Source organism: Onychostoma macrolepis, chromosome 12, assembly GCF_012432095.1.
Source record: "Onychostoma macrolepis isolate SWU-2019 chromosome 12, ASM1243209v1, whole genome shotgun sequence".
Lineage (NCBI taxonomy): Eukaryota > Metazoa > Chordata > Actinopteri > Cypriniformes > Cyprinidae > Onychostoma > Onychostoma macrolepis.
In genome coordinates this window covers 23,879,147-24,000,978 of record NC_081166.1, presented here as the reverse complement: position 1 = coordinate 24,000,978, position 121,832 = coordinate 23,879,147, and the positions used below count along the sequence as shown (strand labels likewise).

The 121,832-nt window shown below is 36.7% G+C and overlaps 7 protein-coding genes and 1 non-coding gene across 21 annotated transcripts in view; 7 read left to right on the top strand and 1 right to left on the bottom strand.

Moving 5' to 3' along the window:
* mosmob (modulator of smoothened b) overlaps nt 1-1,136 on the top strand; it is a 6,671-nt gene extending 5,535 nt beyond the window's left edge. For both annotated transcript variants that reach the window (XM_058792689.1, XM_058792688.1), the window contains exon 4: nt 1-1,136. This exon is cut by the window's left edge and continues 235 nt beyond it. The gene's annotated coding sequence lies outside the window, so the exon portion shown is untranslated.
* A 19,071-nt stretch (nt 1,137-20,207) lies between these two features.
* trnal-uag (transfer RNA leucine (anticodon UAG)) lies at nt 20,208-20,289 on the bottom strand. The gene has a single exon. It is a non-coding gene; the product is annotated as a tRNA-Leu (tRNA).
* Nucleotides 20,290-21,032: 743 nt separating this feature from the next.
* On the top strand, nt 21,033-35,437 carry eef2k (eukaryotic elongation factor 2 kinase). Of its 5 annotated transcripts, XM_058793601.1 has the most exons (19): nt 21,040-21,443; nt 21,873-22,169; nt 23,181-23,246; nt 24,897-24,997; nt 26,371-26,431; nt 26,527-26,564; nt 27,031-27,202; nt 27,346-27,495; nt 27,590-27,722; nt 27,844-27,971; nt 29,035-29,230; nt 30,493-30,548; nt 30,670-30,747; nt 31,161-31,217; nt 32,066-32,200; nt 32,911-33,099; nt 33,200-33,324; nt 33,408-33,586; nt 34,719-35,437. In XM_058793601.1, the coding sequence occupies exons 2-19, from the start codon at nt 21,900-21,902 to the stop codon at nt 34,826-34,828; spliced, it is 2,244 nt and encodes a 747-aa protein (XP_058649584.1). In that variant the 5' UTR covers nt 21,040-21,443; nt 21,873-21,899; the 3' UTR covers nt 34,829-35,437. The 5 variants fall into 5 exon arrangements, with proteins under 5 accessions (XP_058649585.1, XP_058649587.1, XP_058649584.1 ...); XM_058793602.1 differs by lacking the exon at nt 31,161-31,217 and having other exon boundaries at nt 21,033-21,443; XM_058793603.1 differs by lacking the exon at nt 23,181-23,246 and having other exon boundaries at nt 21,041-21,443.
* A 2,349-nt stretch (nt 35,438-37,786) lies between these two features.
* Nucleotides 37,787-49,053, top strand: mki67 (marker of proliferation Ki-67). 2 transcript variants are annotated; one of them, XM_058793543.1, is made up of 16 exons: nt 37,787-38,030; nt 38,514-38,617; nt 39,653-39,734; nt 39,842-39,957; nt 40,067-40,139; nt 40,233-40,302; nt 40,435-41,169; nt 42,500-42,732; nt 42,833-43,361; nt 43,466-43,587; nt 43,731-43,905; nt 43,995-44,117; nt 44,212-45,215; nt 45,454-45,499; nt 45,628-48,033; nt 48,479-49,053. In XM_058793543.1, the coding sequence occupies exons 2-16, from the start codon at nt 38,529-38,531 to the stop codon at nt 48,571-48,573; spliced, it is 5,898 nt and encodes a 1,965-aa protein (XP_058649526.1). In that variant the 5' UTR covers nt 37,787-38,030; nt 38,514-38,528; the 3' UTR covers nt 48,574-49,053. The 2 variants fall into 2 exon arrangements, with proteins under 2 accessions (XP_058649526.1, XP_058649525.1); XM_058793542.1 differs by having other exon boundaries at nt 37,789-38,030; nt 45,454-45,514.
* Nucleotides 49,054-50,137: 1,084 nt separating this feature from the next.
* Nucleotides 50,138-57,913, top strand: ndc80 (NDC80 kinetochore complex component). Of its 3 annotated transcripts, none has more exons than XM_058792665.1 (17): nt 50,138-50,274; nt 50,903-51,012; nt 51,158-51,238; nt 51,389-51,515; nt 52,297-52,469; nt 52,628-52,730; nt 53,424-53,513; nt 53,634-53,727; nt 54,665-54,765; nt 55,058-55,202; nt 55,273-55,478; nt 56,187-56,333; nt 56,429-56,518; nt 56,773-56,865; nt 57,008-57,138; nt 57,214-57,316; nt 57,608-57,913. In XM_058792665.1, the coding sequence occupies exons 2-17, from the start codon at nt 50,924-50,926 to the stop codon at nt 57,731-57,733; spliced, it is 1,899 nt and encodes a 632-aa protein (XP_058648648.1). In that variant the 5' UTR covers nt 50,138-50,274; nt 50,903-50,923; the 3' UTR covers nt 57,734-57,913. The 3 variants fall into 3 exon arrangements, with proteins under 3 accessions (XP_058648648.1, XP_058648649.1, XP_058648647.1); XM_058792666.1 differs by having other exon boundaries at nt 50,187-50,281; XM_058792664.1 differs by having other exon boundaries at nt 50,207-50,363.
* Nucleotides 57,914-59,007: 1,094 nt separating this feature from the next.
* On the top strand, nt 59,008-65,324 carry tut1 (terminal uridylyl transferase 1, U6 snRNA-specific). 2 transcript variants are annotated; one of them, XM_058794597.1, is made up of 10 exons: nt 59,008-59,213; nt 59,520-59,710; nt 60,251-60,457; nt 60,560-60,674; nt 61,028-61,152; nt 61,243-61,469; nt 61,558-61,667; nt 62,202-62,324; nt 62,497-62,589; nt 63,895-65,324. In XM_058794597.1, the coding sequence occupies exons 1-10, from the start codon at nt 59,138-59,140 to the stop codon at nt 65,025-65,027; spliced, it is 2,400 nt and encodes a 799-aa protein (XP_058650580.1). In that variant the 5' UTR covers nt 59,008-59,137; the 3' UTR covers nt 65,028-65,324. The 2 variants fall into 2 exon arrangements, with proteins under 2 accessions (XP_058650580.1, XP_058650579.1); XM_058794596.1 differs by having other exon boundaries at nt 61,240-61,469.
* Nucleotides 65,325-78,803: 13,479 nt separating this feature from the next.
* On the top strand, nt 78,804-83,326 carry pyyb (peptide YYb). Of its 4 annotated transcripts, none has more exons than XM_058793780.1 (6): nt 78,854-78,870; nt 79,167-79,246; nt 79,848-79,986; nt 80,315-80,502; nt 82,811-82,888; nt 83,067-83,326. In XM_058793780.1, the coding sequence occupies exons 4-6, from the start codon at nt 80,315-80,317 to the stop codon at nt 83,086-83,088; spliced, it is 288 nt and encodes a 95-aa protein (XP_058649763.1). In that variant the 5' UTR covers nt 78,854-78,870; nt 79,167-79,246; nt 79,848-79,986; the 3' UTR covers nt 83,089-83,326. The 4 variants fall into 4 exon arrangements, with proteins under 4 accessions (XP_058649764.1, XP_058649763.1, XP_058649762.1 ...); XM_058793779.1 differs by lacking the exon at nt 78,854-78,870 and adding an exon at nt 79,419-79,515 and having other exon boundaries at nt 79,071-79,246; XM_058793781.1 differs by lacking the exon at nt 79,167-79,246 and having other exon boundaries at nt 78,804-78,870.
* Nucleotides 83,327-84,123: 797 nt separating this feature from the next.
* Nucleotides 84,124-121,542, top strand: mpp2b (MAGUK p55 scaffold protein 2b). 2 transcript variants are annotated; one of them, XM_058794595.1, is made up of 14 exons: nt 84,124-84,455; nt 93,459-93,539; nt 95,320-95,479; nt 108,231-108,331; nt 110,333-110,485; nt 110,589-110,744; nt 112,049-112,276; nt 117,501-117,632; nt 117,706-117,808; nt 118,837-118,905; nt 119,253-119,414; nt 119,720-119,922; nt 120,404-120,532; nt 120,607-121,542. In XM_058794595.1, exons 4-14 carry the CDS (start codon nt 108,233-108,235, stop codon nt 120,781-120,783), a joined length of 1,611 nt encoding a protein of 536 aa, XP_058650578.1. In that variant the 5' UTR covers nt 84,124-84,455; nt 93,459-93,539; nt 95,320-95,479; nt 108,231-108,232; the 3' UTR covers nt 120,784-121,542. The 2 variants fall into 2 exon arrangements, with proteins under 2 accessions (XP_058650578.1, XP_058650577.1); XM_058794594.1 differs by lacking the exon at nt 95,320-95,479.
* The last annotated feature ends 290 nt before the right edge of the window (nt 121,543-121,832 follow it).

Genomic DNA, 121,832 nt, shown 5'->3' with positions numbered 1-121,832 from the left:
AATGCCAGTGTGGTTTAAATGATGACCAAAAAAAAATAATAAATAATAAAAATACAAACACTTCAAAGGGATGACTCGTTGACACAAAAGGGCCTTTTTGCAGTGGAAATGTTATTATAATGATATTGTGGTCAATAAAAAATTTACATAAGCAATAATGTACAATCAGAAAGTCATTATCACTAAATAAATCATCCTTGCATTGCCCTGATGGGGGTTACTTAGCGGTAATGACTGGCGGACTGTACAATATCCCGCTTATGACATGGCTACCCACCAAATAAATAAATATATGGTCATATAACAATGATTTGTGTTGAAATGATTGTATAACATTTTACCTGTACTGTATATTACCTTAAAGAAATAGTTCACTTAAAAATGAAAATTTACTGAAAATTTAATCACTCTCATCCAATTTGTAGATGAGTTTGTTTCATCCTTGGAACACTTGCACACCAATGAATCCTCTGCAGTGAATGGGTGCCGTCTGATTGAGAGTCCAAACAGCTGATAAAAACAACACAATAATCCACAAGTAATCCACACCACTCCAGTCCATCAATTAACATCTTGTGGAATGAAAAGCAGTGTGTTTGATAGAAACAAATCCGTCATGAATTTCAAACCATTGCTTCTGACTAAAATACCTTTCTCCAGTTTTACTATTGTAAGGGAATTACAGTTAAACCCCATAGAGGCCAATGTGCTCCGTGAAGACCAGGAGTCAAATCTGAAGTTCAATCAGTTGACAGTTCTCCACACGTCCAAAGGCAAATCTTGGAGACACAAAATTCCATTCATAAGCAACTACTGAAAGGGTCGTAGGTGAGTCATTAATCTTCTCATGTGAGCAGTAGTTGATTCTCCTGGAGACTGCTCCTTTGGCATGGTGACATATTCTTAAACAACCCCTGCAAATACACCATTAGATAAAACAATATATTTTCAAAATATATTACTGGAACAGAACAATATAGAGCACAGAGCAACTTCTACACATGCTTTACTGTCATAGTTTAACATATAGCGACAAATGGTGCTATTGTCTCTAAAAAGAATTACAAATGCTTAGCATAAATATGGGTTAGTTGGTTTTACATGTCTCATACAGCTATCATGAGAACCACCGAATAAATAAACAAGAACAAAGTGAAATGAACAACTCTCTTTATATTAAATATAACATTTGATTATATGATGATTCAGATTATTTATAAAAATACAAAAAACAAATACATATTTATTCTTTGGAAGCTGGGCTAAATGAGTAAACACTGTTACTGCATTCCTGACATGGGTCAGACCTTCAGTCACCTCTCAGATACCAAATACAGACATCGCCTGTAACAAAATACCAGAATAGATACACTGGTTTTACGAGAACAATGATTAGTTATTCATTATATTATAAAAGAGGAAAGCCACCGCTGCATTCCCCCCTTGACCATTTTGGGGTTCAATACTTTACCCTGGATGTTTTAAGAAGCCATCTAAACAATGTATTAAACACAGTTTCCTTTATACTATGGTAAAGTTATTTATATTTCCATTTACAAACCTAAACTTTACAATGGTAAAAACATTGAATCAATCTAATGTTACAAACATCAATGTGTATAACTTCAGTAATACAAACATTTATTCAGTTATTGCCATGCATAACTGTATTCATATTGTTGAAAGTGCTATACAAATGAAATTGACCTGCTCTGCCTCCACTATGTAGCTCCACATTATTTCCACATTTCTGTTTTCATAATATAGTTGCTATTGTACATTTAGTTTCATAACTCGTCACTGTATTCCTTTATCACACACTGTAAAACCTGATCATTTCAGAATTCCCAAAACATTTAAGCAAACTCAATTTTTTTTATTTAACCCATACCTTAGAATTTTTAGTTTATACTACACAAACATGTTAATTACAATTGAATTGACATTGAATAACCAAACTTATAGTTTGTTTGCATAAACCTCATATGGACTCGAAGCTTTTTGATGAACAACAGCACACAGTCTTTACGTCTTGCAGCCCATTTTGCCCTAACCACAGGCTTTATTCTTCACCACAATGCTAACACAAAGCTTCAACATATCAGATATCCCTGCAAATTCCAACATAACAAAACATTAAACACTAATACATCTCTCCTTATAGTAATCTTGTGCAAAAACACTCTAAATAACACTCAATTTATTCTCCTTACACATTCTGACACAAAACATGCTGGGAACTAGAAATCTGATGCAACTCAGTTTAAGTTCAGCTTAATACAATCAGATTTTTACCCGTTAAATGTACAATGATCTTTCAGTAATATTTGAGTGAAATGGAAAGTCAGTGTAATGTTCTGCTACCTCTGTAGAGGGAGCCATCAGGCCCCAGACGAGACAAAGAAGTTACAGAGCAAGGCCGAGAACCATTTGTTGAAAATATTAAAAAATTGGTTGCTTCTGTGGTTTGTATTGAATGTATCATGATTCTAACAGACCTCACTTTCTTCAACAATAGTCCCTAGTTTTTTATTTACTATATTTTAAAGCTCTCATCTCTTAGAGGCATTTGAGAAATTAAAACTCTTAATTGCCATTTGCGCTGTGGATGTATAAAATCCTAGTATAGTATTTTTGAAATGCCTGTAGCAGTCCTCTAACATTTCTGTGTCTATGGATTACAGCTATGCTGTGCTTTACTATAAATGGTGTTATCACTGATGACACAGGTTCAAATAACAGCATTTAGCTGACGTTTGAAGACATCCCTTGAAACATACCAGTCTCATCCAATTAGGTAAAAAAAAAAAATTAAAAGACATTCTTCATGCAATCCTGATCAGCCAACTCTACCCTTGTTTCTATCCATTTTATTCATCTAATAGCAAAAACACACTACCTGACTGTCTAACCACTAAGTTTGGGGATCCCCTGTCTGAATGTGAGAGCTTGAGAGTTTGTGATCCACACTAGCAGCTCAAACCTCTGCTTAGTTTCTCCACCACTTTTAATGGAATAAGACCTCAATACACCTGTCCTTTACCAGTGTATTATACACCATACCACACCGATGGTCCCAGAGGCGTACTGCACATCCTGCGGCCCCCAGGAAAGAACGAGATGCCCCCCGCACCCCCCACCAGCCGTGATGTCATGTATGAAAATTTATTGTGCACCTGCTGTGTACTACTGAGGAGGGACGTGCAGAGAGTTCCTCCGTGGCAGGGGCTCAAATGTAAAAAAAAAAAAAAAAATCACCAGCATCACCCTTCAATTGCCCCTATAGACATTGGGGAGGTAAATGCTTAACGTAAAACTTTGCGCATTGCATTAATATTCTGGGCTCTTCTGCAGAGTTTGATCTTTTGATAACACTGTCTTAATGCATAGGCCATGTTAAGCGTAGAAATATCCACAGTTTTTCGTGTGCTTTTTCACTCCACTGCACTAGCTTTGTGCTCGCCTCTCGCTTATTTTGCAGTGTCTCCAGCATGACATGGCATTCTGAAAATGCGGGCACTCAGGACAAAAGAAGTTTAAAGTGAAGACCAGGAGTCAAATTTGCAGTTAGTTCAGTTGACAGAGTTTACAGAGCTCTCCACATTTCCAAAGGCCAGAGAAAATGAGTAAGAGGATCCAGCCTTGAACTAACTTAGAATAGAAACTTGTACTTATAGTCGTATGGATTGTTAGATCATGCCTGAATGAATGAATGAATGAAAAATAAAAGAATGTAAAACAACACAAATGTATGGTTGCTCTCTTGACGTGACACACACACACACACACACACACACACACAAGTTGCTCCTTGGATGATCAGTTTACATCACTTCTACAGGTTCTGATAGGTTAGCAGTACAGATAATTCTAGCAACATCCAAACATGGCGCTGTTTTCTTCACATAAATTATTTAAAGACAGTATCTTGGCAACACTAAGTTCCGTTTGTAAGCAACTATTGAAAGGGTCATAGGTGAGTCATTAATCTTCTCATCTGGGCAGCTGTTGATTCTCCTGGAGACTGCTCCTTTGGCATGGTCACATGCCTATCATATTCTTAAACAACCCCTGCAAATACACCATTAGATAAAACAATATCTTTTCCCATCAAGGTTGAACTGCAGCACATTACTGGAACAGAACAATAAAGAGCACAGAGCACTGATACAAACTTCTACACATGCTTTACTGTCATAGTTTAACATCAACTAATGCTGCTACAAATGCTAAGTGTACATATGGGTTAGTGATAAATGTGCAGCGTAGTGACCTTTATGGCCCTAGGCACAGTTGGTCTTTACATGTTTCATATAGCTATCATGAGAAACACAGAATAAATAAACAGGAACAATGTTCAACAAAATAAAAAGGAACAAAGTTCAAACTAACAACTCTCTTTATATAAAATATAACATTTAATTATATAATGAATCAGATTTATTCTATGGAAGCTGGGCTAAATGAGTGAACGCTGTTAGCTACTGCATTCCTGACATGGGTCAGACCTTCAGTCAATGCTCAGATACCAAATACAGACGTTGCCTGTAACAAAATACCAGAATATATATAGTGGTTTAAGAAGACTATGATTAGTTATTCATAATATTATAAAAAGGGGAGTGGATTGGAAATCCACCCCTTCACTATCCACCTTATTTTTCAACACGGAAGTAAGCCATTTTCTGTGAATGTGCAAGACAACGCGCAGTAAACGGTAAGACTGTTTGCACCACAAACCAGTGTGTTCATAATAAAAATAATACATTAAAATAATGGTAAGACACCAATTTGCAATATCAAGCAGCAGAACGAGTTGTTTTGTACAGCTAAAAATAGCTGGAAGCGAATGGCACCGGAAGCCAGACCCATAAAATTTACAAATGGGCATGCCCGCTCTTACGGGAAAAATAATGTGGATACATTAGTAATTTCAGATGCTCCAAATAAAGTCAAAGAAATCCAGGAGGGAGGCGGAACAGACGTGGATCAGGGGGAGGGATGGCGGGCCAGGCCCGTGTAGTGGCAGAGAGCCTTGACACAGAGGTAGAACAGGAGGCCAGAACAGGAGGCCAGAGCAGGGGGCCAGGGTGGAGCCGGCAGGACGAACCAGCGATGCTCTGGCCAAACAGGAACCCTGGCGGATTACCAGGGCGGGGCCGGAGGAATGGATCAGTGAGGCTCCGACCGAACAGGAACCCTGGCAGGCGACCAGGGCGGAGCCAGGAGCTTGCCAGGCAGCAAGGGTAGAGCTGAAGACCACCTCAGTGGAGCTGACAAAGCAGATGACCCCCCTAGCGGCTCAGGCAGGACTGCAATAGAGAGCACAGAGAGGTTTGAGGCCTTGAGGGCCGCAATAGGACAGCTCAACAGCTCAGCAACAATCTCCTTGACCGTAACAGGGCACTGAGTGAATTCAGAGGTATTCTTTGTGACCATAATAGGCAGGGCTAAGAGTTCATGATTGGCTTTTAGGGCCGAGACTGGTATGACAGGGGATTCACTGACTGTCTCCATGACCTCGTCAGGATAAATGAAGAGTTCATAAATGGACACCCCTGTCTTGAGAGGAGCTGAAGTGAACACCCCCGCCACCACTGGAGGCTCTGACGTGGACGCCGCCACCCCGGGAGGACCTGAAGCGATCTCAGGAGTGGACTCCTGGACTGGAGTAAGCCCTGGGGTGAACTCATAAACTTGAGTGGGATCAGGAGTAAACTCATAGACTAGAGTAAGCACTGGAGTGGACTCGGAGAGCCAGCCTTCTGGAGTGGACTCTGAGGGCTCCCGGACTGGAGCAGGCTCAGGAGAGAATTCTGTGGACTCCCGGACTGGAGCAGGATCTGGAATAGATTCTGCGGACTCCTGGACTGGAGCGGGTTCTGGAGTGGACTCTGAGACCACCAGAGTCGGGTCCTCCAGGACCACTGGACGTGGGACCACCAGAGTTGGGTCCACCAGGACCACTAGACTCGGCACCACCGTAGTCGGGTCCTCCAGGACCACCAGGTTTGGGACCACTGAGTCAGGTCCTCCAGGACCACCAGACTCGGAACCACCGGAGTCGGGTCCTCCAGGACCACTGGATTTGGGATCACAAGAGCGGACTTAGCTGCCTTCCTCCTTCTCACCCTACGTTTACGGGTCAGAGATAGGGAAGCTTCACTGTTCTCTGGAGATGTTACAGCGGACTCAGACTGCAATGGGCTCAGACTGACCTGGTGATACCACTAAACTGCTGTAACAGAAATAGTTAACCAAACCCCAATAATCCAGAGTCTGAAGTGCTTCCATCTCACACTGGGGCCAAGGTTCATCCAGGCAACCATTAAAAAAAAATCCATGAGCGCCGCATCATTGTAATCCAGCCCCATCGCTGAAGTCCAAAAAAACTGGTCGAAACCTCCAACCTCCATCCCCTGCTGGCGCAGAGCCAACAACGACCGAAAACGTGCCATCCGCTAGTGATGTACATATGACACTGAAGCTTCAAAGCCTGTAACAAGTACGCAGCGCAATTTCTTACGAAGCTGTGTGCTTCAGAGTATTGTTTTCAGAGAATCATGTGATCAACGAAAAACGAAGCTTCACTTTCTGTCCAATCACGTGCGCGTGTCAGAATGTTCGAACCCCCAGATCTTACTTTATGAGTAAGTTTTCATTCAGACTTATTCAATTACATTTTTAAATACCCAGTCATACAAGTAATATGAAGAATAAAAATTATTTCAGAAAAAAATTAACTATTTGCCATATGCAATTCATATGTGCACAATATACTTCTATTACATCATATTGATATTCGTACTGGCATTTGATGCCACAGTTTAAAGGGTAAATTATTTTATCTCAGAGAGAAATTCAACAAAAACACACACACACTGTTAGGCTTTTATTCGTGCACGTAACATGAGTCGATCTATAGAATTTGCGGTCACTGCTTTGTATTACGGAGCGTCTTTCACAGGTTTTTGACTGCAATATTTTTTATTAACCACCAGATAGCGCTGTTTTTGACACTCTCGACGCTTTGAAGCTTTTCCCGAAACAGTCAGAGGAAAGCCTCAGTGCTTCACGAGCCCATCACTACCATCCGCTCCTTGCTAATGGCTGGAGGAAGAATATGAATGCCCATGGTCCAAAAGAAAAACAGTAAACACTGCCCAACTGCTGGATCTGATGTTGGCATCAGTATTCTGTCATGGATCACTCGTGGAAAACATATAAGATCCAAGTGCAGTTTATTAATCCACAAAAAACAAAGATCCAAAACCAGAGCAACAAGCAGAAAACAAAGGCAAAAGGTAATCCACAAACAGCATAACAGAAAACAATACTGAAGCAAACGAGAACTAACAGAACATGGTATATATATAGGGGACCTAATAAGACTAAATGATATGGGTGGGCGTATCGAACCTAATATCGATACCAATGTTGGTATTGCTATCGGATAGATACTAGCCTGATAAGATCGATATTTTAGGTTCATTTTTTTCTCCTATACATTTAATACATTGTTTAATACATTCAACAAAGTGTAGACATGTCTGTGGGTGTATATTCTCTTTTCACATCTCGTATGCAAACATCGCTACGCTGTTTTGTTGTCATGCCATCACGTGACCCAGCGGCTCAAGCGCAAGCGGATACAGCGCGAGATGGAACGGTAGAACTCCGAGCTACAGAAGAAATGAAAAGGGGAGGAAGGAAATCCTTCACATAGTGCATATTGTATATAATTATATACCTTTTTATGCAGTATCACTGTAAGGTGTATACTGAGTTTGGCCTTTTAATATTATTTCTTAATGCATTTAGCCACTTTAAATGATTTCATTATAACGGTTTTCTAAAGGAGTAAAATGCTTAACATGTAATTTAGCATGTTTGCATATACAGGTGCTGGTCATATAATTAGAATATCATCAAAAAGTTGATTTATTTCTCTAATTCCATTCAAAAAGTGAAACTTGTATATTATATTCATTCATTACACACAGACTGATATATTTCAAATGTTTATTTCTTTTAATTTTGATGATTAGAGCTTACAGCTCATGAAAGTCAAAAATCAGTATCTCAAAATATTAGAATATTTACATTTGAGTTTGAATAAATGACCATCCCTACAGTATAAATGCTGGGTATCTCTTGTTCTTTGAAACCACAATAATGGGGAAGACTGCTGACTTGGCAATGATTCAGAAGACGAACATTGACACCCTCCACAAAGAGGGTAAGTCACAGAAGGTCATTACTGAAAGGTGTGGCTGTTTACAGAGTGCTGTATCAAAGCATATTAAATGCAAAGTTGACTGGAAGGAAGAATTTGGGTAGGAAAAGGTGCACAAGCAACAGGGATGACCGCAAGCTTGAGAATACAGTCAAGCAAAGCCGGTTCAAACACTTGTGAGAGCTTCACAAGGAGTGAACTGAAGCTGGAGTCAGTGCATCAAGAGTCACCACGCTCAGGCGTCTTCAGGAAAAGGGCTACCAAGCCACTTCTGAACCAGAGACAACGTCAGAAGCATCTTACCTGGGCTGTGGAGAAAAAGAACTGGACTGTTGCTCAGTGGTCCAAAGTCCTCTTTTCAGATGAAAGTAAATTTTACATTTCATTTGGAAATCAAGGTCCCAGAGTCTGAAGGAAGAGTGGAGGCACAGAATCCATGTTGCTTGAAGTCCAGTGTGAAGTTTCCACAGTCAGTGATGATTTGGGCTGCCATGTCATCTGCTGGTGTTGGTCCACTGTGTTTTCTGAAGTCCACAGTCAACGCAGCCATCTACCAGGAAATTTTAGAGCACTTCATGCTTCCTTCTGTTGACAAGCTTTATGGAGATGCTGATTTCATTTTCCAGCAGGACTTGGCACCTGCCCACACTGCCAAAGGTACCAAAAGCTGGTTCAATGACCATAGTGTTACTGTGCTTGATTGGCCAGCAAACTCGCCTGACCTGAACCCCATAGAGAATCTATGGGGTATTGTCAAGAAGGAAGATGAGAGACACCAGACCCAACAATGCAGATGAGCTGAAGGCCACTATCAGAGCAACCTGGGCTCTCATAACACCTGAGCAGTGCCACAGACTGATCGACTCCATGCCACGCCGCATTGCTGCAGTAATTCAGGCAAAGGAGCCCCAACTAAGTATTGAGTGCTGTACATGCTCATACTTTTCATTTTCATACTTTTCAGTTGGCCAAGATTTCTAAAAATCCTTTCTTTGTATTGGTCTTAAGTAATATTCTAATATTTTGAGATACTGATTTTTGACTTTCATGAGCTGTAAGCTCTAATCATCAAAACTAAAAGAAATAAACATTTGAAATATATCAGTCTGTGTGTAATGAATGAATATAATATACAAGTTTCACTTTTTGAATGGAATTAGTGAAATCCACTGAACGCAAACTGCGTATGCTGTTTCCACACAGATACGTTTTCTACGTTTATTTACGCTTTGATTTGAACAAAAAATGTAACCGTGTGGTGTGGTGTCGAACGAACAAACAAACACGTGTGCGTATTTTTGCTTTGATCATTCTCTGTAGATCTCACCTTCTCACACGCCATTGGTCCATCGGATTGAGTCAAGATGGCGCCGGTGTACGTGGCATGCCGTCTACTACTTTGTGTTGTCTCCGTTTTTCTATCTGTGTCGAACTGTTACCCCCCTCCGGTCTATGATCGCCAGTTACTTCTGGAGATCAAAGACTCTGTTGTGACCACCTATAACTCAGAGTTAGTAAGCTCTGTGGTTAGATCACAATCGTGTTTTCCAAACTTTATCTTGGATATTCCAGATTATCTCTGCAGATCTTTTTTCTATTTGCAGTGCGTTTCTTTATTTGTTTGTGTTGTGAGCATTTGCAGCGCGTGTGTTGTCAAATTGATGAAGTTGTTTTCTTAATTTGCAGGTGTTTTTTCTATTTGCACCGCGTTGAGTTCTCTCGGCCACCAATGTTATGATTATCACCATGTCAGTCTTTGTGTCAGAGAATCCCCCATTTATGTGCAAATGTCACTCCCGAAACTTTGTAGCATGTATGCCACATTATCTTAGCAGCATGAAAACAAAACTTTTATTCAAATTTGAATGGACTATATAGGAAAGCATGCAAAGAGCGCTCCCTGAAAGACTGAAAAGCTGTCACTCATTATTTTAGACGAAAACCGGGAGGCTTGTGACTGTCCCATTTTTTTTCTTTAGGGGGTGTACTAGAACATGCTCTCATGCTTGGTGGTTCGAAAATCGCATTATTTTTCACATAATTTACATTATTACAATACCTTTCTTCCCAGCCTGGCACAAACGGCTCGATTAGTTCCGGGTTTGATGAAGGCCCGCCTTCCAAAAAACGAAATGTGTTGTGATTGGTTGCGTTGTGATTGCTGTTTTGGCAATCTCTTCAATATTGCTATCAATTCAGACCCCATGAATATTGAACAAGAGGATCACGGATATTGCAAGACATATTAAAGTAGTAACTTTATTGGCTAAATCACGTTTTTGATAGGATGTCAACAACAGCTTAAAAATAACTGCATTGTACAGATAAGTGCAATGGTAATATGTATTATGTTTATTGTTCTTTAATTCTAACGTTATAAGGTGAATTGCAGTGAAACTTATACAGTTTAATTTATTTATACCAGTTCCACAGAGTTGCACTATTTGTGGCGGCATATGCAAATTAATTATCTGCCAGCGGGAGGCGCTGTTGGAGTAGAGAGTGAGGTTTCCCCGGTAACCGCTGTACACAAAGCAGAGCTCAGCTCACAAATGCTGCTTTATCAGACATTACATGTATCAGTCTGGAAAGGGTTATAAAGCCATTTCTAAGGCTTTGGGACTCCAGCAAACCATGGTCAGAGCCATTATCCACAAATGGAGAAAACTTGGAACAGTGGTGAACCTTCCCAGGAGTGGCCGGCCTACCAAAATTACTCCAAGAGCACAAAGACGACTCATAAAAAAAAGATCGACTAAATTAATTAAACTGAAACTTTTCAGGGTAGATAATATAAAAATAATGTGTGCTCTTGTGATGAAACCATGGCTCCATGTGCTTTTAAAACCATTTTCATTGGTTCATAGGTGCGTTCACGCCATATTGTAATAACGGTAATTAGGAGATACCAACTTGTAAAATCGCTCAAGTCCTCATAGAAGTCGTAATTACAACTTGTAAACTGGGAGTTTTCAGAGAGCTACGGCTTGCACCACGTGACCGCTGCACCTCACGCTGCATAGAAATAATATACTAGACGCCTCATGACGTGCTGGAACGTAATCCAGCGTCGCCGCCATATTGGTTGGGTCTCCTCACTCTATGCTAGCACTAGAGTCAACGGAGACGAGCAGCTATGCCCGTATTTTGTGCAGTTTACGGTTGCAATAACCGGCGCAGTATTGATACCAGATCGCGTGGGATTACCTGATTCATCAGTGAAGGTGGTCAGAGCAGCAGAGCGTGTGATTCGACAAAACTCAAAAGAACAAGGTGTCAGTAGGTGCGTTTACATGGACCACTGTAATCGGTTTAAAAGTCCAATCCGAATGAAAATGCTCCATATAAACACCTCAATCGGAATAAAAATGCCCAAACCGAATGAAATTGTAATCGGTTTGAGAGGGGTGGGATAAACCTTTCTATAAACCGAACAAAATTAAAATCCTGCCATGTAAACACTTTAAACCGATTACTTTGCGTCTACGTCATCACGTCCAGAGGTCGGGTCGTCAGAACGTGAACGTGATGATGTCGGCAACGGTTCTGTGATTTGGGGACACCGACACTACAGTAGAGACTGGGTAATAGTGGAGGTATAAAGTTAAAATTTCCATTATACAGTTAAAAACACATTAGAAAGGAGAACGCTTGCTGTGTGACGGACTATCTGCTCTCATGTCCGGAGTGAAAAACAGATCTGAAATGAAGCGCAATTTTCTGCTTTTCAGCTTAGAAACATTCACCGTGCTATACATGCAGTTTGCTGACAATTCTGGAATTTCGCCAAATACATGCTTATTTCACTGCTTATAAAACATACAATATGCTTCGCATGATCATTCATATCTAGCCTGTAAATACACTACTTTAGCGACAAGACAAAGGGATGTAGTTGTTGTGAGAACAGTATTGACAGCAGCAATGGTTGTCCCCTCTACCATGTTTAAAGTTTATGACCCGCTCAACTCGAAACTCGAGTATCAAAATTATTTCCGAATTTCCCAGTAGTAAATACGACTTGAGAGGCCGTCACGTCCAATTTCCGATTAGGAAACTCGTATTTACGATAATTCCGATAGCACGTGAAGGCAGCATAAGACAATCTCTGGTTTAGCTCCAACCCCAATTAAACACACCTGAACTAGCTAATCAAGGTCTAACTAGGCATACCAGAAACTTCCATGCAGGTGTTTTGGAGCTGCCTGGTTGATGCTAAACTCTGTTAGCAGGACAGCGGCCCTCTAGGACCAGTTTGGACACCCCTGACTTAAGATGTCCAGACGCTGACATTTTTTTATGTTTTATGAGATGTGCAGCAAGTGTATGTTGCAGTTCAAATGTGTGCATCTACCCTCTTCCACGCAGGGATTCGTTCTGACTGGATCTCTTCCTAATTGTCCCTCCCTAACATACTTGTCTCATTTTTATTCATTGATGAAAATGTCAATATATTTTCATTATTTTTGTCATTCAAAAAGAGTTTTTATTTTGTTACCGTCACGTTTTCGTCTGTGAAAAAATGTCGTTGACGAAAATTATGACGAAAATTATTCGTCAACGAAATTAACACTGCCTATAAAACTGACTGCACGGATTCAATATACTGGTACACACATCCAATATTCTCCCACCAGTTTACATTCACTTAAAGGGTTACTCCACCCCAAAATGAAAATTTTGTCATTAATCACTTACCCCATGTCGTTCCAAACCCATAAAAGCTTTGTTCATCTTCAGAACACAATTTAAGATATTTTGGATGAAAACCGGAGGCTTGTGACTGTCCCATTGACTGCAAGTAAATAACACTGTCAAGTAGGGCACCGAAATGAAAATTCTTGGCCGAAGCCGAACAAAATGAAACACTGGGCAGAAGGCAGAAGGCCGAATACCGAACATGGTTTTTCGCATTTTTTTCCCCAACGTAGCCCTATTTTTTTCACCACTGTATAAATTAAATAGCCAAAATGTGCTTTTTACTGTTTTGTCCTGCTTTTCAAATAAAACAAAAATCAATTACAAAACAATTTAAAAATATTTACTTAACACTGAACATTTTTTAACATTCTATCAGACATTATACCAACAAAGCACAATTTAACTTAAATTTAATAAGTTACTAAAATAATATTGTTTTGGCCATTTTTGAGACCCCCTTCTTGAATCAGGCATGTATTTTTTACTGTACAAATAAATGCAGCCTTGCTGAGCAGAAGAGAATTCTTTTAAAACATATTACAGATCCCAATTTGAACACTTGTGAATTGTGAATGTTATAATAAATGTATAGAGCGGTTGTAGGGTAATTATTATTATCATTATTATTGTCTTATTTTTTTTATTTTATTTTACAGAACAACAGTAAAATTACAATACTAACATTTATGAATGTTGATGGAGTTGTTGCTTTTTCTTAGACTTTATTTTGGCAGAAACCCGCAGGAAGATCTTAGAAGTGCTTTTTGTTGACAACAGCATGCAGATATTTAAATGATTCTCATTATGATTTTGGGAAGATTTTTGTCGCACTTATCACATTGTCACGTGTCTTTAAAGAAAAAAAAAATGTTACTGAGTAAATGAGGAGTAACAGTGTTTTAGCGCAGATGTTCCTCGCGCTTTCGACTTTGAACCCTGGCGCCGCGAGCTCATGCAGCGCTGTTTGAATACATGCAATCCCTGCGTGTATTAGAAAACATAACATTCTGCAGTTTATTTACTAATCATTTGAGGCCATTTCGCGATTTCAATCATCATAGTAACCAGCATCAACCACCTCTTCCTCTTTTCATCGGAGACATGAGATTCAGCGCTAAGCATCTAACTGTCGGTGCTTCGTGCTTGGAATGATTTTTGCGTCTTTCTCTGACAGTTTTAAGTACTTTCACACTGCAGACGTGTTTGCTGCATTAGTGCGCGCCTCTATTTGAACACGTCACGTCATTGTTCGGTACAATTTATTCGGTCTTTTCGCTTATTCGGTTGCCGAACATTCGGTGCATCCCTACTGTCAAGGCCCAGAAAAGTATGAAAGACATTGTCAAAATAGTTCATCTGCCTTCAGTGGTTCAATCTGAATTGTATGAAGCGACGAGAATACTTTTTGTACGCAAAGAAAAAACAAAAATAATGACTTTATTCAACAATTTGTCTCCTCCACGTCACCATAACGCCATTTTGGATAGTATCTACTGAACGCAAACTGCGTATGCTGTTTCCACACAGATACGTTTTCTACGTTTATTTACGCTTTGATTTGAACAAAAAAGGTAACCGTGTGGTGTGGTGTCGAACGAACAAACAAACAAACACGTGTGCGTATTTTTGCTTTGATCATTCTCTGTAGATCTCACCTTCTCACACGCCATTGGTCCATCGGATTGAGTCAAGATGGCGCCGGTGTACATGGCATGCCGCCTACTACTTTGTGTTGTCTCCGTTTTTCTATCTGTGTCGAACTGTTACCTCCCCTCCGGTCTATGATCGCCAGTTACTTCTGGAGATCAAAGACTCTGTTGTGACCACCTATAACTCAGAGATAGTAAGCTCTGTGGTTAGATCACAATCGTGTTTTCCAAACTTTATCTTGGATATTCCAGATTATCTCTGCAGATCTTTTTTCTATTTGCAGTGCGTTTCTTTATTTGTTTGTGTTGTGAGCATTTGCAGCGCGTGTGTTGTCAAATTGATGAAGTTGTTTTCTTAATTTGCAGGTGTTTTTTCTATTTGCACCGCGTTGAGTTCTCTCGGCCACCAATGTTATGATTATCACCATGTCAGTCTTTGTGTCAGAGAATCCCCCATTTATGTGCAAATGTCACTCCCGAAACTTTGTAGCATGTATGCCACATTATCTTAGCAGCATGAAAACAAAACTTTTATTCAAATTTATAGTTTCAATTACTATTTGCTATCTGGGTATAGGAAAGCATGCAAAGAGCGCTCCCTGAAAGACTGAAAAGCTGTCACTCATTATTTTTGATGAAAACCGGGAGGCTTGTGACTGTCCCATTGACTGCCAAGTAATTACCACTGTCAAGGCCCAGAAAAGTATGAAAAGCATCGTCAGGATAGTCCATCTGCCATCAGTGGTTCAATCTGAATTTTATGATACGAGAATACTTTTTGTACGCAAAGAAAATAAAAATAACGACTTGTTTTTCAACAATTCGTCTCCTCTCTGTCTCTCCGCGTCACCGTAGCGCCATTTTGGATATTACTGAACTGCGTACGCTCTTCTGTATAAGCCGCAACCATAGACTGTAAAAAAAACACAAGAATACGCTATTTTCGTTCAAATCCAAGCGTAAATACGCGTAGAATATGTATGCTTGTGTCGTGGCTGATACAAAAGAGCGTACGCAGTTTATCATAGTCTATGACAGTCTATATCTTAAAGGAGTCCTATTATGCTCTTTTACAAAGTCTTGATTTTGTTTAGGGGGTGTACTAGAACATGCTCTCATGCTTGGTGGTTCGAAAATCGCATTATTTTTCACATAATTTACATTATTACAATACCTTTCTTCCCAGCCTGGCACAAACTGCTCGATTAGTTCCGGGTTTGATGAAGGCCCGCCTTCCAAAAAACGACATATTAAAGTAGTAACTTTATTGGCTAAATCACGTTTTAGATAGGATGTCAACAACAGCTTAAAAATAATGCATTGTACAGATAAGTCATTTAATTCTAACGTTATAACGTGAATTGCAGTGAAACTGTTATACAGTTTAATTTATTTATACCAGTTCCACAGAGTTGCACTATTTGTGGCAGCATATGCAAATTAATTATCTGCCAGCGGGAGGCGCTGTTGGAGTAGAGAGTGAGGTTTCCCCGGTAACCGCTGTACACAAAGCAGAGCTCCACTCACAAACGCTGCTTTATCAGACATTACATGTATCAGTCTGGAAAGGGTTATAAAGCCATTTCTAAGGCTTTGGGACTCCAGCAAACCATGGTCAGAGCCATTATCCACAAATGGAGAAAACTTGGAACAGTGGTGAACCTTCCCAGGAGTGGCCGGCCTACCAAAATTACTCCAAGAGCACAAAGACGACTCATAAAAAAAAGATCGACTAAATTAATTAAACTGAAACTTTTTCAGGGTAGATAATATAAAAATAATGTGTGCTCTTGTGATGAAACCATGGCTCCATGTGCTTTTTAAAACCATTTTCATTGGTTCATAGGTGCGTTCACGCCATATTGTAATAACGGTAATTAGGAGATACCAACTTGTAAAAATCGTTCAAGTCCTCATAGAAGTCGTAATTACAACTTGTAAACTGGGAGTTTTCAGAGAGCTACGGCTTGCACCACGTGACCGCTGCACCTCACGCTGCATAGAAATAATATACTAGACGCCTCATGACGGGCTGGAACGTAATCCAGCGTCGCCGCCATATTGGTTGGGTCTCCTCACTCTACGCTAGCACTAGAGTCAACGGAGACCAGCAGCTATGCCCGTATTTTGTGCAGTTTACGGTTGCAATAACCGGCGCAGTATTGATACCAGATCGCGTGGGATTACCTGATTCATCAGTGAAGGTGGTCAGAGCAGCAGAGCGTGTGATTCGACAAAACTCAAAAGAACAAGGTGTCAGTGTGTCCTTCGTCAACCGTTTCGTTCGGGCGGAGATTGGTTCAGAGGATGTGTTCTTACTCGGGGAGCACATTGCAGAAACCCAATTCGGAATTGAGAACCATCATTTGTGGTGTCTGTATTTCACAAAATAAGGCTGCACCACATCGCAAAATTAACTACCCTGGAGTTACAGAGTGCCAGCATACGCAAGAAGCTGTGCAAAACAGTTCTTTTTCAAGGGTTTTAGCTCCCCAGCCCCAGTTGCAAGCCTGGCAGGGTAGTGTAAAGCCGACGGTCGGCCATTGGGCAGTTTTTGTTCGTCGGTCGACTAAGTTTTCTCAGTGTGTTCTGCGCCGTCGGCTGAAGTTGGTCCTCGTCAGCTTATTTTCGGGCCGATTCGACATGTTTGCATCGGCGTCGGAGCTAGTGTTATGTCTGAAAACGTTCAGGATTGTGTCCTGTTGGACTCTGTTATGTTATGCACTGCGAGTGACAGGTTATGGTGCCTTTAAGGCTTACGGCAAGTGATTGACGGTAATGGTCGTAAAATGTAAGGTTTGCGGTAATTCAGTAAAACGCATAAACGAAGCTACACGGTGTGGTTATTGAGTCCTATCTAAACACAACAGCTAGTCGGTCAGTAGGGCCATAGGATCGTTCTGATTGGCTGTTCAGCTGGCGAACCAGTGCGCGAGAAAGGCGCAGAACCGACGTGCTACTTGGCCGTCGGGTGTCCAACGTCGGCTTGGTGTGTCAAGGCAACTCTGGACCCGGATGCTGCCGACGTGCGCCGACCCTGCAGTCTGCTTTCGTCGCCACTAGTTTGTCGGCATCGGCTTAGTGTGTGATGCTGAATGACCTGGAATTATAACGCTTACTTTTCCAGGCCTTTAAAAAAAATGTACTGAGCTGGTACAGTATATATGGGAGCTTGTATGTATATGTGTTACAGAAGGGTCGTGTGAGCGTGTGTGTGTGTGAGTGAGAGAAATAAATTCAAATGAACAATCAAACTTGTTTCTTTATTAAAATATAAAATTAATTCATTTATACAGTTATCAATATGCCATAGCCTACTATATGTCTTTGTTAAAGAGCATAATACAAAGTCTTTTAGCACGTATTTTTCAATGTGTGACAGCGTCCTGTATCATAACTAAATCTGTGCCGTTTGTAACAAATCAAACCGTGTGAAAATCCGGTAAAAATTCGGGGAGTTATGATTATTGTAGTTGGGGATACACCTTCCTCAGTAGAAATAAATGTGCATTGGGGACCCATCCAAGATGGCGGCCGAGCTGATACGTCAGCTCCAATAGGCAGCGTCAGTCTATGAGGCGTCTACGTATATTAATATAATATATATCTATGCTCACGCTGAACCAGCGAAAAATGGCGGCGCTTTCAAAGAAAGCTATACCAAAGACTATAGAATACCCTTACAGTCTTAAAGAGACTTTGGCTATACTATATATATATATATATAATATATAAAAACATTATGTAAGTGTTCATACTGTTGTTATTATTTTGTTGTTGTTTGTTTAGGTTAGCAATATTTATCGCCGTCATTAATAACAACAAACTAACAAACACACGGTTTGTAATTATTTTTTGCCTGACACGGTTTCTGTGTTCTGCAATATTTAACAGTAGCATACAAATGTAATGTTATGTGATTTACAGCTGCTAATAAAATTTTTACGCGGTCGCGGGTTCATTTTATTGCCTGTCGCTATACGCACTACCGGCACATCCGGGAACTTAACTGTCAATTTCGTTACCGCCCCTTTTTGGGGGAAAACAAACTAGACTTCCCATAGGCTTCAATACAAAATAGCGGCAAAAAGCAAAGTCCATACACAGCCGACAGACGTGAATAACTTAAGTAATCACTAGGATTAATCATGTCAAGTAATTATATGTCCACCCTGCCTGCCATAGAGCGTGAAAGATACATCCATAAACTTAATTTGGTCAATTTAAAAACTCATTATCCCAGCGTCAAATTGGTGTAACAACCCCACCCAGTGGCCAGAGGTGTCTTGCCGGACATTTACTCGTACCTAATCTAATCACCAGGTAAACCAGTGAATGATTTTACTTCATTTGAAAGTAAACATCTTTAAATGTATATATTATGTCCTTATATTTAGAGTACTGAGTGCACTTTTCTGTCCAGCCATACAACTAGCCTGGCTTCGCTTTCGATAGCATCATCCGTAATACATAATATTTCTATAACAGCAAGATATGGATGATGGTGGCAGGTAGCCTGGGCTAAATTTGGGTTTTTACAAACATTATTGGTGCACCCAACCACACAACAACTCTTTGGCATGTTGTAAGGTTAGTCCACTTCCTCGATCCGATGCTGTATGGCGGTTTGTTTTCCCCAAAAGTGGGCGTGAACCTGTTCAGAGACATTCTATGACGTTGCGCCGGTTGTGAGTATAGACGGTTTCAACGGCAACAACATAAACAAACGTTACTGCGCATGCGCGCTTTTGTGGCCCTAACTTAACTTCCGGTAGACTTCCAAATCTAATCAACAGCTTGAGTCCCTCTTGAGTAGATTATTTTTGATAAGCAAAATATTTTTGCTGCGTAACTGATTTATTGAAAATGCAAATTCATTCACTGCCAGCAGGAGGTGCTTTAAAGCGGGAGAAAGAGAGGTTTCCCTGATAACACTACACAAAGCAGAGCTCCGCTCACAAACGCTGCTTTATCAGGCATATTATGGACGTTTTTTCCTAACAAAATTAAAATGTCTAAAAAGATCAAATAATAAATCAAACTCTCAAAACAACTACCCAAATGATAAATCATAGCATATAACATGCAAGATGAAATGAAAATGACATCGAATTTTTTCTAAAGACAGTCTTCCTTCAGAAATACAGTGATATAAAAACACCAGCGCCTTGTTTTGATTTTTAAACTTGCAGTGTGTGTTTATTCAACAAAGTCTTTCGGAAAATCGGTCAGTTTTGATATCGTGGCAGGTCGCCAGAAATAAATAACTGTATGGGAAATAAAACCCACAGCCCAACTTCATTACTCATCACTTTAACTTTAACTGCGTTTGTAGCCAGACCTATAAACAAACACACACCGGAAGTTAATTTAGGACCAGGCGCGTGCGCCCGATGAAACCGTCTATAGAAACGGATAATCCCCAGTTCGAGGACGTGAACAGTACCGAGTTGAACGTCACGTGTTGTCATCTCGCACTTACGGTAATTACGAGATGGCGTGAACGCAACATAATGTTATCGGCTCGGAAAATACGTTAATTTGACTACAAACACCAGAAACCGGAAATGTAAAGCAATCGTTCCCATCGGGCGAGACTTCCGCGTTCAGGAAAAATAGTTTGGCAGCGGTGGGATTCGAACCCACGCCATCGAAATGACTGGAGCCTAAATCCAGCGCCTTAGACCACTCGGCCACGCTACCATGAGACTACACAGGTAACACATTAGCTAAATAAAAGTGAGAAAACGTAAATACTTAAAAGTTCAAATTGCATTATGTTGCTCAAGTTACATATTTCAAAATCATAGCGACTTACAATGAACAAAAGCAGTTTGATACAAATGTTATTAGACAGGACGAGTTCGCTCTAAACAATCTCAGCTCATTTATTTATTTATTTTACACACGCTGCAAGTGTCATACGTTTCATAAAACTGGATCGTTAGAAACAAAACGTCTCGGAACAACTGTAAGCGTCACATTTGATGATGCTGACACTAGGAATAAAATGAATACCAAAAACACGAAAACATCCGCTCGGTTTGCATGCAAGCCACTAGGCGCTGGATGGGCAGGTCTGTTCTTTTTCACAGTGGCTACGTGCAGCTAGTCCTCACCAGTGTGGAGTCCTGCCCTGCCCCCCAGAACATGCGGTTCTACTATGGCCAAGGGTCCTCTCATGAATATTAATTACGTTACTTGACGTTCACCTAATGCGATCACTTGATTTGATTTCGGAATCAAGAAACGTTATTACGAATAATTTAATATTCATGAGCCGTGCCCTCGCCTTAGTAGAATTCGTGATATTCCGCTGAGATCGATAACAACATGAGCTCCCCCATAAAAGATCATGTGATTGACTATGGCATGGCTGCCTTTGAATAATAATTTGACGTTTTATTCTTTATGCAAATCTCTGTTTTGTGTATTGTCGATATTATATATTTGTTTACTTTTATATATTCAGATATTATTCAGACCTAATATTTCTCTGAAATGGAATGAACTGTAAGTACATGAATGTGTTGTTGATAACGCCCACTAGAGGGCTGAATATATGCAGCTTTGACGTTGTCCTGAGTAATGCGAGGTTGGAGGAATCAACACAAGGGAACATTGGCTCGCACGCCAGGACACGTAATACACATTTCTGCAGAGGCACAGTAAACCTGTCACTGTCCAGTGTGCTTGAGACACAGCCGCAGCTGAAACTTCCGTTCAGATCTGCTATACATTATTGAATCGGCTTCCTTTTTAGAAAGGGTGTGAAGGCGATTCGAGATAAGAGAGAGTGTCTGTCTCCTGCTTTCCTTATGTCTTCATTCTAGCAGCGTTATTCATTCGAACATAAGGTATGTGACATGCACTTTTGATTATTCTTTCTTGTGGTATGTACTGTTACCACCTTTTGAGCTGTTATGTTATGCTTTTGTTTTGAGTAATCATGCAACAAATTACATGAAATAATTGTAAATGTAAATTTAAGCTCAAAATTAATGACGTTGTAGCTTGAATGTATTAAAGTAGAATGATTTTGCCATCGCAAACTGATGTTTTGAGTATATTTGGCACAACTATTTGACGGGTCAGTGGAATGCATGAACAGGAACAGGTTTATCTCGGACTGACATTATAGCGAATACCTTCACATTTGATCAACATGTTCTTGATCATTCGTTCACAGTTCGTCTAAAACAAAATCTGTTTGCATTTTTTTTTCTTACAATGCATTTGCTGATGTAGCAGTATTTGACACTTATTCTCATTGTGCTTGTTTGTAGTTTTGGTGCACAACACAGTGGGACGTCATGGCTGAGGAGGAGCTCATGTTTAATATGGAGGAGGTGGGAAGTCCTCGGGATGGACCTAGGAATGGATGTGCTAAGAGCAGAGTGGCTTTCCAAGATTCCAATGCAAGTGATGATGATGAAGAAGATGATGAAGAAGATGACCTCCGTATCTGCCCCATCACTGACGACCTCATAAGTCCAACCAGAGGCTTCTTTGACTATCCAAAGGACGTCGTTCGCAACCAGCAGCTTTCGAATTCATTGCCCAAAAACTCCTTCACATACAGGGTGAGTCTTTCCCCAGTTAATCTACACTTTACTGTAATAAGCAGTAATACGGTACAAGAGGTTGTGCTAAATTTTGAATATAGTCATATATCCAATACAGCATGACTTTGAGTGCCTTATTGCTTTTCTAAAACTTTTACTACATAATAAAAAATATTAAGGGCACAAACTTTCATTAAAACGTTAGTGTATTATGCAGCTACATTAAGTAGCCTCTTCCTAGATAAATGTAGTCCTTGGCATGTAAACAAATGTTATTTTTGGACCAGCATACCTCTATTTGTCCAATGTTTATTGTGTGCAGTATCAGAATTTTTTGAGTATATGGCACTTGCATAACATTTTTGCAAAAACGTGCAGTATACAGCAACTTTATGCCACAATGCAAGAGTAGTAAATGCTTCTGACACAACTTACATAGACATGTATAATAGCTGTTTTTATTTTTGAATTACACATTATTAATATAGTCATGTGGCATACTAGCGATTTAAACATAATGCACAATGTTTGACATACATATTTCATACTATTACAGTAGCTACTATATCATGCTATAACAATAGCTACATTCCACGTCATAGATACATATATTGTGTATTTTAGCATGACTGTAATGCTGTATTAATATCCAGAACTGGAACTATCCGTTTCATGATCGTATTTTGGTGGTAATCCAAGCATGTCTTTATCTTGTTCTTAGACAGTGACCTCTCTGTAATGGTAAAATAGATTGCCTTTACCACAGAGAACTAGTGAACAAATGGTTTTTCTTAACTACAAAGCTTTTTGTGTTGTTACCAGAAGAAGCAGTCAACTAATGTACAGTATGCAAAAATTGTTTTCCTCCATCTCTGTAATACACTCACTTCCATATATGGAGCTCTCTCAAGCTCTCATGATGTGACTTCCTTAACCTCATGTACTGTAAATCTTTCTGTAAATAAGGCAAGTGTTTTTACTAATATTTTTGTGTTTAAACAAGTGGGTTTGTCTATTCCTCCAATTTAGAATGAAAATGAAACCGAGCAGGATGGGCACACTGTCAGGTTTGGCTCTTTAACTGAGAAAGGCCGGGTATGTTTAATAAAAGTTTCAATTTCTGCCCTTCACCTTTACGTTTTCTTTCCCAGATTTTATTAATCCATTTTACCCTGTGTCATTATGGCATCTAGCCTGCAATGCATGCTCTTTTCATGTTTCTCCTATCACCTTATTTTCCCTTTCACTCCTTCTACATTTGCTCACTGTAAAAAGAACCATAGAACCAAGAACCATCTGAACCATGCAAAGAATGTATGTATAAATAATATTTCATATGTTATGGTTAATATAATGGCTAATATTGTAAATACAGTACAGCTTACTTTTTATTTTCTAAGTGTATGTTAAAAAATTAATCTGTGCATGTATTTTATTTTTTAAAAACTGTTATAATGTATAGCATAGAAGATGCTACTTTTTAGTGCTCATTTAATCTAGCATAGTAAAAGACTTCTATATTTCAATAGAAAAAAGTATCAACTTAAAATATCAGAATGTTGCTATTTAAAAACAAATACTGTTCATGCCTAATGTCAATATACTGTAGGTGTTATCATTTTTTATTTTAATTGTTGTTTTTATATATATGCCTATATAGATATCATGAGTTAATATACAGTAGATGCCTATGGCTTATAAAAGCCTATGTCAAGCTGTCTTGTGACACATGGGTAATGTTTCCGTACTTCAGGGGTTCCCTGTAAAGAGGAGCCCACATTTTCCTAGTGTCTGACGTATGTATTTGTACTCACTGTCTCACTGACCTTTCGAAAGGAAATAAATAATGTTTTGAATGTACTTGGCCACAGGATCTATGTTATTTGTAGATATCATGTCGGGTCTGCCGCAGTCAGGTTTACTTCACTGATGACACTTGGATCACGAGGAGACTTTTACTACAGTATAGTAGTACAGTAAGCTAGATCTCATACAGCTTTTATTCAGAATTTGCAAAGCACAAAGTTCTATGGAAGCCCGTTTCCGCCACTGAATAAAAAAAAAAAAAAGGTTATTGCGACTTTTTATCTCACAGTTCTGACTTTTTTTCTCATAATTGCGTGATACAAACTCGCAATTCTGACTTTTTTTCCAAGAATTGCATGATATAAACTCGCAATTGCGAGTTAAAAAGTCATAATTCTGATAAATAAACTCGCAAATCTGAGAAATAAAGTCAGAACTGCGAGATATAAACTCACAATTCTTATTTTTTTTCTCAGAATTATGAGTTTATATCTCACAATTCTGCCTTTTTTTCTCGCAATTATGAGAAATAAAGTCGCAATTCTGAGAAATTCAGCCTTTTTTTCGAAACACTTTTTTTCAGTAAACGGGAATCAAGGAATGTAACAATTCTTGTTCCAATTCTGATTTCTGAAGGGAACTGGATGTCTTGATAATCATTTTCTGATGATATTTCTTAAATTTTTTAAACTGAGATCCTTAACCTGATGTCTACTGAACATTTTCAGCATTGATTCAGACTTTTCTTTGTCCTTTTATTCCTCTATGACTGTTATTCTAGCATACCCCTTTTCCTTCAGTACCTTCCTTCTTTTCCCAACCATAGTTTTGTGCTTGAACACTGCCCTAAAATATAGGGTGGATCGTCCAACTTCAGTTTATCAACCCATACAAACAGATGTGAAAGTTTTTCAAACAACTTCAATTTCTCTTGCTCAGGCAACTTGGAAACATGCTATTGAGAAAGCCAAAGCCATGCCAGATCCTTGGGCCGAGTTCCATCTGGAGGAAATCGAGACGGAGCGCTGCACTCGATACAGGTGAGTGAATATGAAGCTTTTAAAATTGTTAACCTACTGTTCAGGGAATAAACAGGTTTGAATCCAGCAGGAGGCAACACATGAGCGGTGTTGGAGAAGCTAATTTGAATCTTTAGAGAGCCAAGCTACAAGCTAGTCCAAGCTATTCTTTTGGAAAAGTAGTGTAAATAGCTGAATGGTGAAAATACTACTTTATATGATGAACAGATTAAATTTAGCCATTTATTCACGTATAAATTTTGATCAGTGCATATACAAGAAGCATCAAATATGGTAAACAGAAGCTCAACTGTACTTACTTGATGTGTGAGAAGAAACCTCATTGGTTCTTACTTAGGCTCAAACATGCTTGCGTGATACGCAAGAACAAACCCCATTGGTTCTCGCACGTCAAGCAAGCACTTTTGAGCTTATGTTTACTAAAAATATCTTAATTCATGGTTCAAAGATGAACGAAAGTCTTATGGGTTTGGATTAGAGCAACTTGAGCGTGAGTAGCCTAATTGATGACAGAATTTCATTTTTGGATGAATTATCTAATTAAATGAACAACCACTTTTGAAAAAATTAACAAAGAAACACAAAATCCACCAAAAACTAGGATGTCACTTTACTATTTTGAAAACACCTGAGCTACTCTTATGTTACTGAAAAATGTACAATTTGTAGCATCGCTACTTTAAATTAGTGAGTCCTCAACACTGCACATGAGATTGACCCTTGTGACCTATCATCACTGAATTTTGATTTCCTCCTGTTTTGGGTTTTTACCACAAACCACAAGTCTAAATCAATCTCAGATGATTTCAGAACATGTCATCACATGTTAAATTAGAGACACTGAAAGTATAATGTCAGATGGATACTAACACAAGGGGTCCACTCGCAGTTTCAAGACTCTAATTTTAAACATATGTAACTTCACACCTCTAAAATATCCCTTGAATTCCAGCCAATGTCTGTGTGTGCCATTAAACAACTGTGTCTGATGGGTTGGTCTACTCTACATGGTACACAGTGTTCTGGGCAATGGGAAAAAACCCCAGCACTTACTTGTGTAAATATTGGGCGTTTGCTTTAAGGACTGTGCCTATTGTGCAGTATTTGCTCTATTAACTCTTTCATTAACTGTCCCAATGAAGACCAATAATCAGTGTTGTATATTTCCTGCGAATATTATCTTCATAATGTAGAAGATACATTTTTTAGGGTAAAATGCATTTGCATTTGTTATGTTTACATCTCCATGTAGCCACATAGTTTGAGACTGATTTCCAGTTGCTGTAGTTTAATAACTACTTCCTGAGAATGAAAGGGAATAGAAAGCTATATTTAAAGTGACTGAAGTGTAAACGTGTGTTCTTGCTCTTTAGATACAATGCGGTTACTGGTGAATGGGCAAAAGATGACATATTTATCAAGGTTTCCTCTCAGGTATCTTGTTTTCTGTGGTAGTAACACCAATATAAATGTGTTAATACTGATTATTTATGTATTTTTTAATTAATTTATTTATATTTCTTTCACAGCCATTTGGAAAAGGAGCCATGAGGGAATGCTTTAGATCGTAAGTCAAACCAGTTTAAACATATAAACCCTGGACTAGGTAAATATTAATGAGAATGAATATTTAATGTTTATTAAACAAAATTGTACAATTTCTTGTCAATGTAGTCAAGTTTTTCTTCACTTTTTTTGTTGTAATTTTTTTTATTAAAAGTCAAAAACTGCACTTTATAATATTAAAAGTATTAGGAAAAATGTTGTGTAGAATGGGTTTACTTTACTGACATTACTGACACTGCTTGACACATCTTTTACTTCTGAAGTTATATTCACCACATTAACCAGCCTATCAACATTGTATTAAAAATATTTGTTATACTTTATTAAAAATGCATCTCTTTTAATTGGTACGTCCCTTTCTTAGTGGTATATCTTCCATTATTCAAGTAATAATTTTACTTCTTTCATCTTGTGTTTTGAAATGGGTTTTTGTTGATCTGTAGCTTTCTATTCCCTTTCGTTCACAGGAAGAAGTTGTCAAACTTTTCCCACAGCAGCAACTGGAAATCGGCCTCAAACTATGTGGCCAAGAGATACATGGAGACCGTGGACAGAAATGTTTACTTTGAGGATGTGAGGTTACAAATGGAGGCTAAATTATGGGGCGAGGAGTTCAATCGCCACAGGCCTCCTAAACAGGTACTTTGGTGGATGTTGCTTGATGCTTGCGCATAAAACATTGACAATTTTGGTGTAAACTAGGTTTGACCATTCAAACCTGGTTCGAACAATCACACCAGATATGAATTGTGTACTTATTTAATGTATCCAATCATTATTAGGTTGACATCATGCAGATGTGTGTTGTGGAAATGACTGGTCGCCCTGGGAGCCCTTTATTTCACCTGGAACACTACATTGAGGGGAAGTACACAAAGTACAACTCCAACTCTGGTTTTGTGAGGGACGATAACATCCGGCTTACACCCCAGGTGCATTGTCAAAGTAATGTAACAAATCTGAATCTGGTGTCCCAGTCAGATGATGTGTGATTATTTATTGGCAATTATGTTTTTGTGGCTTTAGGCATTCAGTCATTTCACATTTGAGCGCTCTGGACACCAGCTGATAGTGGTGGACATTCAGGGTGTTGGGGACCTTTACACAGACCCTCAGATCCACACTGAGAAGGGGACTGACTTTGGAGATGGCAACCTAGGTATTTATCAACATCCTGCATTCTTTTTCAGAATTTCATTTCAGAATTTGATTTGTCTTAAAGTTGACTAATGTATGCATGAGGAATATTTGTAATGATTGTCTGTGTGCTTGTGATTCAGGTGTGCGTGGCATGGCTCTTTTCTTCCACTCTCACCTGTGTAATAAGATCTGTAGGAGTATGAGTCTCACTCGCTTCGACCTGTCCCCTTCTGAATCTGCACAACTGAACTGCACCAACAAATTGCTGGTTTGTATTGGATAATCAAAAATCATCCTTATGTACTTTTAACCAGGGCTTGATGGTGGGGCTAGTGTGAGAGATTTGGGCCAGTTGATGGAGCTGCTAAATAGGGACATTGCTATCAGAGATGACGTAATTTTGTAGGCCAACCCGGAAGTTAGCATCACCCTGGTTTCCTAGAGAAAAACCCAATAGGAGTTTTCCATCAGATTTATGGATTATTGCAAAAATTGAAAGTTTATGATTCTTTGTTTTGTTCATCACAATAATCTTCACAAATGAACTTAACCTTTATGAATTTCAGTCTGAATACAATAGGCAGAAGTAGAATGCTAAATGCAGGCTATAGATGAACTGCACCACACTTGCATGACTTAAATGTCACCATTATTAAGCTACAAACAACTCTTTCTGTCTTTATTTTTTAAAGTCTTTACTTTTCCCTGAAAGTTTGAGTTAGAATAGGTTTCATTATAAAAACACATTGAGCCTGTAAAGATGGACTAGTGAGAGTAGATGAGTTTACCTGTTCAGCATGATACAGACAAACTCTGTAGTCCCAATTAGCCACTTATTAGCAACCACCTTTTTCAAGAAAAATATTGTATTACTTTGAAAATGGGTATTACTAATGCATTCTATGTTGTAGAATAAAACATGAAAATATCTTGAGCTTGTGTCAACCACAGATCTTATTTCAGCCATTTACCTAAAAACCCATTGAAAAAACCATTTGACTTCAGGACGTAGGAACTGGAAGTGTTAAAATGCTAACTCGTTTCTGGGATTTGGCCTACAAAAATATGTCATGCTGCAGCACATTTATTGCCGATATATTGATGCACCATTTTTCCATGGTTAACAACAACAAAAAAAAACTATTCTGAAATATTATTATAATTTGGTTCTGATAGTTAATTTAAATAAATGTTTTGTTTTGTTTTTTGGTGTGGCCAGTGAAAATATCACTGGACCTGATCAGGCCACGCTTAGCCCTGCATTCACAAACTGTTGCTTGCAATGTTTTCATTTCTGCAGGTTTTCTAAATAAATTCTTTTTTCTAAGCAGCAGTCAGCTCAGACTGTCCTCCGTGGATGTGAAGAGCATTGTGGTTCGCCCAGGGTCCGAACGACCTCTCTCGGCCACATGCCTGTTCTCCTCTCCCGGCTCTCTGAGACTTCCTTGGTTGATGAAAGCAGTGACACAGACTCGGTTCCCTGTTCTCCTCTTAGTATGGGCATCTCTGCAGGCCGATCACCCTTGGGTAATACTGGACTAACCCAGTACTATGTGTGAATGCACCAGAGTGGCCCACCAAAGTAATATCAAAGCCACTTTAAGGCCAAGTCAGATCAAGTCGTGAGCAGTACAACAATGGTATCATACATTTTGGTATCATAGTAGATCTAGTTAATGTTATTAATACAGTTATCTATCTCCTCCTCCACATACTGTCTATGGTAATATCAGTGTGCTACAGTTTCCCCCTACTTAGGGTTAGGGTTAGGGTTCAAAACAATGAATAAATCTTTTTCTAGGGTCTGTCAGCTTTCAGGATGTTACAACCATCTGGAAACACTTTTTAAAATATAAATATTTGTACAATAAAGTACAAGAAGTCCCTCCACTTGTTGTCAGCTGGCCAAGAAATGAAGTGGGCCTTTGACTGACTGGTTGTAATGTTACTAAAATGATCAGTTCTTTTCATTGGGAAAACAAAGATAAATATTCAATGCATTTGGCTATTTTTAGACAGAATGTTCTCTGTACATTCAAAATGCCTAAAGGTTTGTGTGTTGTTTGACACTTATAAAGCAAAAATCGAGAACCATCCTTTTTGTATTTTGATACCAATATGGATAACAGAAAACTGCTGTAAAAATAATTTTTGCTTTGTTTACAGCAGTGTGACTTATCTAAATTTAAATTTCCTCATAGAAAGGCAACTATGGTGTTAAAGGTTTGTTTTCCCTAATGCTTAATTATGTTCCTGCCTAGAGGATGGTATCTATGGCTTAATTCATGAATATTAATTAGCTGGTGTTGAAGTTCCTAGGTAATCCCTTTTATTATTTTGATTAGTATTATAAATACACACATCCTAACTTACATGCATAAGGCTGTATACTGGAGTATATACTTGTTTGAAATATGAAAACTGTCATGTTGCTTTGTATCAAATATTGGTATCATATTTAATACTATGATTGGAAACAGCATTAACAAAAGTGTTCAAGCAATTAATATCAATAGCAACCTGATTGCTTGTACTACATATTCTGTTAAATTAAAACACATTGGATTTATTCTTATTTTTTCAATTCATATGGACAAATGAAACCAACCTCGACATATTTTATTTGTGAATTTTATCCTCACTCCTGTCAGCAGTCAGGACATTCTAGCTGAAAAGTAAAGTTTGTTCTTGTATGTCAGGTGCATACAGATTTCACACTGCATTTTTGTTTGTCTTTGCACCATTGAACATTCATTTTATTCAGTCTTTCTATCTATGTGTGTTTACAGGCTGGTCGTTCATGAATGAAATGAATGAGGCACATCGAGCTAACGGAGATCACAGGGTCAGTTTATGAAGAAGAATATAAATCCACCATTAAGTGTGACATAAAATTCAGTGATGTTATTTAAGTTGATTTTAGCATCAATGCTAATTTGTATTGTGAACTGTAATTGCATTCGCAGGACTCAGAGAATGGAGGAGACAGTGGTTACCCCAGTGAGAAACGCAGTGAAGGAGACTTAGTTGAACATCACAGTCAGGTACAGATTATAAACTGGCTAGACAATGCAAATTAAAAATCTTTTCAAAAATTATATTAAAATTATGTTTATATTATATATTAATCACATCATTATTTGTATCTGGCACAAAAACAGTGAAAGTTTTTGATGCTTGAGCCATTTCTTTGAGGGTGTCAACATTAAATCTGAACATTTTAAACTAAACTAAGAATTTACAACTGTACCTGTATTTAAATAAGAAATTCAGATTAGAATCTATTCTTGCTTGTTTTCTTTGTTACTCCCCCAAGCAAAGTTTCCTTTCTGTTAAGGTGCATTATAAACTTCTTGTTGTTGTGTGCTGTGCTTAAATGCACCATGAAATGCAGCAGTAATTATTTTTGGGCTGAGATATGAGATATGTGATGGTAGGTTTTTACATCATCGTTTAGGGACATCCCTTCTACAACAGACATTACTCAGAATCGGATGAGGACAGTGTTCGTCGGGTAACTACGAAACCATTGATAAACTCACTGAATCTAATCATGATAGTCACCCATCACCCACTGATTCTTAATGATTCCTAATTTTCTTCTCATAGATTATTAATTTAGATCATTAAAAACCTCTAAACCTTTTCATCTCATTCTTCTTTCATCTAAACTCTAACCTTTATCTCATCCACATCCACCTTTATCCACTAACCGATGGCAAGCTCTCCTTTCCCATACTGTAAATCCATATGCAGGGTTCCCACGGTCATGGAAAACCTGTTAATGTTCCTAGTCATCATGAATGACTAGAGAAGTCATGGAAGTCCTTTAGTCAAAATGTGTGGGAACCCTGCATGTGATTTCCTGCATGCATTGCTTTTTTGTGCAGCGATATTTGAAGTGTTTATTTGTGTGGTTTTCCTCTCAGATGTTAGTTCTGCTTCTCATAGAAACGTTTTATATTTAAAAGAAAAAACAAGAGAGCAGTTATTTTTTTATATATATATATATATATATATATATATATATATATATATATATATATATATATATATATAAAAGCAGTTTTTCAAATGACAAACTGTTTTCATTGACAATAAAAGAACAATTCACTGATCAGCTGTCCGCTGTATTTGATAACACAACAGAGCAATATTGTAAGCTATATACCAACTATATGCATAGCTTGGTCTTGGACAAAAAAGTAAAAAAAAAAAAGGATGGACATATAAATTAAAATGTACGGACATAAGACATAGCTGACTTTTGGACATGGGACAAGTCAGTGATGTTGTAATTTTTTTGCCTCAGTTATTACTCCGGGTGCTTAATGATATACTTTTTTTGCTTGTATATCTCAGCTGACAGAAGAAAAATGGAGTTTTTACCATTCATCTCGCTCCCACATACACAGACCTTCCTGTGTGGCAATGGAAGTAGAAAGACTTAACACTATGCTTCTCGAAAGGAAAATTGGTAAATCCATTCTAGGCAAGGTAAGAAATTGTTTGAATTGTGCCATGTGTTTTATAAACCTTTTCTTGAAACTAACTGACAAATATCATTATCATACATTATTCCTTGGTTAAGTCGGCCAAAAATTTAAATACTGTCATTGTTTACTGACCCTGATGTCGTTTCAAACCCATAAGACGTCTTCGAAATACAAAGTAGGATATTTTAAAATTGAGAGGTTACTGTGCCTCCAATCAAAGTCCATGCTACCAAAACTTTGAATATCCAAAAAGATCTCAAAAGGGGGTGTAAAACTAATCCATATGAATTAAGCAGTCTTCTGAACTGGTTTTCACTTTATGTGATAAACAGATTTAATTTAACATGGAAGCTCAAATGTGCTTTTCACATGCTAGAATATTCATTTAAGCTTCCATGTTTACCATATTTGATGTGCTCTATGTATGTGTCTCATCATTGTTTATGATTGTTAATGAAAGTTAACCTAAATTAAATCTCTTCACAAGGCTTGGATTAAACCGCTCGATTCATTTTTGGATTAGTTTTACAACACATTTATGACCTCTTGGATCTCCAAAATTTTGGTTGCGCAGACTTTCAATAGAGGGACAGAAACCTCTCATGTTTCTTCATTTGAGTTTTGAAGATGAACAAAATGGGTTTTGAACGACGATGAGCGTAAGCAGATAAAGGGAAAAAATTTCATTTTCATGTGAACTTTTCCTTTAAGGTACATCTAGCCATGGTTCGCTACCACGAGGCTGGGCGCTTTTGTGAGAAGGATGCACCATGGGACCAGATTTCTGCAATGTACCATTTGGAAAGGGCTGCCATGTGCGGGGAGCTTGAGGCTATAGTTGCCCTTGGCCAATGTTACCTTCAGCTGCCACATCACATTCTACCAGAGATCGAATTAGAGGTGCTTTCTTTTCCTAATTATCTTGTTGTGTTTCCTAATTATCTTGTTTTGGTGGTCCTGCTTATGCTTCGTCTGTCATATCTGTGTTGTTTCATCTCAGGCTTCTGAGGAAAACAGCAAGAAGGGTTTCCGCTTTCTGCTGCAGGCCGCTGAGGCAGGAGACCGGCCAAGTATGATTCTAGTAGCACGAGCATTCGACACGGGTTTCAACCTCCCTTCTGATAGGTGAGAAATGCATCGATCAATTGTGTTTTTGGACCAAGATGTGTTTAGAGCTGAAACTTTTATTTTGGACTTTTAAAATGCAGGGTTATGGACTGGAAACACGCCGTGCACTGGTATGACTCTGCCCTTAAGATGACAGACTACGACGAAGGGGGAGAGTTTGATGGGATAAAGGATGAGCCGCGCTACCTTCTGTTGGCACGATTGGCTGAGATGTACCAGGAGGGAGGGCACAACCTGGATGCAGACCCCCAAAGAGCAGGTGAGTGTATCTCATGCTAAGGGACACCATTAGATGACCAGAGACCCGTGGGCGACAGTATTAAGCCCGAAGTATACTTCACTTTTTACGTGTATGCAAGGGTCAGCGTACAGTGTGCGTTTCAGTAATTTTGTCATCAGAATAGTATGCGCACCACCCGATTTTTTTGTAACTATGATTACTTTGTAGCACAGGTCGCACTTGCGCATTAATTTTTTTTTGCACTGATCAGTTGTACCACAAGGTGGCAACTCTGTCCTGGGCTGTTGTGTCAAAGTAGAAAATGAAACTAAAGAGACGAAACAACAACAACATACGTACGCATATAAAAACGTAGTATACTTGGGGCTTTACAGTACACCCCAGCCCTAATGAAAATATCACTAGGCCATTAGTCAATACATACAGATTTTAATTAATGCATATGTATGAATAAATTCAAGTGACATTACTTTAGAAACGTAAAGGCATTGTTTTTTTATTTGAAAAGTCCATGATAACATCAGTAAAATCCAATTTTTGCCTAGACTTTAGTTTTTGTTTGTTTGTTTTGTTTGTTCGTTTTTAACCAAGGCCAGTTTTGAGAATCATTTGAGAATTTGTGTCGAAATATCCTGTTCACGCCACCACTTGCAATAGCATCTATGAATGTGCAATAGGATGTATCAACTGTAACCACAGTGACAGTGACTAAAAATTTGATGCTCAATTTCATCCTCCAAATTAACTGACAGCTTTAATACCTGAGTGAGAGCAGAGTATTTAAGTTGCACACAGACCACAAAACTCATGGAAACCGCTCCGATGGAAGACAGTTACTGGACCTTCAGATGACACAGTTTCTATCCATGCCTTTGTAAGTTATAAACCCCGCATTCAGCAAACTGTGTCTCTCTCAAACTGTACGACATTACCAAAACTAGTTGTAAAGTCAGGTTCCGTTCACACAGCAGGGCTTCACCTTCATTATTTTCTTGAAATGACACAAACAAGTTACTATAGGGATACTTAGCTCCTTTATTATATCATATAATTAAAATAGGCAGTTTTGGTTTCTAAATGTGTCCTGAATTTGTTGTAACATTTTAAATCGGTATGCATGTGTGAGTTTTGATATCTTTAAATTTTGTAGGTGATCTTTTCACTGAGGCTGCCGATGCTGCAATGGAGGCCATGAAGGGCAGACTGGCCAATCAGTACTACATGAAAGCAGAGGAAGCATGGTCTATGATGGAAGAATGAAAGTGCTGGTGTGCAAAAAAAGCATGAGCACGGTTCCTATTGTGCACCCAGCCCCTGTTTACATGCTGTTTTCAATGCCTTATATTCTCCTTGGGTCCCTTTGACCTCAGAGAAATAATGTTGATATTGGATAAATTTTCTAATGAATGTGACAAGGGCATACGCTGATTCCAGATCAGCAATATACTGAGGTGCTAAATACACATACTCTCCTGGTTAATTTTTCAATAAGTATAGTTGCACAGTGTCTGCAGCCTGTTCAGGTTGCTTCATGGGAATACATTCATTACCTCTTAATAATTTCTTTCTCTTGTTTCTAAAAGACAACTGGATGTTTCTTTAATAAACATGTTGTGACTGTTAAAAATGGCATTACTGATGATTGATCTTACTTCTGTATAATTAATTTGCTAGTATTGTTATATCAGATGTCTAAGAATATTAAGCATCAATAGCTATTGCTGTGAGTTTTAACCTGTTCTGTTTTGACTGTCAAAAAACTTTCATAATTCATCATAATCAAGGAGTGCAGAAGTGAGTGTGATCATTTTTGCTGGTCATTTTCAAAAAGATTACAAAGAAACAAACAATAAAATCATTTTTTAAAAATTCAGTCTCATTACACATTGTTTAACCAGAATTATATGTTGTTTTTTAGTTTATACCGAGACGCCACTACACATAAATTAATGCTATGATACAATATACGATATAAGATGGAATTTCAGGCATGGCAAGGACATTCAGCGACTCTATAATAATAATCTTTGTTTTCTATAGCGTCTTTAAATGTTACATTTCAAAGCACTTTACATAAGCAAATAAAACAACAAAATACACAATATAAAGATTACAAAATAAGCCAAAAGAGGAGAAATGCATTCAAAACGCTTAAAAATAAAATTAATATAAAAACAAGTAAAAGCTACCCTAAAGAAATTCGTTTTAAGGGGAGATTTAAAAATGTTAAGAGATTTCGCTTGCCTTATTAGGTAAGGAGTTCCATGGTTTTGGAGCTATAAAGAAAAAGCCCTAGCACCCATCGATCTTAAACGGGTTGACAGAACAGGTCACACATTGGGGTATAGGGAGTAAAAAGCTATGACAAATACTGAGGTGCCAGACCATGCACAGCCTTGTAAGTAAGCATCAGCATTTTAAAATCAACCCTAAACCTAACAGGAAGCCAATGCAAGGACTCAAAGATGGGAGTGATATGATCTCTTATCCTAGTTCTAGTTGGTATTCTAGCAGCCAAATTTTGCATGACCTGCAATTTGTTCAGGGTAGCTTTTGAGGTAGCTCTAGCTTTATGCTGAATAGTGTTGTGATACTTCATTCGAAAATATGATGTATGGCTATAACAATAATTAATAGACTGATTATGAATATGATGATTGTTTTAATATTGGATGTCTTAATACAGACTGAGTCTTTGGTGCTTTCCATTGGATAGCGCCGATGAACTTGAGTGATCTTTGGGTGACTTCCAAGGACGCCTGCATCCAGTGGGAGGGGTGAGATAAAAATTATTAGAAAAATGGCTCAAACTAGCAGGATTCCACTATTAGAAAGTACACCAGGAGGCGGCTGTCATCTCGGCTTTATTGCTGTGTTCAATAAATAGTTATTTTGACATCTGGAACTCTGCTTTTTTAGCTTTATTGACAAATTTGAGAAGACCATTGTTTGTTCCACAACAATAGCACAGAATTAAACACTGAAATAATTACAGTCATTTAGTGTATGATCAAATATAAATTATGATAACTGGATATTGTCATAAAATAAACCTGTGTAAGATTGTATAAGATTCTGATCACCCTGTTAGGAGTTTATTTTAGAATAATGCCAGCATAATATGTGCAACATAGTGTTATTTTTTTAATAGATGGTTGTTGTAGTATTTATTGTCCCTTATTGTAGATTTTATCAGTATTCATTCATTGCCTCTTTTCAGATACAGGGGCAAAAGAAGTTAGAAACATCAAGTTAGATTTTATTTTTATTTTTTTCAAGTTTCTTCTTACAAATCTGAAGGTGGTGCATTAGATCAATAAATATACGTATCTTATGTGACTATGCATTACAGAGACCATAGGACCTACTTGCTAAATTCCGCCCCAAGAATTAATGTTGGAGTGAAATTAGGTACACAGTCAATTACAAACTATTAGCCTATAGCTAACTGTATATTAAAAAAGCCTTTAACCTTTGTTAGTACCACAAACGCCTAGGTTTAGGTATAATATTGCTAATTACAATAGAATCAATACCACTGATAATGAAAATCATTATATAGATCAGTGATCAATACCGATGCTTGCCTTTTCTGTAAAATATTTCAAATTAATGTAACGTATTATATATATTAATTTATCCATGTTTATGTTCTTTACTTTACACAGGTAAATCATTTGATCTAAATTTGTATTATATCCTTTACTCCCGCTGTACACAACAATATTGGGTTTGTTACAGTAAATTATACAATAATTAAAAATAAATTAAGGGAACCTAAGTATTGTATTATAATGTACTCTACAATAAGGCATTTTCAATAAGACACTTTAAGTGATTTTGTGTGGTCACAAACAGCTTCACTAGTTTTATATAGCAGTGCTTCACTGCTTCCGCCGTCTTCTTAGAGCGGATCGTAACTAGTTTAAAAGAGCGATTGCATATTTAACGTGATTTAATTGGCCACCTTTTCTGTCACGTTACGTCAACACAAAATCCTATTGGCTATGAAAAGTAGGAAGTGTTACTACTGGCCAACCAGAACCCTTCGCGCGGAATTTTGAATAGTTTTCAAACATTGGAAGTTATCCGTTTATATCCCTCCGCAGATTGACAAAGAAAGTAGTCCTTCATTTATATAATGCATTACACGCTAAATTAACCTTTAAACAAGGCTCCAATTAGCTGGCTCCATTTATTATGCGATAGGTTATTATATTATATTTCAGTAAATAACTAGTAGTTGTTTTGATTTTTTGCGGAGGGATATATGCCGTCCATCAAGACGGAAGCACGCGCTGCCTGTGTGGATGGACAGTGTGCCGATGTTAGGTAGAAGTTTGAGTTAGTAACGGCAGGAGCGACCTGGACAATAATCCTAATGCTGGATTAAGCTGGTTTTAAAAACCAGGGTTTGACATCGATGGAATATATTTTATCGTTTTGATATACGCAACCTCAGGTAAATCCTATTTTCATTTCAAGGATACAAAGGAGCTGCTCAAATATTATTGACACACTGTGCTATCGACAGATGCGTAGTTACAATTAACAAAACAAATCGGTAACATTATTTTCAGTGAGTGTGGTCACAAATATTTTTGGCAGTATTTGAGTCCACTCGGTCACTACAACTAGTAAATGTGGATTTATTCCTGAGCTTTTTGCATGTTATATAATGCTTTAAATGCCTTTGGCCATGTGCTGATCTCGTGTCTTCAACTGTGAATGTGAACGCACAATTTATGTTGAAATTATGCATTAATACAGAATATTACGACATTGTTCTTTGTATAGTATATTATATTTAACATCAAGGATGATATTCGAGTAAGATTTCCATGAAACGTTACAGTAAAATATTGTATTTACGTCGATGAAAATTCACACCAGTCACGAGGTTGTTCTTTTTTTTCTTTTTGTCTTTTGTGTTTTGTTAAACAAGGTAAGTTGTTTTGAAATGCCTTTGTTTGGGAAAATCGTGGTGATCAAGAGAAATGGAGGAGATGGCACTGAATTTCCTCTCACAGCGTCCTGTCTGTTCGGAAGGTCAGTAACACTCTTTATAATCATGGCTGTTAAGGTTTTTACTTAAAATACTGCCAAGTAGATACAGTGAGGTGCATGGAAAAACAAATAAAATATATAAGACTACTAATTTACTATAACACCCACACAATCACTGCAAGTAAAATTGATGTGCACTTGCTTAAAAACTTTAACATTTGGTCACAAGTATCGTCTTAATTGCAACTGATAGAAAGAGCTGTAATGTTTGGGACATGCGCGGTTCTTCTCGTTTGATGCCAGGCGCGCTTTTCATTGATGTTAAATTTGACTCAGGCAACCACTCTAGCCAATCGGAATACGTTACTCTAAATGACATGCATTCATGCTCATTGTATAGATCGTGAGACGGAGTATAACTCCTATATGTGTCCGTTATTAAAATTATAGTTAGGTTACGCAAAATAGCCTATACGTTGTCTCAGTTGTTGCCAATGGTGGCTGGATGAGAAAATTGACTTACTATAAATATTTGTCACATTTTCTATGCATAATTTTGACAAACAGGCAATTTTGCAGAACCAGGTATCAATGAATCTACTCGTATCACAAAAGCGTACACAACAATATTGTGCTTGTTAATGCAAATTAAACACTTAAAAAGATATTACAGGAAAATAAAGTGTTAAGACACATCAGTGAAACTATAAAGAAACAAGTGTTTTTTTTTTTTTTTTTAATCATATTCATTTTGACAGAACACAACTTTCAGCCAACCTGAAGCAATGTTTAAACATTTTGTCTGTTGATATGAGTGAGGAAGAATTAATTTTGACATTAAATATGCATGTTTTAGTGTGTATAATTAAAAAAAAAAAAAAAAAAAAAATCTTGAACAACCAATTATTGATGTACATTTGAATGAGTAATGGTGTTTATTTGAGTAATATGTAGCAAAACTAGAATGACACAAATGTCAGAGAAATTCATGTCTTTGTCTTACACCACATGTTTCATATTTACCAATAAGGCAAATGGGCATAGGAGTTTTAATGTGGACTCTTTTTACTGCTTTAGGAAGCTGGACTGTGATATTCGGATTCAGCTGCCACAGGTGTCTAAAGAGCATTGTAAAATTGAGCTGAATGAGAACAAGGAGGTAATTATATTGGGTTAAACTAAGTTTAAATTTGTCTTGTTTTCAAAAATTATTTCTTTCCACACATCAACACATGTGCTATTTATTTATGACTTGTCTCTTTTAAGCTCATTTTGACCAATTTGAGCTCTGTGAACCCCACACGTATTAACGGACAAGCTCTTAATCAATCAGAACGTTTAAAGGATGGTGACGTCATCACAATTATTGATCGTTCTTTCAGGTGAGTCAGATGTTTAGTGCTATTATTTTAATGCTGGAAAAAATCTTTCTTGGGCAATCCTTGTTTGGTAGAATTTGTTTTATGTGGTTTATTCTTGTCAAAATGTCAGGTTTGAGTACCCACCTCCTAAGACACAGAAGAAGAAGACGCTGTCCACACCTGGAAAAGACAAAGCAGTTCAGGTGTGTGCTTTATGCGAGACAGATGATGGGGATTTTTTTTGATCATTTATCATTTATTTCTTTGAGTTTTGGTTGTTTTTTTCCCCCCTATAGGCTTTGCAAGAGCAGCAGGGAAAAGGCACACCTGTTCCTGTGGACAAGAGGAAGTCAGAGCATTCGTTTGGTTAGTGATTATGAGATTTGAGGCTTTATTCTGTTTCTGTTGTAGTAGTAGTAGAATAATGGTAATAATAATTACTGTTTTATTGGCCAGTAATTTTCATATCAATGATTGTCATGTGTACTGTATTTACAGACACTTGTTTGAAAGATGGGTCAAATTTGCCACCATCTGTGGAACAAACTGTTGAGACTGAACCAGAAGGCGGCAAACTTAAAAAGGACAGTATGTCACCTTTTTGTGAGCTGTACCAAATGGTCAAACAGGACCTTGTTGCAAAATCACCATGGAAGTCTGAGCTACCAAAAACACCTCTTGCAAGACCTCAGGTTGGTCACGAGAAAGTTCTTGCTGCAGATGTTAAAAGTAGTCCGATACCAGTCCCAACCCCATCTACCAAGAAGCGAAGATCCTCGAAATCCAATTCTGAAGATACGACTGGAGCAGCTATCCCACAGAGCTCATTGAATGCAAATGTGGAAGAAAAACCCACTGACGATATGCCATCTGTAGGGTCCAGTAACCCCTCATTGGAGAAAAATATAACTCCTGTCTCCCAGAAGAAGAGAACACCCTTGAAAACACCCCAGAAGTTCAGTGCTGGTGAGGTAGTCCAGCAGATTCTCTTAAAGCCACAGCCTGAAGAGAAAACTCCTAAATCCCCAAAAGGAAGGCGAAGTAGTGGGTCACAGAATCAGAGCCTTGCTCAAATACCTTCAGTCCAGCCTCAGACTCCAGGCTCTGAGGATAAAAACGCTGAAGTGAAAATGTCACCAAGAACATCTCCAAGAGCAAATGCTGGCAAAAGGTTTCAGGTCCAAGATGTTCTGCCTGAAATTAAGGCTACCACGTCAGCTTCTAAGAAGCAAGGTGAGATGGTTTGTTTTTCTTCTTATGAATGAATTTGTAATGGGGCTCTGCAATTAATCACATGCGATTGTCATGCGCATCTCCTTAGTAAAGCCGGTTCTGTGATTAGTAGTAAATCTCCATCACATGCTTTCAGATGGAGCTGCATTTAATACACGCAACGTAGTTCACTGTAGGGATGTAACGGTATGAAAATTTCTTATCACGATTATAGTGACCAAAATTGATGTTCAAAAAGTACAGACACATAAATCACTTCAAGTTTAATATTTAAAAGTCAACAAACAACAAATAAAATGACTTTTTGTTTGCCTGACCACTAAAACAATAACATTACCAATGATGTTCGGATTTTAAATGACAACTTGACTGACAACAGTTTAATAGCATGTTCAAATATCTAATGTAAATGTTCAAATAAAGCTTTGAAAAAGTTTCATTAAAAGGTAAACCTCACATTTCAGCCTTTAAATAAAGAAAAGTTAAGTCAAAATGATAGTTCATTTAATAAATGATTGTATTTTATCTGCTTCATAAATAATTCTAGATAACTTATGTAGAATCCATATAAGCTTGTTTTTCATCAACCGGTCAATTTACAGCAGGGTATGCAAATTCGGTCCATTTTTGGCAGAAAATGCACACAGGCTGATTGTAAATATAAGTATGTATATAAATACGTTTTTTATTTATTTTTTTATTGTAACAGTCTGTATATTAAGTGTATCATTCAACTTTTTAATAGGCTAAATAGAACAAGGTAACGTTAGGCTGGCTAGACAGCTCACATTTCTAATTAATGGGTCTCATATCCATAGCGATGAACTCCATATAGCATCTGTTATCTCTCGTTCTCTTCTGTTATTCGCAAGTATTTTCCAAGCAAATTAAGTGCACGTTTTTATCGTGTAAAATTACTGATTAACATGGCGGATAAAAGCAGCTCTCTTTTTTCTTTTTTTTTTTACACCAACAATATAGGCTACTATAGCTGTAGGCGTACTACTTACAGAACTCAGGTGTTTTTCAAACTTGATGTGCTGTTGTGGTAACCGTTAGGCCAGTTTTAAATCTCATATTTTAGTGAACTACGGCTCTGTGTATTAAATGCCGCTCCATCTGAAAGCACGTGATAGAGATTTACTACTAATCACAGAACTGGCTTTACTGAGGAGATGTGCATGATATTCACATGCGATTAATTACACAACCCTAATTTATAACGCATAAGTGTCTGCATTCTGAATCCACCATTTGTCATTTAGGAAAATGTTGCAAATATATGCACCTATTTAAGTCATATTCATTATACTTTTGTTTTGTCCTATAGATGACACTTCGGTTAATGAGCTATGTGACGGTAATGAATCTCACAATGAAGTAACCGTTCCAAAATCAAAAAACAAACGAGTGTCCTTTGGTGGTCAGTTAAGCCCAGAGCTATTTGATAAACGTCTGCCTCCAAATTCCCCCCTTCGCCGTGGGGCAACCCCACGGCGCAGTTTGGGTCTTTCCCAAAATTCCCAATCTCTCCTACGACGAGCATCCACCATTGGTCTTATGGTAATGCATAAAACTTTTTCTTTTTTTTTTTTAAGGACTATTAAATCTTTGAAACTGCTGAGGGCTTTTAATCCAGTTCCCCCCCCCCCTTTTTTTTTAGGCTCTTCGACTTGCAGAAACCTTTACAGAGGCTCAAAGTTCTCCAAAGAGAGCTTCACCCAAACAGACTGCATCTCTAGCGAAGACTCCGTCACCTGGCAAAAAGTCACCAAGTACCAAGGCTAAAACTCCATCACCTAAACGTCAAAAGTCACCATCTGGTTCAAACAAGGCACCAACACCATCCTCTACTCCTGCTACACCCAGGACACCTGCATCTGCTAAGAGAGCTTCAACTTCAGTGATTGAGGCTGTGGGTGACATGTCTTTAACTGAGACACCTAGCGTGCAGGGGCGGTTTTCAGTCTCTCGTATCAGTACTCCATCGCCTCTCCAGGACCAGGGGGACAAGCCTGAACCTCAGTCAACCATTGGAGAAGATGTGCCCCAGAAATGTCTAACACCAAAGATACCTTTAAAGAGGAAGAGCATGAAGTCTTCTGCAAGAAAAACACCCAAAAGTGCAATTAAAAGTGCACTTGATGTCATGCGTTCAAGACGCAGTGGAGCATCACGGGCTAATCTAAAAGGTGAAACATTTAAATTGGTTATGGCAGTTCTTTCCTTTTAAGAATACAAAATCTTTCATCAGTTTAAATATTTATTTACTTGTTTTTTCCCCCTTTGTTTTAAGTGTTGACCTCTTGGGCTGATATTGTGAAGTTTGGTCAGACCAAACCTCAAACGGAAGTTACAGCTAAGAAAAAAACTACAAAGAGCAGTATAGTGAAGAGAACTGCAGTGCCAAAACCCAAGGTAAAATACAAAAGATTATCAGTCTCCAAATAAAGGTTTTTCTGATTTAATTTTTCAAATTTCTGTTAATGTTTTTATTCAATGAATGGATCATTAATTTGTGACTATTACAAATTGAGTTTAACTGTTGGTTACCTATACAGACACCTGCACGGAGGCTGAAAGATGATGTCAGCACTGGGCATGCAGCATCTCCAGTCACCATTGTTGTTGGCAAAGCCCATATGAGGATGAACCAGTCTGTAGGTGCTGCACCTAAAATAGTGCCAAACATGGCACTATTCAAGAAGGACATGAAAATGGATGAGGACTTGACAGGTTTGTTCAATGTTGAAGAAAACAATGTATGCAATTTAATGTTTGATGAAATTGTTAGTTCAAATTCTATGTTTTATGTGTTATGTTAGGTGTTGCAGAGATTTTCAAAACACCAGCCAACACCAGGTCTAAGAATAGAGTTCCTGTGAATAATGAATGTCCAGAGATTCCTCTGGATGAGATTTCAGTGATGAAAACACCAGAAGAATCGGGTAAATGTTTCAGATTTGTGTCACAAGTGATCTACAGTGTATTATATTTGATATAACTTTGATTTAATGCCCTTGTTTTTCATTTCCCACGCAGGTGAAATGATTGTGTCACCATTAAGTGTGGTCTCCACTGCCAAACGTGGTTGCTACAGCAATGAAGCAGTGACACGACTTCTTCTGGACAACCAGGATGGAAGTTTGTTGGAAGACGGAGGTCTTTCTCAGCTCCCTGACAGCTCAAATGAGGCAAGTTGCCATGACGACATTCCAGAGGTAGAGACCCCTTCTGATGTACAAACAGAGGAAGAGGAGGCTGACCCTGAAGCAGTAGTCAAAACCCCAAAACGGAAAGCAGCACCATCTTTGTGCCTCACTGGAGTCAAGCGACTCATGAAGACACCTAAACAGAAGGCCGAACCAATTGAGGACATAAGAGGAAAGCTGCTCAAGACCCCCAAAGAATGTAAACCTTCCCAGGAGGAAAGTCTAGAAGGTGTTAAGGAACTCCTCAAGACTCCCAAATACAGGGGAGCTCCAGTAGAAGACATGGTTAGAGTGAAAAGAGTGATACAGACCCCAGAAGAGAAGAGCAATCCTGTACTCGGCGCAGCTGGTCTTCAGAGTCTTATGAGAACACCCAAAGAAAAGGCTGAGCAACACGAAGACCTGACTGGTGTGAAAGAACCGATGAAAACACCAAAAATAAAGGGAGCTATGGTGGAGAATCAGTTAGGGCTAAAACAATTGGGGAAGACACCAAAGCAGAAGAGAAATAAAGTTGAAGAGGACCTAACTGATGTTCAACAACTGATGAAGACCCCTAAACACAAAAGAGAACCAGTTGAAGATCAAATGGGTGTACAAAGGCTGATGCAGACTCCCAAAGAGAAAGTTGAACCTGTAGAGGACCTCTCTGGTTTGAAGCAAACTCCCAAGCAAAAAGGAGATCCCGTCAGCAGTCAGTTTGGAATCAGTGACCTGATGAAGACCCCTCGACTTAAAGAAGCAATGGCACAGGATTCAACTGGGCTTAAAGAACCTGAACCAGAGAATAGCTCTTCCCTGACAACAGAAAGTAGAGTCACTGAGCCTACTGAGGTAATGGGTTACCCCATTAAACACTCACACCATGTTTTCTCGGTAGATAATTTGGCTAACAATGTGAGTCTTGTCATACTGCTTACTTGCATTGTAGATATGTAAAGCATCTTTGGATAGATGCTTTACTAACACACTAAACATTCTGTAATGGTTGTTCATTCTTTGTTTTGAAAGCAATTGGGAGTTGTTTTTATTTCCTTCATATATAATTAAACCTTGTATTTTACATTTTTAGATACAAGAACCAGTGGAAAGTGGCTCTGCATTCATGCAAGTTGAAGGCGAGTTAAATCTGGGTAATGCACATTTGTTCTCATCCATTTTGTTTTTCTTTGTCTTAAAATTTGGGAAATTAGGTGTTTGACGGTTAACTACTTGGATTACTAAATGGAGTTGTCTTTACTTGTAGGTTTGGATGAGGAATGTGACAAAGAAAATGTCTGTCCAGTCGAAACCATGGAGACTGAAATTGTAAAATCTGTGGATCCCCAGTGCACAGCTAAAGCAGTTGAATCTAATCAGAGTGATCAAGAGATCGAGACCGTAATTCCCCAGGAAAGACACCCTGACCAGAACGAAGAGTCAGTTTCAGTTGAAGCTATTGATGTCTTTTCCTCTGGGGCAGATGAGAAAACCCAGGAGCAGTCTGAAGAAACTGTATGCGTATCTGATGATACCAACGCAACAGTTGAAGCTACCCCAACTTCATCAACTGCTGAGCAAGAGGAGCTAATCAAGTCTCCACCTACCAAGAAAATTCAGCGTGGCAGTCGAGGAAGAGTAGCACAGAAATCCACAAATGAAATGGCCAAAGCACCTGCTGTGTTGTCATTAATTGAAGAGGAAAAAATTAGTAGTCCAATACCTGCCAGCCCTACCAGGGGAAGGAGAGGCAAGAAACTTCTTGAAGTTCCAGAAAAGACTGCCAGTCCAGTCAGAAAATCAGCCCGTGGTAGAGTTCCCAAGCACAGCTTTGTGGAAGAAGAGGCAAAGAATACTGAGGCTTCACAAGTACTTGTAGAGTCCATAAATACTGAGATACCAGACAGCCTGCCTGTCGTTACCAAAACCAGGAAAGGAAGGAAAGCTAAACAAGATGATACTGATGCTGCAGTTGTGCCCACTGTTGATGTAAATACTGTTGACTCACAGTGTACTGATGCCAATGAAGAGCAGGTCCAAGCCCCTGTTGTGAAACCTGGGAGGAGAAAGAAGATGGATAAAATAGAAAGCCAACCTTCAGAAGAACTTGAACAGAAAACAACTGAAATTGTTTGTAAGGAAAATGCTGTTGCACCAGAGGATGTAAAGTTGCAGACTTCACTAGGTACTGAGACCGTCTCTGCAACTAGAGCTAGGAGGGGAAGGCCAGCAAAGAAGGAATGCTTGAAAACTGAGCCAACCCCTGCTTTGGAAAGTGAAATTACAAGCACTCATGCTGTTGTAGTGGCCGAGAAGCCCCTGACACCTGTAGCAAAGTCAGGGCGAGGGAGGAAAGGTAAAAATGAAACTGTCAAGGACAAACCTGTGGATGATGATGTCACTGTTGTTTCCAAAGCTGAGGCAGATGTTGACCATGAAGAGGAGCCTCAAACACTTGTGGTCAAGTCTGGCAGAGGAAGAAAGGCCAAACAGCAGAAACCACAAATTGCTAAAGAGGTTGTTGACCAACCTGCTGTGGATACCAGCACACATTTACCTGTGACTGAAGAACACACTGAAACAGTGGTAAAATCTGTGAGGGGGAGTAGGAAGACAAAACCGTTAAAGGTGACAGTTTCAGTTGAGGCTGAGGAGAACGTTGTCAGCCTGGTTGAACAAGCAGAGACCCCTGTTGTGAAATCTGGTCGAAAAAGGACCGTTATTGCAAAGGAACCCGAAATGGTGGCAGACATTTCTGTCAAAAGAGGTCGCCGTGCTGCTGCAGTCGCTGTAGTGTCCAGCCGTGCACGTAAAGCAGTAGCCAAGACGGAGTCTGAGGTTACAGAGGATGTGACTTCATTAGAAGAGCCAGTTAAGCCTGTTAAACATACCAGAAGAACAGCAAAAGCACCTGAATCAAAGAAAGAAGAAAATACCATGACACAAGCAGATTTTGTTGCTGTTGAGAATACAACAGTTGTTACTCTGGAGAAAGTGGAAAGAGGAAGCCGTGGCAAAAAACAGAAGGATTCAACTAAGGACATCCCTAAAAACCCAATCAAAGAATCTGCTGCAGCTGAGGAAACTAATGAAATTAAACCCTCAAAAACGGTTAACTGGAGCCCAGATTTGGTCAACTGTAAAGATATTGAAACTTCTACAGATGTAAAAGAACTACATGTGAAGAAATCCAAAAGATTAGGTAAATTACCAGCTGAGACGACCTCCACAGAATCGAATCAATCAGCTGATCTGCCACCCAGAGGCCGCAGAGGAAGGGGAGTGAAAAAAGAACCTCCCATCGAAGACTCTCAAGAAGCAGCTCAGGTAAATGTCAAGCCATTGAGAAGAGGAAAGGCAGTGGCTCCCTCTGCGCCCAAATCAGAGCCCACTGATAGCAAGACATCAACTCCCCTCAAAAGGAAAAGGAACGAGTTGATTGAGGTAACGGATGAGTCAGTAAATAAGGAACCTTTGCCAAAGAGAAGAGGCAGAGTAGCCAACAACGCTGAAGTTGCAGCAGAGGTCCCCAGCAAAGAGAAAACATCTGAAGCTGAACCAGAAAAGGCTGAGCCTACTCCAAAGAAAACTGGTAATAGAGCTGCAAGAGGACAGAAAAGGACAGCCCAGGAACCAGATCCAGCTCCTGCTAAGGCTCAAGAGTCTGTTTTGGGTAAGCATAATGTAAATGCTGTCCTCTGTGTATTCCTGAAGGGTTCAAGAACTTTACATTGGGGTTTAGTAAGAAGTGGGTGTTCAATGAACCTGATTGTTCAACTTGGGACTATAATGTAGTTTGTTCAGGATTGTGGATGAGGTTCTTTTCAGATGTAGCCATATCTTTCAGTGAATTTGTCACACCAGTCTTGCTGGTTATAGCCTTTAAATATTGTACTAAATATTTTGCTGCCATGAGCTCACATGGTTTAGTGATGATTAAACCAATAATGCTATTGGGCTTGATAAGTGCCTTGGCTGTGTACAGTTTAGACCTGTTTTATGTACATATTTATGAATGTGTGAAAATGAATAGATTTTCTGCTTTGCATTTGTTGTTCATGCTGTGCTGTACTGTTCACCTGTTGAGTGTAATGGTAATGTTTTATGTGTTCACACAGGAACCACCACTCGAAAAGGAAGGAGTGTGAAAAAGGTAGAGGTAGTAGACGTCCCTACAGAGGCGGCTCCTGTCAGACGCACCAGGAGGAAGTAAAGCACTGATCTTACAGAGTGGTCTTAATTATCTATTCTCTGTAATCTCTTAAAAAAAAAAAAAGGTTTAGTTTTATATGTTTGTAATATTTCATTATGCCTTTTTCTATAATTTTTTTTCAGTGTAATTTTAGCTGCTTTTATCTTAGGGAAACCTGTGTACACTTATCAGATATGTTTGTTCTCTTAAACTCAGAGGAAAGGGGCATTGAGACATGCAGACATTTTTATTTCAAGAAAATGTTTAAAGAATTTCTACTTTTGAACTGTTAACTTAGCTCAAAAACCTTTTTCTTCTATATTCCCTTCCTTCATGTTTTTATTTTTTTATTTAATTTTTTTTAAAAGAATAAAGTGAGGGGTGCAAAGCCAGGCTTAAACGTTCAAAATTCTTAAGCCCAAGAGTGTGTGATATGCTGTAGTAGGTAGTGTACATGTGACATGCTTGAAAGTTTTCATTAAAAAGATTTTTGTCACCTCATGTTTGTTTGTTTGTTTTTTTTGTTTTTTGTTTTTTTTCATTCTTCTAAGTTTTTATTAAATCAAGCTCTATCACTTTAAGACGTTGAGACCATTTGTTGTATATGTTGTAATGCAATGGTAATGAAGCTGTGCCAGAAATTAGGCGTGGGGTGGCACACCTCTTACATGGAAAAACGTTTAGTGGTGTATACCTACTACATTTACAGCAGTTAAATTACCATGGTTTATTGTATAAATCATGGTAATGAACACTACAATAACTAATGTACAACTGCATAAATGATCTCAGAAATCATGTTTTACATTGTGTTCTGTGTACTTGTTATAATGTTGATGTTCAAATCTGAACAAGACATGTAAAATATAAATTCTAAGATGGCCCAAACAGGGTTTTTTTTGTCCTTTCTGCTCTGGACAGCTGGAGAGCAAACCTGTGACATCAAATGAGGTTTGCAACAGTCATCTACAAAACACAAAGATGTCAGTGGAAGATAATAGAAAAATATATATAATCTGTACATCCTCTTCATAATCATATCAATACACAATAAAAAATCCTGTGGTAGTACCATGGTGCTGAATGGATGCTATTCTAAATTAGCCAACCATGCTATTTACATGGCACTCCAAAGTGTTGTGGTATAAAGGTTAAGATGCCCCTTCCACCTTTAATTTTTCTCTTGATTGTGTTAGTACTGAATGTAATCTAAACAGATTTATTGATTGGCTATACTCTTATTAATCCTTGCTTAACATCTGAATCATTTTTTAGATTTATTCTGCCTGACCAGTTTCGAAGTTAAATGATCTTTTATAGTCATTGGATAATCAGTAGATATTTTTTGTAATCTGTGCATTTATGTTTTGTTGAATAATAATAGGTTTTACATATATTGTGGACACAGTAATTCATTTAGATATGTATAGTAACGAATGTTTATCATTTTAAAGCGAAAAGTTCAAGTGAAACCACTGGATTAGGTGCAAAATTGACACTAAATCCTAAAAGTATGTTTATTGCACACTGAACCTGTAGTCTTGATGCACAGCGCGGTCTCCGCCTCACCAGCAGGTGGCAGCACGGCGCTCAGCCGCTCGAGCGGACGCGGTGACGTAATCAGAGATTTCCGCTAAAAAGCGGTCGCGGAAATTTTTGAAATCTAACCGAAGTATCGACGGAAGAATATACTGGTCTAGTGAAATTGATTTCGTTACTAACGTAATAAGTAATTCATTCGTTATTCAACTGACACAAGTGAATGTATTTTGTAACATTTGTCACTTGTTTTTCTCTCGAGAGTTTTAAAGGTTGTTGTTGGCGTTTATTTCTTTGTGTGTTTGTGTTTATTGCTTATTTCGTTACTAACATAAGTAATTTATTCGTTATTCAATTATCATTATTGAATGTATTTTGTAACATTTGTCATTTGCTTTTGTCTCGAGAGTTTTAGATGGTTGTTGGCGTTTATTTCTGTTTGTGTTTATTGCTTATTTCGTTACTAACATAAGTAATTTATTCGTTATTCAATTATCATTATTGAATGTATTTTGTAACATTTGTAATTTGCTTTTGTCTCGAGTTTTGGATGGCTGTTGGCGTGTGTTTATTTTCCACACGTGTAAACAAGCTACACATTTATATTGCTAACATATTAGGCACATAGTACAATTACAGTATAGTTTAATTTAGAAAAATGTCTAGTATTTAATGAATGTTTTTTTTTGTTGTTGTTTTTTTTCACATTCATGCTATATAAGTTAATAGACAATAGTTAAAGCTCTCTTGAATCTTTAATGTTATAAATATAATAAGGTAATAATGTCATTTATCTGTCCTATATGTGAAGGGGGTGTTTATAAAGGTCAAAATGAGTCGGCGACCCAGCGGCAAATATCCTGAGATGCCCATGCGTGTGACAGACCGCAGGATGAGTCTGCTCAACGCCACCCCTCAAAAGTACAACCCATCTATTTTTTTCTATTATGTGACTTGAGAGTATTTTTGAGTACACATTGTGGTTTTGTGTGCCTAAAATGCTTTCAGCAGGATACATGTGTTATGTTACAATGTATATAACATATCGATTTTGATTTCATTACAGTAAGGAAAATGTATTTGGCAAGCTGAATATACCTAAACCTCATTCTACCACATCTGAGAGACGAACAAGCTTTTTTGGAAAGTGAGTCTGACAGTGAAAGTTAAACAAATGTTGCATGATCATGATTTTGTGATTTGTCATTGTAATACTCAATGATGCCATATAGCGTTTTCTTAAACCTTAATTAGTTAATCATGTAGTATGTCTTCACTTCTCTCTACCTCACCACAGAGGCCTTGGGCCAGGTGGCCAGAGGAACAGCATGTTTGGGGCTTACGGGGGCCCAGAGAAGATGAAGGACCCAAGACCCCTACATGACAAAGCTTTTGTCCAACAGTGTATCAAGCAGCTTTGTGAAGTATGATATTATGTGTACATTAAAAGAATATTGTAGGGTTCAGTACAGCACAAAAGTAATTTTAATTTGGCCTTTTTTTACTGGATGTGAATGGGTCAAATATAGCTTGAAATTTGAAAGCTTCAAATTTTATAGAAGCGCTTATCCACCTTATTCTTCAATGCGGAAGTAAGCCTATGGGCGAGACTTCCAGTTCATTAGCTGCTATAGGGAAATAACGAGAAGAGTAACAACGTGCAGTAAACGGTAAAACTGTTTGTACTATAAACCAGTGCTCATAATTAAGATAATACATGGAAAATAATAAGGGAAGATGCAATATCAAGCTGCCAAATTAGCTGTTTTGTACAGTTAAAAAATAGATGGACGCAGATGACACTGTAAGCCATTCCCATAAAAATGACGAATGGCCACTCTCACTCTTACAAGATGAATAAATTCTGTAAAAAAACAACAACAATTGACCAAAAAAACAATGACTAAAATTAACTAAAATATAAAAATAAAATATAATTCTAAATATTAACAAAAATTGTAATGGTGTATTAATGCTATTAAAATTTAAAGTTTCATAGGGCTTTCATCATAAATGGTTTTTTAAACATAGTAAGCATAAATTGCTCTGGTTATTTTCAGCTCTTAAATCTATAAATTTCATCAGAAAATTATTTTATTAGGCAGTCAAAAAACTATCCTGTAATCATGAGCAGCAAGAGAAAAAAATAAATTTAATTGGGCCAAAACCCTGGTTACAATGAGTATGTTTTCTCGTTATTTCTAGTTCCTGGCGGAGCAAGGCTTTCCAGGCAGCATCACCGTGAAGTCTCTGCAGTCTCCATCCACAAAAGAGTTTTTAAAGATATTCGAATTCATCTACGCTTTACTGGAACCATCTTTTCAGATGCCCACTGCCAAAGTGGAGGAGGAGATCCCAAGAATGCTCAAAGATCTGGGGTAATGACAATATGAAAGAATGAAGCACAACAATATTAATTCATTAGTGCAAGCTGTGTGAATCAGTTAAAATATAGTAGTCTGATGTCAAACAGTCTTTGATTAACCGTCCTTTAATCTGTCTCAATCACTAAGATATGGTTATGGTTTAATTTCAGATACCCGTTTGTGCTCTCAAAAAGCTCCATGTACTCCATTGGTGCTCCTCACACCTGGCCTCAGGCTCTTGGAGCTCTTATCTGGCTCATCGACACAGTCAAGGTGACTCTTCTCCAGACCTTTAACAGGGTTATGTGATCAATAATCTGAATAAAAAAACTTATGACATAAGGGAAACCTTTTAACTAATTATGACCAGTCAGTGTCACTTTCAGTATTGCTCATACTTGGGGTTAAGGGTTCCTTCAAATCCTTATCACACTGTCTACACGGGGTGAAACCGTTTGAGGCTCTCTACACTGGATGTGTCAAATTAAATGTTCATAAATGTACACTACTTCAAAAGTTGAGATTTTTGGTTTTGAGAAGTCACTTATGCTCACCAATGCTGCATTTATTTGATCGGGAATATAGTGTAAACAAAAACAGGAATACTGTGAAATCCTTTTCTTTCTTTTTTGTTAAAATTAGCAGCATTTATTTGAAATGCAAATATTTTGATACATTTAAAAATGTCTTTACTGTCACTTTTAAACAATTTAATGAGTCCTTGCTGAATAAAAGTATGAATTTAAAAAAAGGAGACTATTTTTAATGAAAGTGTATGTCAGAAATCAAACTGGCTTCCATTTACTGTCAGCTACTCATCCAGTGTAGACTGCATTGATTGATTAAAATGGGTTCTAACTGCTTTTGACATAGAGTGGGCTCTTTTGTCTTGGGCCAGTAAGCAACCAGTTACATGCAACAGGAAATGTTGTAGCATTGCCTGACATGTAGATTTGGTCTCTGCAGCTCTTCAGTGGTCCGAGAGAGCAGAACCTGCTGTTCTCTGACTTCTCAGATGAACGGTGTGATCTAGAAGAAGGGGCCGAGTACAACAAGGTATCTGAGACAAAAAGTCAGCGTTGACCGTTTCAGCAGTCATTTTGTATATTTTACTTCCCTGAACTGTAGACATCACGCATTTGCCAAATTTGTGTGTATGTGCTGTTAACTCTGTAGCTGTTGATGGAGTACTGCTCTGACGCCTACAACAAGTTCATGCAGGGAGCAGATACATTTGATGATGAGGATGACGACTATCTTAATAAACTAAGTAAGTCACGTTGCAGTGCGATGGTCAAAAACTGGGCTTTTTTGGATGGGGGATGGGGGACGGGACGGGACATTTTTTTTATTTTTTTGACCTTTTGAACAACTTCTTAAATTAAAGGGATAGTTCATTCAAAATTAAAACTGTCATCAATTGCTCACCCTCAAGTTGTTCCAAACCTGTATCTTGAGTTTCTTTCTTCTGCTGAACACAAAAATATTTTTAAGAATGTGGGTAACTAAACATTTGCTAGTAGCCATTGACTTCCATAGTATCAGGGAGAAAAAAATACTATAGAAGTCAGTCGGATCCAGCAGCTGTTTGTTACCAATATTCTTCAAAATATCATCTCCGCAGCAGAAGAAAGAAATTAATGCATGCCTGGGACAACTTGAGGGTGAGGAAATGATGGCAGAATTTTTGGGTGGACTAACCGTAAACACCTGTTATGTACCAAATTTGTAACTCAATTTATCCATGCATAATAATAATAATAATAATATTTATTATTTTTTTTAATAAGCTTTTTAAACTTGTAAAGTTTAATCAAGATGTTAAAAATAGACTTTGGTTCCTGTGGTGATGTATACAGGGCATCACCATTAATTTTGTCCACAAACTCTCTGCAAACTTGCTAATCTCGCTCCACTTTTGAGTGCTTCACCCACCCACGTCTCAAAATCCAATCAGCGACCGATGTGAAGACTGTATTACCCTGTAACTTTTCTTTTTTGATAATCTGTTACTCCCGGATGCATGTCACATTGCTTTTCTACAGCATTCCATGTGGTATAAACCTTGTATTTAGCAACTAAAACCAGAAAATAATAATGAAATTTACCTTTTACGTTTTTAATAACCCCAATCTTACAAAATAAATATTTTTATTACTAATGCAAAATACAATTTCATGGTTGATACATTTTCTGAATTCTCTCAGAGAAGCTGTACAATGTGGATGAGGCGCTGTTACAGTCCCAGCAGGAGAAACATGCAATGCTGATTGAGCATGTGGAGAGACTTGAAAAAGAGAGCCAAACTGTGAGTCTGTACATTTTTCCTTGTTATTTTTAATGAGGGTTACTACTTACCACATTCTACTAATTTTAAAATAATAGGATAAAATAATAAAGTCCGTCAACCCTGTGAATTACACACTCTGGGCTTCTCTCAGACACCAAATGCCAAAAATGTATAATATGATCCCAGGTATAACAAAGAAACGGATTCTGTATTGTGAGTACTAGGGTAGATGTGACATAGGACATTTAAGGTCTTACATATACAGAGAAAGGAGTTTACACTAATGTGGGGACTTTGTATATGTTGACAGGATCGTTTGGTAGGGAAGAGGACAGAGAAGATCAGATTACAGACTGATCTGCAGAAGCTGCAGAACTATCGCTGTACTCTGGAGGCTCATAAAACTGGACTGGAGAATAAAGCTGCTGGACTAGCTGAGGAGCTTGAGGCTGCTGGTGAGAGAGAGTACATGATGCAGATACAAATACCTTGAATTCAGTTGCTTAATTTCTGTTCTTTGTGCAGAGATGCAGCTGGAGAGTCTGAAGCAGGAGAAGACGAGGCTGCAGCACATCCTGGAGAATCAGAAGTTCACTCCAGCTGATATTGAGCGTATTAACAGAGAGAGGAATGAACTTCAGCAGGCCGTTCACAGCCTAAACCAGAGTCGAGAGGAAGCGGAGCAGCTGGTGTGGAACGAGGAGGTTAACCTGTCCAAAACCAAAGAGAAGGTCAGGGATTTACAGATGTCCCAGCCAGTTGATCTGAAGTCGCGTACTGTTTGAATAGTTTTCATAAGTACTGCCTTAGTGACAGTTTAAAAAAAAAAAAAGGTTCTATATATTACAAATGTGTGCAGTATGATTGAGATATGGACGTAGTACCTGAATGTCATGTGACATGTCGTTTACATTACCTTACTCTCATTCTAACTCCTTTCTGTGGCCTCTTTGGAAAATCCGAGATTGTTAATATAGCATAATGAGAAATTTACTAGCAATTTTTTAAAAGGCTGGTCATTTTTTGATCGCGAACACCTTAGGTAAATGATCTTCAGTGCAGCATAAGGGTTAAAAGAGGAAGATGCAATGCATCTGACATGTAAAGTAACCAACCAGTTTGTTTTTACTTGCAGTGTACATAAATCTGAAAAAGATGATAGATAAACCAGCAGAAACTATAACAGAAGAAATTAGTGGTTCAAGAAAACAAAGTAGAATCTCTTACAGTATCAAATAGAATGAATGACTTTCAAAGATTTGATGACAATTGCTTGGTTTCTATTAATAATTCTAAGGAGTTGCGTACAGCCAGCCAATCAGATTAGAGCTTGTTTTGTGTGTTTTCTGAGCTGAGTACATTATTCAGTCAGATCCATCTAGCTGTTAACATCCAGGCTAGCACATGTAAACATTAGAATTTTTCTCATTTTGTTGCAGGTGGAGTTGAAGGTTGTGGAATATAATAAACTGGGTCGTAAGCTGAAGCTCATCCCGCAGTCAGCAGAGAACGCCTGCGGTCATGACTTCGAGATCAGAACAGATTACAGCGCCACAACTATCACACAGTACAAGACACAGATACAGGTACCGTCGCTATAGCTGTCCATCAAAGAGGCTTCATTTTTGTAACGATTAAGGACTTTAATTATTCTTTTCTCTGACTTGTCTTACTCTGGTAGAACCCTCTGAAGAACATGATGGTAGATGTGGAGGATGAATACAGCAGACTCGCGAATGTGAAGTTGAGTTTGGAAGAGACCGTTGAACAGGTGTGAGACTTTTATTCAACCTCTTGCAATTGTCTTTGCAAGCATTAATGGTATTAAATTTGTGGATGGAACAGGAATCACACTCTTGCTTGAGCGCTGCAAGTCAAATGTAGCACAATTTCATGTTCTACAGTCCCACAGTTTCAGAGCAGTTTGCAATATTCCACTCATTTTTGCCAAACAATTATGAATTATAAGAGTGTTTAATTTATGGTGTTCAGATTGTAACATTCACCATTCCAACTGTTTATTAGGTGAAGTCCAACATCTTTGAAAAGGAGAATGACATCAAGCATCTAAAGGAACAGATTCGCAGAGTCGACCAACAGCTTGAGCATGACATGCAGGTACAATGCATTAGCATTTCTGATTTTTAAACCTGCTAAAAATATATCAGCTTGTATGTTCCTTGAATTCATGGGCTTTTTTATTGACGCATTTGAAATTGTCACTCAGCACATGTGATTGAATTAGTTATGCTGTGTGTAGGAAATGGCACAAGAGGAGGAGAAGTGGGCAGCTGAGGTGGTCTCTGCTGAAACTCACAAGAAGCGTTTGGAAAAGAACATGATGCAGGGATGCGAGGAAGCCGAGGAGGAGCTCAAAGCTGCCCAACAACAGTGAGTATCCACTTCATTCTTCTAAATGCGCCACCTGTTCATCTTATTTTACATGAATCTGAACTTCTCCATCAGATATCACGTAGTCGTGCAGGAGACTAATGAGGAGAACCGCATGGTGTCCAAGAATCTGACTGATGTCCTCAATTCCGCCGCAAACCACCTGTGTGCAGTTGAAGTATGTGATGGTTTTGCTCGCAATTACCAGAAACATCTTGACTTTATATGTGCTACTTGAGCTGGAAGATTTTGAACACTGAGATCTATCGACACTGCCTGCGACTTTTATTAGTAACGTTTATTTAAATGTAGCCTTGCTACACTTTCTGATTTAAAGCAGACAATGTGACTTGTAGACAAAATGACTAACAAATTATTCTTTACATAACCTCCCATTCTTTATTGTCTGAAATCCACTTTTATACTGGTGTAGAATTTACCTGTAAACAAAAACCTCTTTCTTTTTTAGAAACACTGCAATGAGCAGCTAAAACGGTCTGGTAAGCTGAAGGAAGTCGTTCATGAAGATGAGGCTGACATGAAACGGCTGTTGGATATGGTGGAAAACTTCATGAAGAAAGTGAACAACGTTTAACACCTTATAGCTTGAATTTGTAAATAGTTTTACTGTTTGTCAGATTCTGGCCATAATATCGGAGTAGACATTGTCTTTGGCGACAGAATCATACTTTGTATATTTATCCTGTATTTACAAGTTTGTTTACCAAAAATAAATGTTTTGGAAGATTGCTGATCAAAATGTGATGTTTATTGTAACAGTCTGCTTATCTTACATAGATTGGTATGGTATCAGACTATATTAAAATGGCATTAGTTTTACTTCCTCTTTGTGAAATAAATTTAAAAATAATTTTGACTTGTATTTGCTGGAAAAATTTAGACAGCAAGTTAATGATTAAACACAAGGACTCTTACTATATACCAAACCAAAATCAGATATAATTGTCCTTGTGAAATTATGCGTTTGTGAAAAGGCACGTGTTGTATTTGTTGTACATTTCTCTAGAATCTATAATTGTATAACAAATTTTCCCTCCCAGTTAGTTGGATACCATATGCCACATTGCAGTGCATTTAGCTTGTCTTTGCTGTCCATGTGGACCAGAGACAATACTATACTGTAGGGCTGTTACCAATCAAATGAAAGCAGTATCAACAAAATCCATGCTTGCACTGCAGAAGTGGCATTAAAATGTATTTACATGCACTGTTTTGTGTGGATGTGGGGCATTATGTCATTTCTGAAACCATTGTCTTTAATGATTCCAAACTCCGTCATTAATCCTATAATCCTGTCATCTATTCTTGGAAGATTTGTTAGTCTTCACCTCACTCAGCTCCTGAATGGCAAAGATTGAGATATAATGTCATCTTAAATGCCATTACGGGGTGCATCTAAAAACTGATATTAAACCCCGTTTTGTGAGTCCATGACTTGTAATTTTTAGTAAAACTCCTGTTTTTATAGAGCTGATACACATTAAATTCGTTAGAAGTAAAGAGTATTCTTATACAGTTACTTACAGACTCTACCCTCCCTTATGACAGCACAGCTAAATATTGCAAACTGTGACATATAATAAATTGTAAAATCCTCCTTTTGGATTAAAATGTATTTATATTCAATATGTACTTATTTCCTAGATGATAAATGGACTAAGTATATAATAAAATACAATACAGTGTAGCACATACTACAGTTTGAAAGTCTAGTTTTAGTTGCATATTTTTCTGGTCAGTAAGTGTTTATTTATTTTTATACTGTATACAGCAAATGTATACACATTTTCACAAATGATTTATCAGATTATCTGGCAACCCTACCTACCGAAAGGCGGAACTGAAATTCCCCGCTCAGAGTTTCTGCTGGAAGAATTGAAGGAACGGACGCAGAGGAACATCATGGAGGGAGATTTGAGTTGTTTCATATAGCAGCGACTCCGACGCATTTCTTGAGAATTATCAGTACAGCCTCTCAATGGAGCTCGATGAAGACATCCAGACAACGCAAAGAGGGTTTCACTGCAACCTCTGCGTCGTTAATATACCCAACAGTAAGTTGCGCTAACACAAGTGAGACAAACCTCCTATAATACAAGAATTATATATAAAAAAGTACTTGCGTTTACATTTTAGGGCATTTTTCGCCAGAAAGTAGTTTTGTAACATATTCCATGGTAACACCACGGCATTTTATTTCCTATAATGAAGTCTTATAAATACTATGAGTGTTTTTAGATAACAATTTATGAGCATGGTGTAACTTACACCAAAGTACGGTGACATAATCCTCTCATAACGTCTCTGTACCCGTTTTTTGTAATTTGCTTAATGTACTCAACTCAAGTGTTTCTGTTCAGAGCCAAGCCTGGAAGACCATGTTAAAGGAAAGAAACACCAACATCTCCTTCGGCTCAGAGCTCAGCGTAAAGCACAGGAGCAGAACAGCGTGTTTGTGAGCGGCTTTAAACCAGACACGTCTCAAACTGATCTGAAGGAGTATTTCGCACAGTTTGGGCCGGTGTCAGATGTGATCATGGACAAGCAGAAGGTTCGTATACACACTGTATTTACTCTGTGCTATAGTTCTCCTGTGGTAATAATTTAATCATTGTCTTGCTTACATCTGCATTTGAGAACATGAGTAACATTTGCCAACCCTATGTTAATATTAATCCTGAGTTAAAGGGATAGTTCACCCAAAAATGAAAATTCTGTCATTATTTACTCACCCTCAAGTAGTTCCAAACCTGTATGAATGTCTTTGTTCTGCTGAACACAAAGGAAGATAATCTGAAGAATGTGGGAAACGGAGCAGTTCTGGGGCACCATTGACTTCCATAGTATTATTTTTTTTTCCTGCTACGGAAGTCAATGGCGCCCCAAAACAGCCTGGTTACAAACTTTCTTCAAAATATCTTATTTTGTGTTCGGCAGAACAAGGACATTCATACAGGTTTGGAACTACTTGAGGGTGAGTAAATGATGACAGAATTTTCATTTTTGGGTGAACTATCCCTTTAAGTAACATTAACATAGGGTTTATTGGAGTAAAAGGAGATGTAATGTGAGATTTGTTGTTCTTTTGTAGGGTGTCTATGCTATAGTTGAGTTCTCCGAGCCACAGAACGCTCAGGCAGCTCTGGCACAACTACAGCATCAGCTCAATGGACTGAAACTCCGTGTCAAGCCCAGAGAGAGGAAAGATTTTAAACTGGCCAGCAGGGGGAAACACGACTCCAAGACCCACCAGATCAGCCTGGACAAACTCAACTACGAGCTCTGCAAGACTTCATCCGTAAGAGAGCGTTTCACATCCAGGCAGCACAAAGAAACGTGTGTTTGCTTTATTAGAAGCGTTTTCAAATTTAGTTTTAAATGTTCTTTTTGTGTGTAAAAGGTAAATGAGCAGATGCTGAAGGTGGTGGAGAGTTTCGAGTTGAAAGACAATGAGAAGAAAGGGAGAGATCTTCTAGTTCAGCTGCTACAGGAAGTCTTCACAGAGTTCTTTCCAGGTTCTCTCTCAACTAAAACATTAACCAGACAAGACAAGAGTGCTTAAAATAAATATTCACCCTGTCTATTTTCTAAATGCATGTTATAGAACTTCCAATTCACCTGTCCATTTGTTTCTTTTTTGCAAAAATGAAATCCAGTCAACAGCTTATGCATAGAACCAAATCCGGCCCTACATTTGAGAGAGAGATTTGTTGCTATGTCTGTTTCACCACAATTTTAGTCAGTGCAGAAGAGTGCAACAGTAACTACACATTTTTTCTGCAGCATTGGTTTTTAATATTTTTTCCTGGTTATTTTCTCGTGGTTTTAAAAAAGATTCTTCAAAAAGCCCTTGTGTTATGTGTTACAGATTGCCAAATTGTGCCCTTTGGATCCTCTGTGAACTCTTTTGGGATTCACTCCTGTGACCTTGATCTGTTCCTCGACCTTGAGAACACCAAAGGTTTTCAAGCTTGTGCCAAGTCCTCTGAAGCGGTGTGTTAGCAGCCCTAACACTGGGCAAAGTAATCAAGCTATTTACTTCTGTCAATCTGTAAAATCTCAAAAACTGCCCATTTTTAGCAGACAGGAGAGAATCAGTCTGAGGATTGCCGTTCTGAAGACTCCATTTTGTCCGACATTGACCTGTCCACTGCCACTCCTGCTGAAGTCTTAGAGCTGGTTGCAGTCATTTTGAAGAAGTGCGTTCCAGGCGTGCACAAAGTCCAGACGCTCAGCACTGCCCGACTTCCTGTGGTCAAGTTCAGTCATCGAGAGCTCAACCTCCACGGTGACATCACCATCAACAACAGGTTGAAAACAGCTGTTTTTGGCCACTTAGTGGAGTATAGCACCCCATTAGATAATCTGTTTATAATAATCTTTTCCTTTCTGCACCAGATTGGCAGTAAGAAACACTCGATTTCTGCAGTTGTGTTCGGGCATCGACTCCAGACTGCGACCCTTAGTCTACACCATCCGTTTATGGGCCAAGCAGAAACAATTAGCGGGTAATAAAGTTGTGCATGACAATTAATTGAGAACATCAGATAAAAAAAACAAAAACAACAACAACTAGATTTTTAGTGTTTTACCACATATGAGTGCATATATTTAGGGCTGCTAAGTTTTTTTTATCAGCATATTAATAGTTTATAATGCAAAAAAAATTATTCTTGACTGTAAAGTGATACGTGACTATAGTACAGTAATAAATCATCATATATACATCATATATAATGTTATCAGAAATGCAGAACCACCATGATGTATGCTTTGAACTGTATTTTTACAATTTAAGTAATTTATATTATTTATTTTACAGAGTTGTTTCAGACTCGATCTAGGCGGTAAAAATGTATCAAAATACAAACATTTTAATGGTGTAATACCAAGCTTTGCTTGTTTTTGGCAAAATGTAACTTAACTCAAAATATTCTTTTGATTTTGGGGTAATATGTATGACCTGGACATTTCTTGACAGTTTTGGTGCAATTCACATGTACAGTTTTCTCAGGTTAACCTTATACATTTTTATATTATAGGGAACCTGTCTGGCCCTGGACCGTTGTTGAACAATTACGCTCTTACACTGCTGGTGATCTTCTACCTTCAGAATCGAGACCCTCCTGTGCTTCCCTCTGTGAACCAGCTAAAGAACATGGCCTGTGCGTTAACCAGGACTGCTCTTCATTTAACTTCCTTAATCATTTGTTTTTCTGTATTTTATGACTTTTTATTAAAGACGTATTAGATGCAGATGTAGCAGGATGTCAGACTAAACCGTATATGTCATGAGAGCCTGAAGATGCATATTAATAATGGTTTTTGTTTGTGCAGGTGAGGAAGAAGAGTGTATTATTGAGGAATGGGATTGTACATTTCCTAGTCAGCCATTTATTGTACCGCCCAGCAAAAACACTGAAGATCTCTGTAAGTATAACATATGCTTTACATTATCAGTTAACATGTTTACATTCACTTTCTTAAACTGGTTACCAGTTAACTGCATAGCTCATTAATTGCTTCAGCATTTTTACCAAATTTCATCTGGCATATAAATCCTTAACTGCCTTTGTCAGTTTATAGACCTTAGTGCAGGTGCATAATTTTCAAAACCCGCAACTTTCAACAATGTTTTATGGAACAACAGAACACACTGTACTTCTGTCCCTCACATCCTTGACGTTTAATTTGTCAATAAATTAATAATACATTTGTCAATAAAATAGATATGACACTACCCTGACTAAGGTTTATTGAAGTGCACATCTGACTATATATTCACATCCAGCAAGAATTGTGTTTCACGATAGAGGAGACGATAAACTGTACACTGTGTTCTCATGCAGCAGATGGAGAAGTTCTACAGTCAAAAACTCAACGCTGCACCTCTAGAAAACGCAAATATTGTAGAATGCATGTTCATGCAAATGTTTTGATTTTTGGAATACTTTTTAGTGGTTTAACATCGCAACTTGCACAACTAATAGATGGAATACTCAGTTAGATAATCTTTGTTTTGATGTCACAGATGTTTTTTTTTTTAACCCGTAGTTATCAGCCTACTGATGTGCATGTAAACATGCTCAGTATCTCATTTGCTTTTTTTACAAACCCTAGTGTGCTCCCTACCTAGATATTATCATAGGTGTCCTCTAACACAAAGGCTGTAACAAACAGCAGGCAGCAGCAAAATTTAGTTTCCTTAGTGAAGTTTCCTTATTTCCTCTGGCTTTGCCCTTTTGCCTTTTGTCTAAATGGTAATATATAATTTATCTACTCAAATATAGATAAATATATGGTCACATTTTATTTTAAGGTACAGTTCTCGCTATTAACAAACCTTTAACTGACTTTTGCCTCAATATCTTAATTGGCTGCTTATAAATATTTAGTAAGTAGTTAAGTTTAGGTATTGGGTAGGATTAGGGATGAAGAATATAGTCATGCGAAATGTATGCTTTATAATCAGATTTTAAAATGCATCTCTTTTGTAAAGGTGATTGTTGATTAAACATTTTATTGTACTTGTATTTATAAATATTGTACATCCCCATTGCGTACTACCAAGTGGAAGTTGTTTTTGAGTGCTCAAATCACTTTAATGTGCTGCTCTTCATACAGACATCAGTAGACTGTGCCTATGATGTAAATTATATCACATGCTGTCTGCTAGACATGGACAGTTTAATCGTGTTATTCTCCCTGTAACTCTCCCCATCTCACTTCCTTCAGGCACTTTGCTTTCTGGATTCTTCACTTTCTACTCAAAGTTTGATTTCTCTGCATCAATGGTGTCTCTGCGCGATGGCCATGTACTGCCCATTACAGATTTCCTTCAAAGTGATGAGGAAGCTGTAAACACCTCAGAGGCCTCTGGTCCCAAACCAAAGCGTTCCTCTGCCCCCAAACTGGGGCCTATGAATGTCCTGGATCCATTTGAGCTAAACCACAATGTGGCAGGGAACCTTAATGAAAGAACACAAAAGAACTTTAAGCGAGAATGCTGTGAGGCTGAAAAGTACTGCCGCAGTTTGCAGTATCAGCAAAAATCAACCAAGGGCAAATTCTGGGGTCTTGTGCGGCTCTTTGTGCTGCCGTCCGAAGCTGGACCCCGTTCACATGTCGACCCTGAGAAGATTATGGAGGTCAGCATCCCATTCAAAGCAGCAGTTCTCCCAGAACCCTTGCGTGCCCAACTGGCATTGGCCGGGAAGGGTTTTAGGGGTCTTTGGTTTGTAAAGGTCTGCTCTGCTGTGCACATGGTGTTTCATGAAGTTTTAAAATGTTCACCTTTAGCGGAAACTCAAACTACAGCTGTTTGTCAAAATCTGGACAAAGCAGACAGAGATGGAAATGAAATGGAGGTTAATAATAACCAAAGTGTAGAAGATTCTGGTCTACAAGCCAAAGGTGAAACTGGTAAGAAGAGACCCCTTACAGTGGAGGAGGAGGGTCCGTCGACCTCCACTGTTATACAAGCTAAAAAACCGAAGCTAGATGCTGATTTGGAGCACCCAGAGCCGGTCCACTGGATTTGGAGTCAAAGTAACCGCGTTTGGGCAGGCCGCCGGAAAGTGCGAAGAGATCTCTTGAAGACTAGCGATGAAACCTCCAAACCTGAAGGAGGCTGCGTTGACATTGAGAGCAGGGTCACTCAGAGCATTGTGGAAAAAGAGGAGAAACTGCAAAATTCGTTGGAATTCGAAGTGCATGCTGAAGTTGTCGGCGGGAATGAAAGCACCGAGGTTGTCCTCCGTTTTCACCCCAGCCATGATACCGCAGGCGTCTTTCAAGACTTCTTTCATTTTCTGGAGTCCTTTCTGCCCAAGATGGCAGAAACGATTCTAGGGAGGGCGGGATCATAATATTTTTTTTTTTCTTTTGTTCAAAATTTAATTTGTGTGAAATCTATATAAACTACAACTTTTAGAGCTCAGAGGTTTACCCTTCTGAGGAAAAAAAAAAATGTTTTGAGAATACAACGTTATATTTTGTTTATAGAATGGTCTGAGTTAAAATTTATTTCCTGTATGAGTTGTTTTTGTAAAAATAAAAAAATAAATTCCCCCAATGTTTTTGGCACGTTTGCCTCTCCATAATGTAAATATAATGAATGTGAAAGCTCATATTAAAGTTTGAACAGAAACTTTGAACCATCAACAGCTGGGCTTTGGCTTTCTTTATTTTCTTTTTTCTCTTTTTTACGGATAGTTATGATTTTTGAATGTGTGTGTGTGTATATATATATATATATATATATATATATTTTTTTTTTTTTTTTTTTTTGTTTAATACTCCAAATACTGGCCATAACCTACAGTTGCTTTTATAAACTATAGACATGTATCTTGGTGGAACAATTTTATACATTTGTTATAAATTGTATAAATTTACTTGGAAGTGAATTAAGGTTCTACTAAAACTTGATCTCCATATAAATACTGTGTATCATAAAGCTGATATGACAGTTATTATATCACAATGGTTAGTTAGTGTGGTATCTACCTAACCTATTTAATACTATAATTAAGCAATGTTATCAATTATTCTTCTTGGTACAATGAACAGGAATAAAGACCTAAATTAGAGCCAATTAAGGGCCATTGATCAGTAAATGATTGACAGTTGGTTTACAAAAAGCTGACATTTCTTTGATATTCATTTTGCTTGCACATTCGGCGTTCCTCTGAAACCTTCCACCTTCCCCAGCTCCACCTCTATAGATCTGCTACAGGGTCATTTTATATGCTATTGGTGCAGCAGCAGTATGTCGTAAATACTCACAGCAGCGTATCGCCGTATGCATTGACAGAAGCAAGTTCCTGTACTCGCTTTGCAGCAGCAGCGTAGCAGATCTATTCTGCCAAGACCAAATACATTAACATAGTCATATCCATTACTATACTAAAATCTTCAGAGTTGTCATGATAGAACTGATTTGATGATATCCAAAAAGGTCATTTCCTGGATGAATAACTTAATTACTAAATACTAGCAGGGTAGACAGTGACATGGAGGACACAGAAAATATATAAACGCAGGTTTTGATTGAAGCTTTTATTTTATTTTTTTAAATGAAAAGGAACACTTAATAAATTACCAATTGTTCATGTTAGAATTGGCATAAAATGCTTTCTTAGCAGTGATAGTGTGATGCAAGATAAGAAAAATGGGTTACACTTTATAGTACAATTATACATTTAAGTACTGAGTATTAATTAACTACATGTACTTACTATATGGTTAGGATAAGGGATTAGGGTTACTTGCATGTAATTATGCATAATTTATTGTTATTATAATAGTAATTTAACATTACATGTGTAACAAGGACACCTTAAAATAAAGCGTTACTGAAAAATGTTGCTAATATGATTTCAATCTTACAAACCCGATTCCAAAAAAGTTGGGACACTGTACAAATTGTGAATAAAAACAGAATGCAATGATGTGTAAGTTTCAAATTTCAATATTTTATTCAGAATACAACATAGATGACATAAAATGTTTAAACTGAGAAAAACTGAAAAATAAGTTGATTTTAAATTTCATGGCATCAACACATCTCAAAAAGTTGGGACAAGGCCATGTTTACCACTGTGTGGCATCCCCTCTTCTTTTTATAACAATCTGCAAACGTCTGGGGACTGAGGAGACAAGTTGCTCAAGTTTAGGAATAGGAATGTTGTCCCATTCTTGTCTAATACCGGCTTCTAGTTGCTCAACTGTCTTAGGTCTTTGTCGCATCTTCCTCTTTATGATGTGCCAAATGTTTTCTATGGGTGAAAGATCTGGACTGCAGGCTGGCCATTTCAGTACCCGGATCCTTCTTCTACGCAGCCATGGTGTTGTAATTGATGCAGTATGTGGTCTGGCATTGTCATGTTGGAAAATGCAAGGTCTTCCCTGAAAGAGACGACGTCTGGATGGGAGCATATGTTGTTCTAGAACTTGGATATACCTTTCAGCATTGACGGTGCCTTTCCAGATGTGTAATCTGCCCATGCCACACGCACTCATGCAACCCCATACTATCAGAGATGCAGGCTTCTGAACGGAGCGCTGATAACAACTTGGGTTGTCCTTGTCCTCTTTAGTCCGGATGACATGGCGTCCTAGTTTTCCAAAAAGAACTTCAAATTTTGATTCGTCTGACCACAGAACAGTTTTCCACTTTGCCACAGTCCATTTTAAATGAGCCTTGTCCCAGAGAAAACGCCTGCGCTTCTGGATCATGTTTAGATATGGCTTCTTTTTTGACCTATAGAGTTTTAGCCGGCAACGGCAAATGGCACGGTGGATTGTGTTCACCGACAATGTTTTCTGGAAGTATTCCTGAGCCCATGTTGTGATTTCCATTACAGTAGCATTCCTGTATGTGATGCAGTGCCGTCTAAGGGCCGAAGATCATCCAGTATGGTTTTCCGGCCTTGACCCTTACGCACAGAGATTGTTCCAGATTCTCTGAATGTTTGGATGATATTATGCACTGTAGATGAAGATAACTTCAAACTCTTTGCAATTTTTCTCAGAGAAACTCCTTTCTGATATTGCTCCACTATTTTTCGCCGCAGCATTGGGGGAATTGGTGATCCTCTTCCCATCTTGACTTCTGAGAGACACTGCCACTCTGAGAGGCTCTTTTTATACTCAATCATGTTGCCAATTGACCTAATAAGTTGCAAATTGGTCCTCCAGCTGTTCCTTATATGTACATTTAACTTTTCCGGCCTCTTATTGCTACCTGTCCCAATTTTTTTGGAATGTGTAGCTCTCATGAAATCCAAAATGAGCCAATATTTGGCATGACATTTCAAAATGTCTCACTTTCAACATTTGATATGTTACCTACAGTATATTCTATTGTGAATAATAATCTAAAATCTAAGTTTATGAGATTTGTAAATTATTGCATTCCGTTTTTATTCACAATTTGTACAGTGTCCCAACTTTTTTGGAATCAGGTTTGTAAAACAAATGTGAGTTTAATATTCTTTCAGTATAAGACATGATGGTGACATGAAAACGTACATGTATGGTATAACAGAAATGACTCACCTGTTGAAAAATCAATAACACACCTCATGTGGCCTTTCCCCTTAATTACTTTTTGCAGCTTGCTTTCCATGTTAATATTCATGTCCTGTTCTACCCATCAGTCTGCTGCATATGGTGGACATTATGGCCGTAAGATACGCTTAGAATGGAAGAGCTGTGAGTGCTCTGGAATGAGAATTCAGAGGCGTGTGCAGAGATAAATGACTGTAATTACACAATGAGGCATGCTGCTTCATTACAGCTGCTGTATATGACACTGGAGGATTAGTCACAAATGAACAGCACACATCTTGCCTTATTTTATGCAATCTGATGTGCATGCAAAAGTAATTAAGACAGATCAAATGGAGGAGGTAATAAGACTTACATGAGCAGTTTTTTTTTTTCATTCCTATTATTGGAAAAGAGTTTGTGGGAAATTTAGGAGAGATTCACAAGAATTTGCTGGTATTGAGTGTATGTGTGCATTCTGCTTTTATAAGTTGCATTACAGATGACGTCATGAGTGAAAGGCTGGCTTTAGTTGCTGCATCAGTGTTTTAAATTAACAGATTAAGATTTATGGCGTATAGACTATATACACACCCTGTATCTCTTTAGACATTAATGCTTGTGTGTAGCATCCTGCACAAGTATTTATTGTACCTGTGATATAAAATATATTTAAAGTCATTTAAAATACTGAGTGTTTAATCTTTTTTGTGTAGTCTTTTTTGAGACACTTTGATTGTCATGACAATTTTTCTGGTTTATAAAAAATAAATTATAAATTACAAATAAATATATTACGTTAAGAGTTGATTTGTATGCTAAATAAACCCTAAAGATTGACAAAACCTTGTAATGATTTATAAATAAAGCAAATAAAAATTACATTCAATGTCATTTTGAGCAGCACATTGATAAATTTGAAATTAATTTGTTAATAGAATATTTCATAGGCAGTGAATCATGATATAATGAATTGATTTGGACCTGTTTAATTATACAGTGGGGCAAAAGGTATTTAGTCAGCCACCAATTGTGCAAGTTCTCTCACTTAAAAAGATGAGAGAGGCCTGTAATTTTCATCATAGGTGTACCTCAACTATGAGAGACAAAATGAGAAAAAAAATCCAGAAAATCACATTGTAGGATTTTTAAAGAATTAATTGGTAAATTCCTCGGTAAAATAAGTATTTGTTCATCTACAAAACAAGCAAGATTTCTGGCTCTCACAGACCTGTAACTTCTTCTTTAAGAGGCTCCTCTGTCCTCCACTCGTTACCTGTATTAATGGCATCTGTTTGAACTCGTTATCAGTATAAAAGACACCTGTCCACAACCTCAAACAGTCCAACTCCAAACTCCACAATGGCCAAGACCAAAGAGCTGTCAAAGGACACCAGAAACAAAATTGTAGACCTGCACCAGGCTGGGAAGACTGAATCTGCAATAGGTAAGCAGCTTGGTGCGAAGAAATCAACTGCGGGAGCAATTATTAGAAAATGGAAGACATACAAGACCACTGATAATCTCCCTCGATCTGGGGCTCCACGCAAGATCTTACCCCGTGGGGTCAAAATGATCACAAGAACTGTGAGCAAAAATCCCAGAACCACACGGGGGGACCTAGTGAATGACCTGCAGAGAGCTGGGACCAAAGTAACAAAGGCTACCATCAGTAACACACTGCGCCGCCAGGGACTCAAATCCTGCAGTGCCAGACGTGTCCCCCTGCTTAAGCCAGTACATGTCCGGGCCTTTCTGAAGTTTGCTAGAGAGCATTTGGATGATCCAGAAGAGGATTGGGAGAATGTCATATGGTCAGATGAAACCAAAATAGAACTTTTTGGTAAAAACTCAACTTGTCGTGTTTGGAGGAGAAAGAATGCTGAGTTGCATCCAAAGAACACCATACCTACTGTGAAGCATGGGGGTGGAAACATCATGCTTTGGGGCTATTTTTCTGCAAAGGGACCAGGACGACTGATCCGTGTAAACGAAAGAATGAATGGGGCCATGCATCGTGAGATTTTGAGTGAAAACCTCCTTCCATCAGCAAGGGCATTGAAGATGAAACGTGGCTGGGTCTTTCAGCATGACAATGATCCCAAACACACCGCCCGGGCAACGAAGGAGTGTCTTCGTAAGAAGCATTTCAAGGTCCTGGAGTGGCCTAACCAGTCTCCAGATCTCAACCCCATCGAAAATCTTTGGAGGGAGTTGAAAGTCTGTGTTGCCCAGCGACAGCCCCAAAACATTACTGCTCTAGAGGAGATCTGCATGGAGGAATGGGCCAAAATACCAGCAACAGTGTGTGAAGACTTACAGAAAATATTTGACCTCTGTCATTGCCAACAAAGGGTATATAACAAAGTATTGAGATGAAATTTTGTTATTGACCAAATACTTATTTTCCACCATAATTTGCAAATAAATTCTTTAAAAATCCTACAATGTGATTTTCTGGAATTTTATTTCTCATTTTGTCTCTCATAGTTGAGTTATACCTATGATGAATATTACAGGCCTCTCATCTTTTTAAGTGAGAGAACTTGCACAATTGGTGGCTGACTAAATACTTTTACTTTTTTTAAATACCCACTGTATTTAGTTGCATAGGATATGTGTTAGCATTTTAAATAAGTATTAATGAGACTGAAATTTTAAAGATTTAATCTCTCACATCTACGATGATCAAATTGGGGCGATCAAATTTTTCTACATTAATTCTTTATTTTTTTAAGTAACTTGTCAGGATACTTTGATGCATAAAAACGTCTCAGGTTTATTCATAGTAAAATAAATTGTCTTTTAGAAATATTCTTGTTACTGGTTATGTATGTAATTTTGCTTAAAAAAGAGAAAACAGGAAGAGAATATGAAAATTTAGTCTCAAACATTTTCTTATGCCAAAACTTACGTACAACACCTAGTGAGATTACTTTTATGGAAACCTAAAAGTTTTCCAACAAGACTTAAGTACAATGACAGTCTTTACGTATTTTAATGTTGAATAGTGGAGACATTTCTTTCTCATAATTATTTAATGGCAAGAACTTATTGATCCTGGACCAGTCACAAAAACACATTTAACCTGTAAATCTTTAACGACACACGAGCTGGTATTTATTTGAAGGTCTACTCTCTTGGGAAATTAGTTGAGTTGTGTTGTATCGTGAGTCATAAGGGGTTGTATCACTTATAGTATGCAGTTGAGCCCGTAGACAACAGATTTGTTGTTAACTGTTGTTTATCTACCAGTGGGAGCATTAAGAAATGTCATGTCAATAAAACAGCTACGCAATAGTGAGCATTTGGAAGTGTGAAGAGGACATTTATTTACCATTTTACTGCGAGTAAAATTTAATTTACCCCAAAAAAAAAAAAAAAAAAAAAAAAATATATATATATATATATATATATATATATATACGGTATATATTCCTATGAAAGTCCTTATTTATCCTCATTATATTTTATAAATAATGTAATTAATAAAAAAAATAATTTAATTGTACCTATTGTTTTATTTAAAACTTTTATTTACAGTAAAATGTATTTTAACTCTCTATGTATTTTATTCTGAAGAAAAAAAAAAAGTCAAAATCTGTCTTTGTCTCTGCACTTTCTGTTCAACCTGTTAGGGACAATATTTCCACCTTTGAAAAAAAATGGTTCTAACAAAGGTTAGTTTCTCTGTTTACATGTATATTGGCCTTGTCAAGCTCAAATAGCTCTGTTATTGCAAAAAATGTAAATAAATAAACATAGACCATTATTAGACATAATAATAAAAAAATAAAGTTAAAATTATATTACAAAAACACTTTCTTATTTTCTGGGCACTCTTTGAAATTCCAAATGTACTGTGAAAATGTTGCATTTTAGTGTTAGAATTAAGGTTAATAACTATAAATAATTATTTGATAGGCTGTAACCACATTTTAAATTATTAAAAATATTTTAAAACTCAGTCCCTGGAAAAACACATTTGTGACTCTGGACCACAAAACCAATCTTAAGTCGCTGGGGTATATTTGTAGCAATAGCCAAAAATACATTGTATGGTCAAAATTATCCATTTTTCTTTTACGCCAAAAATCATTAGGATATTAAGTAAAGATCATGTTCCATGAAGAAATTTTGTAAATTTCTTACCGTAAATGTATTAAAACTTAATTTTTGATTAGTATTATGCATTGCTAAGAACTTCATTTGGACAACTTTAAAGGCGATTTTCTCAATATTTAGATTTTTTTGCACCCTCAGATTCCAGATTTTCAAATAGTTGTATATCGACCAAATATTGTCTGATCCTAACAAACCATACATCAATGGAAAGCTTATTTATTCAGCTTTCAGCTTTTTTCACTGCTAATCTAAATATTTGAATGGATGTGTCCTATATTGCGGTCCCTTGATGGTGGTTACGGCCTTTGTAGTGTAGAAGTTTAGAGTTCAGCACTAACCCTTTCAAAAGAAATTATAATAAAACTTCCTGAGAATGGGAAGTTCTATAATTGGAACTTTAATAAAGAGGAATTCAAGTCAGTGCAGGACTAAAATACTTCTAATGGGTTTATAAAGTTCCATCATTAAAACAGTATCAATTTTCACTATGGCCTTCATCATTTTAGCATGTTTAGCAGCCTGTATTACAACATGGCCTCTCACTGAAGTCTATGTAAAGTTTCACATATCTGAAATGTCCATTAAAATCATTCAAAGCACCGGCTGGAAATGTTCCCACTCTCTCTAATGTCTTATTCTTAGACATTATGCTATCAGTCAGTCTTATAGTTTGTGTCTCTCAGGTCGTCTCTCTGAACTGAATCAGCTCATGCAAACATGCTAGGCTGCTACCAAAGCACTCTGCTCACATTAGCGAGGCCATAACGCATGATAAGACTGATAATAATTCCATGTTTTCCTCTGATTCCCTGTAACATTATCCCTGAGACAGGAGGACAGCCATAAATGCAGGAAGTTTCAGGATTTTGTGCATGTAAGTGGAAGACACACGGTAGCGAAGTTAAAACAATGAACTACTGCACCTTTTCATAAATGGTCATAAATGGCTTTTTACTGTAGAGTTCTTCTCTTCGGCTCCTTTCTGTCTGAGAGATAGCAGTGAAGCTCTTTTGCCTCTGTCTGTTTGCCATGTGTCTTTTGTGTTTGCTATAGGCTTCTCACACAAACATAGCCTTAGCCAAACATGGCTTAATACATGTTCACTTGACAAAGATTTTAACACAGCTGAGCATTTACCATCAATATGTTTTTAACTGATAGACTCATTTGTATTGATTTTACACAAGTGCGTTGTAAATTTTACAGAGAAGGTAAAGGTTTGAACACACTTGACACTTCACCGAATTTATGTTTCCCATAAGCATTCGAAAGACACACACACACACACACACACACACACACACGTATATATATGTATATTCATTCATTCCCTCTTTAAAATATGCATGTGACCCTGGACCACAAAACCAGTCTTAAGTCGCTGGGGTATATTTATAACAATAGCCAAAAATACATAGTATGGGTCAAAATTATCGATTTTTCTTTTATGCCAAAAATCATTAGGATATTAAGTAAAGATCATGTTCCATGAAGATATTTTGTAAATTTCTTACCGTAAATGTATCAAAACTTAATTTTTGTTTAGTAATATGCATTGCTAAGAACTTCATTTGGACAACTTTAAAGGCGTTTTTCTCAATATTTAGATTTTTTTGCACCCTCAGATTCCAGATTTTCAAATAGTTGTATCTCAGCCAAATATTGTCCGATCCTAACAAACCATGCATCAATGGAAAGCTTATTTATTCAGCTTTCAGATGATGTATAAATCTCAATAAAAAAAAATTGACACTTAAGACTGGTTTTGTCGTCCAGGGTCACATATTAGTTCCATACAACTGTGACAATGTTGCAATTTTGTGATTGAAATAGGGGTAATAATTTAAAAATAAGCACCTAAAAACAGATTTGTTCATAATGCGAATATTGGTGTGGTCGTGTCTTATATTGTGATCTCTCAGTGGTTATTATGCCCCTGGTAGTTTGGATCTAACATGGGAAAATATCGTTTTCAGTAGTAACATTTTTAAAAGAAATGACAATAAAACTCTTGCCACATCCTCAGAAAGGAATCTATTATACAATACTAATTTCAACATTTTGCATTTTTTCACATATCAAATAATTTTTGCTTCATCACAGCTTGTCATTTTCCCTTAAAAAGCACCAATTAGACATATGGTGTAAACTGTGTTTGATTGCACAGATACTATTTAAACTAAACTGAGCTAGACAATGACATCTCTGAATTCAATAATGAAATGCCTTTAACTGAAAATTGAAAATTGAGTGTTTAATCTTATCATTATACATTACTGACACTCTATCCTCCAATTTGATACTGTTAAGTGCTTTGACACAATCTGTATTGTAAAAGCGCTATATAAATAAAGGTGACATGAATATGTAATTAAACTGTTTCATTAAAATTAGACATATGTTTCATTTTATGTTTTAAAGACAAAAGATTCAGTCACAGCAAAAGGAAAAGATGTAACTCACACTCTATATTATGGTCTACTTATGAATAATGTAAATAATAAAGCAATAAACAAACTGCCATATGAGACATTTTACTTAATGTTGTTTTCCTGTTCTAATCTGTTTATTCTGTGTACCACTCCTCTTCCCCAAATACAGTTTTATGAGTCTTCATATAATTTCGTTTTACACCTAGTGGAATTATTACGCGCAATCCCACTAAAACCTAAAATCAATTCAATTACATGCTCCATAGTAAAAAGGTGTTCCTGTTATTGATCAGAAAATAGAACACCATACATTTTCATATGAAAGTATCTACATTCGACATGCAGAGCCCTCTCTGATTGAGATGAGCCGAACTTCTCTCTCATCCGCACGACAATAACTGCGTCACAGGACATTATTCACTGTTTGGTATTTGTAGAGTTATCATAGCGTAAACACCCTTCCAATGAGTTTGTGCTTGTATTATCTGCCGTGGCTTTCTCAGTGTTTATTCAGACTGATAAGCTGAAGTGTGAGCATCAGTATCTACTGTGTGTTGTTTCTCCTCATTGACTTTTATGGTTGCACAGGTTGAGCGACTGCAGCCACAGAGACAATCCTAAATATTTTACTACAGAAGCCTCAGTAAATGTTCCTGTAAACTGTATGCGTAATATAAACAGAGAAATGAGCGATTTGTACCAACGGATGAGTTCTTACACATAACTCATCTGCTGGTACATATTTATATTTGATAAAGAAAATGTCCACAAGAAAAACAGCAATGTGCAGAAGACCACTGACATTTATGCAATTTGCAGTCTATTATGCCTTTTATTTGCGGCCAGGATTTATACTTTAATCTATTCTTGCATTTATGGGAGCTAAAAGAAAAATTGTCCATGTGCCTTTAAATACAACTATACAACCTGATTTCACAGGAAAATGTAACTGTTTTATGAGGTGGCATTTTCATATGATTCTATTTGATGGGAATTGTGCAAAAATATGATTTTAGGACAAAAAAGTAAGCATGAATTCAGCAAAATGTTAATTAGTTATGCTAACTATTGTATTGAACTATTATTCCACCTGCTACATGAATATGTTGGAGAACGATCTAATATCTAATAAGTTAGAAGACTGATTACTCAGTTGTTGAGTGAAGAATAGAGTTATTAGTAGACTTAATTAATTCAAGAATTAAGGAGGTTGGAGATTTAACAAAAAATAGCAATTTTAGCTGCTGTTCATGAAGAATGCACATGCATATGTATATGATAATTAAATGATGTTTTTTCGTAGGCCAAAACCTGGAGAGGAGTAAGCATTTTAGCACTTCTTTAGTTGCATTGTCCTCAAGTCAATGTTTTTTTTTGTTTTTTTTATTCAACTGAAATAAGGTACATATCTTCACATTTTATTCTATGGTATAAAATACATCAGTAATACCCCCCTTGTAAATTTTATTAACTTGTTTTTTTTTTTTTGTTAACTAGTCAATCTAATCTAATGGGACAACAGATGTTGTCAGGGACATAAAGCATCGTAATGTCAAACTGGTAAACTCATCTACTGACTGGTCTGCTTTCATAGCCTCCTTATGTTTATAATCTTCTAAAATATTCTTCTAATTTAGACTTTAAAAAAGACTGAAATCATAAGCTAATCATAAGTTTAATTGTGGTGATGTTAAAGTGGTGTAGGTTGTTTATAGCCTTTGTTTAGCTTTTTACTTCTGGCGATATATTTAGGCTTCAAAATTCAACTTGTATTTAGGCTTTTTACTTCTGGCGATATATTTAGGCTTCAAATTCAACGAACTTGTGTTCGTTTGTGAAGACTATGACCAAAACGTGTAAGAATAATACATTTTTGCTGGTCGCAGAGATTACCGCACTAATCAAAAATAAAAAAAAAACAAAAACATTATGGATTTTTGAAGAGGAAACGAGGGTGATGCTATAATTTCTAGATTGGTTATCTGTGCCTGACGAAGACCTGATGGTCAAAACGTTGCAATAAAGGAATTTTTTATGGAGAAGTCAGTTCAGTGTGCGGACATTACATTTGTTCTTTTGTTATAATTTCTAGATTGACCTAAAGAAAATATGTAATCATTGCAGCAATCTATTAACATTAGGCTGTTAACTGGGAAAAAACTACAGAAATATGCAAACTCCAAATTTTACTGTTTAACAAGGTGGTGATTTCAAATGAATTTGTATGATGTGATTGTATGAAATCATGCCACTTTAGAAAAAAACATAAGCGTGACCGTCATAATCGTCAGTGTGGTGTAAGCAGGTTGTACAAATTCATATGAATTATCACCAATTCGCCAAAAAGTAAAATGAATTACTGGACCAGTGTTTGGGATTTGTCCAGACAGATCTCACAGGAAAACAAGATGGGATTTTGTATATCCTTCACCCCTAAATATAACCGTCACTGGGACGAAAGCAGATCATACAAAAAACAACTAATGAGATCATACAAATTCATACAATTTACCTACCAATTCACCAAAATGTAATATAGTTACAAACTGCCATAACATTGTGTTCCTTAGTGTGTTCCTCCATACTATTAGCATTATTGCGTATTATTAAATTCACCAAATTCCCAACAATTACGCTAGAACAGAACTGAATTGTTTGTCAATATTTGTAATTTGAGGGATCTGATAATTAGGGTAGTCTCATTAAAACACTTGAAGATTAATTCCACTGGCTAGTTAACTGATCCAGATATTGATTAACAACCACCTGCCTTCGTTAGTAATCAATGACGTATAATTAACATTTCCAGCTCTCAGTTACCTCCTGATTTTTCTTCTAAATGAATGTCTATCGTTTATAGATTTGAGAGAAATTCTTTCCATCATCACAGTTGTGTCATAGTCAGTGTTGGGCTAGTTACTCAAAGAATGTAAAGTATTACTCATTACTAGTTACTCCTTTCAGAAGTAATATTGTTACTTTACTTATTACTTTCTGGCAGCAGTAATTAGTTACACTACTAGTTACATTACTTTTTCTTCACGCCCTACAGAAGTTGTAACTGTGTGTCTTCCACATAAAATTATTCTAGAATGTTACTAACAACATATTTCTGCCTCATCATTTGACCAAAATCCACATTGGATTGCAGTCAGAAGTTATTACAAATACTCAATTATTGATTGACATTCAAGTAGCTAAGTGTTGTATTAATCTCATTAATTGACATGTAGCTTGAAGCTAATTGCAATTTCTCCATTACCCGTATACGATTATATTTCATTATGTATTTTATCAAATCACATGAGTTTGTAAGAAACTGTTTAATTTGTCAAAAAGATTTTTAATTATAGTATAGTACCACATGCTGATCAGAGGGATGTGGGTGGGATGTAATGCCAGAGTAAAGTAAAGCCACAATTTAGGCTACACAACAGTGTTCAGATCATCTTTTTTCCTGACAAAATCAATATAATGCAATATTTCTATCTGCTGAATGTAAGCTTTTCCATATTCCAAGCTTGCCTGCTGCACTGGGGACATCACATGCATGTGCGAGTCGTGAAAATGATGAAAATAAATCCCCTGCTGAAAAAAACAATAGAACCCTGCCCAAAACACAATAGAAAATGTAATGGTTTTAATGGGAATTGTATTGGTTTTAATGGAAACTATAATGGTGTCTACTGGTATGTGATGGATTCTATTGGTGGGATGTTAAATCCTACTGGAAAAATGCCCAAAACACACTACAAAAAGGAAGTTTGTAATGGTTTTACTGGAAAAAGGTAATGGTTTATAATGGTATTTTAATGGAAATCATTGGAATTTCTGTGATGATTTCTATTGGGCTTCTATTGTTTTTTTTGTTGTTGTTTTTTAGCAGGGTAGGAATTATTTGATTGTTGGATTTTAAATCAGCGGGGTTGAGGCATCAGAAGAAACTAAGTAACTAAGCTGTTTTATTGATGGTAACTGTAATATTACACTACTAGTTACCGCAAAAAGTAATATTATTACAGTAACTAAGTTACGATAGTAATTATTTACTGCCCAACACTGGTCATAGTGCGACAGGACACGTTCACACACACACGATCAGGTATTTATCCAAACAAACCGGTTCATCACTTCCTTTGTAATACTCGTTTAATGTCTTGGTTCGTGATACTAAGACAATAGTGTACAAAGATTGAAATTCTACTTTACTTTGTTGAACGCAATCTGGGTCGAGCCACGTTCATTACGCGTTGCACGCATTCAGCACGCGCAGTGTCCGCTCAAAGGCGCCCTCTAGCGGGTTTTACACAAGCGTTTTACTTTTACCATTTTATTCAATCCAATGCGATTTATAAATCTTATTTGCAGTACACATTCCCTTCTTTCAAAATTTTTCAGTGGTCGCTGTATCGAACTTTTCGAAGTTCTGGACCATTCATCGGACACAACATGATAATAGGCCTACATCTTTCAGATAAGTAAGTTAAGTAGGCCTAATTAATTAATCACATAACAAAAAGCCTACGTTATTGTGAAATTCGACTGATGTGTGTCTTAAAACACAGTTGATCCAATCAGAATTGAGTATCAAATCAAAACTGTGTTACAGTCCCGAGTGCTTATTGGTTAATAGCCTATATATCATTCCAGTCAAGTTGGACCCGTTGGCAACTATTATCCTCCATGTATACATGTCAGAGGCTATATCCTCTACTGGGAAAACGTAAAAGTTTGAATGAAATTTTGTGTAAGTAGTTTGTTTATTATGTTCCAAGCATGTTATAATAACAATAAGGCACTTAAGGCTGTGCTTTATTATGAATATACTTATGCGCTTTGTGCTTAACCAGTGTCCATTACAATGATATTCACAGTATTTACCTTATTGCTGAATTATGTAGCAGTGTTATATTGACTATACTATAAAAAAAGGTAACAATACTCAATTTTATTTTAACCATTTTAAATGCTCATCATCAGCAGTCTTGTTAATGTTCAGAGTACCATTGTGATCATAGGGTTGAATGGCTTGTGCCAATGACTCATTAGTTTATCATTAACACTCTGGTTGTGTGTAAGTGCTGGGTGGGGTTTGGACCTCCCTCTGGGGTCTCATGAGCTATAAAAGCATCCTGGTCTGGTGAGAGAGAAGCAGATCAACGCCAACAGCCAATATCAGCTCTACACAATCCTTCTGGGCCCGAACATCTACTGCAGAGTAAGTAGCATTCTGCTTCTTTCACTCTTTAAAGCAAATAGCCTTTAGTTGATGATAACTTCAACATAATGGCATCAGATTCAGAATCACGGATAGCTCCATAACAAAGTGCATCTAGTGAACTTCACAAAACTGTTTAGCATTGAGTTTAACATCTATTGAGGCTATCAATAGACCAAGAGTAGAAAATCTACAGCAAATGTTTAATGGTATATTTGAAATGCATTCAAGTTCTGTAGACTTTGGCACTCGCTGTTCAGAGTTCATCTGAATCAAAAGTACACCCTACTTGTATGAATCCCAAAGGTTTTCTGTTTGTGTGTATCAGATGGCGAGTGCATTGAGATCCTGGACCGTGCCGCTGGCTCTTGTGCTGTGTGTCATAGTGTGTCTCAGCAGCCTGGCTGAAGCTTACCCACCCAAACCAGAACCTCCAGCGGGAGATGTGGGTCCAGATGAGATGGCCAAGTACCACACGGCTCTAAGACACTACATCAACCTCATCACACGACAGAGGTGAGGCTAGAATTAACTATTCATTGCCTGTGTATAATTTCAAATCAGTATTAGAGGCTAATAGTAGCACTGATTATTGTAATAATAACTTTTGTTAATAACACAGCCCTGCATCTTGAAAAATTTCAGCAGATTTGCAAAAAAGGCCTGATATGTTACATAATTTGCTAATGCTAAATTCAAAAATATCAATAAACAGTTTCCGTCATGTACTATATTTTTCGATTATATATATGTATCAGCTGTAATACAGTTATCAAAATATCAAAAGCTGTCAAATGTTTCAGTTTTAATGAAAAAAAAAAGTATTCACATTGTACTTAGAATCAGTTAAGGAAGGGAAGAAAATATGTTAAAATACTTGATTTAATGTCAAAGAACTATACATAAACACATTACTGTTTGGATGTGTAAAACACCTACAGATGTAGCAGAAAAAATCTGGGTCATGTTTACATTTTTTTTTTTTCTGTCACTGGCAATTATTTTAACCTTCAAATCCGAATTAGGCATGAAATAATGTCGTCTTCAGAATCATTCATAAAAGTGAAAATTGGCTAAGATTTGAACAAATAGTTCTAATCTGTCTCAGAGAAAGACAGGAATCATATTGAAAGCACAAATGCTATGAAATGCACATCATACAGGCTTTATTTTTTGAATCAGCAGCCCAAAATTAGTAAGAAATAAGTGGATTTCATTCAGAAAATATGACGTGATGTTATTATTCACATATTATATATGCAGTACTTCAGAACGTACATTAACTAAATGGAAATGACATTTTTGTTTCATATATTTGGCAACACATTATTTAATACATTAGTCATCATGAATTATTAATAAACAAAACAAAACTTTTACAGCATTTGTTAATGTAGATTAATAATAAATTCTGAATATGCACATATAAAGGTATAGTATAAATGAGCATTAGTTAATCTATTATATATAAACATTAAACATTGAAAAACAGAATGCGTGTAAATTAACATGAACCTAGCTTAATAATGTTTGTTCATGTCTCATTATTGTAAATTATTAATACTTAAGTCTGTAGAATGAATTTGTCTGTAAATTGTGTGTAAAAGTATCTTGCATAAATGAGCACACTGGACCGAGTGTGACAAAACATGTAAGAATGATTTTACAAACAATTTATACACAAATTTGTTCTGCTCATGTTTTATGGTTGATGCCCGTTCAGATGATTCTTGAAACATGATTCTGTAGAAAATCGGCAGAAATCAGCTAATGGCCCAATAAACATTTTCAGATGATAATGGAGAGTATGATGCCTATATTAATGGCACTGTTTCTAGCACATCTCTCTCATATTGACGTCATTTACTGAACCACTGTGTTACGGTTTTTAATATCTAATTTTCCAGTCACTGGGTTATTACTTGAGCTTATATTAGATTTGTTTAAATATGCCTTCCAAAAAGTACTATAGCAGGAACAATTATGATATTAAATATTAATACCATAGAATAAATATAAAAAAAAAAAAAAAAAATATATAATCTTTTTTTTAATTTCAGCTAGTTGCCAAGGAAACATTAATTTTCTTTTAGTTTAAGTTGATGTACTAAAATAACTAAAAATACAACTGAAATAAAAATAATTAAATATATATTTAAATTGTTTATAAGGCTTTATTATTTGTAAGCTGCTTTTAGGAATGCCGTGTTGTGAAAGCCCTAAACAAATAAATTGAATTGATTTGCATTTAGTCCCAGTGAGCAATGCGTGCAGGTTCCCATGCAGGCGAATGAACTCAATCTAGTTTACAATTTAAACAAAACCACTTTTTTTGTGTCAATGGTTTTACCAAATTGTGCGTTGCTATGGTTTCACCCGAACACTCACATGTGTGCGAGGGGTGGGCTGAGTTGCCAGATATCCTTCAACCTGTATGAAACCTCTCATTATTGTGTTGCGCGTTAAGATAGATTGTTATTAAGTGGGATTAACACGTCTGGTTACGTCTCCGATGATGCACGCTAGAGATGTACCCTGATATTTTCTGCAACGAGTTTAACCTTAAAAGGCCGCAATTAAATGACGATCATGTGTTATTTTGGTTCTGTTTCTTGTTGATTTCTTTATATTTGTGAATTGATCTACAATTATCTGGAAGATCGGTTTCTTTTAGTTAAATCAGGAAGTTGGATTGTAATTCTTTTTAGTGTCGTTTGTCCAAGCCAGCATCACTAATACTATAGCTCATACTTAGAGTAATGGAAATGAACAGGCACTGAGCGTGTAACTTGCTACAGACTTGAATCATCTTCTCATTCCTCAGATATGGGAAGCGATCCACCCCTGAGGCGGCTGTGGCTGAACTGCTCTTCGGTGAAGAGGAACAGGACATCAGGCCCCGGTGAGCAGTGAGAGAATATGCTGGAATATCTTTGTTTCTGAAGTTTTGTATCATTGCATGTTATATTTAATCACAGAGATACAAATGCACCTGCTTAGTCAGTCGCAGTCAGTCCAGAGATATTCAGACAAACCCCTGGTGGAGATATTAAAATGATTGTTTTTTTGTTTCTGTGCAGTGTGGAAGACTTGTTATGGTGATGTGACTCCTCTCTGTGGCTGGTGCAGTGGCTTTCTTCATCCATCCATCTCTATGATAATAAATGAGTTTACTGAACAGCAGAAACCAGCATGAGCCAAACCCTCATCAAAATGAGGCTCTAAAAACACCTCATGATCTGTACATCTCTATCAGCCTCTTTCTTTCTTTCTCTCTCTTCCTCTCTCTTATGAGTTGATTTATGCTTTGTGAAAGACAATTGTAAATAATTTATTATTCAGTGACAAAATTGACAATAATAAAAAATTACTGAATGTTGAACTTGATTCCTGTCTTCATTTATACATTTTACATGTTTTTTTTTTTTAAACATTCTTAAATAAAGAGAGTCCGGACTAATACATCTGTATACCACTAGATGGGGGAAATCAACAATATTTTTATATTTTAAATATTTGGCCATCTTCATTATTTCATGAATCACAGTTTGAAACTTTTGGTTTTTATTGTTATATCATAAATAATAAAAATAATATATAAAAATAGCTTTACTATTCATGTTGCACTGAACAAAAACAAAAACAAAAATGTATAGGCATTCTTTAATGTACTTTAAAGTACCATGCAATACCATGCTATAGCCTGTGTGCAAAAACATAAAATTTCAAAATAAAAATATTTTTATTAACCTATCTATTGATTTTCATAGCTATCTTGTAAATGAAGGCGAAAATACTATAATTAAAAATAGTCTAAAAATCTAAAAACTAAAAATCTCCCATGCTATTATCATATATTTGAACATATGTGGTAATATTATGATTTTATTTCAAGAAGCCTACCGCCTCAAGGGTCTACTTTTGGAAAAAGAACCAAACTTGCTGTTGGTTAGAGTTATTATTAAAAGAATAAATATAATTTAATAGTACGTAAAGACAGAGACTGCGGTATATGGTGAATTGATTTTAAAGCCGTAAAGGTCTGAGTGATTTGAGACTGGGTAGAAGAGGTGATGTGGTGGGGTCCGCAGAGAGGCGTGGAGTGTGCTGCCCCTTTAAGACTCACAGCATCTCAATACAACAAAAGCGCATCGCCGCCGGTTAGAGACGTGATGATGTAAAGCGGTTACACAGATTGTTTAAATCTTTGTTTAGTCATCAGGTGATGAGATACTGACTGAGTAGATGATCAAGCTTTAAAGTGTTCTGTTCTGATGATATTGCTGTCTATTAGTCTCACTGGTTGCTGTGTTATCAGGTGTGTTTGCGGTAAATAAGACGTGAATTTATTAACGGTTCGAGAGCAGATGGATTATACGCGTTAATTCAGCGACCAGCATCATGACCACCGTCTGCAGAAAGTGAAAGACGTGCACTGCTGGTTTATTTCACCCTGTCGGACATCACAGGTGAGTCAAAGTCGTTCATGACAGATAGCGAAACAGCTCATTACACCCCTTTCTGCGAGCGACGCAACAAACGTAGGCTATACTACAAGTAGTTTGATTCGGACTGAATTTCAGTCTTATTTTACTAATATCAGCGTTTATCTAAGATGCTCACACAAAACTACCATGGTATTACAGGCTTTTCGGGTACCTGAAAATATTAGATTTTTGAAGAAGACTACTAGAAAATGGAAATTATTCAGTACCATTAATTTATATGCTTTACTGACTGATTCCATCACTGTACCATACCTTGCATTGATAAATGTGTTTAGGCTATTTTAAAAGGAAAAGCATGCTATGCTGTGTAGCTTGATATTATATATATTTTTTGCTAATTAGCTAATTAACAGTTTGGATAATTCATAATGACGTCACCTATTATGAAGACTTTGTCAGATTCTTTTTATCATACTGGTTTTATGAGCTTTTATTATATTTTAGTTGTTTTCACTTCATAAGTGGTTAGAAAACTATGATAGCTGTTGTAAATTGCAAAAATGCAGCTGTACTGCATAGTTTCTGTTAATGGACATTTATTTTGTGATTATTATTATTATTATTATATATTTTGTTCCATTTTATTTGATCTTTAATCTTATGGTTGTGAGACAATTACATTTTTATGTTATTATTTGTTCATTTATTTTAACTAAATGTATTTGTATTAGAGTTATTATAGTTACGTGTTATAGTTAACTAAAACATAAACATTAAAAAAATAAATAAAAAAACATTTATTGCACACACACACACACACACACACACATATATATATATATATGCAAATAAAGTATTTTTATTTATTTTTTGTTTTTACACATATTAACTGTTTTCTATTTAAATATATTTTAAAATATAATTCCTATTCCTGTGATGCAAAGCTGAATTTTTCTTTTTTTAATGTTTATGTTTTAGTTAACTATAATTAATAATTAATTTAGTTTAAATAATAATAACTAAAACTGAAAGTGAAATGAAAACTATATTGACATATTTTAAAACAAATACTAACAAAAATGACAAAAACTTTCTATTATTATTGAATTTATTCTTATTATTTTGTTATATCTTTTACCTGATTGCTAATTGTAGCTCATCTCCTAGATGTCCTATTATGGGCTATTTGAATCAATTATCTGTTCTTTTAACATGTGTTTGCTGGCTTTTGTGTGGGAAAGTCGACACCTCTTCAACTCCCACGTTCATTTCTGTGTCTCATTCATAAACATGACGTGACCTCTCTTCTTCTGTTCCACTCACTGTGTGTGACAGCTTTACCTACGTGTGCAGCTCCAGGGACTGTTTCCTTGAAAACGGTGTTTTCTGTAATCTGTGCACTCAATAAAAAGAAGTGACATTGTAAGACGTGGTATTTGACCTCAGAAAGTCTAAGATGTTTCATATTTCAGATTGGATTTAAAAATTGAGTTTGGCCGTAAGGTAATTTATGGTATACACGTCTTCGATGCAATATCACTATACTGTGAGACATCAACATGCAATGAAAAGAGGTTTTCTGTCACTCATTTGGCACATTATTGTACACAAGGTGGCACAACAGCTGCCCAAGAAGAACATTTTTGCTTATTTAATTATCTGTGTAAACACACAAAGCCAAACCATGAACACTTCTGACCACAGTTTGTCCTGAAACCGCTTACTTGAGTAATGTACATCACAAGCACATAATAAAGAACATCAATTGCATTTCTAAATTGCATGCCTAAACACAGAGCAGCACTATTAACAAGATTTACTCTCCAATTTCCTAGTTCTTTTGCTCCATTCAAATACCCTACAGTAGAGGCTCTTGGGATTTTGTGTGTTGCCAGGCAACCGTCGCTGCAGCTGCGCAGCTGGAGAGATAATGCTACAGTGCTGCTAGTGCTGACCTCCTACTGTCATCTGCTGTCCTGACTGCTTTTGGTTAAGCTAATTGAGCTTATGTGTGTGTTTCTTTAACACAGCTGTAGCTGCGTAATTCAGAAGTACTTGCGCGCCAGTCATGAGAAAGTTCGCATTAAATTATTGGACAAGGAATACAAGGAATCATGCTGAGAGGTTCTTCAGAAATGATAAATACTACCCTTCCTTCGGCTAACAGCAGCAAGTAGAAAATCATGCGTTGTCAGTGTGTATTTGGCTGCTCAAACATTTATAAATTGTCATTTTCCAGCAATGCGTTGGTTGCCAAGGACGTTGCTTGTTTTGAATGTTCAAATTTCAAATATCAAATAAAGTTCTAAATTATTGTTCTAAAATAAAACAATTAGTGTTCTAAACTACAGACTTTAAATATGAAGTTCTTTGATATATGTGACCCTGGACCACAAAACCAGTCATAATTATACAGATTTATACATCATCTGAAAGCTGAATAAATAAGCTTATTATGATAGGACAATATTTGGCCGAGATACAACTATTTGAATATCTGGAATCTAAGGTTGCAAAAAAATCTAAATACTGAGAAAATCGTTTTTAAAGTTGTCCAAATGAAGCCCTTGGCAATGCATATTACTAATAAAAAATTAAGCTTTGATATATTTACAGGAATACAACAAGGAAATTTACAAAAATATCTTCATGGAACATGATCTTTACTTAATGTCCTAATGATTTTTGGCATAAAAGAAAAATCAATACAATGTATTTTTGGCAACAGATTTAAGACTGGTTTTGTGGTCCAGGGTCACATATGTCATCTGTGCTTCTTATTGAAGAAACACAACTAGAGGAAAACTGTGCTTGTCTGATTGTGCTTGTATGAATGTGATTCATCTGGAAAGGTATGATTTTTAGAAAAATACCCTCAAATCCTGATAAATTTAAAACACATAAAGTTGCATTTAAAATAGCTAGCAAATATGCATCTATGCATATTGCTTCAATGTCTCATATTACTGTTGCTGAGACATTCAGCTGGCACAAAGAATCTAGACTCAAATCACTTTTATGTGTTCACACTTACAAGAACCAACTTGTCAAGTCAATTCACCTTTATTTATATAGCGCTTTTAACAATACAGATTGCGTCAAAGAAAGTTTCCAATATCAAAATAGGAAAATAGTGTGTCAATAATGTAAAATGGCAAGATTAAATACTCAATTTTCAGTTAAAGGCATTTCATTATTGAATTCAATGATGTTATCGTCCAGCTCAGTTCAGTTTAAATAGTATCTGTGCAATCAAGTCGAAGATATCGCTGGAAATGAAGTGTCCCCAACTAAACAAGCCAGAGGCGACAGCGGCAAGGAACCAAAACTCCATCAGTGACAGAATGGAGAAAAAAACCTTGGGAGAAGCCAGGCTCAGTCGGGGGGCCAGTTCTCCTCTGGCCAGACGAAACAGAAATTCAATTCCAACTGCAGCAAAGTCAGATTGTGTAAAGGACTCATCTGGTTCCTGAGGTCTTGTCCCAATGGCCGTCTAGGTGACAAGGTCTTCACTGGGGATCTGTCTCTGGGGCTCATCTAGGAGTCCTGATCTCCGCTGACGTTCAGGGCTGTAGAGGTAATCTCTAGGTGCTGATCCATTATTTGATCTGGATCAGATGGCTACGGTGATCTCGGAATAAGAAAGAAACAGACTAATATTGGCGTAGATGCCATTCTTCTTACGGTGTAACAAGTACATCGGGTGTTATGGGAAGTGTAAAACTTGTAAACCTTATAACACTACAAGTTGCAATACAAATACTTAAAATACAAATGACTAAAAATGCTGCATGCCAGGCCTGTAGTTAGCGATGTTGCATTGTAAAGAAACACTATGCACCTGCGCACATACGCACATATACCTATAGACTGAACACGTAATATACATGCGCATGATGGCACCATTTTCAAACAAATTTGTGCTTTTGTAGTTTTTTTTGTAGCTGATAACGATATAGTTTTCAAAACCTTTGAAACCTGTTTTCAAAAGTTTGCCTTTTCAGGGCCCCAAAACACCATTGTCATGTAAATAAATGGCCAAATGCATAAAAAGTTTTCAGTTTTTACTTGAAAATAGTTTTGTGTAAACGCTCCCTGAAAACACGGAATTGGAGCAACTGACAATATATTTTGTTAATTAAATTGCAGCCTTTAATTAGATTGCAGTTTGATAATATATATCGCAATTTCAGTTGTATTTCAAATAGTTGGGCTGGCCCATTTTTTATTTTGATGTTACATTTGATTTAATTATTAGCTTTTCATCAACTCACAAACCCCAATTTGGGAAACGATGTTCTAGTGAAAGAATGGATTTTCTTCATAAAGCATTTTGCGATTGCGATTTAGCTTTTTTAACGTTGGTAATGTTGCTGTTTGAGCATTAACAATATCTGCAAAGTTACGATGCTGAAAGTTCAATGCAAACGGAGATATCGTCTTTTAAAATTAAGGCAGTTTAATGCCTACAAAAACGGCTCGTAGGGACTACAACAATTTATTTCCCGGGTTTGTGATGTCACAAACCCAGATAAACACCGCCCCCGGGAACATGGAATAAAGGGGGCGAGGCTATGTTGCGCTGCTTTAGAGAAGAGGACGAGTTGTTTCCATGCCGTCAAAACTACTAAAAAAATCTATTCAAATATGAATCGCGATTCTGTCTCTATTTTTCACATAGCTATGAGAAGTGTTAAACGTGGACGTGCACGTGGTTGCTGTGCTGTAGGGAGGGGCTTCATAAAAGCAGGAAATCATCAGCGCGTTTATAGGAGAAGGGACAGAGAGGTGTAGAATAAAGGTAAATTATGTGAAAAATAATACTTTTTTTTAATTTATTTTTTTTAACTCAGCATTAACACATGAGTGCACCCCATAAACACAGTTTAGCCTAGAAAAAAACTAGTCAACCACCCCTTTAATGAAAATCTATGAAATCTTAATATTTTATTTAGTAGTAGGCTTGCTATTCTATAAATGGAATTTCAGGTTGTGTTAAATTATGAATGTAGTAACTTTTTTACTATTAGAAACTGTACCCCATCGTTTGCTCAAAAACCACTACTTGGTGTAGATTGTAATTACTATTTAATGCAGTCCCTGTTGTTGCCATGGCGAACCGGCACAAAGGAGAAAAGCAAAAAAAATAGAAGCAGCGTGTGTGAGAGGCGCTTATGGTTGTCTTGGTTACAACCATTCTCCCATGTAAAGTAATGAGAAGCCCAACCTGAGGGAGCAGAAAAGGGCTATTTTTAGCCCAGATTCACCAGTACCTGTGGGTTTGTGCCTTTTTTGAACGTTGGTTTCTTAAATTGAAAAAATGTATTGTTAACAGTGTGAAATTTTGTCCATTTTATATAATGCGCAGTCGCTACTTTAAGTAGGTGATCTGTTTTTTCCGAACAGTTGGCGGACAGGGGGTTGTTTGGGTAACCTGTTTGGAACTTTGACTACGTCATGAGACGTAAATTGGGTGGTGGAGGGCTGATGTTCAAAAGATTGCTCAGTTCGTTTAAAGATTGCAGAGGTGACCTTAGAACTTAAGTCTTGCTCTGTGTTAAGAAGCACCAGTAAATGGCATGTAGCAAATAGCACATGAATAACACACTGGAGGTCTTGAATTTTAGATCCTTACCACAGCTTTTTACTCATATGTATTTTATAAGATTACGGTGCATATCTGCTTGATGTTTGTGGTGTTGTAAGGAATGGCACAGAAAACGGCCTCACTACCTGTCAGATATCACTGAAATAGTTATCGTAAAAAATCACACCTGCCCCTGTGACTGTAAACAGCAAGAACGAATCTGACTTCAGGCCAACATGTGAGCTGATCAGAAAACTAGCAGGCACTTAGAGCTTGTAAATCATCTGGAGTGTTTGTATTTGCTCTTTGAGGGTGGAGCTGTCACTGACAAGTCTACAATAATATATTAATGGTCAAAATTATTAACATGCCTTGATTTTACTTCTCACATGGATCACATGGGATTACAGGAACATTGGACAGTTTGACTATTGTTTAACATCAAGCTAAAACATTAAGTGAAATCAGCCGAGTGCTTTTTTAGTATAATTGAGATTCTAGACTATAGTTTATAATAATATTTTGAATTATTTTTATTTTTATATTTTCTTTTAAATTTTAGTTAATAGTAATTAAGTTAATAGTAGTTAATAGTCATTTTTATTGTTTTAAAATGAAATGTGTAAACATTTTTATTCATTATTTGTGACCCTGGACCACAAAACCAGTCTTAAATCACTGGGGTATATTTGGTCAAAATTATCGATTTTTCTTTTATGCCAAAAATCATTAGGATATTAAGTAAAGATCATGTTCCATGAAGATATTTTGTAAATTTCTTACCGTAAATGTATCAAAACTTCATTTTTGATTAGTAATATGCATTGCTAAGAACTTCATTTGGACAACTTTAAAGGTGATTTTCTCAATATTTAGATTTTTTTGCACCCTCAGATTCCAGATTTTCAAATAGTTGTATCTCAGCCAAATATTGTCCTATCCTAACAAACCATACATCAATGGAAAGCTTTAAGATGATGTATAAATCTCAATTTCGAAAAAATTACGCTTAAGACGGGTTTTGTCGTCCAGGGTCACATTTTTGTTTTAGTTATTTTGATGCATCAAGTTAAACTAAATGAAAATGAGAAAAGACGTTTAAGTTTATTTTTTTCAGTTAATGTTTATTTTATTTAAGTAACAAAAATGCTTTTTTATGGTTTTAGTTAGTTAAGATAAGAGATGGCAATTTCTTACGCAATACGTATGATCTGATTTGTACAGAAATGTATGACTTTCGGAAAAAGGTTTCACCACAAACTATCTCTAAACCTTACCATCAGTGGAGCTCAAGTAGTTTGTATGAAAATGAGATTGTAGGAATTCATACGAAATAGCCAAAAGTTCAAATAATGATGAACTGCCATAAGATTGTGTCGAGTTGTTCCAAAGCAAGTTATTTACGCTAATGAATCTAGAACAATAAGACTGGGAATCTCATTTGGTGACACTAATGGCACAGACCTCACCATTTTTGTAGAGCATGGTTAAGAATGAATAGAATGTGTCTTTATTGAGATGAGGATTGCTTCAGGATGTACACTGTATTTTGGCTCCTTTCATTGCTTAAAGAAAGAGCTGCTTTTCTCGTCCTTCTCTTGTGTTAAGAGATGTAATTTCGTCTATCACTCCCGTGTCTTATCTCTCACTTGTCACTAACACACACAGCTGTGTTCAGGCTCCTGTGCTGATTGCTGGGTTATCTGCCACTGAGGGAAGCCAGTGTCACAACAGACATGTTAGAGAGAGAGAGATGGTAACAGAGAGGTATATCACTCAGTCTTAAAGGGATAGTTCACCCAAAAATGAAAATTCTGTCATTAAATACTCACCCTCATGTTGTTCCAAGCCTGTAAAACCTTCGTTCATCTTCAGAACACAAATTAAGATATTTTTGATGAAATCCGAGAGCTTTCTGAAACTGCATAGACAGCAGTGCAACTGAAAAGTTTTATGGCCCAGAACGGTAGTAAAGAGGTTCAACCGTAATGTTATAAAGCTACGAGAATCATTTTTGTGCACAAAGAAAACAAAAATAACAACAGCGACACTGTGGTCTCCAGAAACTCTGTATTACCATGTTAGTAGTTCTCCATGCTCAAATGCTGTCGTGTTTCTGTGCTTAGGGTTTGGTTTTGACAATAAGCTAAGGAGACTGGAAAAGAGCATTGGAGCATAACACACACACACACACTTACACGATCTCGCTCGCGTACATTCAGCTGGGTTATGCAAAGTCTTGCTGAGGTGCACAGTCAGAGTTTAACAGCTTCAGTGAGAGCTATATTTAACATACTGTGTGTGTAGATGTGTCACGCCATGAGATAGCGTCTTTAAACTCCCCGGTATAAAGTGCCATTTAATAGTGTGTGTATCCAGGTGTGCAGCTAAAATAGTGTGGAAGAGTTGCCAAATTTGTCCATGGCGTCACACATTTATTTTCCCACTAGGATACTGTAATGCACAACTTCCTCAAGAGAGAACAAGACATATTTCACTTAACATGTTTAAGTGAAAGTCTAGAATAAATGTTTGTTAGCTTAACTGAAATTGGATGGTTTCTGCTTCAAATTATGATTTGATTTCAATTTCATGTAGAATTGAAAATTATTTTGTCAAAACATATTTACAATTAGATTATAAAATGCTTTATAATTAGATTACAGTTGTGTTTTTATGGATTACATGATTACATATTCACACGTTATTTTGACCTGAAATATTTGCAAGTCCCCCTGACTTTTCAATAATTCTTGTTTTGTCGGTTAATAGTCACACTGACATGCAAGTAAAAAAAAAGTATTATTTCATTAGTTCAAGTATTATTTTTACTTTAAAAAGGTTTATTTTTTCTTTAAATTTACATTTGTATGATTGAAATAATTAGCTTTTTATCAAATCACAAACTCCCTGCAGTAGAGAAACCTTGGCACTTTGTGTTGTTGATAATAATAATAATAATAATAATATATATATATATATATATATATATATACACACATATATATATATTCTCTTTGTAGTTTTTTTTAGATAACATGCAAAATAATCCTGTTTAAATCTACGTGATAAACAAGTTACATAAAAAGTAATCTAAAAGTAATCAGAATACATTACCCAAAATGTGTAGATACGGTAAGGATTATATTCCATTTCTAGTCTGGTTTTTGGTTGGTCTTATTGGAGTATCTTGCTTATTAAAGATGATTATTAAAAAAAATCTGCATTAGATCCTTCCTCCTTGTGTCCTTCTCTGGCCGTGACAAATATGCTACAGTTTTCGTCATGTAATTTGTATTCAGTAACGAGCTACAATTTGTAAGTAATCTAACCAGAACTGAATTTATTGCAGCTCTCTGCAGAGAGGGTGGATTTGGGGTAAATACTTGGGCTGACCATGTGATTTTCACACAGAAACTCTCTCTCTCTTTCTCTAGTTGGCCGCTGACAAATTTGGTACGTGGACAGACGCTCAAAGAAAACGAAAATGCCAGTAGCATCCGCCAGCTCTGACTCAGGTAAGATGCGTTATCTTAATGATTTTGAACTTAGAGTTTGTTACCAGTCCAAAACCTTGTTAATCTACAAAAGGGTTTTGTGATATAATGAGGAGGGAAAGTCAGTGACAAACATAACAAGCCAGTCAGTCATTTTTGGCTGAAACCCCACAATGAACTGGGATTAAATGTTTGTGCTTCACTGAATATCCACACATCTGCCAAGCTTCAGACCTAGCTTTCACTGAAGAGACACTTGAGTCAATATCATTGTATTTCTCTGGACAGCTACACAGAATTAAATCAATGCAATGTTCTGTTATGATGTTCTTTTGTTGAAACAAAGACAAAAACAGAGAGATGATCGCATCCTCCTGTACAGAAACTATTCTGAGAACAGGGGAGTTGGTGTTGAGAAGGGTATATAGGTATTCAATCATTTTGATTTTTGATTTTAGAATTTCTATGTATATGATTATGTATATTATACAGTAAAAAGTATATAGGTAATCAATGATTTAGATTTTTTGAATTTCTTACCATAATTAAAAGAGAAGTGTGCATTTTTGTTTAGTTTTAGGTGGGACTGTTTTTTTTTCTAAACAATGAAAGATGGGAAAGTGTTCGAAATATAATTTTTGCAGCTCAGTTTGTGCCTCTAATGGAGCAGACATTACATGTCACTTTTAAATTTTTTTTGCCATTTAATTACCTCAAAGCACTTCAATAAAATCAGAAATTAAAAGAAATTATAATTAAAAGTTATTCTAGTTTAATTAAGTCAAGTCACCTTTATTTATATAGCGCTTTTAACAATACAGATTGTGTCAAAGCACTTAACAGTATCAAATTGGAGGATAGCGACACTTTACAATGAAGTTTATTTTGTTAACATTAGTTAATGCATTATGTGTAATGCACTAACAGTGAACAATACTGCATGTTAATTTATTCATTTTTTAAATTTTTAAAGTTGTGTAAATGAACATTAGTTTATGTATTTTAAACAATCATGAATTAACAATGAACAACAGTATGTTTATACATAAATTAACCTAGATTAATAAATGCTGTAAAAATTATTTAATTTTTAGTTTCTGATGCCTAATGTGTTGACTAACGTTAACAAATTCAACCATATTAAAATATTACCAAAGATACCCCTGAGTATATACATAAAGCACCTTGTAAATCAGCATCACCGTGAACTGTAAGTCATTTCACAGACATTACCATCCTTCTGTCATTGTGCATGTTTCTGGTATTAAATGAATGAGCTCTCAGTGCTGACCTGCAGTCATGAGAATACACACATTGTAATCTCTTACACTGCACAGAATCTTGGCTCAGAGCCGATACTTTCAGCTCTGTGATCGCACTGAATGGATTGTGCACACAGAGAGAAAAGAGACCAAGAAAAATTCGATGAACTTCCTATTTGTGTGAATAATAAATGGTGCAACCTGGAACACGTTACTCTTATTCACAGGTTAGTGACCCAAATGTTGCATTACTCCCTCTGGGGCTGCAGCCATACTACCTACCTCAGGACGTTTGTTTTGGCCATGTGCTATCTGTCCTCTGATGACTACTCAGGTGGTTTTGTAGTCTGTAAAATAAGAGAAACAAGGACTTTAGACCTGATATTTGCCAATATTAGCATAATTCTGTCATTGGAAGTGCATCGAGGCTAAATTGGCCTCTAAGCTAGATTAGGAAACAAGCTAGAGAGGAGGAGAAATGCACAGAAGAGTGAATTTGTTTAAGCGTGTGGTGGAAAAATTGTGTCTGTTGGTTTCAGCAGTTTGGGTGCAGGTTGGCAGCTCATTTGTCCAGAGAGGAGCAGAGAGGGTGAAGGTTTTGGAAAGGGACTTCATGCCCCGTTGTGAAGGAACAACAAGACACTGCTCGTTCAGTAACAGTTGATGGCGAGAGGAAGCATGCATTTGGAGTGAACTGAGGTAGGGACTAGGGAGGTGCAGTTCCCATGGCACCCTTTCTGTGATGAGTTTTTCGACCTTTCTGAATTTAATTTAAATATGTATTTTGTAGGCGTAAAATAAAAAAATGTCAGCGTGATACAACTGTCCTGATAAGGCAATGAAAAAAGCCTCATTAAATGAATGAAATTCTTGAAAAGAAAACCTTATTAAATAATTTGGCATCATTTTTTTTAATTATAATTTCATAATTTCTAATACAAACTGAAGATGAACTTTCATCATGCAGAAAAACTTAAAACAGCACACCCTCATGACTGTGTGTCAAGGTAAAATATCAAATTTCAGACCTTTTTATGACAAAGCAAGGTTAGTTCAGATTGTAAAATGTCATGTGCCGCGACTCACACACACACACAAAAAAATTATGTAATAATTGTGGAAAAATCTATTTTTACATCTCAATAAATTAGAATGTTGTGGAAAAGTTCATTTATTTCAGTAATTCAACTCAAATTGTGTAACTTGTGTATTAAATAAATTCAATGCACACAGACTGAAGTAGTTTAAGTCTTTGGTTCTTTTAATTGTGATGATTTTGGCTCACATTTAACAAAAACCCACCAATTCACTATCTCAACAAATTAGAATATGGTGACATGCCAATCAGTTAATCAACTCAAAACACCTGCAAAGGTTTCCTGAGCCTTCAAAATGGTCTCTCAGTTTGGTTCAATAGGCTACACAATCATGGGGAAGACTGCTGATCTGACAGTTGTCCAGAAGACAATCATTGACACCCTTCACAAGGAGGGTAAGCCACAAACATTCATTGCCAAAGAAGCTGGCTGTTCACAGAGTGCTGTATCCAAGCATGTTAACAGAAAGTTGAGTGGAAGGAAAAAGTGTGGAAGAAAAAGATGCACAACCAACCGAGAGAACCGCAGCCTTATGAGGATTGTCAAGCAAAATCGATTCAAGAATTTGAACTTCACAAGGAATGGACTGAGGCTGGGGTCAAGGCATCAAGAGCCACCACACACAGACGTGTCAAGGAATTTGGCTACAGTTGTCCTCTCCTGAACCACAGACAACGTCAGAGGCGTCTTACCTGGGCTAAGGAGAAGAAGAACTGGACTGTTGCCCAGTGGTCCAAAGTCCTCTTTTCAGATGAGAGCAAGTTTTGTATTTCATTTGGAAACCAAGGTCCTAGAGTCTGGAGGAAGGGTGGAGAAGCTCATAGCCCAAGTTGCTTGAAGTCCAGTGTTAAGTTTCCACAGTCTGTGATGATTTGGGGTGCAATGTCATCTGCTGGTGTTGGTCCATTGTGTTTTTTGAAAACCAAAGTCACTGCACCCGTTTACCAAGAAATATTGGAGTGCTTCATGCTTCCTTCTGCTGACCAGCTTTTTAAAGATGCTGATTTCATTTTCCAGCAGGATTTGGCACCTGCCCACACTGCCCACAACCAAAAGTTGCTTAAATGACCATGGTGTTGGTGGGCTTGACTGGCCAGCAAACTCGCCTGACCTGAACCCCATAGAGAATCTATGGGGTATTGTCAAGAGGAAGATGAGAGACACCAGACCCAACAATGCAGATGAGCTGAAGGCCACTGTCAAAGAAACCTGGGCTTCCATACCACCTCAGCAGTGCCACAAACTGATCACCTCCATGCCACGCCGAATTGAGGCAGTAATTAAAGCAAAAGGAGCCCCTACTGAGTACATATACAGTAAATGAACATACTTTCCAGAAGGCCAACAATTCACTAAAAATGTTTTTTTTTATTGGTCTCATGAAGTATTCTAATTAGTTGAGATAGTAAATTGTTGGTTTGTTAAATGTGAGCCAAAATCATCACAATTAAAAGAACCAAAGACTTAAACTACTTCAGTCTGTGTGCATTGAATTTATTTAATACACAAGTTTTAAAATTTGAGTTGAATTACTGAAATAAATGAACTTTTCCACGACATTCTAATTTATTGAGATGCACCTATATGTTTATATGTTAGTCAATATATCTAAACTTTTCTTGAAAATGGTATAAAAAATTTAGAAAGCATATGAAGCCAAGATGAATACAAAGAGCACATTTTTAAGAACTTGGCATGCCATTAACCCAAGTGCCCATTAGGTAGATTTTTTTTTTTTATCCAAAGTGACTTAATAATTACAGATCTCTTGAGCAACCGAGGCATGTTGGTAGCTCATGGATCTCTCTTTGCAGGACTTGAAGTAGATGTAGCTTGGAATGATTCAGAACAAACAAATTAGAATAGTAACTGTTCTAGAAATGTGGCTGTACTTTAAGATGCTGCTCAGGTTTTAAACCTGTAGCTTTGCCAGTCTGTAGTATCCTGCATGCCTTTCTGCATTGTGGTCTGCTGAGAGAGCAATGCCATTTCAGCAGATTGTAAGCACCTAAACATGCTGATCCAGAAGGCCAGCTCCATTACTCAATTACTGAATGAAGCGGTGCTTGGACAGAATGTCTTGAGTTCTAAAGTGGGTTAAGACAAGACTGCCCAGGCTCTTTATAATTGGGAATGTCGCTGCCTCCAGTTTTTGCTGCCTGTCGTTGGTCAATGGCACTAGCAAGGACTTCTTTCTGAGCACTGGAAAGAGCCCAGTCAACTTTCCACTTAGATTGTGAGCATTGACCTTCAAGACTTTAGTACATCATCACCCTAAAGACGTGCTGGTTTCCATCCGATGTGTTTTCTTGACCCGATCGCCTTAAGAAACTGTTTTCCTTGCCATTACTGTCATCCAGAGTCCTAATTTAGCTCTATAAGAACACATCTAGATCTGTCTAAAGGATACAAGCCTCATTTCACCTCAGTTGTGACACACTTGTGATAATGAGGTCCAGTTAGCCACAGGTAAACACAAACTGCAGACACTATGACAGCTAACTGAGCATCATACATACAACTCCTTTAGCCAGCTGTTAGAAATGTGCACAAATAGGGACTCTCCAGTTTGTTTTGCATTTATTCATTATTACAAGGTTTGGATTTACAGAGTTTGTTTACTGTGTGTATGTTTACAACACACTGTATAAGATTTGCATGAATTGGCATGAATTTAGTGTATTTTATTTTGTTCTTGAATGATAATTTTTAGTTTTATTTCTACACTATATTACAATTAAATATAAATAAATAGTTTACTGTGACTTCACATTGAACAGAAACAGGGAATAATTGATGTAGCAGCATTGCGCTGTAGAATCTCAGTGTTTATCTGTGTCTGTATTACAGACATTTCATGTTTATTTACAGATTAACCACAGTACCATACTGGCATGCATTGCAGCATGAATACAGTACGCAGTCTCTGCCTCTTGGTTTATTTTATAGTAGCTGTTTTTGTTGTCACTTTAATTATATGGGTAACAAGGCATACATTGTCAGTAGTGACCAGTGTATACAAATTTATTTATGGAATTTAAACATTTCAAGTTGTATACATTAACTGGTGCTGATATTTTTGCATGCCTGAGCTCCAGCAATAACAACCACTCATCTCACCACAACAGCACTGCAAACACTCCACCACTTTAACTGTTTATAAAATAATATATGTGACCCTGGACCGGACCACAAAACCAGTCTTAAGTCACACGGGTATATTTGTAGCAATAGCCAAAAATACATTGTATGGGTCAAAATAATTGATTTTTCTTTTATGTCAAAAATCATTAGGACGTTCCATGAAGATATTTTGTAAATTTCCTACTGTAAATATATAAAAAATTTTGATTAGTAATATGCATTTTTGTATCTCGGTCAAATATTGTCCTATCCTAACAAACCACACATCAATGGAAAACTTATTTATTCAGCTTTCAGGTAATGTATAAATCTCAATTTCAAAAAATTGACACTTAAGACTGGTTTTGTGGTCCTTTACTGTAGCTAACGACAAAATAAATGTGCATCATTCAGATCGCCTTGAAGGTACCTCACGAGAAATGTTTCAAATTGAAATTTCATATTGATCTCTCATTGCAGACGTATCTTGGCAGGGTTTGAGCCATTGTTGAGAGCTCATCTGAAACATTTTCTCACGAATAAAACAACAGAGATCCAAGAGTCTTAAATAAGTCTCCACTTTCAATGTAATTTCATAGGAGACCCATTTAAGGAGATTCGATTTTATAGAGAGCTCTCAAGTGATTCTTCTTTTCCTAAGGAGAATTTCCAATTCACTCTTTGTTCGCATGAGCCATTTTCTCTTCCTCCTCCTATTTTTCTCTATTCTGTCTCTCTCTCTCTTTTGGATTGTCTCCTCTCATTAGGTCTCTGCATTTGGTTTTACAGTTATGTTGAGCTTTCTTGGTGAGTCTGTCACAGTCTTCAGCAGCGGAGAGGGAGTGATAGGGAGGAGGCTGAAATTCTCTGGCAACCTGTGTGTCTGGAATCTGTGTTGTTAGAGTAAGATAGAAGGATATTAGGAGGCAGAAATCCCCGTTTATGCTTCCTCAAAATGCCTTTAAACTTACAACAGGAGGGATGCAATGGGAAGAACAAGGAAGCCTGAGGTGTCACAAGACAGGGAGGGAACAATCAAGAAATGAAAGATCTAGGAAGGGACATGTGAGAGGAAGAATGAAAGGTGGGGAGGCTTTCTGGAAACCGATGCTGACGTCACGGAGGTGAAAAAAGTGAAGGAACAGAAAAGAGGGAAGGAACGCATGTGAATTAGAGGCAGGAAAAGAGGCTTCAGAGAGACTGAACTATGGCTGGGAGTATCTATAACAGAATGTCCCTGGAGGAGATTGGATCGATCAGCTCTTTAGAGGGTCCAGGAGGTAAGACACAGAGAACAGAAGATCAGCTCAGATCTTTAGAAGCATGCTGTGATTTGACTAGAGCAAGAGGGACAGTTTTTACTGTAGTTTTGCAGTTAGAACAGTACACGCAACTGTAATGATGGATGAATTGATAGATATGCCTATTGAGAAGCATCATATTCTCATTGTAGTTGATAACATGGTCAAGGTTTCTGGTGTTAATAAAAAGAAATTTCAAATGTAAAAATGATTGATCATAAATATTGAAAGGTATATTATGTGGTTTTAACGTACATCTGTTAACATCTAAGACCTTACGAATTCATTAAGAATACACTTATATATACAGGCTTCATAAAAATGGTCACCAACATTTTTTTTTACATCCTTCTAGCACATAATGTGTGTGTGCATGTGGAGAGAAGAGACGAGGAGGGGTGCATTGAAAGAGAGGTGACAAACCAGTGTCCAATTAGCTTTGTGCATGAGAGCACATCCTGTGTTTGTTACAGCTGCCTGGAGAGAATGAGTCTGACAACTTCCTTTATTTTCAGATTTCCTCTCTTTCTTGGCTCCCTTTCTTTGAGGTTCAAACTACAATCAAGTGAAATACATTGCATCTTTTCACAAAAATGCAGTTTCCTTGACCATAACGCAGTATTATAGGACTGTCCGCTCAACTTCGATTCCCGTTTCACTTGAGAGGCTGACAATATATAACGACAACATATCTTTCCTGAATACAGTAAGCAGCGTCGGCCTCATGAATAATGCATGATTACATTCAATCACACACTTACACACATGTAGGCTGGCTGTGTATCTTGCAATAATAGCAGGGATGACATCTCCAATCCAAAACATGAGCAAGAATGACACATTTATGAGAGACTATAGCTTTTAATATCGTAGGTGTGGTGTGTTCTCTGTTCAAACAAGCTGTTGAGAAATAAACAGTGAGAATTATGGGTGTAATAACAGATTGTGTCTAAGGAACTCGAATATTGTAATTCACTACTACAGTGAGATCGCAGATGGAGTAAAGGTGATTTGATCAGTTGTTCTAGTGGTGATATGTAATTTCACACTTGCAGAAATGTAATAACATAATTCTGTGTGTGTTTTATTTAGTGGTTACCTCACAACAGTGATAAAATCACATGCATTCATTACATGCATTCATTTAGCACATGCTTTTATGGAATGATTTATAAATGAGAAAAAATAAAAACAATTAAGGATAGTTGTAATGGTCTGTGATTAGGTGAATTAAGGCATGTTTACACAGCCAATTTAATGCTGCTTTTTGCCTGCTCAAAATTTTTGTAAAGATGTAATGCAGCATAAAATCCAGACTAAATTAAGCCTGCATACAATTATATTTGCTGTGTAAAAGCATTCATGCCACCTCTGAGCAGCATTCAATAGTCTGTTGCCAAATTTACACTGCAAAGGTGGCACAGAAGTGCTTCTGAAGTGGTATTTATGTGACTTTACACAGGCTGCTGTTCAGAGGTGACATGAATGCATTACGCTGCAGTTATAACTGTGTACGTTGATGCTAGAGGCTGATGTGAGTCAAAGCAGGCATAATTTAGTCTGGCTTTAGGCATAATTGCACATTTACATTGAATTTTGAGCAGGCACAGAGCAATAATAGTCCACAATGGTCCACAGAGCAACATTAACTTATGAAAAGATACCTAAATGCCACTTCAGAAGTGCTCCTGTGCCACCTTTGCAGTGTAAAATTGCATTATTGTACAGTTAGACTGACCTTCAGATGACTGGATCTACTCGTGTTTGCATTACTTTAAATATAATGTAGTATTCTACAGACATTTTGGTATGCTATGAGGTTTATAGGATAAAAAGGAATTTAGAAGAATGTTGATTACATGCTTCATTTCCTGAGAATATGAGAATATGCGAGTACAGACTGATAGAGGCAGAGTTTCCCAAAAGCATCCTAAGCAGATCATAGAAACAAATGTACAAATCTTCTTCGTTTCCCAAAAGCATTGTAACTTTAAGGTGAAGTATGCCGTTTCTGTGCTACTAAAAACAGAATTACTTTTGAAGAAACTTTGCAAACAAATTCAGTCTTATAAAAGCACAGCCAGTGTTTATCCTTGGTTTACCATGTTGTCTGTTTCTGCATTGTCTGACATTGTCTGGTACGAACAAATTTGTGGAATGATTTTGAAATTATTTTTGGAGAAAAGCACCAAAACATTATATATATATAGATAGATAGATAGATATTTGTAAATGCAGTTTCAGGGTTTTTCTTTTATTTGGTAAGAATTTTTTAAAGGTAGGCACTGTTATGAGTGAGTGTGTACTGTATACAGTACCAAATGCACAAACTAAGATATGATCATTTGTAAAAGATAAGACGAAAATCGTTAAAGCTAAGAAACCATCAAGATTAAAGCCCGGAAGATTTAAAGATGGTCCATTAAAATCCATGAGGGGTTTGGAAATATGTAATTAGAAATTGAGTTGAGGCATCTTTATGCAAGTAAATGAGAACAGGAAAAAATGTGAGTAATAATTTGGGCTCCAGGGAATGAACAGATTGCAATTAATAGATCACTTGGAGAAATGAGGTGCAGGTTTAAGTGACTTGAGTTTTAACACACTTCGTTGATATGCTGAACATTTTAAGATGTTGAGTTGAATTTTAAATACAAATATTTTTCACTTTGAGGGTGGGTACCATAAAAATATATGTAGGTAAGAAATACTATAGAGTATGATATTAGTGCATATAAATGAAAAAAAAATTCAGTACAGTTCTACTGTGTGTTTATTTAGCGGACTTAACTATTATTAAAATAATTATAAATTAAATGTATTAAACATAATACACTGAAATCAAATGATGAATTTTACGGTAAGTTGACTAATTTATTTAAATGTAGCTAAAATAAATTGATTGAACTTACCTTAAAAATCTTTAGTAAATTCAATTAATCATTTTTTTCAGTGTACATTTTATTATGAATAAAACAATATTAATCCAAGCTGTTATTAAAATAGTTTTGATAGCCAGCCATTATTATTACCCTATATTTTAACTCTACTTTACTTTTGCTTTAAGCAAAGATCGGCAGCAATAACTGCTTGAAAAATTGCCCTTTTAAGACATTTATGAGCAAACATTGGTACATATTAAATATCATGGTAACACTTTAGAATAGGGAACACTTATTCACTATTAACTACGACTTTTCCCTCAATAAATTCCTAATTTGCTGCCTATTAATAGTTAATAAGGCAGTTGTTAAGTTTACGTATTGGGTAGGATTAGGGATATAGAATAATGTCATGTAGAATAAGGCATTAATATGTGCTTAATTACAACTAATAAATGGCTAATATTCTATTAATATACATGCTAATAAGCAACTAGTTAAGAGACCCTAAAATAAAGGGTTACCGATATCATTAACTGATTGCCAAGCTCAATTTTGGTTACTTATGCAGTATGAAAGAGCTAATGTGCTCGGAAATGTGTTGAGCATTACTGGCTGAATGTTATTAGGAGAAACAATCAGTCACAGAGTTTGAGCTCCAGGTGAGAAAATGAGCATGACAGCAGGGTAAACTTCCTCACAATGAAAAACAAATGAAAGCAAAAATTGTGGTAAAGCAAAATTTGACAATTGAAAGTCATGGAATGATTCTGTTTAAAAGATTTTGATGTAACATGCCAAATTGCAACTAAACTTGTTTTGCCAACCAGGCTTCATGCAGAGCTCGAATTAGTGTGAGTGTAGAGGTTAAAACAGTTTCAGGAAATGACTGTTGTACTTAAGTGAAAACGAAATACTACAGGCTTTCACTGTTTCTAAAGGAGTGGTGGAATGGAAATGAGTCAGAAGCCAAACACAGCGGTAGTCCTGAGCTGGGAAAATAAACAGTAATGCAGCTCTTACATCAAGATAAGCACTACAGAAATCTGTGACTTGAATGTGACCAGCAGTGAGATGCTTCAGCGTGAAACAGGCATACACTGACAGATGAGAGGATGTCGCAAAATTAGTCACATATAAAGTCGATGCAAAAGATGTTTCAGAATTCTAATCCATCATGGCTTAAAGGTCTCAGGGGTCAGACTCAAAAATGCTGTATGTCTGTGTGTATCTTTGGTGTGTGCTTTCAGCTTAAATGTCACTCAGTCTCGACAGGATGTCGACCCAGAGTTAGTAATGAGCTTGACCCTGCTGCTCAGAGATAGACTGGTTGGATGTGTTTCCATAGAGATATACATTACAAAGCTTCTTGTGGTATTAATTATAGCAAGGAGGTCTATAATACCTGGAGAGAGCTATTCGTTAGCACTTCCATTCATCTCAACCTGCTCGCCACCTCTTAGCTCATGGGCAAAATTTTTAGTTTTAATGTCAACAACAACAAAAAGTCTAAAAGCACTGTGTTGATAAAAAAAACGTTTATAGCAAAACTCCATTCACTGCTTTGGATTTTTCTCACATCGCTCTCTCATTTGAAGCAAGATCACTAACTCTGTTCCAAAGACTAATCAGTTGCTGGCTACTTTTAAGAGAATACTAATTATGGAAACAATATACTAAAGAGCAATCTGAATTAACTTATTTGAAGTTTTGAAACATTTAAATGCATGTTAATTGCAATAATAGTTTATATTAAATGGAACTGATATAACGATGAGCCTTAAATAAATATGATAATCCCCTTATGAGCAGCCCCGCCCCCCAAAAATATCAATTGTATAAAAACTCTGTTTTTATATTGTTACTGCACTTCAAGCAAATTAATACTGGCTGTATTGTGTTTTTAAACCCCCCCCCCCAACCGAGCTTTTCACATCAGGTGCACACTTATGCTGTCTAGATAGGCTGCTTACTAGTTTTGGAACAGAACCACAGAAAATGGCAGATCTCATCCTTTAATTGGCCAACCTTTGTTTTGTTTTCCATCACAAAAGGAAATCCAGGACGAAAGAAGAGGTTTATTATCTTGTATGTGACTGTATTTTATATCCCTTTGCCCTAACCCTACACCTAAACTTACTCCTGCATTTTTAGACTTTCAAAACACTTCATTCTGTATGATTTATGAAACTGTATGCTCAAAATTGACTGGTATTCACTTTTTAGGTCTCATGACAAAAACTCATAAAATATGTATGGATCTCATTAATTCCATGAAATGAAAAATGACGATGTTTGTGTTTTCCAATGCTGAAATGTATTCACGAAGACACCTACACATACATTTTAATATTCTGATCCTGGAGCTCCTCCAGTACTGTTGCGTATGTGTCCCCTATTTGACATTCCCAATTCAGTCTGTGAGCACTTTACTGATGAGCTGAATCAGGTGAACTCACCTAGACATATCCAAACATCCGAAATGTGCCCTGGACCAGGATTGGGGATAACAGTTTTAATAAAAATACATTACATCATAGTTCTATAAATCCATATTTACTATGCTATAATTATTACATATTAATTGTCAAACACATTTTTCAGCTTATCTGATAGTCAGTGAGCTTTTCCTAAAATGTATTTGAAATGCATCTATTTCATGTTAAGTATACCACAAATACATTTACATATTTATGTACTTAATAAAAATACCCTGAAATTGCACTTTTAGTATACTAAACAGATATACTTAAGTATTATACTTTAATTGTACGGAAGTAGTGCTGAAGTCCAACTAAGACATATACCAAAGTAAACTATTGCAAGTATACTTCAGGTAAACTTTAAATATTTTGTATTTAAAGACCGAAATTATTCTGAGATCATACATCAATAGTTACATCAAAACACATTTTAGGCTTAATATTAAGAAATGTACATTGTGCAATAAACAAATACTCCAAATAAGTTTAATTGTAATTTTTATATCAGCAAGTTTCGAGCGATATGTCAGTAAATATGCTAATAGCTTTGAACTACTTAGTATGAAATAAATGTATTTTAAATATTTTACTTTTTTAGTAAAAACTATTTTAGGGACACCTTTTAAATAGTTCTTTGACATTTCTTCATTGCGTTGAAAGTAGATGTTATTTTTTGATAGTTACGCCTTTAGCAGGTGCTTTTACCCAAAGCAATGTTGCTTTCAAGGTATACTTTTTTGTATGTTCTTGAAAAAGGGAAGAAAAAAAAAAAACTTAGTGCAATGTAAAAAAAAAAAAAAGTTGAGCCAACTTAAAATTTTAAGGCAACCAGCTTCAGCAGATTTTTGAGTTTTCTCAGCTTGTCATTTCAAGTTTATACAACAAAAATGTGAGAATCTCCCACAAAAATAAGTTTCAAGAGCAAACTCAAAAATCTGCTGAAGCTGGTAAAAATGTTTTTTTTAAGTTCGCTCAACTTTTTTTTTTTTTTTTACAATGTAGTTGTAAACTATGTGCAGGGAGACTTTCAATCTAATATTTAAAATATTTAAAATAAACCAAGCTAAATCTTAATTGAATTTGATAGCACTGACATTCAAATAATACCTAATTTTATGTCTAAAAAACAATAATTAAAAAATAAATTTAAAAATGTATAATTAAAAATAAAACAAAATGCATATATTAAATTCCTTACAACAAACAATTCAATCAGCCCACTTATGCTTTTATTTACACATTTTTTATTACAAGAAACTGAATTAGGCTCCACTTTTTTATACAAAATTTGGTAACACTTTATTTTAGGGTCTCTTAACTATTTGCTTATTAGCATGCATATTACTAGAATATTAGCCATTTATTAGTTGTAATTAAGCACATATTAATGCCTTATTCTACATCCCTAATCCTACCCAATACGTAAACTTAACAACTACCTTACTAACTATTAGTAAGCAGCAAATTAGGAATTCATTGAGGTAAAAGTTGTAGTTAATAGTGAATAAATGTTCCCTATTCTAAAGTGTTACCCAAAATGTATACTTAATTTCTTCTTTAAAAAATGACGTGTACATCACTGGATTCCTCATAATCTGTTTGCTGTATCCTCCAGCACTGACCAATCCCACAAAACATGAATTGCTCTGTCACACATCATTTTATGCTTCACTCTGTTTGGTTTGAAGTAGACAACATGTCTGAAAACTGAACAAAGGAAAATAGAGTGAGAACACAAGGGAAACATGAATGTGTTCTGTGTGAGCGATGCAGATTGCTGCAGGGGGGATTTAAGAGAATTGCATAGGAGCCACGGGGGACTCATGAATCTTTCTAGAAACTTCCTTTCATGAAACTCCGTTTGAGTTTGAGGAGATTCAGTTTTGATGCTTCTCCACCGCTCTGATTTTTTCTCATGTATAGTCGATTGCTTCTCAAGTAAGAAAATAAATATTTATTTCTCTAGCCAATCTTAAATATGTACAAACAAGGACTTCAACGGATAAATAACGAGGACCATTCAAGTGATCCAAAAACATTATTTTGGCAAAATGATTCATGGAAGACTATAAATCATCTTCTGTCTCTCTGATCTCCTCTGAAACATGATGTTAGAAGGACTTTAATGAGGCTTCTTTTAAAAGATAATTTGCTTGTTTCGCATTGAAGAGGAAAAACTTTGTCTTTGATCAGTGGGCAAAAGTTGAAAACAATACATTTATTTCCCATTAACATTTCTGTCATTTGAACAGCGTATTCTGATTATCTCAACATCATGTTTTATTCATGAATTTTTCGGTTGCCACAATTTCTTGTCTCCAAAAGTCGTTTGAGTGCACACTCTTAAACTATAGGCTGAACTTTAGACACCAATGGAGGTCAATCAGCATAGACTGTCTAATAAACCAATCAGTCTTAAATCAGCTGAGAAATCAAACTGTTTTCATCGCTCATATGGTCTATAATTTCTAATGTACTGTCATTTGAGTGGCCTCTTCCTCTATGAAAGGATGGAGAAATGTCTTCTTTCTAACCTGTGAACCCTTTTGTCATTTCGTCCTCAGCGATGCAAAGTCTTCTAGACACCTTGAGTGACAGCACCAGCTCCACCACAGCCAATGACCTGGACCTCATCTTCCTCAAAGGAATCATGGAGAGTCCAGTGGTGAGTCATCTGCTTTCTTAACTCGATGTCCATGTGTCCACATGAGGCTTCTTTAATTATGAGTCTGTCTACAGGACCCTCTTTGTGAAAGTTATATTTGATCCGTTTATCAAAATTGAAACCTATGGACCCTTTTTACAATTCCGGGGTTCTCAGAAGTTGCCATAGTTGAGTAAACTTCTACAGCAGTGAGCGAAAAAGAGATATCAAATTTGCTTTCACTACCTCAGCTGTTGTATTAGAAACACTCACACAGCAGCATTAGATATAGGCCTAGATTTCTTTTTGTAAATTAATGGCAAGGTAATAAAACAAAAAGACTTATAATGTTGAAAACAAGTCATCATAGTCTGTCCTTGATTCAAGTAAAATAGTTTTAGTTGATGATGGATAAAAAATGAAATATTAATGAAAATCTATAGGCATTTCTCCCAACACCTTTACTGTGCTGTTTGGCCACAGGCTGGGATTTGGTGTGTTTTCTAGACTTTTAAAATATTAATAGCCAAGAAAAGTTGCTTGGATTTGTGGTGGTGGTTGATTTTTCCCCAAGGTCAATTGTGAAGCTTGTCAGATTGATTTTTGCAGTTCACATAAATATGAAATGATGTATTGTTGATGTAGATGTTGATAATGTTGTGTGGGTTAAGTTATTTCTAATGTTAAGCTACACTTTAAAAACAAGTAGGTAAGATATAGTGGTCTTAAAGATATGGATTTTTCACCACATATCAAATCTGTGTATTTTAATAATAATATTTTAAAAAATCAGTCTATTGCACTGCATGTTTCAGAGCGTGCCATGCAAGCAGCTCACTGTTCGTTATTTGCAGCATTTTAGAGTGTTTTGGTTCACAAAAATGCAGCGATCTCCATCTCTGTGTATGTTTTGAGTTTTAAGTGTATTTTGGAAAGCAAAACTGTATGTGTCAGTAACACTTTATTATCACATTCGCATAATTTACAACATTTTTAGTGGACAGATTATTACAGAATTTCACACAGATTTGTAACAAGAGGCATTTGTTAACCCATTGTCACAGAAACCTAAAAGGCTTCCTTGCAGTTTTCTGCATCATAATCATAAGTATGCCTGTTGTCATTGTATTATTGTAAAATAAATTACAATTAAATATCTCAGAAATATTAATAATAATGTTACTGTTTCTTCTTCTTCTTCTTCTTATTATTATTATTAACCCCACTCAGAGCTATCGGGCCTGAGGGATCTCAGACAGAAGAATTTCATTTAATGGGAAAATGCTTTGACTGTAGTTTAAAGTGAATTAACTTTGATATTGTTTAAATATTATGCCTTTAATGTTGAGGCAATTTTTCCTTGTGGCATCAGAAAAGGTATTAAATGAAAGCTGGAAATTCCATTTGTGTGATAACAATAGCGACAGTAAGTAGGCTAGTTAACTATATTAAAGTTACCTAAGAGGTCATTAATTAGTAAATAAAAGAACTATCCAATCAAACTTGAAAAGGTACATTTATACTAAATACAACAAAATATCTTATTTTACATAACCGAGTTAAAAACAGTACAATGTTTTTAGTGTAATGTTTTTATATCTGCTCATTTTCATGAACTGTCCAAATGAAATGAGTCACTAGAATTAATCAGACTTTCCAGAACTGTAAATAAGAGAGGAGACATTTGATTATTTCCCTCAGCTCAGTGTTTGGTCACGCGGCACATTACAAAATAGCTTGTTACTGGATAAGCTAAACTGCTTTGTCACACTACTGAAAAATGTACAGTAGTTAGTTCAACTTTGCCTGAGGTAATGTTTTCAACAGAAAACATGATTTATTTTCAAAATGTTCACCACAATGGCAAAAATCATTCTGAATTTGGTCAGTCCAATCAAATCACACCTTCACAGGTCATGTGCTGAAAATTCTGACATTATCTACCCACCCTCATGTTCAAAACTCACATTTTTTCCCATGGAAATGTTCACTTGGAATGTTTTGTGTGTTTTGTTTGTGCAGTCCCGTGAGCACTATGAAGAGCCGAAGCTGGAGGCAGTGAGGGACAATAATGTGGAGTTAGTGCAGGACATCCTGAGAGACCTCACCACCCTCACACCTCATAGTCAGGCAGCAAATGAGCTCGCCTGCATCCTCAAAGAGCCACACTTTCAGGTACAAGCAGAAACAGTCGGGCAAAAAACCCCCGAAATATCTTGAATTGTTTCATTTAGATTTTTGAAGTGCTTTCCCTCAGTGCCTGTTTTGTTTTCTGCAGTCTTTACTTGAAACACATGACTCTGTAGCTTCCAAAACCTATGAGACTCCGCCTCCCAGCCCCTGTGCGTTTATGGACCCTGCACTTAACAACCAGCCTGTGCCCCCCGATGCTGTTAGGATGGTGGGCATCCGCAAAGTGTCTGGAGAGCACTTGGTGAGCCTGTTATTTGTTTTTATGCTGTTTTTACACCTGCATGCCAAGTGAGATGTGCTATGAAAATAAACTGAACTGAAACTGAATATTTAATTAAGTGAGTACATTGTACATTGTAATGTGAGCTGCTTATTCTGCCACTAACAGAATAAAAGCCTTTTCAGCATTTTTAGACCTATGTAGAGGTACACGGGTCAGGGTTATTATTGTTCACTAAAACTATAAAAACAATGTTTTGTTAATTGTAATAAAGTTGAAACAAAATATAAATATGAATAGTAGAAAATTTAAAATGCTGGCTTGGCAACTAACTGAAATAAGTTTAAGTTCTAAAATAAATAAAAACTAAAACTGAAATTAAAAATGAACTGAAATTATAATGGGATTATAATTATAATCATAAGGAATAAAGTATAAAAATAAAAGCTAATTTTAAATATTAATTAAAAATATATATAATATTAGTATATAAATAATACTAAAATAACAGTGACAAAGGCAATAATTGTAAATATAATAATTATAAATTATGTTTTATGTATAGAATTTTTATAAAAATTAGAAAACACTTTAGTTTAGGGACCAGTTCTTACTATAACTAGTTGCTTATTAGCATGCATATTACTATTTATAGCATATTGTTTGTTTATTAGCACATATCATTGCCTTATTCTGCATGATCATACTTTAGATCCCTTATTCCAACTTCATTCTAAAGTGTGACTATGAATTATGTAAATGTTTTGGAAATTGTAATTTATAATATAATATAATATAATAGATATTTGTCTTCCGATTTGCTCCAACAGTGCGCACACACACACACACACACACACACACACACACACACACAATATTGCTTTTCCTGGACTTTCCAAAAGAGGAAAAAGATTGATTACTGCATTAAGAAAAGAGATGTCAATTTTACGGTCACTCCCTCGGCAACTCTATTAGAAACACCCTCACAGTCGCAGCAGTTGACTAGCTGTTTGTAATTTAATGCCAGGGTAAAGTAACACAAATTATAGTGTTTTAAATGTGCAGCACATTTCTTTAAAATTAAAATGCTGTATATAAAAGGTTCCATAGGATATGGAAAAGAAATTACACATTTAATCTTTATATTGAGTTAACCATTACAATTTTGTAACCGTCGTTTTTTTTGCTTTCATATATAGGTTTAATTTTTCACTGTAATTCCTACCCTAGTGATTGATAAATATGAGACGTTTTTTAATATATAAAGCACTCAAAAAACCTAAAACTGTCATGTTTGTTTAAATCACATTCTGTTCTCTCTGCAGGGCGTGACGTTTCGGGTGGAGGGTGGAGAGCTGGTGATTGCTCGGATCCTGCACGGGGGCATGATAGATCAGCAGGGCCTGCTGCATGTGGGTGACATCATCAAAGAGGTGAACGGAAAGGAGGTGGGGAGTGACCCGAAAGTTCTTCAGAACATGCTGAAAGAGTCCAGCGGCAGCGTGGTCCTCAAAATCCTGCCCAGTTACCAAGAACCACACACACCACGACAGGTGAGCCACATTCAGATCTATTTTTGTTGAGTAGTAAATACTCAACAAAAAATAGTGACTAGTAATTATAAATGTTCGTAGATCTTCAGTGAAATCAGGTCACAGGAGACACATTTGTGACCCGGGACCACAAAACCAGTCTTAAGTCGCTGGGGTATATTTGTAGCAATAGCCAAAAATACATTGTATGGGTCAAAATGATACATTTTTCTTTTATGCCAAAAATCATTATGATATTAAGTAAAGATCATGTTCCATGAAGATATTTTGTAAATTTCTTACCGTAAATATATCAAAACGTTATTTTTGATTAGTAATATGCATTGCTAAGAACTTCATTTGGACAACTTTAAAGGCGATTTTCTCAGTATTTAGATTTTTTTGCACCCTCAGATTCCAGATTTTCAAATAGTTGTATCTCAGCCAAATGTTGTCCGATCCTAACAAACCATACATCAATGGAAAACTCAGATGATGTATAAATCTCAATTTGAAATATTGACATTTACAGTTTTGTGGTCCAGGGTCACATTTGAGACATGGTACTGTACTTTCAGGTGTAAACAACAGTTACTTTACCACTTTTCTATCTTTGGCTGTCAAACAACAACATGACAATATGAGTCAGCTCGCTTGCTGATGTCCCGAATGATTTGGAATAAATCAGAATGCACAAGCTTGTATAATGGTAGAAGATGAGAAAATACAAGGGAAAATCTACCCAAGTTTCAGGAAGTCAGACAGTTGACTTGTCATAAACAGTCCATGATGAAGCCAGTGTGTATTTAGTATACAGATGTTTACCCTAACTAAAATCAAAAATTGTCCTTAAATATTCTTACGATGAAGCATACCGCTATAAAACAAATCCATGTAATCACCTAAATTTCCAGTTATTTCTGAATGCTTAAAATGCCCAGTTTTTAAATGTTTAAAAAGTGTTTTTTTCTTGGTCATGTGAACGTTAAAGACAACAGTAAGGGATCATTCCATTTTGTTATTTTGCAAATATGGAAATGTTACATTTGAATGTTCTCTAAATCATCTGAAACTTAAGTAGTAATGTTCAAAAATTTTTTAGATGAATGTCCAACTGAAATGTTTCAGAAAAAAACGATCCAAAAACGATGTATAAATGCTTTTATGCTGACGTTTTGAGAACTGGATAACCTTGAACAAACATTCTTTTAATGTCTCGTGATTTTTAAAGAACATTGCCAGAATGTTGCCAAAGTTATTATACAGTAATTAGGTTGGACCTAGTGTGACTCAAACATTAGATCCAATTCTTTTATTTCAATTCTTCTTAATAAAATAGAACATCACAAAATCATGGATGTGTTAAATTAATGAAGGTCTTAGTATATGAATGTGCCATAACAACACACCGTAGAATAGTCAAAGGAATTTGCCAAAAAAAGAGGTTTGTATGCATCTGACTGTTCAGTAAGCTTAAAAGCTTGATGGACAAAATGATGGATATCAACAAGACTTGTTGCAGTGATTTGATTGGTTATTTAGGCTGTCAGTCATTTATCTGTTGTAAGGCGTAGACCCAGATGGATGTTAATGCCAGATGTCATTGAACCAAAATGCTCACATGCTGACTCAAACATGTCACATGTAACTAGCATCTACTGCAGTAACCTTAGTTCAAAATGCCTCTATATCAACATCTTTGAGATCAAACTTTGGGCTGCACTGCCGGGTTCGGGCATCCGTCTCTCTGCCAAAGCATGCTGGGAGATTTGGTGCATTATGCCAGAGCCCTTCCTGTTTTGACGCTGTGCCACCCCACCTATTGAGACGAGACACCGACAATCTTCAAGTCTGCCCTTTCACATTTTCAGCTGTGTTATACTATGAATCTTCCCTGCTTTCTGCTTTTCTGAGATCTCCATCTTATTAAATGAGAATCAAATGAGTGAAGTTCTGTTTCTCTGCCCATATGGTGCCACGTTCAGAGTGTCCCATCTGTGCCTGTCTTTATTTGATCCCAAAATAAACGAACAGCTTCCTGTGCCTGCTGCCAATATGGGACTGGACATCACAATGTCATGTTACTAATGTGATGCATGCTTCTATGATGTGAATATTCATGTTTTTGAGAGCTGCTGTAGGTGTTTGTGCTGGCAGATGGTATTGTTGGCATGTGTTGTGTTGTGTTGTGTGTGGAGGATGCTCGTTGTTGACTGTCTGAATGATGTAATCCAGGCATATTTTCTGTGTGTTGACGTTCCAACACCAAATAGCAACATTCCACTGGACTGTAGGTGACTACAGTTGCCATGACAACAGGATTTTAGGCACTGAAATTCCTCTTGAAGGGATAGTTCAACCAAAAATAAAAATCCCATCTACATTTACTCACCCACATGTTATTTTAAACCAGTGTGAGTTCCTTTATGAAATGCTTGCTGAAAGTCTTCTACTCCTACACCTTATTTGGCTAGTTTTCCCGTGTGAAAAAGAAGTGTACTTAATTATATTGAATGTTTACTTGTAGTGTACTTCAAATCTTCAAATCCAAAAAGTATATATAGGGTATTTTTTCAACAAAAAAAAGAAAAAAAATACTTGCAGATATTATAATATTAATGAATTTTTTTATTGTTATCTATCATTTATTGTAATTGTTATTGTTATTTTTATTGTTGTCCATTATGACACTTTTTATTATTATTTGTAAATAATGTCAAATTAAAAGTTTTACCGTAAAGTACATTTTAAATCATTATGTTTTAGACATCTTTTGTTGTGCTTTACAGAAGTGCACTTATTTTAACGCGTTGACTAGCATCTCAAAGCAAATGTAAATACTTGATTATAATTTTAACTGTAGTGTGTTATTTGAAAAATCTTACAAATTTCTTAGGTTCACTTAGTTTTGTCGTGGCCACGAGATATTAATTTGTGGGAACGTCATATTAACTCGTGGGAACGTGATATTAAACTCGTGGCTATGTTGAGGGAACGACATATTTTTCTCGTGGCCACGAGTTTAATGCGTAAACAAACCTACGTGACCATAGCAACCCGAGATGGATAAAACATTTTTATTAACATTAAACATTTCATTTAATATTTGTATATTATTATTATTAGGTTATATTAACTTGTTAGGGCTATATTTTTATATTTATTTCATATAAATATAATATTTTATTATTTCCCCTTTCAATTCGCTTTACCTAATGAACGTTATGTATAATTATGCTATTTGCTACCATATATTTTGCAAATACTGTAAACGTTTGACAATTATGCCAATACTTTATGATTGTAGGCTATTTATGCCAGTGCATGATGATGAATGAGCGTGTTGTGTTTTCATTTACAAATGAAACTATGTGAATGATTCATTCCTCAATGAAACACTAGGCAGTAGGCTATAATATTAATAATTATTAATTGGAAAAAAAAAGAAATATATGTTAAATTCAACCTTTAAACTGCATTTCCAATAGGCTATAAATTCCAGTCGGCATAATCAAAGCTTTATGTCGAGCATTTACAGTAGGCTTATTTATAAAATTAGTCAGAACTAGGGATGCACCGAATCCAGGATTCGGATTCGGATTCGGCCGAATATTGGACTTTTTGACGGGGTTCGGTTTCTGCCGAACCTTAAAAAAAAAAATCCACCGAACCCTTAGCTTGCATTAAGCGCGCTACACTGGTCAACGCCACGCCGCCGTTGAGTACGGGAAGGTGTTTAAGGTGGACCGTTCGAATGCAGTATATGTCAGAAAGTGAAAATGGAACTCGTGAGCAGAAAAAGTGTTGTTTGGCAGTACTTTCAGTTGAAAGAAGGCGATTCAAGTCGAGCTACATGTTCAATTTGCAATGCCGATTTGTCTCGTGGTGGCAAGGACCCCAAACAATACACAACATCGCCGCTGTTAAAACATTTGCGTATTAAACATCCGAAAGAATACGAGTTGTGCATTAAAATAAAATAAAATGAAAAATACACTGCTGTGGACGTTGTTTACTTCATTAATGTGTTTACCGTGTTAATGGTCTGAGGATGGGAGTAGGATTCGGTATTCGGTTTCGGGTTCGGCAGAATCTTAACCAGTGGATTCGGTATTTGGCAGAACCCCAAAAATCTGGATTCGGTGCATCCCTAGTCAGAACGTTATGTAAAGAGATCGAAATGAAGGGAAAAAATTAATATAAAAATATAATAATAGGCTAATGATAATAATAGCTGATAATAATATACAAATATTACGGAAAAAGAGGTTTGTAGGTTTGTTTACACATTAAACTCGCGGCCATGAGAAATGGACGTCGTTCCCACAACATAGCATCTCGAGGCCACGACATAACGATGTTGTTACCTCGACAAAATGATCTCGTGGCCACGACATAATATCACGTTCCCACGAGTTAATATGACGTTCCCACGAATTAATATCTCGTGGCCACAACAAAACTAAGTGAACCTAAGACGGCCCCTCCTGGGCACTGTAGATTACAGTTTGAATGGCAATTAAATATTTAATGATATTGATTTCTTTTTCCCTCACACATTTTATATTTCATCTCAAGCTGATACTGGAAAAAGCACACAAACTTTTGGGGAAAAAACAACCCTTCTTTGGTACAAAATTTCATTGGGATTTTCCCCCCTGATTGTGATATAAATGACTGCACAAATGAGGAGAGGTTTCATTTGTGTAAAGCATAATTTTTTTTCATAGTTCATATTTTTTATAAATTGTATACATTTTTATAAATTGTTGATATAAATCATTAATAATCATTAATAATTAGTATTATGGTCATGGATATTTTGATTATGGATTTTCCTGTTTTAAGATTAAAAGTCTGTGTGAAAGAGGTAAACAAGTAGAAGACAGAAGATAGTTTTATTGTGACTTTCATGTAACAGGAAAAAAGTTAAAATCAACATAAAAGTGCCTGAAGTTGAATAGTGAGTGTATATTTATGTTGACAATATAAGTAATCACTAGAGATTGATATGCCCACTTTCATTTATGCTAGACATACACCACTAAAGTTTTCAACAGGCTGTCAGTATGACACTCTGATTGATGGACATATTCAATAATAAGAACCATGCGTTTCTGTCTTTGCTCTTTCTCCCTCCCTCCCTCCTCCCTTTCTCTCTCCCTCCCTCCCTCCCTTTCTCTCTCCCTCCCTCCCTTTCTCTCTCTCTCTCTCTCTCTCTCTCTGTCTGTCTGTCTATCTGCAGGCGTTTGTGAAGTGTCACTTTGACTATGACCCCTCTCATGACAACCTGATCCCCTGTAAAGAAGCTGGACTCAAATTCAGCAGTGCAGACATCCTTCAGATCTTCAACCAGGAGGACCCCAACTGGTGGCAGGTGCGTGCACGTATGTGTGTGTGTGTGATCCTTAAGCTCTGTATTCTTACCTTGACTCTGGCCTCACCTGCAGGCATGTCATCTGGAGGGAGGCAGTGCAGGCCTGATCCCCAGTCAGCTGCTAGAGGAGAAGAGAAAAGCGTTTGTCAAGAGAGATCTGGAGCTCTCTAGCACAGGTAGGACACAGGGCACTAAAGATATTCATATATACAATCAATTCAGGTTGGGTACACGTCTTTTTGCAGTAAAATCTTTAATAGCTTACGAATAACTTTTATTTTGTTATTATTATTATTTTTCAAGATAACATTTCCTGGACTGAAGCAACTTAGGTTTACTTTATTATCCACACATAATACATTTTTTGAAAAATCATGAGCATCATCTAAAATGTGAGGCATTTTAGGAGTGTTTATATTCATCCATCTCGCAGTCATCATTGTATTGCATTGCATTATGTTTTGCCCCCACACAAAAAAAAACTACAGAGCTCTAAAAATGAAATATCATCTTAATAAGACATATTTTTGGGCAATAGAAAGTGACAAATTAAATTTATTTGCATTTTATGTAAGTAGTCTGTTACACTGCTATAAAGAACGGCATTGATTTACATTACAAATGAGAATTTAATCTTAATATTTTTGACACATAAATAGCAACATCTGCACCAGATAGCATGCTTTTGCTCAGTTTGTGCCTTTGAATAAATGTGGGGTGTTTTTTCCTCCTTGAGTATGAGCTCCAAATTCACCTTTCATACCTATCTATATGAACCAAAAAAAAGCCTCATGTATCAAATATGATACAAAACTTAAAACACATGTGCATACTTTTTAAAAAGATTTTCTTTTATATTTTGTCTAAAGGTTCATTTAAACTGTTCCTATTTAAAAAAATTCAATTTTTCTGACAATTATTACAGAGTACCGCCCCCTGGAGGAATATCAGCATGATTCATGAAATAAAGAAGAACTCTTTGCTGTTAATTATAGGAAAAGGCCATTATTTATTCATCCTCAAATCATTCCAAATCTGTATGCTGTTATTTTACTCTGTGAACTGCAATAATTATGTTGGAATGATCTAAAAGATTTTGTAAGTATGGCCTGAGGTTAAATGGACAGTGATGTGTTTGTCTCCTGTAGTAGACAGGAGTCGTTCTGTGTGTTTATACTACCAGGATGTGTGCTGATGTCCGCAGGGCCTCTGTGTGCAGGGATTGGGGGTAAGAAGAAGAAGAAGATGATGTACTTGACCACCAAGAACGCCGGTAAAGATGGCTGCTGTCCAGTGCGACGGATGCGCATGTGTTGTACTCTTGTTCTCTGTTGTGATTGTTGTTGTTGAAGTCAGTTCTCTGAGTTTGTTTCATGCTAAAATGACACTGTTTATATGGCAGTCGTTTGTATAATGAGTTTGTAGTCAGGAGAGGTAGCCTACTTCAAGTTCATAAACTGAAATGTGTTTGATGGTGACTCAAAGAAAATGAGAAATACAGTAAAAGGAACCTCAATAAAAGCCATATTTATCTGAGAAGCTGAACTGGAACTGGCAAATGATACATTTCGATATAGTGGCTAAATCAGACTAATAGATGAGATCTTTTCACCATACCAGAGTTCGACCGACATGAGTTGAGGATCTATGAGGAAGTGGCCAAGGTGCCTCCGTTCCGCAGGAAGACGCTGGTTCTGATTGGAGCACAGGGTGTGGGCCGCCGCAGCTTGAAAAATAAGATTTTGGTGTCGGACCCACACCGTTATGGAACCACCACACCTTGTCAGTGCATATTTATATATATCTTTTTATATTTATGCATTAAATATTAAAATTGGCTTCATGTTGGATGTGATTAAAGTGTAGCCACATTTACTGTTATTAATATATAATATTATTATAATTATTAACCAATAATTTATCAGTAATGCGACCCTATAAGAAACAACCAACCAACTCAGAACAATCCAAAAATTACATTTAAATATTAAAAATGTACTTAATTTGAAGAAATAAAACATACATGTGTGTAAATCTGATTATTTGCAGTGCTAATGTTAATCGGCCCTTTTTGTCCCTCTGGACAGACACATCTCGTAAACCCAAGGTGGATGAGAAGGAGGGGCAGATGTACCTGTTTATGTCTCGCAGCGAGATGGAGACTGACATCAAATGTGGCCGTTTTCTTGAACACGGGGAATATGACGGAAACCTGTATGGCACCAAGATCGAGTCCATTCATGAGGTTGTGGATTCCGGCAAGATTTGCATTCTGGATGTCAATCCGCAGGTACTCTTTTTAAATTTTCGATATCCTAAAGAGTGCATTAATGCCCACTATTTAGGCAGCGTTGGTTCCTGAAGTATTTTTCCATTTCATTTTTCCCATAGGGAAGGGTGAATCACAACTTTCAAACACATACAAACTTTGATTTAAAGCAACAAAGTACTCGGTTTTTTTAAAGGGCACATATTATGCCCATTTTAACAACATTTGTAATATTGGTCTTGGGTGTCCCCAGAATGCATCTGTGAAGTTTCAGCTCAAAATACCCCACAGATTATTTATTTTATTTTGTCAGTGCCGATAGCCTAGAAGTTAATGCGCCGACATATAGCACAACTGTGACCCGAGTTCAATTCCCATCTCTAGGTCCTTTGCCGATCCCACCCCCTCTCTCCACCCAATACTATTTAAATGGAAGTCTATTAGGCGATTTTACAAATGTACAGTTATACAATTATCACCCCGTTTCATTGTTCTCCTACAGGCGCTCAAAGTTCTGCGAACAGCCGAGTTTCTTCCATACGTGGTGTTCATCGAAGCCCCAAACTTTGAGGTTCTGAAAGACATGAACAGATCTGCCATTGAGGCTGGTGTTGTGACTAAACAGATGACGGTAATTTATTTCTTGATGCCCTCAGAATGCTTAGTTCCTTGAATGTTGACTATATTCTTTGAGTCTCTCTCTAGGACTCAGAGCTCAAACGGACAGTGGATGAGAGCGAACGGATCCAGAGGGCGTACAGTCACTATTTTGACCTGAGCATTGTGAATGACAACCTGGAAGGAGCGTACCGCAGCCTCAGGAGGGCTCTGGACAGACTCAACACAGACCACCAGTGGGTTCCTGTCAGCTGGGTCTTCTGAGAGCAAGTTGGGTTCTTCGGTCTGCATTTCCCACAGTGGCTAGAAGTCGAGTTAACTGCTGTAATCTATGTGAACTTGCCTGTTCTTTAGATTTTTGCACAAAAAACATGACGATACAAAGCTGGTTTATTATTTTGTAAAGAAACGAAGCTGATCTGTATATCTGTATTTGTTTTAAAGGAGTTCTGTACAGTGCTGTACGTTTGTTATTCCTGTGAGAGTAGGGCTGTATATTTGTATAGAAACTGTAGAATATGTTTTAGCGCCCTACGTTACAATACAGCTATTCAGAATCATGTTGGATATATCAATGCTATATGATTACGTAGTGTTTTGCAGGGATTGTTTAGTTTGATGTTTACAAAGCAGAATTGAAGAGTGTTTTGGCGTGTCATATTCCCGTGCATGTTCGATTCGTTTGCGTTATTTCTCGTAACATTCGTTAGTACAAAATCCATTTCAGTTCAGAAAATGACAACAGCCAAATGTGTCACGATATACGTCATTTGAAATTGATTGGTCTTTATGTATTATGTAAGGATTTCAATTTTATCATTCCAATACAAGAATTCTAAAATGTTTCACTGTGACTGATCAATCGCAGCGTTCTGCAGTCATATATTTTTCTAGAACGATGGTAAACTGTATAATTGACCTTTGCCCAGGAAAGTGATTTCTGACATGGCTGTACTGGTTTCACTGTGTCTCTCGTATCACTCCACAATCTCTTCTCACATAATAAAATATTATCAACTAAAATCAGAAGTTCATGTTCATTTATTTATTTGGCAATTAGTCAAATTGATATATATATATATATATATATATATATACACACACATATATACATATATATATATGGTTCTTAATGTATTTTTTCCCTCACGTGGTGTGCACACAACTTCAGTAGTTTCCAGTAATTATATATAATAAAAAACTTTTATGTATATGTAATAAAAGTTTTATTAAAAAACTAGATGCTGTTATTTTATGCCATGATTTCCTTTGTTTCTGTGAGCTTTTGTGCGTGGGACTGCTATGCATCAGTC

What these genes read in the sequence shown, in the direction of transcription:
- eef2k (XM_058793601.1), top strand. Translation starts at nt 21,900, where the DNA reads ATGGCTGAGGAGGAGCTCATGTTTAATATGGAGGAGGTGGGAAGTCCT. An exon ending in AAAACTCCTTCACATACAGG is followed by an intron (nt 22,170 to 23,180) that starts GTGAGTCTTTCC and finishes CCTCCAATTTAG; the next exon opens with AATGAAAATGAAACCGAGCA. An exon ending in ACATCCGGCTTACACCCCAG is followed by an intron (nt 27,496 to 27,589) that starts GTGCATTGTCAA and finishes TTGTGGCTTTAG; the next exon opens with GCATTCAGTCATTTCACATT.
- mki67 (XM_058793542.1), top strand. Translation starts at nt 38,529, where the DNA reads ATGCCTTTGTTTGGGAAAATCGTGGTGATCAAGAGAAATGGAGGAGAT. An exon ending in GTCAGCTTCTAAGAAGCAAG is followed by an intron (nt 41,170 to 42,499) that starts GTGAGATGGTTT and finishes TTTGTCCTATAG; the next exon opens with ATGACACTTCGGTTAATGAG. An exon ending in ATCACGGGCTAATCTAAAAG is followed by an intron (nt 43,362 to 43,465) that starts GTGAAACATTTA and finishes CTTTGTTTTAAG; the next exon opens with TGTTGACCTCTTGGGCTGAT.
- ndc80 (XM_058792665.1), top strand. Translation starts at nt 50,924, where the DNA reads ATGAGTCGGCGACCCAGCGGCAAATATCCTGAGATGCCCATGCGTGTG. An exon ending in GGCTCATCGACACAGTCAAG is followed by an intron (nt 52,731 to 53,423) that starts GTGACTCTTCTC and finishes TGGTCTCTGCAG; the next exon opens with CTCTTCAGTGGTCCGAGAGA. An exon ending in TGGAAGAGACCGTTGAACAG is followed by an intron (nt 56,519 to 56,772) that starts GTGTGAGACTTT and finishes ACTGTTTATTAG; the next exon opens with GTGAAGTCCAACATCTTTGA.
- tut1 (XM_058794596.1), top strand. Translation starts at nt 59,138, where the DNA reads ATGGAGCTCGATGAAGACATCCAGACAACGCAAAGAGGGTTTCACTGC. An exon ending in CGTCGTTAATATACCCAACA is followed by an intron (nt 59,214 to 59,519) that starts GTAAGTTGCGCT and finishes GTTTCTGTTCAG; the next exon opens with AGCCAAGCCTGGAAGACCAT. An exon ending in CAAGCAGAAACAATTAGCGG is followed by an intron (nt 61,668 to 62,201) that starts GTAATAAAGTTG and finishes TTTATATTATAG; the next exon opens with GGAACCTGTCTGGCCCTGGA.
- pyyb (XM_058793781.1), top strand. Translation starts at nt 80,315, where the DNA reads ATGGCGAGTGCATTGAGATCCTGGACCGTGCCGCTGGCTCTTGTGCTG. An exon ending in AACCTCATCACACGACAGAG is followed by an intron (nt 80,503 to 82,810) that starts GTGAGGCTAGAA and finishes CTCATTCCTCAG; the next exon opens with ATATGGGAAGCGATCCACCC. An exon ending in GAACAGGACATCAGGCCCCG is followed by an intron (nt 82,889 to 83,066) that starts GTGAGCAGTGAG and finishes GTTTCTGTGCAG; the next exon opens with TGTGGAAGACTTGTTATGGT.
- mpp2b (XM_058794594.1), top strand. Translation starts at nt 93,509, where the DNA reads ATGCCAGTAGCATCCGCCAGCTCTGACTCAG. An exon ending in GAATCATGGAGAGTCCAGTG is followed by an intron (nt 108,332 to 110,332) that starts GTGAGTCATCTG and finishes TTGTTTGTGCAG; the next exon opens with TCCCGTGAGCACTATGAAGA. An exon ending in TTGTGACTAAACAGATGACG is followed by an intron (nt 120,533 to 120,606) that starts GTAATTTATTTC and finishes GTCTCTCTCTAG; the next exon opens with GACTCAGAGCTCAAACGGAC.